At 38.0% G+C, this 135,883-nt stretch overlaps 2 protein-coding genes across 5 annotated transcripts; one reads left to right on the plus strand and one right to left on the minus strand.

Annotated features, from left to right (window-relative positions):
• Nucleotides 1-1,522: 1,522 nt before the first annotated feature.
• ptpn18 (protein tyrosine phosphatase non-receptor type 18) lies at nt 1,523-40,166 on the minus strand. 2 transcript variants are annotated; one of them, XM_034306929.2, is made up of 17 exons: nt 39,723-40,166; nt 24,047-24,155; nt 23,691-23,767; nt 23,320-23,415; nt 22,515-22,553; nt 22,337-22,405; nt 22,058-22,120; nt 19,552-19,694; nt 18,979-19,045; nt 17,867-17,944; nt 17,633-17,722; nt 16,823-16,899; nt 12,529-12,836; nt 9,760-9,785; nt 7,950-7,977; nt 6,414-6,512; nt 1,523-1,827 (listed from the first exon to the last, which is right to left on the minus strand). In XM_034306929.2, exons 1-17 carry the CDS (start codon nt 39,903-39,905, stop codon nt 1,754-1,756), a joined length of 1,626 nt encoding a protein of 541 aa, XP_034162820.2. In that variant the 5' UTR covers nt 39,906-40,166; the 3' UTR covers nt 1,523-1,753. The 2 variants fall into 2 exon arrangements, with proteins under 2 accessions (XP_034162820.2, XP_026784126.3); XM_026928325.3 differs by having other exon boundaries at nt 6,414-6,515; nt 39,723-40,165.
• Nucleotides 40,167-49,807: 9,641 nt separating this feature from the next.
• On the plus strand, nt 49,808-109,156 carry gripap1 (GRIP1 associated protein 1). Of its 3 annotated transcripts, none has more exons than XM_034306551.2 (28): nt 49,808-49,940; nt 52,651-52,717; nt 54,028-54,089; nt 55,009-55,035; nt 55,532-55,639; nt 57,128-57,284; nt 57,699-57,868; nt 60,166-60,214; nt 60,304-60,374; nt 60,611-60,658; nt 60,749-60,780; nt 62,253-62,300; nt 62,541-62,640; nt 63,561-63,638; nt 64,977-65,069; nt 66,592-66,726; nt 67,184-67,279; nt 69,718-69,930; nt 70,801-70,914; nt 71,185-71,262; nt 73,016-73,111; nt 74,815-74,871; nt 75,538-75,637; nt 81,520-81,653; nt 84,808-84,924; nt 85,916-86,009; nt 101,024-101,190; nt 107,561-109,156. In XM_034306551.2, exons 1-28 carry the CDS (start codon nt 49,899-49,901, stop codon nt 107,639-107,641), a joined length of 2,634 nt encoding a protein of 877 aa, XP_034162442.1. In that variant the 5' UTR covers nt 49,808-49,898; the 3' UTR covers nt 107,642-109,156. The 3 variants fall into 3 exon arrangements, with proteins under 3 accessions (XP_034162442.1, XP_053092019.1, XP_034162443.1); XM_053236044.1 differs by having other exon boundaries at nt 60,172-60,214; XM_034306552.2 differs by lacking the exon at nt 64,977-65,069.
• The last annotated feature ends 26,727 nt before the right edge of the window (nt 109,157-135,883 follow it).

Below are 135,883 nucleotides of genomic sequence, written 5' to 3' on the forward strand. Positions count from 1 at the left end.
CTGACCCGCTATAGCTGAGGAGTATATTAAACAATATTTCAAACCCTGTACGTTATATAACACCTCTCATTAATGTGCAACTGAACCTGGACCTAATCACTTCTGTAATTTCTCTTTAATTATTCTTATTTGTGTGTTTATTAATAATATTGAAGCATTTTTTAATCTTGAAATCTCCAAGATTATTATTGTTATTATTATTATTATTATTATTATTATTATTCCAGATTGCATAACTAAGGATCGTCTGCATCATGCTTTTATAGTTTATTTACTTTTAATAACCTTTTATTCTATTTGTTTTTTTATTATTTTTATTTTTTATTTCAGTTTTTATTAAGTGAAATCCTGATTTGTTTTGTAATTAAATAAACTCTCAGATTATTTAAAACATCAATGCATATCATTTATAAAAAATATTCCTATTTATTTGTATTATTGATTATTATTTATTTACTATTTATTTATATTTTTAATCCTGTCCTTTTTTTGTTTTTGTGCCAAATTATTTCTCAACAATTATTTCTCTGTATGTATCTCACTTTAATGATTTATTTTACAAAATTATATTATTTAAAAATTATAATGATCAAAATTTTTAAAATTGATGTTTTTTATTTTATTTATCAAACCAAATTTTTCAAAAAGTAAATAAAATTTTAAAAATATTTTTAGCATTTTATTTAAATATTTTGACTGCACAAGAAAAACTCATTTATAATTTTATTTGTAATTTCTACATTTATTTTAAATTAATCTTATAATTATTTGTATCAAACCATGTTGTGTTAAATACACTTTTAGATATTACACAAGTAACCTCACTTTTGTAAATTATTTACAATAATTTTACAGTTAAATTTGTTTATATTTTGTAGTAAGCTGAGATGTTTTATTCTTTTAAATTTAATATATGAGCATCTAGTGCTATTATAGTTTCAGTGTCTTGTTATAGTTACACTGCAGTTTCCCTCAGGATCGATTAATTAATTACAGTCAATCAATTAGTCTTTCTTTCTGTGTAGCTCAGAATTAATGCTGATCTACTATCATTGTTTGAATTATGAAACTGATTTTGAGATCAGCAGGGTTTTTTTAAAATCATCATTTAATGTGCATTAGCTCTTGGTTTAATCCAGTACCAGAATCTGATCTGTTGTCTGTGGCTACGTGTTTAAAGCTGAACTTAAACTCGATGGCAGAAATTTAATAGCAGCAGTGTCACGGGTCAATCTCTACAGCTGCAAATTCTTCCAGAAGGTTCCATTTCAAACCTTTTCAGTCCTCTGCATTGAATTAAATTTATAATATGCTCATAAATTCTGATATAATTTTTTTTAGATATGTAAGTTGCACATGTATATTGTAACATGGTACGCACCCTAATCTTTCCAAATAAGTGCTCACATTATTCAGGTGACCCAGTTTACCTGCTCCTAGCTCATGAAGTGTTCAAACTAAACCTCACCAGTGCCCTCTACTGGTCAGCGCAGTGTATCACAGCAGCACGCTGTACAATGCAGACACAAGGAAAACCCATTTATTGCAATAAATTAAACATGTACATTACATTTGTAATATTACATGCACCCACCCATCCACCCACCCACACACACACACACACACACACACCCACACACACACACAAAAAAACCCTACAAACCATCACCTCTATAACAAAATAAAATTATTCCATGGATCAAATAAATGCTGAATATGTAGACCTTTAGAGAATATTGTTATTGTAATAGTTTCATCTCTCTGGTCGATTCCATTGTGAAGGCGGGTCTCTGGGTCCTTTGGGTTTCCTTACTCTGCATTTAAAACCTAGAAGTCGAGAAAAACAAACAGACAGAACCAATGTGACACCTTCTGAAGCATATTAACGTAAATGTTCTCATTTCGAATGCTTGCAGATTGCTTTCTAAATGCTAACAATGCACAAAATCTCACTTTCAGATTGTAAGCATCACTTTTATAGAAACAATATTATGCTTGTGCTTCCAGAATATTCTGTATATTTAATCATTCATGCATACACACGTTGATAGTCAATTTAAGGCTGTTTTTAAGAAGATATAAGTTATAAATCACCTCCAAATGACCATTACTGAAATATAACATAAGTCATGATGCAAATTCAGTGCAGCAAGTCTCTGGTAAATCTTTACAAACTTTCTACACAAAGTCCCAAATTAAATAAAATTTTAAAAAACAAACAAATATTTTTGTGCCAGAATCCAATGTCTTTTAAAAAACTAGTTAAGATTTTTATTAAGGACAGAATTTTTTAACGTCCAAAATCAGCTGTACCACGCAACATCCCTAAACTGGATAAATTTTGCACAAGAATCTGTCGACGGTCAAGAATATTGCTGTAGTGTGTGTGTGTGTGCGTGTGTGTGTGTGTGTGTGTGTATATATATATATATATATATACATACAGTAGTACTATTTTTTTAGTACAAACCTTGTTATAGATTTTTTATTTTATGACTTCTACATTATTGATTCAGTATAAAAACATTTTAGATTCCAAACATTAGTTTTCCAGCACAAAATTAAATTTTACAAAAAAATGTTTGTATGTCAGTAAAGAAAGCAGCAGGTTACATAAGAGACACTTTTCAGACAAAAAAACATAATGAAGGCTGCTGGGTTTCGCTGCAGAAATAAGAAGTGAGTCGACAGTCAAAGTCTCCAGAAGAACTGTGGCTGCTTCTGCAAGATGCTCAGTAACACTTACAGCTCATTTCCTTATAAAACTGCACACATTGTACCTGAGACTACTATTTATTTTTAAAAGTGAAGGATCGTCACACCAAATATTGGCTTTGTTTCATTTATTACTGATTACTGGTTTTTATAGTATTTTTTAATGTAGAAACTTTTAATTTCATTATTTTTGAAGGTATCTTTGCTCTACAGCATTTCTTTGCATGTGCCTAAGACTTCTGCACAGTACTACATAATATATATATATATATATATATATATATGTGTGTGTGTGTGTGTGTGTGTGTGTGCATATATATATATATATATCAGATATAAAATTTGATTCTTTTTTTACTATTATTATTATTATTTATTTTTATTTGGCTAATTATTTGGCAAAATCTGGATATGTTTTTAAATATGCATGAAAAATTGCTCTCCTGCATATTTTTTTTAATTCTTCCAATAAAGCAGATTTAACTCATCGGCTAATTAGAAATCTTCACCTGGTATCAGGATTTATATGAATTCATATTTCAGTGAAATTCAGTGATGTGACGCATAAGAAATGAATAGTTTTGGTGGAACGTGCACACCAATCACTTGAGTTTATCACACTGTAAAACATTTACTGTAAAATTTACAGTAATGTACTAGCAGCAGAGTTGCAAGTAAAGTACTTTAAATTTACAGAAGATAACTGTAAACATTTACAGTAAAGCACTGTGATACCTTTAGAGATAATTGTTGCTAGTTTTACGGTAAATTTCTGTATGTTTTCAGGAATATACTGTAAATTTTGCAAATAAAATACTTGTAAATATAATTATAGTATAAAATAAAACATAACCCAGTACATTTACAACTGAGCAGAAGGTTCCAGTTCTTGCACAAGGATCCCAAGACAGCAGTTTGGTGATGCTGGGATTACAACATAAAACCTTCTCACCTGTAACTCAAAGCCTTAACCACTGAGCCACCACAACCTATTCAACCCCCTGCACCGATTCCTCTACCACTGAATTAATAAATTACCAAAACTTTTATTAGCATTTACTAGCATGTAAGTTTAAAGATCAGCACAAGGAGAATTGTTAGCATTCTCACCCCTGCCAAAACGTTAGATATCCCACAATGCATTGCATTTTCTGGTATTTTGCTGTAAACCAATGGACTGCTGTAAGTGCCTAATAGTTTACAGTACAATCCTGTAAAATAATAAAACACCATTTCTGATGTAAAATAAATGCTCTAGAACAGGTAATTAATTACTCAGTCAAGTACTCGTACCTGAAATAATTTACGTAACATAATGTGATTGGAGAAACTAGCAATAACTAGGCAGCCAATAAAATAAATTATATAACCAAGCAAATTTATTTTTAAGGTGTTTTTACACTTGATCTGAATACTCAGGAGTGATTCTAGGCTCGGTCAAGGGCGGGGCTCAAAATCGCAGGTTTGCGTTCACATAGACAAAATCCGTCCTAATCCGTCTGTGGCTCGATTGTGGGCTAATTAAAGAACTTCAGTCCTATGTGTGTCTGGTTTTATACATCAATAACCATAACAACTCTTTCCCTGGGATCATTAAAGTAGAAACAGGAAGGAACATGACATATTCAACCAATAATGTTCCACACCTGATCTAGGCCATGCCGTGGTTCGGTTGAAGTGAACTCCAGACCACCGTTTTCAAGGTCAATTTGCACTACGATTGGTGAAGTTTGAACGCTGTTCTCGAGCCCAGGAGTGGTCCAGAGATCCGATCCCTGGTCCTCTTAAAAACGGTGGTCTGGTGGTTCAATCGAACCACAGCACAGTCTGTATCAGGTCTGGAAGCTATCTGCACTCTGGGACACATGCCAAGTAATGTAACTGATTTTTGTCACGTTACTTCCTGTTTCTACTTGGACGGTTGTTATAGTTGCACAAGCTCTTGCACTGACAGCACAGCAAATAAGGCATGTCTTGTGTCCGCCTACATATGAGATTAGTTCCTTGTTTCCTGCACCATGACATGCCCTGCCTCCAAAAAGTGTTTTTCTTCACCGCTTGAATGTTGGTACCACAGAAAAATAATAAAAAGCAGCAAATGGATGAATAAAGTGCCAAGCGTTTTATAAATGTGCATGCACAAAAATGAATGCAAACCTGTGATTATGAGCCCCACCCCCACAAACAAGCCCAGAATCTGGGCTCAAGCGCGAAAGCACCGTAAGAGGACCAGGCATTGGATCTCTGGACCTCTCAGGCTCAGAAACAGCATTCACACTCCACTAACTGTACAGAACCCGGGGCTCAAGCGGACCCGAGTCCAGAAAAAAAACACAACCGAATGATATATAAGTTGAATTAAACTCTATTTGGTTTTGTCCTAGTTGATCTTGGCAAGATTTCTGCTCTGGCTTGTGTTCACACTTTTCCAGATGAACGAGTGTTAGTGTAAACTCATCTATAAAGTGTCATAACTGTGCAGCCTGTAGATTTATAGAAAAGTGTACGATGGTGACAAAGACAACTGTTTGTTCACTGTTCCACCGTCTCATGTCACATTTCACTGAGCTGTAACTAAAGCTGGCTTCTTCAGCGTCAGCTCCAGCTTCAGCTCTCCCCATGTATTCAGAATTAGCTGAGGTGGAGCGGAGGTGTGTAGTGGTGTGTATGCATATGTGTGTGTGTTACACGTGAGCTTCCATAATATTCATAATATTGTGTGGTTCAGTGGTGGTCCTGGAATATCACTGTCCTCTGTGTGTGTGTGTGTGTGTGTGTGTGTGTGTGTGTGTGTGTGTGTGTGTGTGTGTGTGTGTGTGTGTGTGTGTGTGTGTGTGTGTGTGTGTGTGTGTGTGTGTGTGTGTGTGTGTGTGTTTTTCTAGGTAGGGGAAGTGGTAGCTCTGTGGTTAAGCTATTAGATTTCTGATCAGAAGGTTGAGAGTTCAAATCCCAGCACCACCAAGGTGCCACTGCTGGGCCCTTGAGCAGGGCCCTTGAGCAAGGCCCTTAACCCTCAGGTGTATAAATGAGATAATTGTAAGTCGCTCTGGATAAGGGAGTCTGCCAAATGCCATAAATGTAAATGTGTGTGTGCCAGGGCTTAGTGGAGCAGTTTTGTGTATGTGTTTTCTCTGTGTTTTAACTGGTGTACAGTGAAGTCTGTGTATGTGTGTGTGTGTGTGTGTGTGTGTGTGTGTGTGTGTGTTAGGGCATACTGGAGCATGTGTGTCTTCATGTATATGTAAGTAAGTGTGTGTGGGTATGCATGTATAGTTTGTATGATATGTGTATGTGTGTGTGTATTAACTGGTGTGTAGTGAAGTCTGTGTGTGTGTGTGTGTGTGTGTTGGGACATAGTGGAACATGTGTTGTGCGTGTGTGTCTGCATGTATATGTAAGTAAGAGTGTGTGACTATGTATGTATAGTATAGTATGATGTGTGTGTGTCTGTTTGTGGTAGGGCATAGTGGAGCCGTGTGTGTGTGTGTTCATGTAGAAATAACAATGTGTATGTATTTACAGTCTGTGTGTTTGTGTGTGTCTTTGTACGTGTGTGTGTGTTCATGTATTAGTAAGCATGTGTATGCATTTACAGTGTGTGTTCATGTGTAAGTAAGCATGTGTATGTATTTACAGTCTGTGTGTTTCTGTGTGACTGTGTATGTGTGTGTGTGTTTGTGTGTGTGTGTGCTACTGACCAATGCCTCCGGGGCTGCAGTGGCTGCTGCTGCTGCTGCTGCTCTCTCTGATCGGGTGTGAGACATCCTCATAGTCATCATCTGAATGGCTGTTTCTGTCTGCTGTGAAGGAAACACACACACACACACACACACACACACACAGAGAAAACAGGTCAGAACATCAGAGGTGCAAAACAAGAGGATGGAGTTGTGTGTGTGAGAGAGATGAAGAAAGGCAGCGAGGGAACAGAGTTACAGAGTTTGAGCTCTAGAGAGAAAGAGAAAGTGAGAGAGAGAGAGAGAGAGAGAGGGAGAGAGAGAGAGAGAGAGAAAGAGAGAATGAGACAGAGACTGAAACTAATCTAACAGCTCTTCCTGTTTATTTCTTCACAGCACTTCAAACTGGTGAAGCTGATAAGAAGTCTCCAGAGGAGCGACGATTGCACCAGCAATCCAGTTCAGGCACTCTCTCTCTTTCTCTCTCTCACACACACACACACACACACACACTCACACACACTCACACACACACACAGCTTCTGGCTAATCTACGTAATATAGAGCTGCATATTATTATTATTATTATTATTATTATTATTATTATTATTATTATAAATAAATAAATTAAAAAAAGTAAATACATACAATAAACATTACTGTTCATATTTTAGATGAACATTTATATGTACATTAACATAACAAGAATAATATCAATTATTATAATAATTATTATTATTAAATATATCATGATTGTTGTAGTTGTTATTATATATATATATATATATATATATATATATATATATATATATATATATATATATATATACACACACATTAATATTTACACTAACATAATAACAACATTAACTATTATTATTATTATTATTATAATTATTATTATTATTATAAATAAATACATTTAAAAAAAGTAAATACATACAATAAACATTACTGTTCATATTTTAGATAAACATTTATATGTACATTAACATAACAACAAGAATAATAGCAATTATTATAATAATAATTATTATTAAATGTGAGCAAATAAATAATAAATATATCATGATTGTTGTAGTTGTTATTATATATATACACACATTAATATTTACACTAACATAATAACAACATTAACTATTATTATTATTATTATTATTATTATTATTATTATTATTTACACTAAATAAACTAAATAACTAAATACATTTGCAACAACGTCGTGCACTAATCTACTTATGTAAAAACGTGTGTCTCTGTTCTGATGACACGATACACGTTTGTGACCACAACATCCTCGTTGGTTAGGGGTGTTGGGTTTGTGGACTGTTTCTCAACCCAGGTGACAGCAACAACACACTAATGTCAGTGCTGAGATGAGAATGCTATCTGCTCTGTGACGGTCCCTTTCCACAGATGGACACAGCAGGTGATATAACAAGTAACTACTGCATAAAGAGCAACATGATCATAATATAATATTTTGTCCATATTGTGCAGCTCTAAATTGTGGTTACTAAACAGAAATCTGAATGTATATATCTGGAAAGTACTTACAAGGTCTTTGTGGCAGAGATGGGTACAGCTGTAAGATACACAAAAATCCACATTAGAATTGAAGAAATGTTTCCAGTTGTTAAAAAAAAGCACTCTTTATCTAGAAGTGTAAGTAAAAGAATCAAAGATACAATAATTATTGCTATATTATTACTATATTGTCTGAGTTACACTGTAAATCTATGCAATCTATGCAAGCTATCTTTTTTTCTGACTCAGTGAAGCATAAAAGCTCATTTAGAGTTAGTAAAGCTCACAAAACTCCATAAACGCAAAGCTCCCAGAGCTGTAAATGACAAAATGATGACTAAACAGCGAAAAAGCGCCTTCTAAGTGTGCATGCACTAAATCTTCCAGTAATGCAGCTCAGCCACTGCAGCGTGTCGGCTAATACAGAAACACACTAACTCCTCCTCCTCCTTTTACTTTTACGCCATTACTTTTGTCCTAATTGGATGACTAGATCTATTCAACTTAATTTTTTTGGATGGTTGCTTTCTTTTAAAAGTTATTTATATGAAACGACAGATTTTTTAAACAAAAATTCATTAAATTTGTGAGTAACTGAAATAACAGATGATCAACAGTGTAATCCGTGTAGAAAATTGCAGTGACCCATAGCTAATTATATGAACTGAAGCCGAGGTTCTGATTATGTGAGTTCTGATTTCTTTATGTGTAAATTTTGACAAACTCTACATGTTTCTCATGGAATTTCTTGTGTAAGTGCTTCTGCAAATGATTTACAAATTTGTTCGTATCCACTTTGATACATGAGGCCCAGTGACTGTAAAATGTAGTCAGGTACCCTTTAAAGACAACATAAGATCATCAATAACTTTTTAAAACTTGTTAGTTCATCAATCTTTTAAAGGACACAATTCTATTTTGTCAGAATTCTTCCACTAAAATGCAGTGACTTTTTCCTCCATTTGATTTCTGACCATGTCAATGTGAACTCACACACGGGTTTCAGAAAATCCTAAAAATGGCATAATGCCTCCCCTCCCTGACATTCAGATATCATCAACAGGAAGTGCGCTCTAGTCATAGTGATACTGCTTAATAGTAGCGGCATCATCGCTGCCTCCTCTAAAGGCCAGTATATACCTGACACGTGACTCTGGGTGCACATGAAGAAGCAGCGGCAACGCGAGCAGCATTGTTCACACACTCGCACCCGTACATCTGAAGTATTAAAAGCAACATCCATGAAATGGCACGTCCGAGCCAAAACATTTCTCTCCGTCTGGTTTCCAAGTCAAACACTAATGTTTAGCGATTCAATGCACACTCACGAGCTCTGTTTCTCATTAAAACTTTCTGCTGTCATTGTGACTGCTGTCATCAGCTGTGTCTCAAATTGAAAACCCTCATCAAACACACTCAATAATTTACTAATCTAGACGACCAGAAGACTGGTACTCAAAACAGCTACATGAGAGGATTTTTAAAGTCAAACATCAACTGTAACAGGAAAACCGGTTAGTGTTAACACTCAATCATAGTCTAGAGACTGAATGAAGCTGAGATTCATTAGGAATAACTGTGAGTGAGTTAACATAATCCAAACAAAGTCCACACGAGAAAGTGCAGATTAGCTTTGTAATAAATCTCACTTTGTCAGATTTTCTGTATGACTATAATCAGATCTATGGTGATCTATGTGATCTATTTAATCTGGATTAGCAGTATACGATTCACCAAATGCTAAATATTTATCACTGCAATACACTCGCAATAAGAACTGTAGTCATTGGTTTGCATTTCCTGGTGAGGTAATCAAGTGTAGAGTAGATGCAGACGTTACCTGTGAGCCTCTAATCTGGAACTCCCCTAGAAAAGAAAAATATGCATGTAAATAATAGGTGGAAAACTACACACACACACATACACACACACACAAATCTAGCCAACTTCGGCAATGCTTTCATGTGGAGCTTGTTTGCTTATTAGGAAGACGTTGAGACAATGTTGTTTTGGATCACTGCATAGCTTTAGGCAAGTTTCAATAATTAATCAGCTGATAGTTGAGTTTTAGCGGCTAGATGATGCCCCCCTAAAAAAAAGTAGGTCAATTAATTACAGGAAGAAAGTTGCATGAAGGGAAATTGAGCTGAATGTGATCTTCACATTATGAAAATTATGTCTAAATAAATCATCAGCAGCAGGCGATACTGTCATACCGTGCATTCACACTAGCAAGCGACGAGTCGTTAATGTCACTTGTCTCTTGTGGGTGTCAAACGAACGCTACTGTGTACCTTCCATCCAGTGTTTTTAGATGAGAAAAATGTCAAAATGTATAGCCTACAACACAGCATGCAATTTATTCGTCTTTAAAATGTATTTAAAAGAACACTGATCTGGTGTGATCACTGTGTGAGACCAGGAAATCAGAGACCAGCAAGTCTTCTCGATCCTAATATACATGTTATGTAAGAGTGACAAAAATCGCTTTTTTACTGAGAGAAAATAAACATCAGGCCAACCTGTCACCCCGATGATCACGTGAAAGAGAGGAATTCAAAAAGGAGAAGTAAAACTGAGGACAAAAGACTTGCTATCTGAGCAGCACTGAGAAAAACACATAAGCGTCCACACAAAACTCAACTATGAGCTCTGTTAAATCACCAATGTCGCACAACCTCTTATTACAGGAGCAATTTGAGTCAATTTTACTTCGGTATAGACAGGGTTGCACAATCACAACGAGGATAAAATCCGGGTTTATCTCCAAGTTTATCTCCAGATTTATCCAGTTGCACCAAACTTTAACACTTGTTTAGAAAAAATAATCAGGATCACATGTAAGCCATCATTTGCAATAATTATAAGAATATACAATAATAAATGCTAATAAAGACAAGTACAAATTATTTGCTCTTTCATAACTCATTCTTTTTTTCGCAGAAAGCAAAAGTTCCTTAAATGAAAGCTTTCATTTTAAAAAGGGAAGAAAATAAGTTCTGTTTTTGTTACTGATTTGAAATGGTTACTGATTCATCTCATGATGAATGTTACTGCTGTTTACCTTTTTAGATCTGAATATCCATCATGGCGGATATTTAAAATCAATCCTAGCTCAAAGTTTTGATCAGATTTGTTTTCTAATGAGAAATAGCTGTGAAAGGTACCATATATTCATCACTGTATGTCCTGACCTGAAATGCAGTGGATCATTTTCTCATAACAGCACAGCTCGAAGTGTTATTCCTCTTATACCACAATGATCTGACAATGATTTAATTTTTTTATTTATTATTTTTATTTATGAATATCACGTTGCGTTTTTGAACTGCTTAGTGTTACATTTAATGTACCGTATAGCATCCCTAAAACAAGTTATTACTTGTTACTATAACAGCAATAAATAGTTGTTCCATCACCAGACTATCTTTCTCTCTTTCTTGAAAAAATAAATGTGACAAAGACACGAGAAATTACAAACTCCTCATTCCTGAAGACTTGTTGCAGAAAGCGCTACTGCACTGACACTGGAGACTTCTGCAAATGTTAACTAAACGTCTCCTAACAGAAATCTTCACCTTATCAATGATTATAGGTTTTTCTTTGTTAAATAACAACATCTGTTTATTATTAGCCCTAGATTATATGGAATGTCCACTATATAAGTCTCTGTGAATGAGATACAATAAGAATGATAAAGTATTAGAACGAGCCCAATAATATAAACCTAGTATATATGTTACAGCCAGAGCTGTGCTGTTATAGAAAATTAATAGAAATTATGCTATAAAGAACATTATTAGAACATTCAGTAAGTATTCAAGTATGAAAGTTAGGGTCTAAACATAGAAAATTAATGCTTCTGCATTGTTCTCAATACATCTGCCTTAATTACGGTTTGCTTGACAATGTAATTAGAACATTGATTACTCAATGCTCTCATTTAGACACAAAATAACATTATAAAAATATTTATTGCAACTAAAAATGTTGCAGCAACACTGCAGAAATGTGTAGAAACACCTTGAAAGTTTGATTGGTTGATTGTTCTAAGAACTGAAAGTTCAGAAAACATTCAGCCAAACTAAAATCGAAACTGTGCAGACAAATCAAAAGAGTAAACAACTGGCCTTAATAAGACTTAATAATAATTACAATAATCTCCCAGTATTACTAATAACCAGTATATATACTATATTCCCCTTAGAAGTACAAAACAATAGAGACCGCCCCTTTTATCTCATTCTAGACAATAAAAAGCCCCGACATCTGGCTAGTAAAATACAAAACATACTTTGCGATGCTAAAAAACATTAGTAGATATGACCGTAAATGTGTTTAGATGTAGAATCAGTTCTAGATGTCACTTCCCCTGAACCTGTAACTTCCTGTAGCTTCATCAACTTCTCAACATCTCAGTTTGGTCTGCTGCAAGCTCAAACACCACCTAATGTGTGAATCACTTTTTTTTCAAGAGGTGTGTGCATTAACAAGGGTTGCTTGAGGGTTCTTTGGATGATTAAGGGTTCTAGCTTCCTCAAAGTGTTATGCATAGAAACTTTAAGGAAAGTTAACTTTAAGAAGAAGATCCCTTTCAGCTTGTGCTCACCTGGCAGGGGTTCATAGCCATCGTTGTCTGTCTCTGCTGAGGCCCTGTGGTTGAATGGCCATGTCCGGTCGTGAACAGGAACCGTGCTAACAGGTGTGTTTGCCACCGCCCTGTTTTTTGGCTTCACGATGCTGTACACGTCGTTTGCAGACGGCTTCTGGCTGTTTAAGTTTTCGTTGTCATAGTGGTGGGGAACGAGCGGTGGAGCGGTGGAGGGCTGCTTGATCTTGTTGACGACTGCATACGTGTCGTTCATGTTGATGGATGCAGGAGGATGAGACGACCTTGGACGGAGGGAGGGAGGTTTTCTAAGTAGAGAGGAAGAAGTGATGGTTATGATAATGACAATGATGATGATTGTGTAAAGACAGTCACAAGACATGATAAAGAACTCTAAGACGTTAATGTGACGTCTAGATTTACGCTAGAGTAAACTGTTTTGAGGATATGGATAGAACGGCTATCATTTTTGTACGCAAGGTGTCAGACTTATTACTGAAAAAAGATTACTGATGTAGATCAGTCTACAGCCAGGGACATCTATTATTGGGCCAACTTAAGCTGATCTAAAGTGGTCTAAGACATTGTCTATAGGTCCATTTCAAGTCAAACCTGCAATATATGTCCTTACTCAGTAACACATCTTTTTTTGAGGGAAGCTTCATAACATGGTCATAGGCATTGCATAAATCTTTTATAAAACACTGTTGGATTGTTTAAATTTTCCCTTGGGGACCAATACATTCCATTCATCCATCCGTCCATCCAGCCATCCATGGATGACTTATGAAAGACCCATATTAATGTGACATTATGGTTTTCAGCAGTGTATACTATATGGCCAAAAGTGCATGGACACCTGACCATCACACCCATATGTAGTTCTTCCCCAAACTGCTGCCACAAAGCTGGACACACACAATTGTACAGATTGTCTTTGTATGCTGTACATTGCACAGAGTGAGCTCCATGAAGACATGGTTTGTGAAGGTTGGAGCGGAAGAACTCGAGTGTCCTGCACAGAGACCTGACCTCAACCCCACTGACCACCTTTGGGATGAACTGGAACACCGACTGCACCCCAGGCCTCCTCACCAACATCAGTGCCTGATCTCACTAATGCTCTTGTGGCTGAATGAACACAAATCCCCACAGCCACACTCCAAAATCTAGTGAAAAGCTTCCCAGAAGAGTGAGGCGTATTATAACAGCAAAGGGGGACTAAATCTGAAATGGGATGTTCAACAAGCACATATGGGTGTGATTGGTCAGACGTCCACATACCTTTGGCCATACTGTGCATTACGTTGTCTTTACATAAAAGAGAGAAGAATTTCATCTCTCTTTTAGACTGTTTAATATTTTTCAGAGCGAGTCTATTATTCTTATCTTTAGGACATCTATGAAGTATCTATTTTATTTAGATGACAGATAGGCTTCTTAAATGAGTGTTAGAAATGCAAACTTGACTACCATTTTACCTTGGGACATTAAAATCCTTCAGTCAGCTGACATATGGGCTTCTTAACTAAATAAACCACCATTTTGGGTAAAGCACACACAATTCTGCTAATATATATGAAGGAAATGCTGAGATACTTCATAGACAACATCTTCAAAGCTTCATTACTGAGTGACATGTTTCTAATACATCGCAATTTATCAGTGTTATGGATGTGACTTTAAACGGACGAACGTTCGTGGGAGACTACACATTTTCTACAAACTCTGTGAATTTTAAAGACCACAGAAAGCATCATAGGTAGAACATCAAAGAGACCTGAATGAACACAGGAAGTGTAAATTTGAAAAATTTCTTCATTTGGAAAGACATTATTAAGGAAAAAACAAAACAAAAACCAGCGTTATGGATGTGACGTGTCTGAATCAGTACTCCATATACTGTATTTGATGTATAAACCATGCATTTCTTTCAATAATTTGACCAGAGAAGTAAATTCTGAGTGAAATATGAGTGAAAGACTCAGAAAGATATGAGTGAACATTGTAGCTTGTAAGGTGGACATTTGCATAGAATAGTGCTACTGACAAATTAATAATAGATTACAGATAAATTATAATCTCAACCAATTTAGCCATAATGATAACTGAAGCAAAGTTTCGGGCAAAAAAAGAAACATTAGTGTTACCTCACAAGTTTTGACACAAGCCTTCTATAAAGCAGTAGTTTAAAAAAGATTCATGCGATGCTCATGCAGGCTTAATTTAGATACTCTTTAAATGAAGTGTTAACTGTTTTTCACATTTCACTCTGCAAGTGAAATAAAACCGTCTTCTGTGTTGGATAACAACATGATGAAGAGCTGATTAGATTCTCAACATCACATGGAAGTACAATTTCTCTAACAATAAGTTATAAGATACAAAAATTGTTAAACCTATTTGCTTCTCAGCTAAAAAATTTAGGCTAGTCCAACATTTTCTGAATGTTCTAGGAACTAAGCAGTTTTAGTTCTAAGAACTTCCAATTTGTCCTTTTAATCTTCCAATTTAATTGTCCAATTTAACCTTCCAATAAGTTTTTTGAGTTCCTGGAAATATTTTTTACATGCCATTCTAGCTGTAGGAATGCTAACACGTATTCATTGCTGCCAAACTGAATAAAGCAAACCATGGCATACAGGAAAAATTTTACAAACACTGCGCAAACGTTAATTTTGCAATATTACAGCCTCACCTTATTAGAACCTGTTGAATATTTTATTGAATGTTCTGATAATGTTCTCTCTTAGCTGCTTACTTCATAACTAAATATTATTGTCAAGACTTTTCTGTTTTGCTCTCACTCTGATACTATCATTCTCAGGAAGAATATTCTCGAACCTCGAGATGATTTCCAAAGCTGAAATGCTGACTGTTGGGTCTAAAAACCAAAGTGCCAACAGTACCCATTTTTGCATTCACCAAATGTGTTTCATCAAGCTGAAAGCAGGAACTGTGTTTTTTCTTTCTCTGCAAATGCATAGCAGTTTTCTTTCAGCATATCAACTACAGCTGAGATAAATAAGTGCTTTTTAAATAAGATTTCGCTTAAGCTTAGCCTAAAACCTCATGAGAAATAAGTCAAATTATTCAAAATATACCTAACATATTATTCTGCACAGATATATAATAATAATAATATAATCAGATTAAACACTAATCTGATTGGTTAAGAGGCATTCCAAGAATGCTTATATTTAGTATAAACCTATTAGTATAAATTTATATAAAATTTAGTATAAATTTAGCATTTCACTGTGTGTATCACTCCATTAATTCACACATTATTCATAGAATGATACACACGTCATGATACATTAAATTCCATGAATGTGCTATAAAGTGATTGGGGATCTATTTCTGCTAGCGGAGCAAAAATAAACTGAACATTTGGCCATCTTGTGTCCGACATGTCACTTACTCGATATTAATTTCTTGTTTGTAGAACTGTTGAATAAAAGCAATATTGCCTTTGCAATCGAGCGGTTATAGTGAATATACCACCATATTATTGATTACTTTCCTACAACAGCACACCCCATCGTGTGTTATTCCTTACTTAAACAAGGCTGTTCACTTTTTGAGCAGTTTGCATTGAGCTCAATGCAAAATTTTTAGTCTCTGCTAGATACCGTAATTTCCTGTCACCATGAGCAAAACAACTTTTGGTCTTCTTCACTAATGAGCCAGGGGACTTCCCTTACGCACAGAATTATATCTATCCAATGTATTTATCTAATCTGTGAATCGGAGTGTATTCTTGATCTAGACATGTCTAGAATTACAACTACCATGAGCACTGTTATTATGTACATCACATAATACACACACACACACATACACACACACACACACACTCACACACATAACGTTTCAAGTTTCTGCACCTGGGTGTGACTGTAATTTTTATTTTTTTTTGCATTAGAACGGAACGCAATACCAGACACAACAATATGTAAATATATGATAATTTATCAGGCTTCATATAGCAGTGAGTTAGATGGAACATATCAGTAGGTTATTATTAATATTAATATATGTTTAATCCAATCTAATTTAGATGAAATATCAGTGGAAGACAAAAAGGTGGTCATTGTAGTATTTATACTAACGTTTAACGCATTTTATTTTGTAGCTTCTGAACCGTTAATCGACACAGATTTATCAATGGCAAATAGATGCTAATCTTCCGAAAAAGAAAAAAAAATAGTACATGATTTAAATAAGCAGATAAGAATCCTTCAGACATGAAAAATCCAGCCATGATGTGTGTGTGTGTGTGTGTTATTACCTTGTATTCTGGTTTTCACTGCCGATGGACAATGACCTCAGTGCTGGCTTTGGGGGCACCACATTGGTGTAGAGAGACTGAGAGTACCGAAGTTTCCAAAAAAAAAACAAAAAAAAACCCAACAGAGAAAGAAACAAAGGATGAGGACAGAGAAAAGCGCTTTTGTGTTGTCAGAGCTGCTGTATGAGCGACAGTGATCCGCCTGGCTGGTGCTCGAATTTGCGTAGAGGAAGCACAGAGTGAGGATACTTCCTGCTGAAGTTCATTTTAAATGTCTGCAACAAAAGGACTTGGAGGAAGTAAAGCAACATTAAAATAGACAGAAAAGGGGCCTAGGTTTTATAGCTCATTTTTTAAACACCAGAGATGTCATGCACAGATGAGTCACGCACAGTTTATTTATTACTCTGTTTTTTGTATTATTATCTATTATCTACTAACTTCCTATTTGAAGCAAACTCAGAAATAAAAGTTAAACAAACTCAGTATCAACTTCCTTTAAGAGAGTCAACTGTAGGTTTAACACTTGCATCGCACAGTCTAGTGTTTTCTCTGCTCAGTCTCTCTCTAGAGGCTTATGGTTGTAATTACACTTTTCACAATTCACCCAAATCCTGATTGATAAAAACAAAGTCTAGCTATTCCTTATAACCCTTCTCTTTTGGAAATGTGTTACATTACATGAGAAATTTGAATTGTGATCTCCCGTATCTTCCATTGCCCAGAGAAACATGTTTATTAGAAATATACACTATGAGGCAACTAATGATTGATTAATGAGCAGTTCGTGATTATGAATGTGAAATGTACCAGGCTCTGACGTTGGTGATTCTGTGAAGATTCCTGCAAGACCTTCTCGAACATCTGAGCCACAGTATGAAACACAAACTCATACTGTTCCTGGATGGACACAAAAACATCACTGTCTGACCTCGACAGAGCAACATGTAGCATTCTTTTTCTCTCAGTTTTGCTTTTCATGACCTTACCACTGCTGGAAGTTTTATTAAGTGCCATCAGTACTGAATTCCTTTTGTGTTTTACCTTAGTCTGAACAGCCGATGGTCTTTGTCTTCTCAGCTCTAAAACTAAATCCATAATGCTGAAATCTTCTCTGATTTTCTACAAAAGAACCATGCAAGTGGGTATGAATGCACCATACTGTATTATCATCTGTTATGATATCATGATATCATCTGTTGAATCACATGTAAACATCTCTACAGCAGGTTTCTGAAGGATACTTACAATTACGGATGCATCAATACTCACCACTGCATGATTACAAGTACATTTTCTGGTACTCGTGGATACCGATACTAATACTGAGACTGGAATGAGTAAACTATTTAGTATAACCCCTTTAGTTTAACCTATTTGGTCAATCAAGAGCATGACTAAACATTTGATTTAGGTCTGGCTATGTTTCCCTGGTTTATATAGTGTCAACGCACATACGCTAATAGTCTTGTTCTTTATAACGTTAGCGAGGTGATTTTGCATCAGCTAGCTAGATTATTTCCTTGGATTGACGAGGGTTGCAGTGGAGAATAGCGGGATTTGTTCCACCTTGGAACACTGCTTCTGTACAGCTGTAACTAAAGTGCTTTTTTTTTCATTGTGTCAGATTCTTTGGCTGATCGTCAAAAACAATACACTGGGTAAGAGCTGTTCTTTTCACTCATCTAGCACTGTCTGAAGACATTTTTTTTTGTCACCTAGCTAGATTTTGCTTTGGCATTAGTTGCTGATGTGTGCTAGCACACCGAGTTTGTCATTCCGAGCTCTGATTAAGATTCAGGTTACTTGCATTGCACAAAAACGCTGTAGTTCCTCCTCTTGATATTTTCACAGAGCACAGTTTCCAGTCTGCTTTGCACTGAATGCCATTATTAAACTGAAAATATGTCTAGACCACTGCCGTTTCATCATCTGTTCATTAGCATGGTTTACATCACACAGTTTCACGATGTATCGGATAAAATGTTGGTTGGTAAGTGAGATAAAAATGATACCAGTATCAGTATTGATACTTATAATCATACCTACTTATAATGATACATTGTGCATGACTACACCTTGAAGAAATGAAACTCACTGGAAACGCTATGACTGCAAGACATACACACTGCTAACATTAGGTTCAAATTTCATACCTTTTTTTGCAGCAGGTCATTAACAATGTCAATGGCACAAATCACCCCAGTTCTTCCACAGCCGGCGCTGCAAAAAGCAAAGGCAATCAAGACCAATCACTCAACGCAATCAACCCTATTTCTGCCTCCACTTTGCCTCTGGAGGTCACCGAGGCGCTGAGGTTCATATTGTCAGACAGAACCTTTTGTCATACATTACAGCATGGGGCTAATGAGTGAATTTGTGCAGAAGCCTGTGAGTTAACTGGCCGCCGCCGTGCTACATCAGGTGCTGAATATTTAACATGTCGCACTTCATTCAAATGTTGGGATTAAAATGCATGGAGCCTGGGAGGTCCAGGCCGAAGCGGAGAGCGTCGGGCGACGTGGAGCCTCTCGCTCTGATGAATTTTCATGGGCAGATGGGTCATTTGTCAGAGCAGTGAAGAACAGGCAGTTAGTCAAGGCGAGGATGGAGTGTGTGAGTGAGAAAGCATGATTTGATGATTTGATCAGCGTGTGAATATGTGTGTGTGTGTGTGTGTGTGTGTGTGTGAGAGAGAGAGAGAGAACGAGACAGACACAGAGACAGACCTGCAGTGGACAAGCAGAGGTCCCGTGTGGTAACCCTGACTGACGTGAACCGATTCCATCATTCCCAAAATGCCGTCCGCCACGTCCGGAATTCCATGATCCGGCCAGGCTGTGTACTGGAAATGGGACACGGTGCGAGTTTCCTGCACATGGAAATGGACTATGAATACAACACAAATACAGATCTTGTATCCGGCACTAGATCTGAGTAGAGGATATGAGGAGATGCTGTTTTTCTTAAAATCTGCTTGAATTAAAAATCAGTGTTTTTGCTTTCTGCTGCTGTGGATGGTCCCACATGGATGCCGTAAATATTTACACTTCCCAACAACGGTTTATGCCCAAGTCTTACGCTTTCTTCATGGATAATCTCACCTGGATGCTGTAGATTTGTACCTGCTGTAATGTTAAAGACTCATTCCAGGACTCTTATTTACAATCTGAACATATTGGACTGAACATCCTTTAAAAACACTTAGTACTGTATGTCTTTATTTTCAATATTCTTAACTTTAGTTGAATCTTTGCATTTTTTTGCTCATTAATATATTATCATATTAGTCTAAACTCCATTTTCTAGAAGAATCTGAAGATTGTATGATACACTGTATTGCAATTAACTATTAACCCAGGGAATGTGATCTGCTTTAACAGTACACACTGTCTTTGGGCTTAAAGGTGAATTCTTTTTTTTTTAAACAAGGTTGTCTAGACACAATTTAGGAACTCACTGCCCACAAGACTCTACATAAGAAAAACGAGGTGACCTCAGGGATGTGAACTGCATGCATGTCGAATCCTGATTATTTTTCCTATATATTAACACCAGAGACGACACAATACCACTTTTTTAAAACCCATAAGATATCAATACACATCCGATATTGTTTTCTTTTAAAAAAACTACTAAGCTTTAAAATGTTTTTTTGTTTACTGAAGCGCCTCACAGCTAAACTCTTTCACACAAAATCAATTATTATATAATATATAATAAAGTATAAAGTTTAAATACAATAAATTTTGTTATGCAGTATGTAAACATTTCCACTTCCAAAAAAAAACATTTCTTTTCCAAATCCAATTGCGGGCTTTGCCAATTGTTACAGGATATCCGATCCACTGATGGGTACTGGGTATTAGATCAATGCCATCTTTAATTAACACATTTGTTGCATTTATAAGATAAGATAAGATAAACTTTTGCATTTATAGAATTTATGTTGCTAATCTAGTCTAATCTAACATAATCTAAACTAATCTAATTTAATCTAGTCTAATCTGGTATAATTTAGTTTAATCTAAAATAATCTACACTAGTCTAATCTACACTAGTCCAATCTAAGTCTAAAAACAGGACGACACAAACAAACAAACACAGATAGATGGACAGACAGTCAGACACAGACAGAGAGACAGACAGTCAGACACAGACAGAGAGACAGACAGTCAGACACAGACAGAGGGACAGGCAGTCAGACACAAAGATAGATGGATAGGTAGATAAACAGTCATATAAACAGAAAGGGACATATAGACAGGTGGTCAGATGGACACAAAGACAGAGTCAGATACAGACAGAGCGACTGACAGAAACAGACAGACAGCCCCAAGCAGACAGATGGACAGAAAGATAGACACAGACAGATACAGACAGACAGAAGGACAGAAACAGACAGACAGACTGACTGACTGACATAAGCTAATAATCTAAACTAATCTGATTTAATCTTGTATAATCTAGCCTTATTTAGTGTAATCAAATATATTCCACATTAATCTAATATACACTTGTCTAATCTAAATTAATCTAAACTACTCTAATCTAATCCAAACTAATCAAATCTAATCTAATCTAATTTATTATACTATGGATGTGCTGAATTAATATATTTAATATATTAACATACAGTATAATTAACATTTACATTTAAAATATTATATCATGTTTTTCTTAAAGAAACACAAAGCCAGCGTTCGCCTTATCGTTGGGAGATCGCATGTTCAAAAAAAAGTATACTTGGCCGTGCTCTCTGGGTGAGCGGGATGGCATACTCTCTCTCTCCCGTCAATCCAGCGACACTAGCCAATCGTGAGTGTCTGTGAGCTTGTGTATGTAGAAGAGGGCAGATAGCGCGTTTCTCTGAGGGTGTTACGCTGCCCTGTGATGCAGCAAGAGCAGCAGATTGAAAAGATGTGCTTGGCTGGCTTCAGGTGTCTGAGAGGAATCACGTGTTCCTCTTTGGTAGCTGTATGATGGGCGAGAGCTGGCTGGTGAGTGGGAATAGGCAGGTGATCAAATTGGGGAGAAAATAGGGGAAAAAATTTACCCAAAAAATAGAAACACAAAGCTATTTTGCTTCCTCTTTCTGAATTACTCATCTCCCTGTTATTGCCTCAGGAAGGTAATTCCCATTCACAATTTCGCTAACACTGTATTTCCACACACACACAGACACACAGACACAGACACAGATCGAACACACACAGAACAGCATGATAGACTTACATCACAGTGTTTCACTGACAGTATTCTCACGATGACTTCCTTGTTTGTGGGTGACTCTTCGACCTAACAGAACAAACAACAACACGCAGAGGAATTTCAGCCCGAGCACTTCCTCTGATGGAGCAGTCACTGTGCTGTGAGTCAATGAAGGACTTTTCACTCTCCTCATTTGTAACAAAACAAGGAACAAACTCAATCTCGCACTGTTTGCACAATACCATTTCAGTTCATCCCACTAACAGATGCCCTGATTATAATGATTTAGTAGGAAGTGCTTACAGTTGAGACAATGAAGGGACCAAATGTGGATGCACCATCTAGAGGAGACCAGTAGACCTCACATTTTTTCTGTACAGAGAAAAAGAGTGTGCAGAGAAATGACACATCTTTTAATGAATCTTGTAATGGTCAACATAGTACAGATTCAGTCGAGCACAGTGAGACAGAAGAGCTTTACCTTCCCTAGCTCGATCTCTTTACACGCCATGATTATCACCTACAGCACAGAGACAACACTCATCACACAATCATTCAAACTCTAATGCACAATAGTGTCATAGCGTAACAGCACTGTTTCTACAAGGATAGACACAGAGACACAGAGACACATAGACTGGCAGTCAGACAGAGAGACACACACACACACACAGACTGATAGGAACAAACAGACAGCCACAGACAGACAGATGGACAGAAAGATAGACACAGACAGATACTGATAGAACCAAACAGACAGACAGACAGAGTCAGATACAGACACATAGACTGATAGAAACAGAGAGGCACTGGTAGCCAGACAGGCAGACAGGCAGACAGAATGATAGTAAACAGATAGATGGATTGAAATTCGGACAGTCAGACAGACAAAAAAACAAACAAAAAAAAAAACAGAAGGGCAGACAGACAGATACAGCCAGAGAAATACTCAGACAGAGAGACAGGCAGTCAGAAACACGAACAACTAGAAGGACTGACAGATAAATGGACAGACAGATAGACATATAGACAGACAGAAAAAACAGATAGATAGATAGATAGATAGATAGATAGATAGATAAACAGATGAATGAACAGATAAATAAACAGACATATAGATAAATAGATAGATAGATAGATAGATAGACAGACAGATAGACAGGCAAACAGAAAGACACAGACTGAAAGATATACACAAAAAGACAGACAGACAGACAGATAGATAGACAGATAGATAGATAGATAAATAGATAGATAGATAGATACGCTGCTTTACACTCATTTACCTTGACGTCATATTGCCAAATCATGCGCCAGAAATCCACTACTGTGTTACTCAGAGGGCCCTGTGTGGCGATGTACGCCCTGCTCCCTGTCGCCCCCTAGTGGACAAACACGATCCTGTTACCAGCATAAACTATAGCAACGTAATTCAAACTACATACATTTCTACTTGGGTCTTCATGTAATATTGTTCATAATAATACTAATACTAATACTACTACTACTACTAATAATAATAATGCACAGACTATGTATTGCTTGTAGTGGTTCAATCGATGAATATAATTATAGTGTTAATGTGTATGAAGTCTTAAAATCTCTATCTGTCCTCATCTCCAGTGGCGTGTAAGTGTCAGATCCCTGAGATCAGTACCTTGACGAAATTTGCATTAATGTAATCACAGTTATATTCAGGTGTTGTTGGACTCAGCACAACGCGGGTTTGGTCATCTGCAAAAGAAGAAAGACGACATTATATAACCTTATATACACTTCAACACTTCTTTCTATAGCAAGTTATTTGCAGTCACAGCTTATTCTGTTATTAGATCATGAGCATGGCATGTGTTTGTGTGTTTCGCTTCCCTAATTCAGCAGACCCACGGTCGGACTTTAGCCACACAAATCAATCACAGCACAAATGCAGAAGTGGCCTGGTAGATTAAATCATATTAATGAGATCGAAGGAAGCGCTGTTAAATAAGATGCTCAGAGTGTGGTGCTTCTTACAGGGCAGAATGTCCTTGTAGCGGTTTTTCTTTGCGTTTTCTTTGATTCCTCCAGCTGTCGTAGTCAAACCGTACCTCTGTTTCAGCGAGTCGTTCTGATGCTTAATGCTCTGCATTCACACACACACACACACACACAGTAATAAGTATGCAGTTCCAACAACATAATAGAATGATGTAGAGTTTCAGTTTGCAGAGCACACTTTGCTTATTTCACCTCAAGGTCGATGATGGTCCTTGAACCCGTTGTGTAAGTGCTCATTATTTTTGAGAATGGTGCATTATGATATTGTTTGTTTGCTTCAAAATGGTTATTTATTCGGAAAAACCTTTTATACCAGTTAACACAATTTTCATAGCCACTACCATATTTATTGTCGATAAAGGCTTTATTATGAGAGTTGAAAAGGTTAAAGATTATCCGTATTATGAGAGTTGAAAAGGTTAGAGATTATCTGTATAATGAGAGTTGAAAAGGTTAAAGATTATCTGTATAAACATTTTTTTTAAAAAAAGGAAGCTTACACAACTGTATCTACAAAATAGCAACCCATTTATGCATCATAAGCACACTGATTCACTGAATTGCCTGATGAAGTTGCACAATACATCACTTTGTGTAAATATGAACAAGACTACTTTTTAAAAGAATATTTTTATTCTCTTTTATTCTCTAAACATTTGATGACAATATTAGGATAATAAAAATGAAGTGATGAGTCAAGAAAAAAAAAAGAAAGCAAATGCAGTAACATAAGTCAACAAACTAAACAAAAGGTCCCTTGGTGTAAAAAAAATTGAAAGCAGACAAAAAACATTGAGAAATTAAGTACAGATCTTTAACAACTTTATGAAAATAGGCAGCACAAAGGACGAGTCAGAAACAGGGTTGCAAAATTCCGGGATTTTTCACGGGTGGAAACTTTCCATGGGAATTAACTTCGCCTACTGCAGGGCTATTGAGGCCATACCCCATAATGCACTGTGCATTCCTCCATAACATAACACAGATCATTTCTTGAATCCTGCACACAAAATAATGTCAAAAAATGTCCATCTTGGCGAGTATTTACATAAAGTATTTACATATTACATAAAGTTATGTTTAAAACTCCATTGTGCTTTGTGTAAGCTATTGTGCAACAAAATTATACCATTGTAAATACAAATACACTGACTGAGCAGACATTTAGGCGAGATAATAAAAAAAACTGTCTAAAAGACCATTCCCGACAATCAATCCCCCTTAGTCACCCCTCTCCCCCATCTTCCAGGCCCTGACTACCACAGAAATATTGAATCCACAGGTTTGCATTTGAGTCCGAGGATTACATCAATTCAAGTAAGTTTTGTTATTACTTTGGTAAATATATTTTATCTATGGTATTAATGTTTATCTAGCAAATACCAAAATGTGTTTATACAGTAACTAGCCAGCCAGATATGCTAAATATAAGCTAGCACTATTTCATTGACAATTTATAAGGCTAGCTAGCTCAAGCTGTGATGCTCTTTCTTCTATCCTCTCTGCTAGCCAGTTTTCTGTTATTTTACAGAAGTACAGTACAGGTCAAAAGTTTGGACACATTACTATTTTTTATGTTTTTGAAAGAAGTATCTTATGCTCATTTAAGCCTGATTTATTTGACCAAAAATAAAGAAAAAACAGTAATATTGTGAAATATTATTACAATTTAAAATAACAACTTTTTGTTAAGCAAAGAATCTTGAAAAAGTTATAACAGGTTATAAAAAATCATGAGGAGCACAACAACTCCAAAATTGAGAAATCAGCATATTAGAATGATTTCTGAAGGATCATGTGACACTGAAGACTGGTGTAACGGCCGATGAAAATTCAGCTTTATATTTTAAAGTATATTAAATCAGAAAGCCATTGTAATAATAATATTTCACAATAATACTAATAATTATAAATAATAATAATAATAATAATAATAAATTCACAAACTGTTTTGTCCTGTATTTTTGATCAAATGCAGGCTTGATGAGCATAAGAGGCTTCTTTCAAAAACATTAAAAATAGTAATGTGTCCAAACTTTTGACCAGTACTGTACTTCTGTAAAATAACAGAAAACTGGCTAGCAGAGAGGATAGAAGAAAGAGCATCACAGACTGAACTATCACAGACTGAACTATTGTATATACTAGGTTATAATTTGTTTTAGCAAGCATGCTGATTGAGGATTATTTATTTATCTAGCCTATTTCTATTCATTTGCATCAATTGTAAAATGTTTTTTATTCCAAAATATTCTAGTTGTTCAACTAATTATTTATATATCTGTGCATTGCATTGCATAAGTGTTTTTACAAGCTTTTTTTTTTTATCTTATTCTATAGAACTATGCCATGCACACCATCTCATGTGTGGATACATTTCACCTCAGCCAGTGTGGAAGGAAAGGCTGTGTACAGTTGCAAATACTGTGCAAAGACATATGTTAAGAATGCCACAAAGATGCAACAGCATTTAGCCAAGTGCCCAAAGTTTTCCCAGGGCTCAAAACAAGCAACCACGGCCAAGAGTTCATCTGCTTCCACTCGAATTCCGATTCAGACACCCTCTCTTCAGCTCCTGGTCACTCCGGAATCAGAGGATTTTTTGACTCAGTGGATGAACGTAGCCAGAGAAATGCAGATGAATGTTTTGCTCGAGCAATGTATGCAACTGGCTCACCACTGATGCTCATAGCCAATGTCTTTTGGAAGAGATTTCTGAATGTTCTTCGCCCTTCATACACACCTCCCACCAGAAGTGCTTTATCTACCCATTTGCTGGATAGAGAGTTCCACAGAATGCAAGCAAAGGTCAAGCAAACCATTGATGGGTGGTCGAATGTCCAGGGACAAGGAATTATCAACTACATTGTCACTACCCCACAACCAGTATTCTATAAGAGCACAGACACAAAGGACAACAGACACACAGGCCCCTACATTGCTCATGAGCTGAAAGCAGTCGTCAATGACCTTGGACCTGAGAAGGTTTTTGCACTTGTAACTGACAATGCTGCGAATATGAAGGTTGCCTGGGCACACGTGGAGGAGACCTACCCACACATAACATCAACTGGCTGTGCTGCTCATGCTCTTAATCTTCTCCTTAAGGACATCATGGCACTGAATACAATGAACACACTGTACAAGACAGCGAAGCAAGTAGTGAAATATGTGAAGGGCAAACAGGCAGCTTCAGCAGTCTACCTCTCTAAGCAAAAAGAAAAAAACAAGAACACCACACTGAAGCTCCCCAGCATCACTCAATGGGGTGGGGTTGTCATCATGTATGACAGTGTGCTTGAGGGGAAGGAGTCTTTGCAAGAGACGGCCATATCCCAGACTGCAGCCATTGAAAGTGCCATCAAGAGAATCAGCCTGAGAATCCTCAAACCAATACCAGCAGCTATTGCCAAAATAGAAGGTGAAAATGCCATCTTGTCAGATGTCAAAATGTCTGTTTGCTGACCTCAAAGAAGAAATACAAACTGTCCTGCCCACTTTCCTGTTGCTGCAAGCAGGTCAAATTGTTGTGGAAGTGCCAGGAGTTCTGCATGAAGCCAGTACACGCAGCAGCATACATCCTGGACCCAAAGTATGAGAAAAGCATACTCTCCGTTGAAGAGATCAGCAGTGCTTACAGTGTTATTACTGCCATGTCTCACCATCTGGGTCTTGATGAAGCCAAAGTTCTTGGCAGTCTGGCAAAGTACCGCACCAAGCAAGGCCTTTGGGAATGGATGGGATATGGCAGTCGTACCAGCACATATCTGCATGTACTTGGTGGAAAGGACTTTGTGGATCTGAGACCCTTGCACCTGTAGCCTCTATCATCCTTCAAATCCCACCAACATCACCCGCCTCTGAGCGCAACTGGTCACTGTTTGGGAACACACACGCAAAGATTCGCAACAGGCTCACGAATGCAAGGGTTGAAAAACTGGTGGTCACAGAGCCATCCTCAACAAGGCTGGACAGTGACACCGAAGGTGAAGATGAGTCAGATGTCGAGGAAGCAGATATGGAGGATGTTGATGAGGTCCAAGAAGAAGCCATTGAGACCTGAAAGGATTGAGAGGAAAAATGCAGAATCCAGAGATTTCAGAGAAGCTTAAGAGAAAATGCTTTGATTTTACATTTTGAATGGGACTTTTTTTGGAAGGGAAAGGGTGGGGGATGCTTTCATTATACAGCAATCATAAGGAACTATGTTTATTAATTCAGCATTTATGCTTTTGTGTTGCACAATGAAAAAATTAAAGTTCCGCTTATCCCCACAAATCAAAGTCAAAATCTCATTTTTTAAATCTGTATTAGTTTACATGCATGTCAGCTTATGTCCAAACAAAATGTTTATATTTATGTTTGTATATGATAGTTTATATAAATTCCCAACTTGGAATTTTTCCAAAATTCCCCAGATGTAGTTCCCATGTAAAGTTTCTGGAAATTTACCGGAAATTTTCCGCCCCTTTGCAACTCTAGTCAGGATCGTCTTCCTTTATTTTCCTACATGACTCAGTATCGGTTGCCATATTTTGCCGAAAGCTTCAAAAATATCAGGAGATTATTGCTGCGTTCGACTAAAAGCCGTAACTCAAAATTTTCTCCGTGATCTCCGACTAGGAAAAACCAAATAAAACACCCTCCCGCCTCGGAATTCCTGCTCGTAAACTCGGGACGGTCTCCAAGTTCAGCAAGTGACATCAAATCTCACAGCAATCAACAGTAAACAAAGCTGTACTTCTTTTCTTTAACTACTTGTACACTGTATGTAGAAGTATTTGCTTTGGATAAATCAACATACAGACATATTTGCTTGTTAAATCTATAACGCTGACTATTCAGTTCACTGTAGGGCTGCACAATATATCGAAATTATCAAAATATCGCAAATGTAAATATCACAATATGCATATTGCAAGGGCTTGTGATAACTGAATGATTTTAATACTTTCAAAAGTTATAAAAAGTTAAAGTTTTAGGACAAAGCAGATAGCAGAGAATGTTTTCTTTTCCTCAGAAGAACATGAAACATATATGTTAGTTTTTATATGATTTTACATTACACAGTTATAGCATTACTGTACCGCCTATTGCATTATTTAACAAGTTATTGCATATTTCTTCAATATCGTGCGGCCCTAGCTCACTGTTTTGAAGAGGCAAATATACATCACTCATCACAGTTAGTTGACTAGCTTGTTGCTAAAAAAAGACGAACATCGACACATCTGTGTTTTTCTTCCCACTTTGTTGCTCATACGAGGGTTGAAAATGATGTAATTCCGAGTTCTGAGTTCCCACTTACAGGTAAGTGGGAACTCAGAACTCGGAAGCAGTTATAATATACTGTTAGTTCACTTACAACAAGCTAGTCAACTAACAGTATATTATAACTGCTACAAGAGGAGCACACCAACTATGTCTCTGAACCACTCAAACATGGGTATAGCTTCAGACTTCCACAATTTATTAATGTTTATTCAGTTTGTAATCCAGGTATTCTGCTCCGAATAACAGATCTGAAGAGCAAACTGTCGAATGTCTTAGGAAAAAAAAAATTAAAAAACAGATTCCCAAAACTTGTGGAGTTTTGAGCATGTTCAAAACTGATGCACTGAAGTTCCTTTGTGTATTTTACACTTTCACACACTGGGGAGATTTCTGGAAACATGTTATGTAATTTTTACCTCAACTTTTACTACATTTTTATTCCCATCACTGTTATTTAGGCCTTAACCACAGGCCTTAACCATATTTCATTTGTGGAGCTATTTTATTTGTTATTATTTCTTTTTGACAGACAGATGAAACTTTTCACATCTTTTTTTTTATGTCCTTGATGTTCAGAGTGAGTAACCAAATGTCAAAACCTCCCACATGGAGTTCCTTATGACACCACCACAAGGTAAACCCAGACTGTTTATACTTGTGGTTTAGTGATAGTGGAATTTTGTGCAGATCATTTTGCTCAGCAGATCCTCATAACCTTCAAGAAACACCTACGCTGACGCTAAAAAATACCTCAGGTCTTTTCCTCTGAATTCGAATGTGTGTTTATGTCTATTTCAGTGTGCTCCATTTTAAAACAGACATAAGCACCCATGTCAGTGTACACCGACAATATTTCTAAACAGGAATTACAAAAATACCCATAAACACAGAGGCTTATCTTGTGACTATTATTATTGTGTCAAGATTATATCACTTGCATTAGCCCCCCTGAGTACTACCACTCACTCTAGCCCTCATTGCTAGTTGTTTTTTTTTTAATCTGTTCTTCCTATAACTGTCTTGCACTTGTTTCTGGTTATGGATTGAATTCTGACTCACTTGTAACTCAGAATGTCTGCCAGATGCATAAATGTAAATGCAATAATATACACGGAGTCGTGCACATTTTCTCTGCGATGCATGAAATGCATGAACGTCTCGACGTTCCACATTGCTGTTACTCCACTAATCGTGGTGGGCTTTGTGCTCTGAATCTGACCACAAGATGGTGCCTTGTCCTTATACATACAGATCTATACATAACTTTTATTAAAGATTATTGTAGGAATTCAACTGGATTGAGCTTCTCTAACACGTAAGAGAGAAAAAGATCATTGTTATATGGTAGAGCGAGCATCACACTGATCTCTCTCTCTCTCTTTCTCTCTAATTCTCTAGCCTAATGATATTCTTAGCTCATGACATATTTGTACAAGCGTGAATGTGTTTTTTTTTCTTCAAGGAGACTTCTTTATGTTGGTATGATAAGGGTATCTGCCAAATGCTGTACATTATAAACCTCAGAGAAAAAAACAGAAGCATGTGATGTTCCATAACCTTAAATGTAATTATAAGCAGATCAAAAATATGTCATGTCGTTTATTAGTAAATTAAAAAGTCGTAATCATAATCAAATTGCTGTGGTATAGAGGAATAAAATATAATTTACCAGCACATGCAAAAATGTTTTATTCCTCTTATACCTCAGCATGCTTTATTCCTTATATATCAATATCATATCAGTCTTAAAAAGCTTTGGACAAAATTACCAGCATGGCCTTCATCATGGATTATTAACTATATTAATTAATACACCACTGCAATAAACGCATTTTGATTCTCTTAATTTTAGAGCTCCAGGTCTCCACATTGTGGGCTAAACTGTAATGCCACGCTGTTTCATCACCGAAATGTCCATACAATATCCATCCGAAAACAAGTAGATTCAAGATTCAAGATCTTTTCTGTCATATGTACTTTGGTACAATGAAATTCTTACTTTGTTTTTTTCCTCACGAGAAAGACAAGGTAGAAGGGCAACCAACAACAAAGTACAAAGACAATAAAAATACAAAAAATATGCAATGAGGAACAAGGCAGGAAGAATAATAAAACTAAACAATACGCAATAGCAAAAGTCAATTTACAGTATGAAAAAGAAAACCCGTATACAATAAGAACAGTTAACAATAAAAAGGTTTCACGGTATAATGAAGCAGTGCAAGTAGAACTCGAGGTCAACACTGTCGACGGAAATATCTCGGCCACCAAGTCTAGTCCTTCTTCTTACTAATCTGTATGCCTGAAAGACTCTTAAACTATAATTCAAACAGGAAAGAAGGTATTGAAGTAAAACTATTTCAGACTTCTGACATTGCTGTGATCTTGACCCTGTTTGGATCAATTCCAAAATCTAATTTGTTCATGTGCTTGGTACAGTGATAATTCCATAACAGCCCTACAAACATCCAACCACTTGCTCTTGATATATCACACTAATCTTGCTGATAATCTTAACGATAATCTTGGACGAACACGTGGACGGACAGATGGATACTCTGAAAACATAAAAGTCGACCTACACTCCTGAGCTGCCGGTGATCCAGACCCCCCTACGCTCTGGACCAGATGAGCATCACTCCTGAGCTGCCGGTAATCCAGACCTCCCTCCCCTTCACTCTGGACCTGTCCACCGGCAATGCTTCATACTGCCACGAAGACGCTTCAGCTGTTTTCCATGGACTACACCAACACACACTGTACTCACACACACGCACACTACAGTGTAGTGCTTCATACTGCCACGAAAACGCTTCAGCTGTTTTCCATGGACTACACCAACACACACTGTACTCACACACACGCACACTACAGTGTACAGTGAGTCTGGTTCCTCTCAAGGTTTCTTCCTATCACCATCTCAGGGAGTTTTTCCTTGCCACCGTCGCCCTGCTTGCTCATCAGAGACGGCACACACACACACTTCACTTTACTTTTGTTTGTGTAAAGCTGCTTTGAGACAATGACCTTTGTAAAAAAGTGCTATACAAATAAAAATGAATTGAATTGAATTGGAAAGTCTCCACCACCTAGTGTCAGAAGCCTAATGAGCAATACTATAACAGTTCACTGAAATACAGTTGAAATATATTTTGTATGCCAGGTCTTAATCTGGTATAATCTGGGAAATCACATTAATTGCTGTATTAAGTAAGAAATGAAACATGACAGTGTGTGCTGTTTTAGGAAAATAATCTGTCTGATCTGATGCTGGACTACAGGAAGCAAACCATCCAATTACCTGTTGATTATTTTCCCATAACAGCACATCATGAAGAGTTTTATTTCTCTTATACAACAGCAATTTGGCAATCTAACAAGCATCTCTTTATTAAAGAATGACACACCACAGGTTTTATCTATATATAGTTTTATAGGTCTATAGTTAAGCTTAATGTTAAGCTTCTCTTTATTTCTCTCTGTTGAAGCTGATAAGACTGAAAACTTACAGTTAGTACAGATAGTTACAGCTTCACCTCCGACTGGTACAAACCGCTGACACTGGAGACTCCTTCCATAAATGCTAAATAAATGTGTTCTCACAGAAAACACCACCATGGTTTTTAAAACGATGTATCTGGAGCGTCTACCATACAGGTCCCCGTATAAGTTGTTACCATAGAAATGATAAAGTATTAGAACGAGTGCAATAATATAAACCTGTGATTTGCCTTGCAGTAGGAATTACTGTCAGCGCTGCTGTTATAGAAAATTCATCAACAGCTTCTGACCACCTTCTGGTATTATTCACTTGATAATTCACTTGAACTGGATTTGCATTGTTACAGCTGTATTTAAACCTATAAAACCTGAGGACTGCAGTTGTTCTGAATAAAAAGTTCACTGTTGTTTACTTTTGTCTTAACTTACCAAAAAAAAAAAAACTTTTTAAAAGTGTATGATGTAGCACTATACGTACAATGATAATAAAGTTGGCTTTGACAATATCTGCTGGATGCATGAGAGCAACAAAAGCAGTGTTGCTTTCCCCACTGCGCTCAGCATGACTGTAACTGTCATTAGAGTGACAGAAAAAGTGTCTGTGTGGTTCTTGCTCTCAGTGGTGGCTGATTCTTTTTACAGAGAAGCATCCCAAACGCTTCTCAGTGGCAGTCTGAAAGGACAAAAATACCTGTTGTTCTGTAGGCGGCTTACGCACAGCCCTCACTGATGAGATATTTTAAGAAGTAGATTTTTTTTAGGTTACTTGTCAAAAGCAGGCGAGAAGCACAAGTTTTCTACAACTAACACTTTAACATGTCAGTAGCGGCGAGAAATTGACAGTTGTAATGTGCAACACAGCACATTTCTGTTTCCTTTACACAAACATTATATCGCGTTCCTACGCAAGACACGGCCAACAAACAATAAGAGGACATGACAAATACATCAGATCAGCCATCATGTTCTTCTGGCAGTAAATACTCCAGCAAATGACAAAGCAGTTCTCTGCATAGCGAGCCTCAGAACAAACCCATGGTTCCTTCCAGATGCTAGAATTCATGTCCGTAGTTGTTTTACAAGAACGTCAGCCTTCTTAAGAAATCTTAAATATGTTTTAACTATGAAAATGCCTTTATAGTTGCTACTTTTGGTCTAGTGGCCAAGTCATCCATCACACTGCAGGTGCCAAATTTAATGCAGCAAGGTGTTTTACATTGCATTTAAATTATGGGGCTTCCAAGTGGCGCAACAAAAAAGCGTTCGCCCTATTGTCCAAAGATCATGATCTCGAATCAGGAAAATGCGACAGCAATCCGTGGCGAGGAGTTCAAGAATGCAAAACTGGCCATGCTCTCTGTGTGGGAGGGGCATACTCTACTTCCCCTTCAGTCATGACGACATTAGCCAATCGTGGACAACTGTGAGCCACGTATGCAGAAGAGGGCGGGTAGCACTTTCCTCCGAGTGTGTTACACTGCCCTGTAATGCAGCAGGAGCAACTGTTTGAAAAAATGTGCACGGTAAATATCTACTAGCTAGTATAAATTTCATCAACTTAGCTAATATCCTAGCTCACTAGGAAATTCGAACAATGTAGCTAGCTAATACTAGTGACAACTTGCTAGCTAGTGTTAAGTCTCTAACCAACAAAGTAAATATGACAAATGTTAATGTTACACAGGCTAATAAGATCTGTCTGGGGAACAGCGAACTTGACAGCTTGGAATTCTTGCCTTTGTAACATGAGCTAGTTTCCAAGAGTTAGTAAGCGCAGTATGTTTACCCCAATGACTGGTTTACCCTTTTTCCTACCTAATAAGCTTTCATAGAGATAACAGCACTACTAAGATAATAATCACCATCAACCTCGAGCTTGTTTTCCTTCTTCTTCCCTACAGAAGAAAAAAGGGAGAAACAACATCGGAAAGCTTTGAGTCAATCTGAAAATGACACAAACGCCCACCTGTTGTGACAACGAATATCTCTATAGGAACAAAGAATCGACTTTAGCGTAACTCTGTTTCACGTCATGCCGCCTCACACAACCCCATCACTGATTAGTTTCCTGCCTTATTTAATGAGTTTTATGCCTTATTTAATCATAATATGAGTCAGGTGTCATGAACAGTTTATCTCCTGCAAATACTGAAATGAAACCTACGTCACTGGAGAGAATCAGATCATTTTTCCGCAGTGCACCTTGCTGTTGTTTCCGGTCGTCTGTCACTTGTTGATTGATTGGCATAATTGCAGAGTTTTTTTTTTTTTTTTTAATCAAGTCTAACTTTCATATTTATAAAAGAAAGAACAGCCTTTGTTCTATATGGAGTTCTGGAGTGATGTACAGATTGTAAGCGAGCATAAAGAGGATTTTTGACCTCTCTGTGCATCATATTGAAAGCCACAGTGTCTTTCTTACTTCCTTGCATTAAAAGGAGAACAGACCGGCTTATAGTGCAATGTGCTCCTTTCAGTCTGAGCCTGGACTGACCATGCATTGCCTCCGAAAACGCTCTCATTAAATGAGTGGCATAAAGGTCACCTATGCGGCAGAATCATGGTCAAAGACGAGGTATATAAACCCTGTATGTCATGTGTTTCTCAAAAGTCTGCAGCCAACAAAGCAATAAACCTCTAAACCACAAGAGGAAAAAGTGTGCACTGTGTCCCCGTGAATGCTCTGTGAGGAAACGTGTATGATATAAGTGCATTTCTGTTCTTCCGTGTCACCACAGTGCCATATGCAAGCGCATAGAGGATGCATTTTGTCATATTCATATTGCAACATGCACAGAGCCATGCAGCATGTAGCGTGTCTGACGTTCATCCCGCTGTTTAAATGCGTTGATTTTTCTCTGCAAGTTCCTTAACATTAGAATTGCAGAGATGCTTTGTGGAAAAACTCATGTTTATCGATCCAACTGTTAATAAATTAGTGCATATTTTAGTGTGACATTAAACATTTTGTTTAGCTTTTTCTCCTACACTACTCAGTCTGGCTTTAATTTAGATTGCCTTTTAATTGCCTTTTTAGTAGCCTTTATCTGGTTTATCTCAGAAAAGATCTGGAAAAACATCTTAATGTTAATATTAGCTTAATAATATAATAGACTCTAATGTAAGCATAGCTTAATATATTAAAGTTATTATCAATAATTAATACTAAATTGAGTAATATTAATATTAAAGTTAACATCAAGCAGTTTGTTCAAGTTCATCTCACACCAGGTCATGGCCATTTTAACTGTTTTAATAAATTAATTTAATGTGCATTTAGTCATTTAGTTAGTGACATTAAAAGCTTTCACTATGCAATGACAACCTTACATTAAAATTTTAGCTTTGTTATAGAAAAATATAATGTTAATAGTTACTCTAATATGTTTAAATTAATTAATAAATAACAATTCAAACAATTTTCATTTCTCTTCCTTACATCTCTTAATCTTGACCACAATTTATTTATTTTGAGTTATTGTCTTATAAGACAGTTATTGTCTTTGGTAATAAGACAGTTATTGTCTTATTAGACAATAACATTTTAAATATTGAATATTTATGGAAGGAGTCTCCAGTGTCAGCGCTTTGTAACACTTAAGGCGTGTTCACACTATCGAGCGACAAAGTGACAGGCGAGCAAACCACTAGCTCGGACCAATAACTTGAAAACAACAACAACAACAACAAAAAACCCAGTAAATTCCTTACTTCCTACCTGCAATTAGCTCCTAAGTACTGTTTAACTAAAAAAATGGAAACTTTTATAACTGTGGTTTCATCTTATCCTGTTATATATAAAACTTCTAATGAAATGTCTATAGAGATGTTATGAAGAAAATAAAGCTTGGAAGCAAGCAGCAGGATCTTTTGGTGTCTCTGGAGAGTGTCTATCTGATAATAGCTAATGCAAAGCCTGGCGCGTAACATGCAAATCAAACATCCCATTTTCACACCGATCAGTGCGTTATTTAATCTGTGTTTAAGCAGTTAGAAGACTATATATAGATATGTAGGTATATGCTGGTGCCTCTGGTGAGTGTACAGTTAGCCTGCACTGCTAATCTGCTAACTAAAGGTAATATGAGTCACTTGTTGCTAGCTAGTGTGATAACACGGTGCGTTTTCAGACACAGGAAAGTCTTCAGGATGTGAAGAACTAAAGAGAATAAAGAGAGAGGCTGCTGCAACCATTTACAGCTGCTATAACGTAAGTGAGAACAGAAACTTGTTTTCAGGACGTTCCACGAGATTAACTGCAACTCTGAACTGTTAAAAAGCATTTGTCGCTCTTTAAAAAAATAAAAACTAACAGTGTTGGCAAACTGCTGTGGATTAAGAGGAAAATACTTCTGTGTGGTAACGGTAACTCATCAGTCATGATTTACCATCACGGATTACTTTCCTATAACATGAAGTGTTTTATTACTTTGTTACAACATATCAGTGTCATAAGTGACATAAAATGATTCTGATACGGCAACATAACTGCGGTGTGACACTGTGCCCCTTTGAGTCATATAATAATAAGTGGATTTCATCATCCATATTCCAGTAACATTTCTCCGAATGGACCATTTATTATTTACTAAAGCAATAATGTCATGGGGTCAGAGGTCACACAGCAATTAAAGGTTTGTTCCACAAGGTGTCAGAGGGTTCAAACTCCTGCTTAGTCTCCCAGAACCATGGAAAACCTTTAACCTGGTTTTAACCCAATGAAGGCTGATGCTGTGGCCATGAAGAGGATGTTTGGTTGCATGCAAATGTCCACATCATGCAACAAACACAGCTCTGTTATAGTCAGGCACGAATGCGGATTATTATTAACATATTCAAAGTGTGCGGGAGGACAGTTTATTCCCAAATCATGGAAGGAGTATAATAATAATAATAATAATAATAATAACAATAATAATAAAATTCTTAATATAAAAATGCTTCATCAGTACTGGATTGGATTTGAAATGTTTGTAGTTTGATCCACTGATGTATTTTATTTAATGAACGTGGTATATTGACACAGATGCAGACACAGATGCTGCACGTGGACACACGGCAAAATTTGTCTTAAAGCCCGCCGCCACCATGCCTCTGCTGTTTCACATAACTTAGCACCAGAAGTTTGATGGTTACCATGGTTATAGAAATGACATCAGTACTCAGAGCTTTAATATCAGTATCGTACTGAAAATGGGCAAGGTGTGGATCTTTTAATTTGGAATAATAGTAATAATCATCATCATCATAATTCGTTCATTTAATGACTTCATTGTCGTAACTGAGGGTGAGGCGTGATACACCCTGGATGTGACACAAGTTCATCAAAGGGCACCATCACACACCTATTCACACTCTCATTTACTCCTATGAATACTGACTGTTTGGTGGAGAGGTGTGTTCAGTTGCATGGCTGGAAGGATTTCAGAGTAATATTGTTCCTAATACATCTCAAGTGTAAACAATAAAAACCTCCCATTATCGCCTCCAGTACATTCCGTCTTTTATAGGCTGCGGATGTGCTCCTACTAACATTTTTGAAAGTAATAGCTTAAAAAAATGATGAAAAACGCTCTCTAAATAATAATAGCTTTTCTTTTTATACTACCTTTCATGCATGCCATGCGGTTTCGAGCACGGCGGGAGCTGCTTGCTTTCTTTGTTTTGCCATGTTCCTTTGTTTCAGTTTTTGTCCTGTCTTTGCTCCTGTTCTATCATTGGTCTGTTACCTTATTGTGTTCACCTGTTTGTTGTTAGCTCTTAATTAGTTTGTCTGTTTAATCTCTGCTGTTTCTGTCTTTTGTTGCAAAGTCTTATCGTGCTTTAAAGCCGTGTTTTTTTTTTTCTCGAGTACCTTGTTTTTTTGTGTGTGTGTGTGTGTTTCCTGGTTTCAACTCTTGCTATGGACTATGATGATTATTGCTGGGTTACATAAAATATAACATGCACTGAATTTATACACTTGCATCCTGCCTCTCACTACCGCATGGTACAACCACCAGATCAGTGTTCTCCCTGCACACACCCAAACGTGCTCATGAACATGCTGACGATTAGCTGATGAGGTGTGGTAGATGATTCGGCTTATCAGGTATGTCATGTGACGTACAGAAATAAACTCTGCCATGGCATTCCTGGTGCAGGATTGACATCTCACGCCCCACATTCCTTCTCCAAACCATAAAGTGACACTTCCTCATAAAGTACATTGCATATTTTTTTTTTTATCACAAATGTCAAACTTTATCTCTGAACTCTTCCTCAGGCTAATAATCGACCGGCTGTATATGGGCTCAACAGGGAACCAATGCATGAACTGTAATTTCATTCAGCTACAGTAAGGCCTTGACAGATGTGAATGCACTTCTGTAAAACAGCTTTCATAATGGGAAATACGCCACAGAAATCTATGTGTACAGCAGTACTAAAGATAATGACCAGACAGTTACCTCTTTCAGCTTAAGTCATCCAGCTAACAGAGTAATCTTGCTCAAGGAAATATATCTACATCTACATGAAATATAACATTTTTTTTCATAATAAAGAACAATAAATCACTATACTGAGTGTAAAAAGCTTTGTAAATGTACTTAGGAAGAATACTAACACTAACACAACTAAAATAGTATCATTGCACCATCTTTGCTTTTTTTTTTCCTTGTCCAAAATGACAAACATGATGTTTAAAATGACAATAACATCATTTTTTAATGACATTAACATGATTCTTAAGCTGTGTGCTTATTGATTTAACCTAATGGCAAGCAAACCATGACTCCTAGATCACTCAGAAAGCTGAATTTCATGTTTTTTTGCTTTCAAAAGTATAAAAATGGGATGTTTTTTTCTTGATGAAGAAGTGCAGTGAGATACTTACAGCATACTCAGAGGTAATGTCATTCTCTCCATCGCAGCTCCCAGCTCGCACGCGCTCGATGAACTTCAGCAGGTACGCCTCCATGGAGTCCCAAACGTCTGTTTGTTTTTTTTTACTGAAATTGAAGAGTTTTGAGCGAAATTCCGTTGTTGCTGTTTGGAATAAAAACGTAGTTTGTTGCATATTTTAACAAACCCGCGAGAACTTCAGCATGACCGCGGTAACCTGTGCGCGAGCGTCGTGATGCCAGATCTGTGATGGGTTTTTTTTTAATTTTTTATTTCTCCTCAGAGCAAAAGTGACAGGAGGAAATGATCTATCAGCTTCTTGTTTTCCGCTTTTCAGCAGTTTTAGACTCTATTCTGTATTTTTTAAGCTGTTTTCAGGTGAGCCAGTCAGCAGAAAGCCCACAGAGGGAAGTAAGCTCTGAGTAACTGAGATAAACATTACAACCGGTCACACATTTTAATCTGTCACAATCTGTGTTGCCAGATTGTCATTTATCCCCTTCTCCCAGGGCTTGAGTTTAACGGGGGTTGAACTGAAATCTTTCAGTTTTTTACTTTTTCAGTTCAGTTCAGTTCAGTCTTTTTGCTAGTCATTCAAAAAGTAGTTGACTAGTCATCTTTTTCCAAAGTTAAAGCAAAACTCAGGACATCACTATTCAGGATATTGCTATGTTTACATGCACATCAATATTCCAAAATTAATCAGAATTTGGCAATAGTCTGATTAGTATTGAGTCACGCATGTAAACGCCGCAATCTGATTACCCAATTCAGATTAAGACAATATTCTGATTCCCCAAATTCCCATATCACCTGGAATATGCCTGAACATATGTGTGTGTGTGTGTGTGTGTGTGTACATATATATATATCCCCTTTTGGGTAATCAGATTGCGGCATTTACATGCGTGACTCAATACTAATCAGACTATTGCCAAATTCTGATTATGTATGTGTATGTAAATATGTAGGGTTTAATATGGAGTTGGCCCACACTTTGCAGCTATAACAGCTTCAACTCTTCTGGGAAGGCTTTCCACAAGGTTGAGGAGTGTGTTTATAGGAATTTTTGACCATTCTTCTAGAAGCGCATTTGTGAGGTCAGGCACTGATGTAGGACGAGAAGGCCTGGCTCGCAGTTCATCCCAAAGGTGTTCTATCGGGTTGAGGTCAGGACTCTGTGCAGGCCAGTCAAGTTCCTCCACACCAAACTCGCTCATCCATGTCTTTATGGACCTTGCTTTGTGCACTGGTGCGCAGTCATGTTGGAACAGGAAGGGGGTATCCCCAAACTGTTCCCACAAAGTTGGGAGCAGGAAATTGTCCAAAATGTCTTGGTATGCTGAAGCATTAAGAGTTCCTCTCACTGGAACTAAGGGGCCAAGCCCAACTCCTGAAAAACAACCCCACACCATAATCCTCCCTCCACCAAACTTTACACTTGGCACAATGCAGTAAGGCAAGTACCGTTCAACCGCCAAACCCAGACTCGTCCATCGGATTGCCAGACAGAGAAGCGTGATTCGAGAACACGTCTCCACTGCTCTAGAGTCCAGTGGTGCTGTGCTTTTCACCACTGCATCCAATGCTTTGCATTGCACTTGGCACAAAACTTTTGCTCACAAAACTTTTGTGGTCTCTCACAAAGATATCGCGAGAGAATTTTTTTACGTTCTCGGGGGAACGCAAAAGCAGTGAAATAGACTGCTCCTCCCATCTTGTATTTTTTTTCCCCATCACCATGTCCCCATAGGGGCTCCGTAAGATTTCACACATTTTTGACTTCTGGTGGACTTTTTCACGTGTATGGCATGTAGTTTTATTTTCACACATGGTTTTTCACATTTATTTTTGCATATTAAATAAAACAAAAAATACAAAAGAAAGCAGCTTTTCCTGTTCCCTGTGTAAGAAAACATTACCTCTGATAGTTACAAAGTGCTGTCACTGGAGACACCTTCCAAAAATAGAAAAAATAAAAGTCTTCTCATAGAAAACATCACTATGTCAATTGCACATTTTAATCAGTTTATGTGGAATATCTGTCATACAAGTCCCTGTGTAATAACTGTGCAAAATAATATATTTTTGTGTTATATTAAACTAAGTATGTACCAATTCTTAAAATGAATTCTTGAGCACTAGACTTGGTGGCCGAGCTGGAATCATTGATTCTGGAACTGAGAGTGCGCAGCAAGGAAGCTCATGTCTATGACCCAACCACCATGCTCAACTCTTTCAATAGCATCCCAGTGGTGGATACTGAATGCGTTAGTCAAATAGCTGACTATAGTTTATGTAACTCCCACTGTATAATCCTTCCAAAATCATAAAACTGCTCAAGATACTTTGATATTGATATAAATGCATGTTTTGTGTGTGTTGTTGATGTTGATGGTGCTTACACTAGGAGTGAATGAGCATACACTACATTCTTGCCAGGTGATGCCTGTTATTGAATGATTAGGTCTTTAAATTCAAGCTACTTGCATGATTTAGCAATGCAATATTTCTATATGAAATATCTTTCAACATTCCCAAATTATGGCCATAACTTTGTCCTACAGTCTGCACAATAGTTTAGCATTATTTAATGAAAACCGAATGTTGAGGAAGTAAACCAAAAAAAAAAAAAAAAAACATTGTTGATACAGGAAATTGCACTATCTGGCAACTGTACATACCACTCATGTCTATGGGTCACACCTCACTGTGTTAGAAAACTACACCTTACAGTAAAATCCCTGTAAATTACTCAGGGTAATTAACATATATATATATAATTACTCAGGGTAATTAACACAATATAAGGCTGACGTATGCATGGGTGAACAAGTATTGTGTGTGGATTATAGATGAGCAGGGATGTAGTGTAGCAAGTGTTTTCTTGCTACTCTAAGATTCAAATACAGAAAATTCTCTTGCTGGGTCTGGCTTGGGTTGCACAAATATAGTTTATTAACTATAATAGGAATATTGGAATTTTGCTAATGATATGGTAGAATGTTGCAGTGTAAATAATTAGTAATTTTTTAAATGTGTCTTGGGTAAACATCCTGAATAATGTCAAATGATCCAGATGTTTATTCGTTCATGTGATCTAACAATTAGAAACCAGCTAAAACAATGCAATGGAATGTGTTTTTAATCTGCTACAAGGATATGACAAGTATAATCATTGCAATATGCAATATTTCCCATATTTTGCAACTGTTCTTGTTGGTGATAAAATGTCAGCTCAGCCAATAGTCATTAGTCAACGATCATTAGTTATGAAAATAAGAAAGAGCAACATACTACTGTGAGGATTCAGTACTTTTGTGTACTTTTGTGACTATTCAGTGCTGTACTATTTCTAATACATGTAGCTTGGGATGTAGATTCAAGTGTCTCCATGTTCAGTAGTGGAACAAGTACTCAAATGTGTCAAGTCACAAAAGTGAAAGGGAAAGTCCCACATTATAGAAACTCTTAATTAACACTGAGGTTAAAACTATCAAAAGTAAACGTTTTCTTCATAATACTCTCTAAATTGGTGATTGTCATTCTCGTCTGTCCTTAAATCTCAAGAATTACACTTACAATCGTACATCAAATTCAGGCTTGGAGACATCAGGATGGTGGAGACATATACAGGTTAAAATGGAGAAGGTGTTTTATTAAAAATTAAGTCATGGTAAACGATCCAAAATAGATAGATACAAATCAAAGTGAAATAACCAGATGAGCCAAAAGAGGTTTCCAAAACACATTGATGGTAAAAAGGGGAAATCCAGAGGCCAGAAGCTGGTGATCAAAAATGATATGTCTAAAGGGAGCAAAAAGGCACTTAGCAATGAACAATTAGAAATTAAAGCGAGGTATTTAAGGCTGAAGTGGTGATTAGTAAATGAGAAGCAGGTGAGTGTGATTAGTAAACTGCCTGAGAGGAGGGTGTTGAAGTTGGCAGGGACAGGCAGCGTGACGCATCCGTGATGCAGCTAATGCTTAAGGGCTAGTAGTGGAACTGGCATAGCTGCTTATTATTAATTGTTAATTAATGAGATCACGTTAATAACCATGATTTGAGGCGTATAAACTACAGTATACTGTATGTACTTTATATTAAAAAAAAATAATATCCAGGACCCATTGGCAGGTCCAGACTTAAATTCTTCACATATGTATTATTAGTATTGCTGTAATTACTGGATAATTGATAGTAGTATTAATTTATTCATAATAAATTAATAAAACTGTTACACTTAAGCCACTGTTATGTCCATGGAGTACCCAAATCTGTCGTTATGTTGTTTAATATCCAAATATTACTTTTAACACATGGTGAACTGTTTAGTGCAAATATTATTAATAAGAAATAAAATTATGTTTTGATTATTGGATTTTATCATACTGTTTTTGTCTCCATTTTATAAAATCAATAAAACACGAAAGTGTGTGCATTGCGGTGATTTTAACATGGGTAAGGGCTCTTCTTGACGTAACACCAAAGAATACCCTCTCATGGCTTAGTATACTTTAATATACAGTACTTTAACATGTGGAAGTGAATATTAGAACAATATAAGGGAATATGAGTCTGTCATAAACTATATACTACCATAATAGATATCGGAATAGTACATTACTATAGCATACAACCTTTTTAAAAGTATTATTATTCTCTTAAAACTATAAGTAAATAAAAAAAGTAGAAGTAGAATAAATAAATAGTCGAATACAGTACAGTGGTGAAGGGAAAGTACATTTTTACGTTCCACTTGTGTCACTGTCACACGTCAGGGAATGAAGTAATCAGGGCAAAGTAAGTCTTTACAATAACATTGAAGATACTGTTAGGACATTATTGAGCCACTGAGTTCCTGTCACCTTTTATTACCCCATGCTTCAGTCTCCAGTAACTTGTCAGAACGTGATTGCAAATTGATTTGGTGGATGGTGTAATAGTAGGTATTTTCATCATCTGAAGCACCATATCTAAAGAACCCATGTAAGAGTTGTGGAAAATTTGAAAAACCTCTCACTCTTTTGAGTAAAAGTGAAAGCCATCCAGCAAAATTGTACCAAATTATCCAGTGTGAACATTATCCATTTAGATTTTAACATGGTTTATTGTTTATCAAATGCTTAACAGTATAATTCACAATATATTTGATATTCATTCATTCATATTTCATTGAATGGATTTTAATCTGGCAACAACCCAACTTAGCAACACAGTGTAAAAAATGTATGCAGTTGTTTATTCCTTGTATATCGCAGCAATTTGCAATCGCTAAACTTTTAATGTATTAAACGGATGATGATATACTTTTATGCTTGTCATGTTATAGAGAAACTGTAAAGCGTAAAGCCCTCTGTCTGGAGGACATTAGTGTGTGACAAAACTTAATGTTCCAGCTTTACCTCTGACTGTTACAAAGCACTGACACTGGAGACTCCTTCCAAAAATCATAAATAAACATCTCCTCATAGAGAAATTCACCATATCAATAATTACACACATTTTTAATCCATTTATTGGGTAGCCTCCTCCGCAAATGTTCCTGTGTAAGTTGTTACTCTAGAAACAATAATATATTAGAAAGAGTGCATTAATATAAACCTGTGATTTGCATTGCAGCCAGAACTACTGTCAGAGCTGCTGTTATAGAAAATTATACCGCAGATCGGTTGAGTGCTCGAATTCCTCTGATTGGTCAGAAGTTGTGCATAATTTTCGTATAACACCACAGGTACTTCTGTCTTAATATTAATATTGATGCACTCATTCTAATATGTTATTGTGTCTATAGTAACAGCTCATACACGGAGACCTGTATGGCGGACGCTCCAAATAATCTAAAACTAATAATAAATGGATTTAAAAGCATGTTAAAGTAGTTCTTATAATCGTTGATGTGGTTTTTTGGAAGAAGTCCTGGTTGTAAACACTCTCAGTCTCGGTACCCGCTTCTGTTTTCTCTGTAAATTGACAGGTTGCACTTTGTGTGTGTAGGTGTGCGTGTGTGAACGAGAGAGAGAGAAAGAGAAAGAGAGAGAGAGAGAGAGAGAGAGAGAGAGAGAGAGAGAGAGGATGGTGTAAAATGACATAGGTGAGAACAGGAACTAACTTGCCTCTCAGATGTTCTACACAACATTAAATCAGTAAACCATTAAAATGTGTGATGTGTCATTCATTAATGAATTAAACATTGTAATCATTGTAATTGCTGTGGTATAAGCAGAATAACACACGTCAGATGGTGCTGTTATACAAAAATAATGCACTTCATGGGGGGGGTGGCACGCAGCTTCCACGTCGTGCCGCATCACACCACCCCAGCATGCATTGCGTGCTAGGAGGGAAGTGGTAGCTCAGTGGTTAAGCTGTTGGCCTTCTGATTGGAAGGTTAAGAGTTCAAATCCCAGCACCACCAAGCTGCCACTGCTGGGCCCTTTAGCAAGGCCCTTAACCTTCAACTGCTCAGTTGTATAAATGAGATAATTGTCGCCCTGGATAAGGGAGTCTGCCAAAATGCCACAAATGTAAATGCTATTCCTTACTTACTTGGTCCTCCTGACCAATCAGTGTTCAACATCACTGTGGTATAAGTGTCATATAATCCACAAATGTTACATGTATGACATTTTTCTGGACTTCCTGACTGACCTGTAGAAGAACAGTCCCTGTAATTCATGGCTGCATATCAATAGAAGAAGCATTTCTCTAAAAAGACATAATTTCCAGCTTTCACAGAGGCTCGGTTTGTGTTTGAGGGAAGTGAGAATTGGACAACATGTTGAAATATCTTTTAGCGGACACTCTGGATAAACAAAGGGAATTTATAGCTTTAGTAATATGAATTTGTGTCCTTCAAATCAAAAATAAAGATGTTAGAATGGAGGAGTGAACGTGGCACAGGAAATATTTCCTTTATGCAAACCAGTCAGTCTCTTTAGAGAATTCCTCTTATATAAGGGTTTCTTAAATGGTTTTGCAGCCAGGGATCCAAAATTATTGGGATCCAAATTATTGTGGTTACAGGCAATGAGGAGCAATACTTGTCTTTGCAGCGCCCATTTCGTCTAACATAAATAACTAACTATCATAATCAGTCAAGTTGGCTTGCTAACTAAGAATTAGCAGGCTTAGCTTGCTAGTTAGCTAACATGCCTAATATATATTGCATTAACAAACCTACATAGCTCGCCTAAAATCGACATCAAGAACATGACCCTAGATCATGCTAGGTCATGTTCTTACTGAGGAGTTGCTTATAACGGACATATTTAGCTAGCTAACTTTGTCCAGCTAACAAATGAGTTTATGGCATCTTGCTGGGCAGCAGCTTGGCTTTCAGTGCCACGACGTCCTTGATGTTGTAATCGTAAAACATTACATCTTAAACATGCTCACAATCAGCAGAGCTGTAAGCACCAAGAGACTTGTATGCCTTAAATTTCTCTCTGATATAAATGCTAGTTTTATGAGATATGTATATTTGTCTGGTCATTGCAGGCTAGGTCTCCACTTAGCATGATTTAGTCACTGACAGGACACCAAGCCATAAGTTACACTATTTGATAGTGTAAGTTTAGCCGAAAAAGCTCCCTGTCTTTCAATGCTAATCCATAATAATAAGTAGATACCATTTTAGCTAATGTCAGTCCATTTGCTAAATACTGTAAATAGGTCTTTTTGTAACCAGGTTGTGCACACATCTATTATTTATTTATTTATTTATTTATTTATTTATTACAAACAGTAAAGGGCTCTATTACAGTGGAAGAAAAAGGTGTGTTCAACAATCTTGTTGTCATTGTTTTTCACTTAAACCCTAAGTTTGAGTTTCATTTTGCTTGGCATCAGTCTCTTTTTTGGCTTGGCATCATTTTCTGAAGAAAATAAAGTTTGTTGAGCTATTGTCAGTATGAGCTACTGCTCTGTGTAACAATAAATGGATAAAATGGATACTGAGTAAATGTAACAATAAATGGATAAAAACTACTATGTGCTGTTTTTTAATAAGCAAAAGGTCTTAGCATTGGCAAATTGCTATGGTTTACGTTACAAAAATGATAGTTATAGCTAATAAAAAATATTTTAAAAATGTGGGCAAAAGGATCTAATATTTCTTATTATGACCTTATTATAAATTAGATATTAGATTATTCGGCCTGTTTTTAAAAGTTTTACTCATTTCAAGCTTTAGATTTTCACACTGGATCAGAAGATTTAGTGTCTGTCTGGAAATACAGTAAATGCATAATGTTAAAATGTTATCTGCCACTAGAACAAGACTATTTCAAGCTTGGGATTAGTAAAAGAATATCTAGAATTAAGTTTAATAATCATATATTTGGTTTATTGTGATATTATAATAGAAATACTGGATACATATGAGAATATTCAAGAAATTTTCACTTGCTAAGTGATTTTTTTCCATGTAAGAGGCACAAAAGGAAAACTTCAGGATGTGCTGTTATAGGAAAATAATTGATTACTTGATTGTTTGTTGTTGATTATTTTCCTATAACAGCATTCCCTGAAGCATATTATTCCTTACATATTTAGACTTTTAGCAACCTTATCTCCACGTCACATTAGTAGCATTTCATTAACGGCTGCTGGGCAAAGAACAAAGTGTTCAGCTACCTTTTATGCAAAAAAGCAAGCAAATGAGGTCAGGCTGCCCAATCAGACCATCACTGAAGCTGTAGAGGATGTGTGGAGTCATTGATGAGCAGCAGGCAACATGCAGAGCGTGACAGGAGCCTGAGGTGAAGAGCTAAAAGCCTCATTGTTTGAGCCATTTAAAGCTGACTGATGCCAACATTATAAATGTAGAGATAAGCAGAGTGTCTTTCAGTGGAATTGCAATGAAATCATTAAATGTGATTTTCTCCCTTTTCACTTTTGGGGGTAACTGGAGTTCTAATGCTAGAACTTGCTTGAGATACATGCAAATGAGAAACAGCGAAGAATATAGATTTCAGAACTATATATTGTAAAAAATGTAAAAAAAAAAAAAAAAACAGACCTTGTGAAAGGTTTTCTCAAGCTGACACACACACAGAGCCTGACGAGGATCACTAACTTATGCTGCATTCAAGTCCTCCTCAGAAGTTTGTGTGTACGTGATTATGCCATGGTGTCTGTTCAAGTGGTTTTAGGTGGAAAAAAATGGACGGTTTGAAAGAACTTCTTTTGTTCTTTAGTATCATTAACGTGAAAAATGACCACTTAAATCTTACCGTCCGCTGCAGGAGTCACATCCATATCAGCGGCCACTATGACTGTGTTACGGACACAACTCAGAAATTTGGGGCTCGCAGAAGAATACGAGTTCTTGAGTTGTAATTACGACATTGTGGTGGTGTTCAAATGTGCTCACCTCATAATTTCAATATTTCTGAGTGGAACTGAAATCAGCATTACACTGGATAGCAAAATGCTAGTTTTATTATTATTAATTGAATGTGGGCAGTAGATAGCCATAAGTCACAATAAAATTCAAAGATTCATTCATTCATCTACATTCTTTATCCTGGTCAGGGTTGCGGTGGACCCGGAGCCTGGGCGTAAGACGGGAATACGCCCTGGACGGAACGCCAGTCCATCCCACACACATTTACACATTCGTTCATGCCTTTTAGCATAGCCAAACCACCTCCTAGCATGTTTTGGGAGGTAGGAGATAACCGGAGAACCCTGATGAAACCCATTCGGACACGGTGAGAACCTGTAAAACTCCACACAGACAGTGAAACCAAAATGGCCACGATTATATTTAAAAAAAAAAAAAAAAAAAAAAAAAAAAAAACAAAGGAAATGCTGTTACGCTGTGCCACCTACAGTTACAGGGAATTTAAGAGTGCACTTCATTATTGGATGAAATTACCACTAATTTTTTTTTTTTTATCATTTTCGCATATATTAGAGACATTTTGGTAAATCACTGAGGCAGGGATTCAGTGAAGCTCCAGCATCTGAATCCTCTCAAACACCCCCGTATTGACTGACCAATAGTGTCCTAATCCCAAATGGCTTCCTACGGGGCACATAGTGCACTATGTAAGGTGCAAAAATCATCGCATTAGTGTACCTACGTAGTGCACACTTACAGGAAGGAGGGAGTGTCTTGGGATTGGACCTGTGAAACAGTTTCAGTGCGCTTGGGCGAAGATGGCGCAAGCACTATCAGAAGAGGAGTTTCACCGTATGCAGGTAGCTCAGTTTTTAAATTAGTCAGCTCCGTCGGGTTGTTTTTAACATATCTAAATTGCGCTTGAAGTGAAACCATTGCTGTGTTTTAGAAAATAAAGGCCAGAATCATAGCCGTGCAATCTGTGAGGTGCATTCTGCTGACTGCTGCTGTGGTGATTGAGGGAGGCGTCATCCTGCTAGCTAGCGTTAGCTTTTCCGCTAACAACTTAGCCTGCTAACTGTCTAACTACAGCTTTTTTTCATATATAGTTTAACATGTTTCTTATTATTTCTTGACTTTGCCTAACATTTGGCAGCATCATAAAATGATTAACAATTGTTATCCTGGGTGTTAGGGTCGTTATGTTATTTAGCGAGGTAGCTAATTATCAGTTAGCGTACTAATTAGCTAGCCAGCTTCTTGCCCTTCCTTAGCAGTGAACTATAAAGCTGTTTACAGTTATTTTTAAACCAAAAAGAGCTTTAAATCACTCCAGGAGGACCTCAAGGGGATTTATTAGTGTTTCTCTGTCTAAATGTAATAGTACATCACTGATAAACTGCTGTCAAATATTTGTTTCTTTTCCTAGCATCAGGTTTTGTTGACACTCCAGTGTGGAACCTGAGGTGAAATGTAGCTTGCTAACCCGGTATCCAGTTTCCATCATGGCTAATCATTTGCAAGATTAATCACTGAAACGTTTCCATTACGATAATAGAAGTGACTCGGTAAACTAGCCGGGTTTGTCAAACTAGCCGTGTTTGTCAAACACCTGCCAATAGTTATGCTTCAAGCTACTTATTCATCCATCTGTGGAATAGTGATGTGTCGTTTTTGGACGAGTCGACTCTGTGAAACTTGAGCGTATACGAGTTGTATGCGAGTCGACTCTTTGAGCCGGCTCTTTTAAGTGAACCTTGAGAGTCGACTCGCATATGTGAGTTATATGAGAGTCGACTCTATAGGTGAACCTTAAGAGTCGACTCACATATGTGAGTTGTATGCGAGTCGACTCTTTGAGCCGGTTCTTTTAGGCGAACCTTGAGAGTCGTCTATATGAGTCATATGTTTTTTGTGTTTCTTTCTCTTCTGCAGATGTTTTGAACATCTGAGATGTTCTTTAGTGTGAATAGTGGAGGCGTGTATTTGACTCTCAGATGCGTGTATGAGTAGACATCATGACAGTGAGGTCTGACTCACTGAAAAGAGCAGAAACTCCCATGACTTCAGAGAATGATTACTGGGGCATTTTTTTAAAATCAGTTTGATCACTGTTTCTCAATTCCGGTCCTGCTCTTTGTCAGAAAAGGGTGTCTCGCTGTTCCCTACACACTGCAAAGTGTATTATGCTTGTACTGTACCCTTTTGGGCACCGATGTTCGACTAAAATTTGTGACGGTTCAGTTAGATAAAATTCCTCACTCACAAAGGTCTGGTTAAGCAACTAACATGACTTATTGGTGACAATGGTTACATTTTAATGCGTAGATGTTAATGGCTATAAATAAGACAATTAGAAACTGCTGTGTTTTCTTTGTTTTGTGCACTTCATGTTGCCACTTTTAACCAGGGTCATGGTCTCCGAACAGATGAGCCACATGAAGCAGGGAGAGTAAACACATGCTTCTTTGTCCTGCTTTAATCGTAGACTTTTTTAGACAAGCAGTGTCATCATTTGACCTTAATGTGTTTAACCCTGTAGCTCATCTCTGGCCTGATGACCTACCTTCAGCATGTGAGTGGATAAACCACAACACAGGATCTGTGAGCTGGTTTCTCACTGAACTGCTGAATGACAGACACTTTTTTCAATACGTGTATCTGCTGTGCTTCAGTATTTTTCAAATGCTCTGTTCAGTCCCCCAAAGTGCTGAAGGTCCGCATCTGGACCACGGCTCTCCTAGTTGATGATTCCTGAACTAGGGTACTTTTTCAGACTCTAAGCCTAAGCAGTGCGTTGTAGGATTATATGAGTGCACTGGATCTTCTTCACTGATCTACAAAATGGCAAAACTCCCATAACATTGCACTGGGATGCAGCTTTAGATGTGCTGCTGGAGCACCCCTGCACTGCATAGTTCATTATTCTTCCTTCCTATGAGACCCTTAGACCTCAAACTCAGACCTCAGGCTTATGATCTGGATTTTAAATTGATACTTTTGCATTGTATGTTGTTTGGTTTGGTTTGGTTTCACACTGCACGTAAAAAAAAAACAAAACAAAACAAACATTGAGGTGCGATTGGTAAACAAACCTTCGGCAAGTACACATCACGTTAGTCACCTGAGCATGGAGTATGCTGAGCTGTAGCTAAATAAATGATTAGCTAATTATATAAATAACTAGTTTTGTGTATCTCATTCAACATTTATTTGTTGTTCAGTCCAAACATCCAGAACACATTTCATTTCTGCAGCACTACAGCTCTATCCTTTGGCTGAGTTTAGAAGCCACTTTCTCACGCCAGAGTTCACTTGGAACTGGACAGAGACCACGTCGCACAGACGTTCTCGTTCCGTGCCCGAGTGTGATTGCTTTATAAAAATAAAAAATAAAAAAAGCACACAGAGGGGGGGAAAACAAACCAGTGCATATGAGAAAGCACCCTAAAATATGCAGGGCAGTTATTCCAGTTCCACTTCCTTATCATATGATATGCAGTGAGACTATTAAGTTCCATTAAGAAACCCGTAAATTTCTTTCTGTCCTTTTTGTTTTGGCCACGATAGGCCCAGCTTCTGGAGCTGCGAACGCAGAACTACCAGCTCTCAGATGACCTGCGAAAGAACACTGCAGGTAAGCAACACCTGTGCACCTCATACACAATTATGTAAACAGACACCATTAAATAAACATCAGTAGGTGAGATGGGCTATTCATCACGACAAGGTGAGAATATCGACACATGTGCCATTCTGTAGTAAAGAGAAATTGAGCAAAGACTGTGTACGTGCACTGCGTATCTTCACTATTTCAATTCATTGCAGCTCTAAAACTTAAGGAACTGCGGTTTTTGCTTTCCAAAATGCTTTACACGATATTGTATCTGCTAATTGTAATACCCTTAGTGTTTAAATCGTGCTGTTGTTTTAACCATTTATCTTGATAAAATGAAATTTCTACTGAGATATTTTTGGAATTTTTAATCAGGTTTTTGCACTGAGGTATTGGCCAACAACCGGTACTGAATGATGGAAAAAAATAGGTCATTTGTTTAGAAACAGCCCATAGCCGGGATCAGTTATTTAAAAATGTTGCCTGTGATGCTTTAGGCGTATGCTGTGCACTAAGCAAAATGTCTGTGTAAGTTGTTACTATATCTATAATATAATGTATTAGAGGAAGTGCATTCATATAAACCTGTAATTTGCTGTGCAGGTGAAAACTATTGTCAGAGCTGCTGTTATAGAAAACTAATCAATACCTTCTGACCAGTCAGAATAGAGAATTCAACAGCGCTGTGGTATATAAGGAAATAATTTGAATTTGTTTGCAGGTTTAAATATAAGTGGCTTCTCATTTCTATTCATAGTGTCATTTTAAATTCAAGTTGATTTTTATTTGTTATTAAATGTAAAATAATTGCATTTTGATTATGTAAAGTATGCTATTTGTCTTTGTGAGTATTTGAAACGTCTTAAAGTAAATATTTAAGGCTACACTATTTATTTGTATTTTATTAAAAAAAAAAAAAAAAACAAGATGTTGGTATCAGCCGACATCAGCCAAGTTTTCTTACATCAGGGCATCACTAGTAACTCAAGATAATGAGAAAGGCCACGTCTGAGTCCACTACTCTAGCTAATACTTAACCATACAGAGAAGTTAAATGAATAAGGCTCTTCTTGTATTAACTACACTGCTTTTTTCTCACCACTCCACATTCTTGTGTTAATCCTTATAAAGCATGTGGCCATTAAACCACAGTCTTATACTGCAGAGCTGTGTGTTGTAGTATATCTAAATTCTTTCTTGTCTTTACCTCAGCTTAGCTTCTCGTTCTGCTTTACAAATCATTTTAACTAAGTTGTACTCTGTACACATGAATTACAGCTTATTTACCTTCCTAAATTCCCGCTGATTAATCTTGTTCAACTCTTCTGTAGAGCTCAACAATGTCCGCCAGAAGATCTTGACCTTGGAGAAAGATTACCTCAAAGCACAGAAGGTAAACACACGTCTGTTTCAAATCAGTTTTCATTTCTCAGTCCTGTAATTATATTCATATCGAGTCATAGCTCGGCAGTGCAGACCGTCTATCTTCAGCGTACACAGTATAACGGTTGTTACGCTAGGTGTACTGGTTGTAAGTTTTTAAGGTATGGATTTTGACATATGACACAAAATTCTCACAGAATGCAAACACCACAAAGAAAAAGACTAAACAACACAAAAATATTCAACAATTTTGTGTTGCAGTATTCACACTAGTTGCGTACAACACAACGTGGCGTCGCTCACTGGGAAATCGCTCACGTTGTCTCTATTTAACACTCAACTAATAACCGCTTCATAGTGCTAATATTGGTCTTTAGTAATCAAATTAATATTAAAAGGTAAAACAGAGACAAAAAGGTAGTGGTATTCTTGATGGACTAATGACACCAGTTGTCTGTCCTTTTCTGATAATAATGGATTTATGATCGTTGCTTTGATTCATTTCTTTTAAATTGTTGCTTCGATCCAAATCGTCCGATGGTTACACTCCTAGTAGCAACCTCTGACTCTTTTATTAGAACATAACATTTATTCCAGCACAGCAGAATGCTGCCTGATTTTATAAATTCGGTTTAGGATCATGTTTCCTGACAGGTCATTTCCCCGACTGCATGGATGTCCATTCCTCCAGGGTCTGGATGTTTCTGGAAAGAAGTAGGCAATTCTTAGCAAAGTCTGTGAAATCTTCCTATTTTGGACCAAGCAGCTGCTGCAAATGGGTGGGAGGAAGCCATTTGCTGATGGAATTAGCATTAATTCAATCTCCCTTTGGCCTTTCCCAGAACTCAGCCTGATGGTTTCTTTCATCACAGTCAAGATGGATCTGATTTTTTTTTGGATCTGATTTGTCTTCTTTTCTCCTTCCACAGGCACTTAATAAGAGCAAGAAAGCTCAGGTAAGTTTGTCTCAGCCATACTGCAGTGTAAAGATTGTTACAGTGTCACAGTTTAACGATTAATCACGGTGTATGATGGGATACTTACTGTACTGATGATGAAAATACCAATTAAAATGCATTTCTGTTTTTTTAAACTCTGCTTGCCTTTTATAATGACAAAGCAATAAATATGAACGATGTAAGAGACTTTACGAAAATATTATAAATATCTTTAAGTAAAGATCTTTAAGTAAAGATCCTTTGGGAAAAGAAAAGTTTTTGCTCTTTATCTTCAATTTAAAGATACCTATCTGTAGTTTTCTGTCAAAATCAAAATGAACTACTGACAGTCTCCTATGGAATAGTCATTTGGTTCATAATGCGATTCTGCCCATCATTGTTTCTCAATTCTGTTCATATGTGTTTTCTGCATTGTAGAAATCATTTGCTGGGGTGTTGTGTTTTATGTCATTGTTGTGGATTGTGTATTAACGCTTATTGTTTGTTGCTGCAGGAGGTGGATGCGTTACTGAGTGAAAATGAGATGCTTCAGGGCAAACTGCACAGCCAGGAGGATGATTTCAGACTGCAGAACAGCACCCTCATGCAAGAGCTGTCCAAGGTGCTGAGCCAAACACACACACACACACACACACACACACACACACACACACACACACATACACACACACACACACACACACACACACACACACACACACACATACACACACACACACACACACACACACACTCTGCATCAGCACTTGGTTTAGATGTTGTTATTATCAGATAATCCTCCCTGAGGGGAAGAATCTAATTTTTGTTTTGTATCGATTCAATTATCAGCAAATGCTAATGCTAATTCCAGATAGGATTTCCTGCTTTGTTTATTTCCTCGCCTCTAAATCGAAGTCCCTTAAATAAAAAAGCAATTATACACTTACTTGTGTGGAGCATAAGGTTGTTTCACTAAAATGCTGGAAACAATTGGTTTCATTTGAGACTGAAAAAATGTTTGCAGTGAAAAAAAATACAAGTGTAACACAAGTAGGTTTGAAACACCACTTAAGGCTGTTACTACAAGCACATTTTAGCATCTGTCAGAAAACTCGTTGTCTTATCTTCTAGCTGTTTATATTTTTGGGCTCAGATTGCTAAGCTCTGCATTATGGCTACAATGAAATGTGATCACATTTCGTAATCATTTCATCAGTAAAATATATTTTTTTAAGTGACTGGAAGTATAAGTATGCTTTTTAGGGTTAATGCTAACAGGACATTTGTAAATATTAGATTTATGATTCAGCATGTGCCATCATCATATTTTTTTAAATTTATGCCCTGCTAAGAAAACATTTAGGCCAAAATCGTCAACATCTTCCTGTTCACTACTTTTGTGCTGTTCCTAAGTTGTAGCTACATAGTGTACTTTATGTAATGCATACTATTCAAGGAAAAATAGAAAATCATTTATTCACTTATAGCTACTATTATTCTATTCGCAGTCCTTCATGATGTTTACATCACAGAAACCCATATTGCAATTATGATTTAAAAAATATAGTTAATCTTGTGGAGAAAAAAAGGTTTAGAGCCAAGACTAATTTTGAAAGTAAGTGAATGCAGCCTTTGTGGTCACATTTGTTTGAGTTACACTATATGGCCAAAGGTTGCTGAACACTTAACCTTTACACCATACGTGCTTTCTGAACGTCCCATTCCAGATTTAGTCCCCCTTTTGCCACTCAAATTCTGTCACTCCAAACTTGGCAAACCATGTCTTCATGAAGCTCGCTTTGTGCACAATGGCACTGTCATGGGCCTCTTAGGTTTGGGCCTCTTAGTTCCAGTGAAAAGGAAATCTTAATGCTACAGCATTCAAAGACATCCTATGCAGTTGTGTGCTTCCACCTTTGTGGCAACATTTTAGGGAAGGCCCTCATGGGTGTGTTGGTCAGGTGTCCATGTAGTGTATCTGTCAACATTTTAATATCATAATTCAGGGCAGAATTCAGACTTGGAACAGACTTGGACAGTTTACTAAATATGAATGTTTGATTTACTCTCTGCCCCAACTGTTTCTGAATGCTCAGTTTTCTGTGGGTAGTTATGTTCCCAGATTGAGCAGTTGGAGGCCGAGAATCAGGGTTTGAGGGAGGGGAGGGGCCTCCAAGCTCACGCCCCTAGCCCTGTGTCCGGCCCAACAGATGGAGAGCTTCTGCGCCTACAGGCTGAAAACTCCGCCCTGCAAAAGAAACTGGCAGGTGAGATGACCAATTAGTGCGGCGTGTAGCCTGATAGAAATACGATTTAGGCGTACAGGTTTTGTCCTTATGCTCTTGGCCATAGCAGCCTTCTTTTTACAGAGTTAATAGCTGTGAGGTATTGAAGATATTTCTTTCTCTTTTCTTTATACAGCCTTCCTGTGAACTGGCTGAACTTATGTTAATGATGCTTACTACTCTATATTCCCTTTATACTGAGTTAAAACAATTTTTGCCAACTAAGCTGAAGCCAAAACCCAGATTATGACCTGTAATATCTGTATGATATAAAGGTGCATACTGGCAGTATAAATGCCAGCAATCTAACCTTGTTTACCCCCTTACAAACACTCGGTGCATGTGAGCAGTCTTTGCCGAGATGGTCATGTTGCTATTAGGTTGGTGTTTGTTCAGCTCTTCAGGACAGCGAGCAAAACCGCATGCGTGGAGTGGACATAGGTGATGGGAAAGAGGCAGCGATTGAGGGACAGGCTGACACCAATGGCCTCGACCAGCTGCACACAGATGCTGCTCACTCCGGTGATGACGTGGCAGCTGCTTCAGCCAGTGACAGACTGGAGCAGGTGAGAGGTTTAGATAAGGAACGATTGTCTTCCATGTTTGTCGTTGGAATTTCATGAACTTAAACCTATACCTGTCTGGATGATGTGGAAGAGTGTTCAACAATTGACCCTTCACTAATTCCCTACCCTAAACTGCGGCTGACCGTTGGTTGCGTAGCACCTGCAACTAGTAGGGGTGTAATGATGCAGATGCATTGCGATGCAAAAAATGTGACAATGTGCATTGTGGAAATCTGTGATTCACATCGTGGAAATCAGCATTCTGTTAATTAGGCATTTAATGCAGTTGCACTGTTTGAACACCAGAGGTCCCAGTCTGTGTAACCCATTGAGTTTAAATATATAGAGAGCACATGATTCACATGATTGCATTCTCTCGTGGAGTGACGGCGACATTACCGGGAATCATATGCACTTGTGAAGTGAACAATATCACCGGGTCACAATGACCAACACAAATTATAGGTTTTAGGATTACACAACTACATTATAACTGGTTACAAAGAGCTCTTCAGTACAAAACCAGCCCTGAGAAAGAGGTGGTGGAATTCAGGCATTTTAGCTGACTTTGGAGCTCTGTTTCCAGTTAAAATGATGCCTAAGGCTCTGCTACAGAACTCATCTGTTTCACTTGATCTTTGAGTTGAATTGAATCTTGAAGCCAGTATTGTGAATCAAATCAAATCCTGACCGAAGTGTGTTGTTACCCCCTAGTAACCAGGAGTGAACACTTCCAATAAGTTATCTGTATAATATTCAGCTATGTTGTGTGTGGGCTACTTGTAAATCCCACACAGTCAGAGATGACCATTCCTTAATCTAAGATGCATGTAGGATCCAGATTATACATTGTAGAGCATGCACATTTCATCCAATGAAAGTTATTTATTTGTTCGTCGAAGTCATATAGAGATGTTTAATTTGGTTATTTTCAGAGCATAAATACTCGACAGACAAATTGGGCAAGTCTTTTAATTCCTGAGAGTGGATCATGACTTTATAAAGCCTGCTGTGTTCGTGGCCTTGAAAAAACTTGATGGCAGAATTGTTTTCTATAACACAGCATATGTTGTGTCTCTCATGTCTTTGTTTTCATTCTGTAAATGTTTAAATGTAAGGTAGTGGAACACTGAAAAGAAGTTAAAAACTCACTGAAGCTCTACAAACAGCACTTAAATACATTTTCAGTTTAAACCCTATTCACGGAAAGCTACTAAACATGTGGTAATACATGTTTATAATATTCTGATGGTCCTTTACAGACAAGTTATACAATTAGTTGTATAATAATTACTTTATCATAGTGAAAAGGAGCCTAAATGAAGCTCTGGGCTTGAGTGAACGAATGAGTCACAGGTAGAGTGAATTGAAAAGCTTACTAAAGTCTGCTTTTATCTTTTTAACTTTAACTGATCTCACATTAGTGTCTGGTAGATGCAAGTAAGGGTTGGACGACATGATAAAATATCATTTCACGATATTTTTGGACTTTTATACGGTACCTGATATATGATCACAATATATAGGCTTCCTAACAAACTGCCAGCATTTAAAATAAACCTTAAAGTCTTCCAGATTTTGTCATTGTTATTTTAAGGAAAACCTAAAAATTTATGAAAAGATATCACAAGACCCACAATATCTCAAAAAAAGTGTAACGTAACATAATTTATCACAGTATCGATATTTTATCATCATATCTCCCAGCCCTATGTCAAAGGCCAACCCCCAGCTTCTTCGTATACTGTATATGCTTGTAATAAAATATTAATTTTGTTTAAGATTAGAAATAATCAAATGGAGATAATAGAGCTCAATGTCATGTTTTTGTTACATCTTTAATGAAATTCACTGGAGTGTAACTGAAACAAAGAATGAAATTAAGTTGCTAATTATTGAAATGTAGTAACATGCTAATTACTATTTGCTAGATGATATTTGGAAATGTTGAACAAAAATCAGTGGTGCATACACACTAAATATTAATCTGTAAAAATGCATATAATCATTTATTTGACCCTGCAGTGCCAGAACAATGCTATGCTTTTATTTCCAGGACAGTTCATGAGGCTGTCTGCTTTCTGCTGTGGCTCTGTAGACATGTCATTAAAAACCTCAGTAGCTGACGTACTGGACTTAGCTGCTGTAACCAAGTGGGCGGGGCTTAGAGTCACTTTATCACAGCATTTTTATAATTCTGCGGTAGGAATATTGCATCTCAGATTGTCGGAAACTGCCTGCGTTTGAAGTTTGAAGTGTGCGCAGGTCTTAACCATGTTTCTGTCTCTGCTTTTGAGCTGCAGGCAAAAAGTGTCAGTCTGGAGCAAAGAGTAAACGAGCTAAGCGGTAAGCTGAGCCTTTCTCACTCCTAGTCTTTTGAGGGATAAGTTTTTGCGTGTCTTAGGTTAATGAAAGTCTAAATCTGTCACTTCCAGAGGTGGAGTTGAAGCTTCAGACAGAGATGGAGGAGAAACGATTACTGAAAGAGCAGCTACAGGCCCTGGAGGTAAAAACACACACACACAGTAAATGCCACAGCATATAAGTCCTAGGGACTACATAGTGTGAACAGTGTGTGACTGTCTAGTGTGTTCTTTACGCATTTCATTTGCACCTTAGAGTTTGTGCAGCAAGATAAATCTCAAGCTTCACATTTCTACTCTAATTGATTTCTACATTTGCAGTGTTAAAAACATTGATTGTGTGACTTCCTTTTTGTTTGTTTGGCTTGTTTTTTTTTAGGCATCCAAACAAACTGAACTTGCAAAACTTCAAGAAGAGAATGCTAAGGTAGGTGTGAGACTGCTGTAAAGGAAAGTGTGAACATTTTCAAAGGTAATCATGCTAACAGTCATTATGAATGTGTGATTTTGTTTCTAGCTCTCTGACAAGTTGAAGAAAAAACAGGAGAGGTAAGAACCATGTACTGTTTTACAGTTTTTTTAAAGCACGTGCAGCCCTGAAGTCACAACAGCTTGTTAACATAATTGGAATTGAAATGGTGCGTCCTGTTTTAGGTCAGAATTTCCATAAACCATTTAAAGATGAGCATGCTTGAACTGAAAAGGATTAGAGCTTGTGAATAAACACTGAGCTTTTTTCTCCTTTAATGGTTTTTTAAGCGTCCGTATTACATGATGATCCCTACAGTGAACACTCATATATGTTAAGGTGCTTTCACTCGTATATGTTATTGTGCAGCCAGTTTGAAACGAATCCTGGTGTGTTTTCCCTCTCGTGTGGTTTGTTTGGGCTGGTGAGAACACAGCAATCGAAAAAAGACGGATTTGTTCAACCCTGAACCGACCTGACTACTGAACAAACATGCAGTGTTTTGGATTGCAACGTTTATTTAGCACTTATTTCATGTTCTCCATGCTCGGATGAAAGCTGTGATTTCTATGCACACTTAGCAACAGTCTGTTTACATTTTCCCAAATTTCTGAATAGTGGGCCTCATTTATCGATCTTTTAGTAAACGTGTGTGAATGTTTTCTTCATAATCCAAACGAAACTAAAAATCCTCACCAGATTGACGTGTATGTTGATAAATGCCACTCAGCTGTAAATTACGAGCGAGTTCATGAGTTACATTTAGTAACGCCCACACAACTCCATAAAAGGCAAAAACATTTAAATGACGACTAAACCATGAAATAGCGCCTGACAATCCGGAATCTGTAATTTATGTTAAATTTAAGTTGTAGTAACTAATGGTATTTATATGACTTGAAGCCCTTGAGTCAAGTTTCATATTAGCAAGTCTCTTTATATGTAGATTTACACAAACTCAGGAGCTCTCGCAGGATACGAACATTTTTCCTCACTCGCTGGCTTTTCATAAATACCATGTTTCATGTGGACAAGGTCTTATGAATAATTTACAAATAAATTCATCAATTTCAGCTTGATTAATGAGTCCCAATGAGTGAAAGATTTGTGAGTAGGTTGTTAGCCCTGTTACACTGCTAATGTTTTTTTTTTTTGTTTGTTTAATTATGTGCAGCCTAACACCAAACCAAACCAGATGTATTACTTTCAGTAAATAGACTAATATATGTGAAAGCACCCTTAATGCTGACAAACTTTGTGTCTGCTTCCCCTCTCAACATTTTGACTTGACGGGGCACTGAGTGTGTCTCTAATGTCCTGTTGTTTTTTTTTTTTGTTTTTATGACCTCCTCCTCAGTGTGGCTCAAGCGCACAGTTAGTGAGCAGGTGTAATGGCTCTGAACGGAAGGTGATGGCTGTGCCTGCGCTTTCTGTCTCTTGCTCAGTCAGCAAAGGTTGCTGCTGCGACGCTGCCTTCTGGGCACTGAGCCTTGAACTCTGCTGTTTTTTCTGTTTGCTGGGGTTTTAAACTGCCTTTATGGTCTTCTTCCAGCTTTGTGCAGCTCCAGGGGGAAAAGGAGGCTCTCTACCATGACAGCAGGTGGGTGACAGGAAGAGTAATAAAATGCACACTTGTTCTTGTTTTGCATTTATAAATGACTGTATGCGTGCTCATTGTTGTTGTAGTTGTTATAAACTGACACTTTCTCCCGAATACATGGCACAGTTCTTTTACTCATTTACGCTGGTGCTCTTTTGAGAATATCCTCAGGGTGGGAAAGATTGCTTCTGTCAGATTACCTGTTTGATAAACCATCTGCATTTGTGTGATTTGCTCCAGGACGAAAATAGACGAGATTCAGCAGCGCAAAGAGGAGGAGCTGAAATCCATAAACTTGCGTGTGCAGAAACTACAGTCTGATTTAATGAACGCTAACCAGGTCAGAGCTGCATATCATGGCCTAACATCATCATCATTTTATACTTATAATTAAATTATTACTATTGTGTTGTACATAAAATACATTTTTCCCCCCCTGTCAATTAAAATGATGCTGTATATTTTCTCCAACTCTGTCTCAAAGTAAGCATGTGTTGGCTTCCACTCCTCCAAACTAGGGGAGAGGCGACATTCTTCAATAGATGATCATGATATACAGGACTGCTAACAGACTGCCAGCAAAAAACCCTATACAACAGAGTTCACTTATGTTTTTAGTTAATGTAAAAAAAAAAAGATAAATTACTTAAAACTGAAAAAGAAAAAAATGTACATTCAGGTAAATTCTAATAATAAATAAAAGATTTAAAGATTCTTTGCAAAACTTGAACATGAAATCATGATACCTATGACATATCAAAAAAGTGCACTTCGTTACAACATCAGTACTGTATCATTATATATTTTTTCATTTTTTGAAATAAATTTTTTTTTAAATTTTTTTTAACATTGAAAGGATTGTTTTATTTTTACAGTTTTAAAGCTCAAGTACAAAATTGTAACATTGCATCAGCTTCTTCCAGTCAGTTTGCAGTTATTAAAAAACAAAAACAAAAAAACATTTAATAAAAAGATAACATCCACAATATCTCAGAAAAGTGTATCATAGCATATTTTATCACAATATTGATATTAAATCGTCTTATCACCCAGCCCTAGTACAAACAAATTCAGTTTCCTTTGAGATGGAGTGACAATTTTATAAAGTGATTGTTTCTGTCGATTTAGTCAGGAGAAAAGGGACTTGTGCACTCAATAGGTACAGATATGAAAGTAACGGATAGCATGCATAAACCCTGAGGTGTTAATCCATGTCTCATGCCTGTGTGTGTGTGTGTGTCTGTGTGTGTGTGGTGATAGAATGTTTCTGAGCTAAAGGAGCAGTTGCAGAGCAAGCAGAAAGAGCACGAGCTGGCTCTCCATGCACTCAAAGATCAGGTACACATCACCTCTGTTTTATGTTCCTCTTTCACCGTAGGCCTTCATCTCGTTTTCCCCTAGGAGTTTCACTCGCACTGCGCTTTACAGCAAAGCCTCGCTCTCTTGGTCTGTTGCTGTCGGTTTTGCAGGAAGGTTTGTGTGGGCTCAGCTGAACAAAAAAAAACTCACACACACACACACACACACACACACACACACACAGATGTTCATTATCATAACCATTCGGTTCTGTCTGTACCTGCCAGGATGAGAGCTCTGTGTGTGTGCTAATGTGGAGAGCAATTCCTACCCTGAGAAGCCTGTTAGTGTTTTTAAGTACAATATTGATGGAATAGTTACACAGTAAATGTGCCGGAGGGTTTGTTAATCATCCTACATTACAGTTTAGTGTTTTCTAAATTCTGAATGACATCCTTTTTTTTTTTTAACCTTAAAATAGAACTTTTTATCCATGGTGATATCATCATGGGTTCTGTGTTCGTGCCGATGCAAGCATTTATTCCTCTTCTACGGCTCAGTGAAAAAGTTGAACACATTAAAAAAAAGTTGCATTGTGACTTCTTTTCCCTGAAAAACGTCTAATACTTGGTTTGCCGTCTGCCGTCTGCCATTATCATGTAAACACAGCATAAGAGACATAGCTGTCTGCTTAACTGTCTGGCTGATAACATGCTGTGTTTGAGGCAGCTGTTTATTGTTGCATTTTTTTTTTTTTTTTTTTTTTTAATGAGTCCTGAAATGAAAACTTTGTAAACTCTTTAGCATTATCTGGAGGCCTGCGTGTTTTAATTGGGTTTTAATAAATGAGTGTGTTAAAGATTACCTGAATTATTAAAGATTATTATGGCTGTGAGGCTTATTGGCCTGCGTGTTAGGGCTGCAGATTTCTTTGCAATGCTGCTCGTTGTCTGTCTGTCTAAATACCTGGTATGGGCATCATCACTGTCACTCTGTTCCTCAGCGAGGGCACAGGTCTTAATCAAGGGCCTGGCTGTGATAGGCAGCTCAAACAGATTAGCAAGAAGACCTGGCCTCTCTGCTTTATCTCTACTTTTTGTCTGAGGTTTGGACGTGTTTCTATTTGACTGCTCTGTTTGACTGCTAAGGTTCTCTCCCTCCTTCAGCAATTTCTTTGGCTTTTCTGTTTTTATCCCTTCCTTTGTGTCTTGGCCTTGCATCATCGCCCCAATCTGGGATTCTCTCCTTTTTAACAGCTCGTCCTATGTCCTGAATTTCACCTTTCTGTTTCTGTTGTCTCTCTCTCTCTCTCTCTCTCTCTCTCTCTCTTTATCCCCCTCTCTCTGTGGCTGTGCATGGTGTTTGGTGGAGCTGCAGGTAGCGTGTCAGAGTGCGGTCAGTCAGGAGCAGGTGGAGGGCATGCTGAGTGAGAATGAAGCTCTCAGGACTAACCTAGCTGCCCTAGAACAGGTACAGCTCGATGAGCGCTATCCATATGCCAGTGTTCATAGCCATCCATACCCATCAACATCTCAGTACGACAACGTTCATTATTGTCATCATAGTCGTAACAGTACCTTCAAATCATGTCAGAATTGCGATAATTATGATATGACAGCACAGAGATTGTGCTCAGCTTGGAGATTCATCTCCTTGGGGAAAAAAAAGCAAAATTAGACTATACTGTTTTGTTTTTTATGGAGTCAATAATAGAAAATAATAGTAATAACAGAAAATTCCACATTTCCTGGTATGGTAACTGCTAATTACAAGTTGGACAAAGATGTGATTGGTTTATACAAGTTAAAAACATGCGATGACTATAATACTGACATGATGTGAACTCTTTCAAAAGAGCTCCAGTGGCTAGTATTTCAACATTACTATTGCAGAGAATGGTATTCTAATATCCTCCTCCTCCTCCTCCTCCTCCTCAACATCATCCCTGTCCTGCAGATTATACTTTCAGTGCAAACTTACAACAGATTTCCACCCCCTAAAGTCTTCAGGACAGAGGCACTCTTCTCTGTAATTTGACAAGCTGCATTTTTCTTGTCTTATTTACTTCAAGAGAAAATAAAGAGAGGCTGGTGAGGGAATGACAGTTTATAACTGCTATAACGTAAGTTATAACAGGATCTAACTTGCTTCATGGCTGTTCCACAACATTAAATGTAACTATCAGAGATGGCAGGATAACACTTTTTCTCTTCCGATGCGGATACTGAAGCTTTAACAGCTGATATCGATACCCACCTGATATTGTTTTAAAATTTTTTTTTTTTTTTTTTAACTGAAGCGCCTGACAGTTTCACTCAAAAATCAATTACAAGTTAAATATAATATAATACATAGAAGAATAAAGTATGAATATAATAAAAATCCTACCAAAAACCAGTCAAGTTTCTTTATTTATAAACATTTGCAGTTCTAAGAATAAATTTCTTTTCCACATCCAGTTCCAGTCTTTCTCAGTTTTCCCTTGTTTTCTCTGATATCCGATCCACCTTTTTTTTTTTTTTTTTTTTTTTTTTTTTTTGCTGGTATCAACCCGATGCCAGTACTCTAGTAACTGTAAACAGATGGATGACATGTTCATAAATAAATAAAAAAATTTAATTTTTGGCAATTTTCTGTGGTATAAGAAGAATAAAACATTTCAGGATGATTAAAATATGGATAATTTGTGCAAGCTGTCAGCTATAGTATCCAGCTATATCTAGCCAAAAATCGAAACTAAAGATCTTTTAAAATCTAAAGATTTCCTTTTTATCTGCTGCGCTGTGTAAACATACTTTTGCTCCATTTTTCATTCTCCATTCCCATTTTTATCCATATCAACATTTTAATGATTAAAACTCAGTTTTGTAACATGGTCCATTTCCCCGTGTTTGAGAAGTCACAGTCGTTTAAATGCAATCAGTGAAAAACTGGTAATTATTGCCATGGTGTTGATGCGCTGATGTAATATGCCTGTGTGTGTGCGCCACAGATCCAGACAGTGAAGACTCAGGAGATGAACCTCCTCAGGGAGCAGAACATGGCGTTGAATGTGGAGCTGCAGCAGAGACGCAGTGAGCAGGAGAGCTTACTGGCACAGAAAGATGACCTCAGCTCTCAGCTACAGGTCTTTATAAACCAACCACATTACAAACCACTGCATACAGGGTTGGGTTCTGCTGTCTAAGCACAATAACCACAGTGTAGCGCTCTGGGACCAGGCCAGGCTTTTGCTTTCTGTACAACCAGCCAGGGTTAGCTTATTCTATCTACTGAACTGGCCCCGGTATGAAAAAGTAGAAGTGGGGAAGGTGTTTCTTAAACACACTATCGAGAAGTACTTACACTAGACTGTTTGTGACGTTCTACTGCCTTATTACTTAAAAGTAAGAAAAATGATCCATGTTTACAAATCTCATTGTGATTTAACAAATAGAGGATGAAACAATGCAGGCATATTTCATATGAAAAAGACAGCTACCTGTGGGTTGTGAATTTAATCTAAGTGTCTGTACAGACTCAATTTAGAGTGTGCACTCAGCTATCTCACTGTTGTGTCTCTGTGTGTGTTTTGCTCCCTGCAGGAGTCAAAACGAGCCAGTAGTAGACTATTGGAGCAGATCTCTGAGCTGGGTCTAGAGAAGGATAAGCTACAGCAAGATCTAGAAGAAGCCAGGAAGGTATTCATCTGTGACACTTTATGGGGTGGACTGGAAATGAGGAGACAGGAGGCAGGCTTGGGAAAACTCAAAAAAGGGGCTCTTTATATTTCATCACTATTTCTTTCGCTTTTCAGTGATTTTATTTTACTGCGCTCAATCACGGCTCTGTGCTGCTCAGCTCTCTCTCCCGTGGCTCTCGTGTCTCCCCTCTTTATCCTTGCTGCCACTCATTAAAACACAGAACACTCATTAGCAAAATCCCGCACAGGTGTAGATCCTTACCACTCACTTTTCTTGGCTCTGCCTTCCATTCCTAAACCGGCGCTCGACCACGCCCCACCTCCACATCATCTTACATATTTTTTTTTAAATTTTAAGATCATTCATGGCGTTGGATAAGTCTAGAAAAAGTACACGTACCGTACACATTCTTGTTCACTTTGCATCATAAGCATTATCAGCTGTATTTCTCTTTAACCCCATTATCAGTCTTCTGACCGTAAACATTTCTGTTAACTCAAGAGATGCTGTTGGTTTTAGCCCAAAACAAGTGTGTTAGCTTTGGAGGTATTTTTTTTCCTTACATCAGTGTCAGAGATTTTCATTTAGATTAAAGTGCTGCTTCTTTGCAGCAGGATGAACTGTAGACGATGACATAATGATGGTTTTCCATTTTCGTGCTTTATATACGCTAACACCTTTGTGTGTTTACAGACAAATCTAATAAGTGCTTTCCAAATTGAAGCTTGAATGAAAACTTGGCTAATAAATATTTACGTTACCAGTCAAAAGTGTTGTACTACCTTACGCTATTTTAGACATTAGCTCTATGAGATAACACGTGGAATTATGCAGTGACCAGGAAAAGTATTTTATGTTTTAAATTCCTAACAGCATTCCTGATACAACTTTGAACACTCTCAGCGTCTTCTCAGCCAGCTTCCTGAGGGAGCTTCACTTCAAGTTCTCTTCAAGAACTCACAAGTTCCCACATAGGCCAAACTCCTCACTACTTCTAAATGAAAATTACTTGTTTGAGGAAACAATTTCATTTTAAGTAAAAGCTGCTTGTTAATAGAAATGCATTTTGATTCAGCAGTAAATTTATACATCATCATTAACTTCACTATTTGCATTTGTTTTAGAAACAAATTTCAAACCTATACAGTGTTTCTAAGGTAACGATCATACTCGCCATCCACTTTAATAGGAACACCAGTACACCTGCTCATTCATGAATCAGCCAATCATGTGGCAGCAGCGCAGTGCATTAAATCATGCAGCCACAGGTCAAGATCTTCAGTTAATGTTCATGTTTGGTTTGAGTATGAGTAAACTGCGGATCTTGTGAGATTTTTACACATAACGGTATCTAGAGTTTACACAGAATGCTGCGAAACCAAAAAACATCCACTGAGTGGCAGTTCTCCGGGCGGAAATGTGTTGTTGATGATTGGAATAATATCAGGTGACGTTTTTCCAATCACAGATTCCTCAGATTCCTGTTCTTGGCTGACAGGGTTGGAACCTGATGTGGTGATCTGCTGTTGTAGCCCATCTGTCTCAACATTCAGCATGTTGTGCATTCTGAGATGCTTTTCTGCTCACCACGGTTGTCTGAGTTACTGTCGCCTTCCTATCAGCTCAATCCAGTCTGGCCATTCACCTCTGACCTTTCTCTCATCACCAAGGCATTTCTGTTCGCAGAACTGATGCTCAGTGGATGTTTTTCGTTTCTTGCCTTGTTCTGTGTCCTTATTAAAGTGGCTGGAGAGTGTATCTTCAGTCTAGTGTGTACAAACTGCTTGTGTATGTCCACTGTGTTTTGAAGAACAGGCCCAGAATGATATTTCTTGTAAGCTACATCAATTCTAACTGAAATAACAGAAATGATCCAGATTGAAGAAGCTGCATATTGCCTCTTGATGAAATTAGTTAGCTTCATCATTTGTTAATTTGATCTAATCACACGGTCTGTTCTCTGGAGGTAAAAATGAGAGCCTTTTATGGCTGCACCAGTGCTATCGAGGTTGATGCATGACCAGTAATTAGCACTAATGTGCCCCTTTTTTTTAAGTTGCTTTCCCTGAAGCTCTTTAAATATTTAAAATACTGAGTGAATGCAGAATGTGCAGAAAGTTCAAGTGTACAAAAGCTGAGGAACTCCTTTATAAGTGACAAATTTTACATTCATTATCTATTTTTCTTCTCGCAAAAGAATCATAACATGGTACAGAGCAAGCCTGAACAAATTATCTTTTTTTTTTTTTTAAATCATGATTAAGAACGTTGGTTTCCTCAATTAATTAAATGTAATCAAGTGCGATATTGATGAGCTTAGCTAAAGTTTGCTAATTGGCCACACTGATGCCAGCAGGCTGTATTGTTATTGGCATTATTGGCATGTCTTTGCTGTGTTTGTGTGTCTCCTGACTGTTCTCTTCTCCCTGTGGCAGACAGCAGACAAGCGCAAAGCCATGCTGGACGAGCTCGCCATCGAGACGGCACAGGAGAAGTCAAGACACAAAGAGGAGCTGAGCGACCTGCGACTCCAGCATGAGAAAGAGGTGCTGAGCATCCGGGCACGCTACGAGAAAGAGCTCCGCGGCCTCCATGAAGACAAGAGCCGTACGGAGGAAGAGATCCGCGCCCAGCTACGAGATGAGAAGGTCAGAGAAGGATTTTGGGGGAAGAAACGGTTATAAATAGAAGATAGACATGCACTCACTGTAGCCCTGACCATGAAAGTTGCTCTTATCCTAGTGTAAATATCTGCACTGTTATGAAGCTTTATATATAAAATAGTGTAAAGTAAAGGGAGCTGAGGAAGATATTCATGCCATAAACAGTGTGTGTCTACCATTAAACAGCTTAAGGTGACGTCGTTTCGTGTTTAACACTTTTCTGTGTTTCTAACACCAATATTTTACCATGCTTTAAACTCAGGCTATGTAATAATTAGCCGATTACTGTAAGGCAATAACGAACAAGTGAATACTGACTCATAAGCTTCATGAGTTACTATAGAGGAGACCACTTAATCATATTTCTGAAGTAAAAACAGTTAAACATTTTTATAATAACAGAAACTCATCCATGTGAAGGCCCGTGTATTATTGCAGCGAAACAGAGAGGTTGAGTGAGGATGGAGAAAAGGCGAATCTACCTTCACAAACTTAAAAACTCACACACACTCTCTGTAGTTTTGTTTTCACTGTCTGGTTTTAATGCACCAAACGCAGGCTTTTTAGAGTTTGCCAAACTTCCCCCTGCATGTCATGTTGAGCAAAGCTTCCACACGACAGCTGCAGTTGTTTATTTTCTTTGCCATTACATCATATTGTTTGCTGAAGCCATGTGTGTATTGAGGAGATGTACAGACATCTAATTACACACTGAGAAACTAATACTATAGAAATAGGACTGCGGAGGGAGATGGTGAAGAAGAAGGAGTGGATTAAAGAAAAGGGAGTAGAAATATAGAGGAATATAGAGAGGTGTGTGAGAGTGTGTGTTTGAAACGTTGCTGTGTGTTGTAGGCTCGCAATAAGGAGCTGGAGGGTCTGCAGCAGAGTGTGGAAGAGCTGCAGGCTCAGGTGCAGTCCATGGAGGGAACCAAGGGATGGTTCGAGCGCAGGCTCAAAGAGGCTGAGGTACTCTGTGTGTGTGTGTGTGTGTGTGTGTGTGTGTGTGTTTCTCCACATATTGCATTAGGATCATCACTACATTGCTGTTTTTTTTCCCTGTTCTTTCTTAATCATAATCAGACTGACCACTTGATGTCAGTGTTGTATTTTCTTTTTCATTACTTCAAAGCGAAAACTTTTCAAATTTGATTCTTGTTTTTTTGCTACAGATTTGTTGACAGTTCTTGTATTCTGGTAGTAAAAAAATCGTGTTTGTGCGTATTTGTGTGTGAACAGGAGACTATAGAGAAGAACAGACTGGAACACACAGGGGAGATTGAGAGACTGCAGAGAGAACAAGCCCTCCAGCTTGAGGTAAAGTGCGTGTTTGTGTGTTGTGTTTATATGTGTGTGTGTCATGTTCGGTACTCTTTTAAACTCGTATCTAAAAAAAAGTGGGAGAGCCTTGACCTACAGTACATAACATTGTGAATAAAGTTCTATACGAAAGCTTACTTATTTGACTCCCCTTAGAGATCCGGTATTGTTAAAACCCACAAATTCCCCAGAGGGTGGTTATGCAGGGCTTATATAACCCGTTTGTGCCTTTTTAGTACGTCTTTCCTGGAAACACGTCTCAAAAGTTTTGTTCAGTTAGGACTTTTTATGGTTAGGGTTTGGTGACAACACAAAGTTAAATTTGCACAAAATTTCCACATACTCTAAATGTTGTCAATTCCACAAGACATGTTCATGTCTTCCTTTTGATTTTTTTAAATTTTGCAGCAGTGATAATGTTTAAATTGGTCCTAAGGTGTGGAGTAATACCAGAGTAAATAGTAATTGTGGTTGTTCAGGATGGCTGATGTCTTAACATTACAGATTTCTGTACACAGCACGAGTTGCATTGACTAGTCAATGAATACATTCACCAGTCATGGCTGTGGGGAGATGTCAACTAGTCAGGGTGGTGGAAAAACCAGTAGCAAGGCAGACGTTAAAGAAAGCAGGCTGAATGTACTCTATTCAAGACTAGATGAAGCCTGTTCTACTTTTCTATTTCTGTTTTTTTTTTTTTTTTAAGAAAATGTTCCTTTTGCTTTAATGGAATGTTATCACTCTCATATTACTTTTATGGTTAAATGTATAGATGTCTGAACTTTTTTGCCACTCCTGGAGTTATTTGTGTTGTCCTTTAAAGCTAAATAAAATTGAAATAAACTCCTTGCACTGTGGAATAGTGAATTTTGTCGTGACCAGTGCTGTGCAGAAGAGCATGTTGGTTGCCGTGGGTTGCATGTCAGTATCCAGTCCCACTCAGCTAGCTTAGAGCCTTCAGCGGTGTCAGTGCACAGAGGCATATTCATACAGTATCAGCCTAGAAAATCCTCCCAAATGCTGCTGTAGACATAGCATCCTTCTGGTCATTGAGCTATAACTGGGCTGTCTTGATGGACCTGAGCTTCCGTGCTGTGCGCTCTCAGTTCCAGAATCAACTGTTCTAGCTGAGCAACGAGTGCATTTAAGAACGGTTTAGTAATGATATGTCCTTAAATAGTGTAATATGATACACAGATTTATTATTTTGTACATTTATGACACTGATTTATTTATTTTTGTCCTTAGCAGTATAGCCTAACAGCATTAATAAAACTGCAGTAATAAAACAGCCTAAAAATAGCAATGTCCTGAAGCCGTTTTTGCTGTAACCTCTAGGACAGCAAAAATTTTTGTAAATGTCGATGACCATAAGTCACATTGTATCCCACACCACAACAGCAGTTCTGCATGACATTACTGAATAACTGGATAAGTTTGAGGCAGATATTTAAGGTGAGTGTACATGTATTGAAAGAAAAGGTTTTGGGAGAGACAGACTTCCATGATTCATTAGCTGCCTCAAAACTGAAAAGTAGAAGAAGCAACCCATCAGACTCCAAACACGTCTTGGCTGATTGACTGTGGAAAATTGTGCATACCCTCTAACCAAGCAAATGTTTTTTGTCATTACAGAAAACACATGCGGTAACCAGATTACACAAATCAGTAGTGTTTGAATGTAATATGCCAGCGCTGTTTATTTACTCGCAGTGCAGAAGTGGTAATTTGTTTATATGAATGTGTGTAGGGGAAATCGGGAGAGATCGAGGCCGTGAGACAGCAGATCACCGCCATGGACAAGGAGAGAGAGGAGCTCAATAACACCATCGCTAAACTCAAACAGGTAACTGGCAAAGAAAATACTGAGTTATTTAAATTTTATACCATGCTTGCTGAATGCTGGATTCTGATTAGTCAGAAGGTGTGGGTTAATTTTCTATAACAGCAGCTTGGACAGCTGAAGTGTATGTAAATGCACTTGTTCTAATACCGTATCGTTTCTGTAGTAGCAACTTACACAGGGACTTGGAGGACTCTCCACACACCTCCATATACTCTCCAACCTCTCAACAGGTTTAGAAAATATGCACAATTGTTTATATGCTGAGGTTTATTGTGAGGAGATGTTTATTTAGCATTTTGGTAAGAGTCTCCAGTGTCAGAGCTTTGTAACAGTCAGAGATAAAGACATGGGAAAGTCTTCAGGACATAAGACTTTTCTCTGTACTGTAACAAGCTGCATTTTTTTTGTCTTATCAATATAATAGAAAAGAGATAGAAAAAGAAAGAGGCTGGTGAAGGGATGACTGTTTATACCTGCTATAATGTAAGTGATAACAGGAACTGGCTTGTTTTGTGAACACAGTTATGTTTAATTCCACAGCATTAAACATAACTGTAAATGTGTCCTACTGTAATAGTTGGCAAATTACTGTTATATAAGAAGCATAAAACATTTCAGGACATACTGTTACAAGAAAATAATCAACTTCAGGGTGTTAACAGTCACTCTGCTTATCGACCGGCAACAACCTTGTTGTTGATTATTTTCTTATAACAGCACACCTCCAAGTGTTTTATTCCATACATTCCTTACAGTAATCTTTTGGCTCCCAAGTGGCACAACTTTCTAAGATATCAACCCATCATGTTGAGATCATTAGTTTAAACCCTGATGAGGCTACAGCTATAAATACACACACACACACACACACACACACAAACTAGAGTGATTAGCACCCCATTTCAACATACAGTGTGTATAGTGGTTGTTCAGTTTTTAATCGCAGCTCCAAGATTATGGAAGAGCCTAGACTTTATATATATATATATATATATATATATATATATATATATATATATATATATAGGTATCCCCCATGTTAGACATTTTAAAATCCAGTTTAAAAACATATTTATTCTCCCAGACACTTGAGTCTTTTTATGGTCTGTAGTACGAGTCTTGAGTTTTGTCCTGTCTGTGGTTTCTTTTAGTTCTTTGTATTGTTTTATACATACACTTATTTAGTCCATATTATTTGTATTTTATTTCATTGCTGTTTGAAATGAATGGATTTTATTGTACATTACTTTGGCTGAAACTGTTTGTCTTTAAATGCTCTATATAAGTATACGTGGCTTGACTTGACAGTGTAGCATGACATTCATGGGTAAAATCTTCCTAAAAACAGTTAAAGAAAAATGTTAGATGTTTAATTAACATGATTTCCACTGATGCAGTTAGTTTGTGGAACTTTAAATCAGGTGAGCCATCGGTCATGCCCTAGTATGTGCATCTGTTTGCAATGCTGAAGCCGTGTTCAAACCAGAAGCCTATTATGATGTGTTCCCTGAATCAATCCAAAATAGGATGTGTGTGTGTGTGTGTGAGTCACTTACATCTGTTGCCAAAATCTCCTTGGGCATTTAACATTTTCAGAGCAGCAAAAACTAGATTTCAGTTTAGCCATTTTATGGTCAATTAAGGCTAATCTTTCTTCTGTATGTCTGTGTTTGTGTGTGTATGCGTATCTGCGTGTTTTGTAGGAGATTAGAGACACTGTGGATGAACAGCGGATTCTGGAGAAGAAAGGCAGTTCAGCGGTAAGTGGGCTTCTCTCTATCTGTCCTTCTCTCTCTCATGAACATAAACACTCAGTCTTACTCTCTTATGCTGGAGACAGGAGAATAAATGATGAGTCAGGTCTTTCCATCTCTCTGGATTCCCAGAAAGTGAATTAAAACACAGGTGATGGCCAGTTTGCATTTCTGCTGCTCTAAACAGCAGACTGGGGCTCTGACTAATGAGATACAGTTGGTACTCATTACCACGCTGTCCAGAGACTTCAGTTTTTAGTGTTAATTTTATGTTTTGGAAGAAATCTAACATCTCGAAGAAATATCTTTTTTTTTTTTCCCCATATTGTGCATATTATGTAAATGTAAATGTTTATTCATAAATTGTAAATATATGCATATTTGGATTAGCATATTAGAGCCCTAACACATTATACATGATGGCTTAAAATGGCTAAGTGTATTAAACCCTTTTTAAAGAATGTATTTAAAAGAAAAGTCTGTTAGAAAAGCTTTTGCATTTAAGTTACGGCTCACTGAAGGACTTAGGACAGATGTAGCACTGTACCTTCTGCTGCTTTAGCATTTTTAAAGTGTTCCTATGATTGCCCACTAAATGGATTAATGCAAATGCCGATGTACTTTTAAGTAATGAGGGTTTGTTTAAGGGTTGTCTCTCTTTCATTTTTACAGCTGAAAGACTTGAAGCGGCAGCTCCATCTGGAGCGCAAAAGAGCAGACAAGTTGCAGGAGAGGCTACAGGAAATCCTGACCAACTCCAAGACCAGGACAGGTGAGCTGTGCAACATGAGTAAAGACTCCACACTGCACTTTTAGAGTGTTGTAACACTTAACCAATGTACTAGAGTTCAAACCGGATCAATTCTGTATCACCACAGGTATGTTTCCACAGACAAACTCCTTCCGAACTGCAGATTGATTTTACATGCCTACATGTGCATAATATATTACTGTTACTTTACTTTTCTTTACTTAACAGTGATCAAGTTTTCAGGTTAAGCCATTCACTTAAGGCTGCTTGGTTATACAAAAAAAATATTTCAGCTGTAGTCCAGTGCATTTTAAATTCTTTTTGGCTCATTGTATCTAGAGGCATTTCTTTTTTTCCTGATAGTGTAAGACTTTGAAACAGGAAGTAACATGACAGGTATAACCAATCATCTTACTCAGAGCCCAACTCCACTTTCACACACGGTGTATTCTGAACCCAAGGCCACAGTTTTCAGCTGGATTCCCTGAACCCGGGGTTAAAAACTTTTTTTTAAATGCTTGACTAAATGTGCCAAACTACACTTCTGCCTGCAACATAACACCAAGACTATAACAACAAACACCAAACTGTAGTCAGGAAAGGTGAACCTCACCTTACTGTGCTGACCGTGAAATGCTGATTCCACAATACCGTGCACAAGGAAAGGTAAAATTCACATTATTCTAGCTTCCATGCTGTAGTGACCAAGAAATCTGAACTCCATCTTGCTTATGCCACCATAATTACGTAAGAATGAAACACTCGGGGACAAGTAACCGTGATGAGAGGAAGGTAAACTTGACATTCCTGTGGTGAGCGGAGACCTCGCTACTCCATGCTACTTCTGCCGTAATGCCACTACCATCATGGTTAAGCTAATGCAAACTCCACATGACCATATCTCACATATTGTAATGGCAAGCACCCTGTCCTGCTTCTTCTCTTGCTTTTTATTCCATAAATATTACATGGAAAGTATCTCCTCTGTTGGATTGAATGCAGTCAGGATAGGGTGGGGTGGATGGGGATGAGGGCAAGGTGAGTGGGGTTGGATAGTTCACTATCCCCACAGATGCGCTGAGCTGCTTTAGGAAATGTCTTGTGCATGCAACATTAAATATTTAGTACAGGTAAGTGAATATGCAACAGTGTACATAAAAAAGACAGCGGATGAAAACTGCCTCGTGACCTCTGCAGACAGATGCTGCAGCTATAAAACCAAGCCCAGGTTCAGATGTATATGTTAGAGAATGCATAGTTCTGTTATGTTTTAGCTTTGGATACCAAGGGGACCTTCAAAGCATATAGTCAAATGCATTATAGTATTGGCTTGAATGTTTAAATCTAGTTTTTTTTGGTAAAATGTTGGAGAAAACATTGTTAGAACACCAAACAGAAATTAAGTAGGTGGAATCACATTACCTATTTTTCTGCTTTATTCCTTTTGTAGTTCATGTAGTGCAGAGTTGTACTAGAACATAGTGTATAGCTTTAATTTTACTCTTTCTTTCTGACTAAGCTGTGAATTGTGAGTGTATAGATGAGATCATCACAGATGAGAGATTGATGAGATCATCACAGAGTTCCCGAGCAGGAATTCTGAGTTTAAGGGGTGCTTTCTTAAGGGTTCGAACCCTTTGTTGGCTAACTTGCCGCTAACAAATGACCCATGGAGGCATCCCTGGGTTTTCCCCCACTTTGTACCTCGAATGCACAGAGGTCATACCTAGTTCCAACTTCCCACTTCTGAGGTCCAGGGAATGGAAACAGCTCCATGTGTTTCAGTCTGGATAAGTGTGTTTAATGTGTTGTTTTAGGTTGTACAACATTGTGTGGGTTAGGCTTATAGGAGGAGTTGGATCAGATCCAGCTCCACCCCCGTGGACTTCTGGTTCTGCAATCTGCCCCAAGATACTGCAAAAAAATGTCCACTGTTGGTGTCTTAAAACAATTAGTCCTTCAGGTGATATTCGTCTCCTCCCCTACATCCCCACAGCATCATTATCAGGCAGGGGCAGGAGTGTAAATATTTAATGGTACCCCCCATCAAAAAATTTGCCACAGCGTAGGCAGATTTGCTCTCTGAAGGTTTTTGGTGAGGCCAGTGCTCTCCTCTTTTGATGCATCCATTATTTAAATGGCTGTAAATGTTTAATGGTTGCTCTACAGAAAGTTTGGAATCAGACATTTTAAAGTAGGGGGAAAAATCAAAATGGTCTATGACTTTGCACACACCCTTTCTCTTACACACACCCACACCTTAAAGAGATTAAGAGGTAGTACTTGCTGGACCAGAACATGACTATGTATGTGTGTGTATATATATATATATATATATATATATATATATATATATATAAAATGGTGGTCAGCTTACAACACCATAGTGCAGTTAAATTATCAAATCTGATTAGTCAGAAGGTGTTGATTTTATTTTGTATAACAGCAGCTGTGACAGTCATGCTGGCTGAAAGGTTTATATTAATTCATGCGTTCCAATATGTTATCGTTTCTATAGTAACAACTCATTCACAGTGGACAGTCTAGTACATAATCAAAGACAAGTAATAAACAGATTTGTTATTTAACAAAGAATAATGGATAATTGTTACTATGGTGAAGGTTTCAGTGAGGAGATTTTTATTTACATTTATGGAAGGAGTCTCCAGTGTCAGTGCTTCGTAACAGTCAGCAAGTTTTCCACTACAGGTGTCTTCATGACTTTACACCTTCGGGACTGGCTCTGATAATAAATCACAGATTTATGTTAATGCACTTGGTTAAATCTGTAGCCATTCTATAGTAAGACAAAATGGCTCTCACGTAATTTAAGTTTGAATAAAGAAAAGTATCGAATCATTGCTATGATGAAGCTTTCTGTACGGAGACGTGCATATATCATTTACGGATGGAGACTGCATCAGCATTTTAAGGTAAAGCTGTTCGGATTAAATTTTTCACCACAAGGAAAGTCTTCAGGACAGAGGACTTTGCGGTTTATCAGTAACATGACAAAGTGCATTTTGTCTTATTAACTTGGAGAGATGAAAAAGAAGCAAAACTAACTTGTTTCCTGAATGTTCCATAAAATTCAAAGTAACAATAAATGGATAAAAATATGACATTTAGTTCTTTAATAAATAAAAATTGGTGTGTGTGGCCTTCAGAAGCAGCTGCTTGCTTAGCCGATGGAGGCCTTTTGTCCAAAACGTCCTGTTTCTCTGGAGTCTTTGTGTACTTTTAGCAATTTTTACAACCTCTACATTTATCACGAAAATACACTGCATTTGCACCTTGGCTTCTTCCTTCACCTTAACACACACACACGCACACATTTACACTCCTTTTGAGACTTGTGACTGCAGGGTGTTTTATGTGATCAAGTGCTTGGCAGTAGTTTGGTTGACGTAGCATTTAAGTACCTCGTTCACTTGCCAATTATCGCCTATAAAGTGCATCAGAGATCCTGTTTATGCTAATTCAGTTATGCAGATGTTTTACCTTTTTATTAGCAAGTGGATTGTTTCCATTGTACACTGTGTACTTTAGTAGTTTAACAATTGCACTAGCATTATTTAGCTCAGTCACATACTTTTATTTAAAAAAAAAAAAAAAAGCCTCTGAACTGTGAATTATCTGAATTTATGCCTGAATGGCTCATTATCCTAATAAAGACACTTGAACATCACATGTAACATTGTTGAACATTTATTGAACAGATAGTTTAAACACTTATGGTAATTAAAGGAAGAAGTATGTGAATCTCTTGGGAATAATCTCAAACCTTTCTGACCCTATTTGTTAATTGGTCTGTGGTTAGAAGGCACATTTCTCTGTAATGCCGGAAATCTGTCTGTGTTTTTGTATTGTTTTTGTTGAACGGCCTGCTCCAGGTCGCACCACAGTGTTTCGGTTGGACTGAGGTCACTGAAAGTGATTGAGGCCAGCGGGGTGGTTTCACACCATCACACTCTCCCCACTAGGCCTCACAGCTGGATTAATGTTTGGGCTTTGGGATATAATATTTTCTTTTCTGTATACATTTACCAAAATGCTAATTTTTTTCTCTTGTGCCAAACGTCCCAAGCAAAAAAATTAGTTGCATGTGTCATTTCTTTTCTTAATACTTGGTTTCATTTTCTGACTCTTTAATATCAGCATCAGTCCTGTCAGGTGAGAATTCCACTAGAGTCTTGATCAAAAACTTCCTGTCAATTTTAGCCTCTGCTTCCAGAGTCCATGAAGGTCTGGTTCACTGTTCCATGTACTGTTCCAAATAATTCCACATGTTCAGAACCAACCATTCAGTGACATTCTTTGATGAGTAGTTTTGTGCCATACCAAATTTGATAACGTCCTTTTGCCACACTGCGATGTCCTCCTTCTGACTTGTTTTATGATTTGTTTACAGTTGAGGATACTACTTCCTTCCTTCCGTGATTTCCTTCCTTCCTTGTTTTTCTTTCATGTTTTCCTTCATTGTATTCTTTGCTTCTTTGTTTTCCTTCCTTCCTTCTGTCTATCTTTGTTTTCCTTCTCTGTTTTCCTTTTCTTTCTCTGTTTTCCTTTTCCTTCATGTCTGTTTTATTATTTGTAGTGTTTTTTTTTTTTTTTTTTTTTTTTTTTTTCCCCAAATTTGAGTTTGATCGGACTTGATTTTGACTGGTAGATTTGAGCTTCCATGCGTGAAGTATGGCTGCATGTCTGTTGCTTTCATTGATGGCAAGGAATTTTGCTCTGCTCTGATCCTTCAGCTCTGTTTGCTCTGTTTAGTGGTGTTGCTCTAAGCAGTCTTGTGGCTACTTTGTGCTCTGTGCTGCAGTGTGTTTTTGCTCCCTTTGTGTAGCTCTTGTGTGCGGTGTTGGGAGTGGCAGTGCCGGGTGATCCAGCTGTGTTTGCCATGCCAGTGTTTGCCATCAGTGGAGCTATGATGGAAATTCAATCATGGCAAAAGGTTTTTAAAGGACTAACCCATCTGGTTGCTTGCTTTATCTCTATTTTTGTGTTACTGTGTGCTTTACGTCTCTGTCGATGCTACTCTTCACTGTTTTGAGCAGTGTTCACTCTTGTTCTACTCTTGAGTCTTCCTTGTGGTAGATAACGTAAGTGTTATCAAGTGCGAGACTTTTTAACATGCATGTTTTCATCCCTCGCTTGTTAAAAATTCTTCGCCATGCCCTTGTGCAGATTTTTGTAGGACAGAGTCACCTAAGGAGGATAACAGCAGTGCTGAAAGCCTTTCATGTGTACACAAACTCTATAATGATGAAGACCCCAGTCTTTAGAAATCATTTTGCTGTTCTTTTCAGGTTTATGAACTTCAACAGCTTTTCTTCAGGGGCCCTGTGAAATCTTTATTAATCACACTGTATTGCATTTGAGCAGAATTCTGTGTGAATATCAGGTAACCATAACCGTGTGGTTCTTATACAGCAGTGTAGACCAAAACCGCAGCTAAACAGATTAGAACTGACTTCAGTTAGCTGTTTCTTGAGGTTGTTATGGTAGACATTTGCAAAATTTCTCCATCAGTGACCTAGATTTTTTTTTTAAATGTTCAATTGATACACAACAGCATTATGTTGTTTATTTATTTATTTATTTTATTTTATGAATTAGATGATCATTTTAGGAGCCTTGCAATCCCAAAAGGCTCACAAACTGCAGCAAGACAGTTAGCTGTGTGTAAGTTCATAGAGTCAGGATGTCAGACTGAGCAATGTAACATGCAGAACTGAAATCGTCAGCACCATCTTTTTGGTTGAAATTGGTGTTAAATGAAGTCACCAAGTTACCATGTGTTTTCTTAATATAGAAGAGAACATTGGCTACATCAGTGTGAAAGGGATTGGCTGTTTATGTTAGGTGTGTGTGTGTGTGTGTGTGTGTGTTTTTCTGTGTAGGTCTGGAGGAGCTGGTGTTGTCTGAAATCAGTTCTCCATGTCGGACGCAGCAGACAGGAGACAGCAGCAGCATCTCCTCCTTCAGCTACAGGGAGATGATGAAGGAAGGAGCATCGGCACAGACCACCAATAAGGTATTCTGAGATTGTGTTTGTTGGGCAAACTGTTTCCACAGACCTCGATAACATGTTGCAGCACTAGCTTTAACTAGTTTTTAGTCCACCAGTCAGTTGAACGCTTCAACATGTTTGCCCAGTCCCCTGGAAACCTAACTGACACATTAAGTTTTGCCCTAACACATTTTATCCCTAAGTATGATAAGCCAACTGGCTATTAATACAAACAAGGGATGCATGTAAGGATGTATCCAGACAGAAAAATGAGTGAGTACTTAAATTCCTGAGGAAGGGCTGACTATGCAGTAGCAGTAGAGTTATATGACAGTTTTGCCTAGCTCAGTTTCAGCACTGTTTTTGCTCGCTGCATGTTCCTGATTCTGAAAAGATCACTGTCATTCAGGCAGGCTAATTAATCCATCTAGTAAAAATAGCTCCTTCCAATGGCCAGATTGTGGGTTGGTTAATTTCTGTAGGGAAACAGGAGACAAGACTCAGAAACTACAGTTAGTCCACTTGAAATATATGATTAGACTGGAACGTGTCATGTTTAAAGATACATATCAAATGCAAATTATTTAGAGAATCTATTTTTCCCTTTTTTGTTTATGACCACTGTATCAGCAGCCTTCTGAACCTCAGGATAACTTTTTAATAAAAGCAACTAATATCCTGTTATTAGTTATTAGATACATGTGATCTGCTTTTCACAGGTGCCTGGGCTAGTGCGTTTGTCCATCTCTGGAAAATATTGTCTAGAATTGCACCTGTTGTTCTGAACACCTTAATTTTTATTTAGTTGATTATCAGAGGAATGGTGAATGCTCACAGTAGTTGAAAGCCAAATTCACACATGTAAGGAATAAAACACTTACTGGGACATACTGTTATAAGAAAACAATCTGCAGTGAGGTGGGGTGGTGTGACCTGACACAAAGAAGAGTTACTGTTACCACCACAAACTTGATAACAGCACATTCCAACATGCTTTATTCCTCTTATACCACAGATATTTGCCAACTATCATATTTTAAAAATTTATTAACAAATGAAACATTATACTTTTTATCCGTTCATAGTTATATTTGTGGAATGTCCAGGAAATAAGTTAGTTCCTGTTATCACTTACATTATAACAGCTGTACACTCTCTTTCCCTCAAACTGTTATTTTTTTTGTTTTGTTTTTTGACGTTTTAATTTTTTTTGTGAAATAACAACACATTTATTACATCCGTTTATTATTAGCCTTAGGTTATGTAGAGGGTCCACCAGTGTACGCTCTTTCTATAGAAACAGTAACGTACTAGAACGAGCTCATTAATATAAACCTGTGATTTATCGGTCAACACCTTCTGACCAATCAGAATCCAGAATTCGACAGCGCTGTGGTGTAATAGCTTCCGAACTATCGTGCAATATCTTTACTGAACAAATATTATATTTACTTTTATTTTAAATGGCTAATACAAGTAGATGACAGAACCACTTGTGCATCATGTAAAAATAGACCGGAGGTGGAAAAGGCCGCTGATAAACCACTGCACAACTGCAGCTATTTGTGACGGCACATATTGATTATCATGAGCACTGATTTAAAACACACAAACCGGGTGTGGATGCAGTGCATTTTTCACATCCTTTTTGGAACAGGGGTGAAAAACCGAACTCCACACACACACACACACACACACACACACACACACACACACACACACAAATCAGTCCACACTTTTATCTCACTCTGTTGCCATGGACAACTCTTTCTATTTGCAGCTCTCTGAGCTCATGTGCAGCTATTAATATACTCCTGGTTACTGTAGTAACTATAAATACTGCAGTTTTATAATAAACTCTGTATCAGCAAGAGTTTGATTAGACAGTAACTGTAGCAGGTTGGTTGTAACATACTGTGTGACATTTATGCTCACACAAGTTCACATAAATCAGGTCGAAAGTTATTAGTACTTTTATTTCTTTCCCCCCTTACTGCTGTTCTTTTACAAACCAAACCAAAGGCGAAATGAAGTAGTCTTTATTTAAGCTGAATCGTCTTTGTCCTTCAGTAAAAGAAGTTCATTTAATAAGCCGGAGGGAAGATAAGACTCTCAGGGGGAAGGGAGCAAGGATCGCAAGGGACGGCTTCCAGTCTCAGGGACAGGCTGACCTTCTTTTCATTGCATACTCTCCAGTTCCTGAAACTGAACGCACGCTGAAACGAGTAGTAAGCATGAACAATACAAGCACAAATACCTGGAGGAAGAGTCAGGAATTGTCTCCGCTTAGAAGTGATTACTGCAGGGCGTATAGTATACGTGATCAGTCAGTACCGTCCTGACTAACAGTTCATGCTTATGAACGCTTTCCCTCCTGAGCTCATTGTGAGCAAGTCAGCCGTGCTGAACCCATTTCAGCTTCGTTCGAGCTGCAGCCTGAAGATAAATGCAGGATTTTCCAGTCGTTTTAGCAGGACAGCTGCGTTTCCCGGTGCTGTGTTTGCCTAGTGTGAAGTTTTCCACATGGACAGATGGATGGACAGATGGAAGGTGCTAAGTGGCCGTGCAGTGGAGTGTTTACATTGTGCTTGTTCCACATCTCCATTTCAGCGCTTCACAAGCTGAAAGAGTAATCCAGGGCAAGGACGTGAGAATTTTAAAATTCTTTTAACTGCGACTGACATAATAATAATAATAATAATAATAATAATATCGATAGTGCACATGTATGCTGCTTAAAATTCCAGTAAAAATGTAAAATGTGTTCTTAAGCTAGTGGTCACTTGATTTACAAATCAGGTCATGAGAGAAAATAATAATGTCCTCTTTTGTTTTATTTTAATTTTTATTTTTCAGATTAATATTATTGCTAATCTTCTCTGCTAGTTCCTCAAAAATATTGAGTGACTCTGACTCAGTGGAACAAAAGAAGTCAAAAAAACGAACATACACTGTCACATTTATAGTATATGGATTTATAAGTCATAAATTATAAATCTGGAATAAAAATGACGGGTGGTCAAGGCTTGGGGTCTGAGAAATTTCATAATGTTCATTTGAGATTGTTTGCCCAGAAAGTTTGAGAAACCCTGGAGTAATCGGAATTCTACAGTGAGCCGTGAACAGGAATGTGATCTTTATTTCTGTCTTTTTTTTTTTATTGTTTCTCTGTCTGCAGTCCAACACTAGCAGTCCTCAATCCCAAAGACCAGCTGACCTTTCTGACGACGAGGTCAATGAACTCTTCCAGAGGCTTGCTGAGGTGCAGCAGGAAAAGTGGCTGCTGGAGGAGAAGGTGTGACCTTTGACTGCTCTCCTCCATGCTGGCTGACAATTGTATTGATTACTTCTCTCCTGAGGGCAAAAAAGTCATAGCCTGTGTGTGAAGTGACTGAGATTAATGGGTAATCATGGCTACTGTAACAGAAGTGTCTAACAGTGCCACATTTGTGTGCTGTTATTTAGTTTTATTCATTTAGCAGACGCTTTTATCCAAAGTGGCTTCTAAGTGAGGGAGAATCGGAAATGCGGAGCTGAGCAGCTGATGGTTAGGAGTCGTGATCAAGAGTTGAGCAGTGGCTCTCAGGCTTTTCTAGGAATTAAACAAGAGCAATCAGAGCCTACTGTATTAGCACCCGATCTGGCTTTGGTTAAAATCCAAACTTTGTGACAGTTCTAAATGCCACAGTGCATAGAAGTGAAAATCTCATTGGCTTAACGAACTTTTCTGCTCATACAGTGGTACTGTATATAGTGTAATGTGTATAATATTTACAGATATTTGCATGTTATATTTACTGAACCAGTGCAAGAAAGCTTAGAAATTAGTGCTCTAAGCAATAATACTCGTGGGCCATGATGCTTTTGGTGTAAAATGGACTTTCATGAAATTATTATGTGGAATATACATAATACTAAACCGATAAACCCAAGCACTTATTTATGGGATGCAGGGTTCAGTGCCCTTGTGTATATCAAGTCAAAGTACTGATTTAGGTTGGATGTGACAGCTGAGATTAGACACACCCTTTGGACTGCATCTCTTGACTTCTCGGGAAATCTTGAGTCACTGTCCAAAGAAGGTTAAGATCTTGTGACTTGGCATGCTATGTTACAATTCATTTTCCTTTTAAGTGAAGGAGAAACATCAGCGTGATGTCTTTTTAAAAATTTTTTTTATTTATTTATTTTTTGACCTGCCACATCCATTTACTTTAAACTGTTTGTCATGTCTCCTGGTGTGTTGAGGGACCAGTATAGCATGTGCTGTTTATTCTTGCATCAAGGTGAAACACTTGGAGGTCAGCTGCTCCTCTATGGCCGATGACATCTGCAAGAAGAGTGCCATCATAGAGACTTACGTCATGGACAGCAGGAGAGGTAAGACACTCAGTGGCTCTCAGTTTGTGTTTTTTGGCCCCGGGCTTATTTGCTTTGTCCTGAGCTGTAACACTGCCGTGTTTGCAGTTTTGGTCAGCTGTTAGTCATGCCTCAATTCCTTTTTTTAATTATTACTTATCATGAGAACAACCGGTGGCCATTGGGGCATGAAATAAAAAGCTGTCATGATGTTACACAGTCTATGTAATCTTATATTGGGTTCTGAAACTAGGTATTTCTTAAATGATATGCAATTTCCTCAGAGTTTTATGGCTGCTGTATTGCAAATTTGGAGTTTATTCATTTGAGACTTTCATCTGTCCTGCTTGAAGTAGTTTGATGTATTTTAATTAGGGATGCATCAATACTGATACAGGTATCAAGTATTTATCAATACAATGCTTATTTATGTGCTTGTATAAAATGCTCTGATAAGGTACCATGTGATATGGTGCAACATGTATGTTGTCAGGCTAATCAACGGATGGCACGAAATGACAGCTATGTGGATATATGTCATGAGTAATAATGGCAATCAAACCAAAACAGACTACAAAATGTCCTCTGTAAAAATATCTAGAAGAGTACAGCATCTTCCTACAATAACCTGATAAAATGTGTTATACATCATATACATCAGCATTTATAAGCGTGGAACAGTGAAGCGATCACTGACAACACTTCCATTCTGCGAGCACTGAGCGCTTCGGCGCACTCTTCCCTTTGCCGTTTTTCTTAAACATGAAACACAGCTAAATAACATATTCCGTGACACCCCGATTGCTTAATACTAAATAGGATACTCATGTCGGTATCGGTATCAACAGTTACCACAAAAACATACTCAGTCAGTCTGAAAGAAATGCTCCACTGTATCCCTAATTTTCATCAAACTTGTGCAGAGAAAAATCTTCATTTGGAATGTTCTGCAACTCACACTTCAGTCAGTAAATCTCAGCTTTTGAAGCAGTAAAATTTCCAATATAAGCAGCTGGTATAAATAGCCTTTCAGTCCTCGTTGAGTTTGTCTTGCTTTCTTGCTTGTCTGATTTCTCTATAAATGTTTTGCATTTTGTCTTTATTTATAATGGTGCTATTTCTGGTATGGCCCTGCATTATTCGTAGAAATGATTTGAAGCAGTAGTGTGGAAAATGAAAAACAGAGAAAAAGAAGAACTGATCAGTCTATGATCTAAGCTGTGGGGCCTTTTTAAGGCATTCTGCAATTTTTGGTTTTTCTTCAGCTGTTTTTTTGTAAAGTTGTTATTTAACCCTTGCGTTCTCTTTGCTACATAGCAGTGGATGTACTGTTTATATTGGCTTTGGTAGCTGAGACAGGTGAGACATATACACAAAACCACTTGCCCGGGGACGCTACTACCCGCACGTGTGTAATCGGGCAATAAATGAGTGCAAATAATACATAGAGGTAATGTAACATTGACTGACTTCAGCTTTTAGTTCTAATTTTTGTGTATAAAAAAAAAATTTGATATTTCACTACTTTCACTAATCTCTTTTATTCTTGGATCAAAATAAGTCAAACTTTACCCGTGCAATAGAAATATGTAGGTGTGGTATAGGAGATGCACCAAAAGATAATTTTGTTTAAGTAATTGTTCATGTTGAGTGGAGAGTGAGAATCAGCCAAGCACATAAAGTTTCATGTTGGAGAACAAATGACTAAATGACTATGGCTCCTCTTGAAGCAAAAATGGGTCATTTTGACCTGAACAGAACACAGTGGTTAAAGATCCCCCCCCCCGTAGCATCTCTGCACTTTGCTCAGATTAGTATCAGCTTTTGCCCTCTGTGTTATCTGTCTGCCTTGATGCCCTATCTCCCAGGCCAAATGAACATTACGGTAATGAAAATCGACTTCAAGGATGAATGGGGCGTTCGCTCCTCTCTGTTTCTGCTGTATTTTTTTCAGTCACTTCTGTGCTGATTAGAAAACCACTGTACTGAGAGGGTGCAGATGCTCTGATTAAGTGTATGCTGGTGAGTTAATGTACTAAATCAGTGCCTGATTGAAAATAATCAGCATTAACTGCTGTCGGAAGAAAACTGAAGATGGTGTTGCTGAAGAAGTATTTGATAGGTAGGTTGATGGATTGCATTCAGCCTTGCTTCATACACAATTACACGACTGTTAACATTTAATTAATTCCCATAAGTCTGACTTATTTAGTTGTAAACTCAGGATTTTTTTCAGGGTCAGAAACGTATGAAAGAACGAGGAAGTCTCAGTGTATAAGTGTTGACCTGAATGCTGGCAAATTGCTGTGATATACGATGAATTGAACACTTCAGGACGTGCTGTACCTCCACTTCATCACTTCACTTCCAAAGTGTTTTATTCTGCACATATTGTATTGTTAAGGAAGTGATTACAGTGCGCAGTATCGTGATAATTAGCTTTGCTAGCAGAACAGTGTAGCTTGATTATGAAAACCTTGTTTATCCAACATTTATCAAAAGATGACGTATTTAACTAAACAAAGGATGAAAAAATGAAACAGTAGGTACAAAAATAGATTTCTAACATCTAATCGATTTACTGACAATACAGATAATTCAGAGAAAATATTGATATGATATCATCCAGCCTTTTAACAAGGTTTGGAATAGTTCATGAATCTCATTTTCCTCACTGGAACTGAAGGAGGTTTTTCAATTTATCTAGCAATTTTCCCAAAGCACAGCTGCGATCAGGTGAATTTTTGGTAAACAGTCCCAAAAGCAATGGCTAGAAAACCCCCTCTGACATGAAATGACCCAGTTTTCGATCTGGAACTGGGCAGAGAGACTCATAATTCATCACTGGAGTCTGTTTTGACAGTATGACTTGCTTGTGCGTGAGTAGGCACTCAAGCTCAATAATGTTGCCTGGCCTTTTGTCACGAAGTCCAGGCTGCACTGCAGGCAAAGGGTAGCTCTTAAAAAGCATTGCAGCCTCACCGGGAGTTTGACTTCTGAACATCAAACAGGAGCTGCTTCTTCACTTTAACAGTAGGTTTTCAGTGAGCATATGTAGACTGAGGTATTGTTTTATACACAGGATTAACTAAGAAGAACATGTCTAAAAAGTGTTTTTGGTGTTTGAGAGGCTGTCAAGGTATATAATTTGTGAATGGCTGGTTTAATTAGCCATGCATTACACATACGGTGAATTCCATAATGATTTATGAATGATGATGATTTAAACTATATTCCAAGAAAAGCAATAGTTTTATTGCCCGGTTGTGTAGTCAATTTTCAGAATATTTGTACACATAGTGGTTGGCGGTACTTCATTTTTGATAACTTGCATTCAGCCAATGGTGGAACGAGCTTGTTCTGTGTAACTGTAAATCAGAATCAGAATAAGCTTTTATTGCCAAGTGTGCTCGCACACAAACAAGGAATTTGACTTGGTATGAAGCGTCCAGGACACACATACCAATAAGATGGCAAGACATATAATAATAAAATTTACAAATAATAATAATATGAGAGAATATCTAACACGGTACAGTAGACACACTAGGCTTAAACGGAATAGATATAATAGAATAGAAGCATTAAGGATATGTGTACAGGTAGTATAGTAAAGAATGAATTTACATATTGCACCAAAACTTTTATCCACAGAGAGGTAATACACTAAGAAGGACCTAGAAGTAGTTAACTGTTCATGAGGGAAATGGCTTGTGGGGGAAAAGCTGCTCTTGTGCCTGGTTGTTCTAGTGGTCAGTGCTCTGAGGCGCCTGCCGGAGGGCAACAGTTCAAAGAGATTGTGGCCATAGTGAGAGGTGTCTGAAATGATTTTACCTGCCCGTTTCTTCACTCTGGATGAGTATAGGTCCTGTAGGGTTGGCAGGGGAGCACCAATAATCCTCTCAGTGGTTTCGACTGTCCGTTGAAGTTTTCTTATATCTGATTTGGTAGCTGAACCAGACAGTAATTGAGGTGCACAGAACAGACTTGATGACAGCTGAGTAGAACAGGGTCAGCAGCTCCTGTGGCAGGTTGAACTTTCTCAGTTGGCAGAGGAAGTACAATCTCTGCTGGGCTTTTTCAAGATGGAGTCTATGTGGGTCTCCCACTTCAGGTCCTGTGAGATGGTAGAGCCCAGGAACCTGAAGGACTCCAAAGTGGCGATAGTGCTGTCCAGGATGGTCAGTGGGGGCAGTGCTGGGGGTTCCTCCTGAAGTTCACTATCATTTCTACTGTTTTGAGCGTGTTCAGCTCCAGGTTGTTTTGACTGCACCAGACAGCCAGCTGCTCAACTTCCCTTCTGTATGCAGACTCATCACCGTCCTGGATGAGGCCAATGACTGTGGTGTCATCTGCAAACTTCAGGAGCTTAACAGAGGTGTTTGAGGAGGTGCAGTCATTTGTGTAGAGGGAGAATAGTAGTGGGGAGAGAACACATCCCTGAGGAGTGCCAGTGCTGACTGAGCAGGTTCTAGATGTTAATTTTCCCAGCCTCACTAGCTGCTCCCTGTCTGTCAGGAAGTTGGTGATCCACTGATAGATGGAGGTGGGCACAGACAGCTGTGTTAGTTTGATCAAGAGGAGATCCGGGATGATGGTGTTGAACACCGAGCTGAAGTCCACAAACAGGATCCTTGCATAAGTCTTTGGTCTGTCGGGGTGATGCAGGATGTAATGCAGTCCCATGTTGACTGCAACATCCACTGACCTGTTTGCTCTGTACGCAAACTGAAGGGGGTCTAGTAAGGGTCCAGTGATGTTCTTCAGGTGGGTCAACACTAGTCTCTCAAATGTCTTCATGACCACAGATGTTAAAGCAACAGGTCTGTAGTCATTCAGCCCAGAGATCTTGGACTTCTTTGGGACGGGGATGATGGTGGAGCATTTGAAGCAGGAAGGGACTTTGCACTGCTCCAGTGATCTGTTGAAGATCCATGTGAAGATGGGTGACAGATGGTCTTCACAGACTTTCAGACAGGTGGGTGAGACATTGTCTGGGCCTGGTGTTTTCCTGATCTTTTGTCTCCGGAAGAGCTGACACACAACCTTTTCACAGATCCTAAGTGCAGGTTGAGTATCAAGATGGGGGGTGAGGGGAGGTTACAGAAGGTGTCGATGGTTGTGTGAAGAGATGTTGGTCAGAGTGGGTGTGGGGTGTGGGATTGCCTCTTTCAAATTTGCAGTAGAAATGGTTCAGATCATCAGCCAGTTGTTGATTCCTAACAGATTGAGGGGATAATCTCTTGTAGTTGGTGATGGCTTTCAGGCCGTTCCACACTGATGCAGGGTCGTTGGCTGAAAACTGTTTTTTCAGCTTTTCAGAGTAACTTCTTTTAGCTACGCTTATCTCCTTTGTCAGTCTGTTTTTGGCCTGATTGTACAGCACTTTGTCCCCACTTCGGTAAGCATCTTCTTTGGCTTGACGAAGCTGTCTGAGTAAATACAACCAGACGAGAACCAAATATATCAGTGATGATGTCATGCCTGTGCTGTTAGTATTTTATTTGAAGTTATCTAGTGTGTCTGATTCGGTTAGTCTCTATGAATACACTTAACTAGCTGAATACACTTACTGGACACTTTTAAGAAGAACACCTGTACACCTGCACATTCATGCAATTATCCAATGAACCAGTTGTGTGGCAGCAGCAGATGTGGATATATGTGGATACAAGTTAATAGTTTCAGTTCATTTTCACATTAAACATCAGAATTGGGAAAAAATAAGATATCTGTCTGTGACTGTTGCATGGTTGTTGGTGTCAGATGGGCTGGTCTGAGTATTTCAGAAACTGCCGATCTCTTGGGATTTTCATGCACAAAGGTCTCTACAGTTTCACAAAGAAGGGTGTGAAAAAACCACCACCACAAAAAAAAAAAAAAAAAAAAACATCCAGTGAGTAGTAGTTCTGCGTGCAGAAGCGTCTTGTTGATGCGAGAGGTTGGAGGAGAATGGCCACTCGCAGACTGATTTGAGCTAACCACTCCTTACAACCCTGGTGAGCAGAAAAGCATCTTAGAGTACATAATATGTCAAACATTGAAGCGGATGAACTAAAGCAGCAGATCACACCAGGCTCCAGTTGTGTTAGTTTTTCTGGGCAAATACATAGGAGTAGGCAGCACACTGGGATTTTGAGCTTTTGGGTTTTTTAACCAGCTTTTCTATCTTTTAACTCTTAATTTGATTTCATGTATCATATATCATACACTAAGCTCTGTATTTCTCAGTTCCACAGTATTAATCAGAAGAAATGTTTGTGTTTTACTTTAATCAGTTTACGTTTTCCCTTTTGCTATTGCTTTTACTCTGCAGTGGGTTACAAGAGGTTCAGTACTATCTAAGTGTTTAATTATAAATACACTAAAAGCATTCTGTTTTTCCAACACCTTGCTTGAATACCTCTCGTTAAATACTAATAAATAAATACTAATGAATAAATACTGTTACACCAGCACAGTGTTACTGGGAAATATTCTAACAAAGTTCTTTGTTCTTTGTGTGAATCCCACCACATAACACTTTTCACTTTTCACCCTGGACCTTCTTGGGCCTTTAATGTTTATGATCGGATAAAGACTTGGTTGAACGTCTTCAGTAAATGAGTCAACATTCATTTTCCATGGAGATTCACTCCACTTTATCTCTGTCTCTCTCTCTCTCTCTCTCTCTCTCACACACACACACACACACACACACACACACACACACACACAAAATGCCCCTTTGATGAGGTATGCTCTCACCTTTGGCCCTATAAGAACCTTTTCCAGATTGTGGAGATTATAGTCATTACTTCAGGTGCCCCGTCTCCATTAGCCTGCTAGAAAATGGGTTAATTTTGTGTCCGCAGTAGAGAGGGAAGATGATGTGACTTCATCCTCCCCTCCCCTACGTGCTTTCCTCCTGTTTTAATTTCATGACTGACTGATTTAACATTTAATGCCAGACTAGGTTTCATTAAGGCCAGTGTCTTCTAATTGTAAATATTGTGTTATAAAAGTTGAAGGTCTCTGATCCTTTAAGGTTGCAGGACTACTTGCACAGTCGCTTTGTGTTTTTCTCAGTCTTCAATCATCTGAGCTGTGGGTGAGGCGTTTGAAGAACAGTCAGCACCTTTTAAGGGCTGGTCTTTTTTTTTTTTTTTTTTTTTTGTATTTTGTCTATTACATTGTGTTGTTGATCTTGAGAACAAAAGAAGACACAGTTTCTTGATTTTCTTGTCTGCACCGCTCGAGGGCTTTGGTCCAGAGTTTACTTTGTAAGCCTCATTTGTTTTGACTGGCTCAGGATTTGGCAGTGAACTGGATCACCTCGATAAGCCGCCTATTCAATACAGAGTTAATCCGGACTGTTGGAGGTCAGCTGTGAATTTCTGGCTTGCATTATTTGCTGATCATAATTTTCATGCACAGACTGAAAAAACTTTCACCTATGGATTACAAATGATATATTCACACCGATGTGTAGCTACGGGTGTTTTTAGGTGATTTCATGTTCCAAGTGCTTACTCGTGGATGGTTAACATGACACGCATACTGCACAGCTGATGTCAAATAATATGATTTGCAAAGTGTTTGCTCTGTAATGATGTTCATAAATGGTCAAAGGAGTCATCTTTATGATTCCTCCAAATTTAACCATCCCAGGCATCAAATGAACACATCCCTTAGTTTGTATTTTCACAGCTGCTATGGTGAGAAACAGGATTAGCCAATCAGGCTCATGTATTTTTCCTCTTTCTGGTGAAATCCAGCTTGTTACATTCTGAGCTCAGGGATATCAAGAAGACAGCCGATGATGTGTAGGAGGAGAAAAACAAAGGCTTTATAACATAAGATGTCATTTCCCTTATTACGAGCATGTTATTTTCAAATTTTTCAGTGGAATTATCATCAAGGCAATGTTATTAGTATGGCAAGATATGGTACATCGTGCATTGAATAATTAAATTTCAAATTCATGCCATTATCGCGCATACCATTGTCTGGCATCCGTCCCAGATGCAAGAGTGCAACACACTTATCAATATAACCATACAGATCATGCAGTGGTTTTATTTACTACATGGCCTCATCCCTCCTGAAAACAATTCCTTGCTATGCCACTGGTTTTTCAGCGAAGGAAGTCTCTAGATGGCAGCTTGTTGGTCTGGTGCAGAAAAGCAACAAGGCTTGTGAAAACATACCAACACTGTTAAAAGCCGGGAACAGTTCCAGGGTGGAGACATAGGGAAACAAGCACAGAGCAAAGAAGGAAGACTATAGGAAAGAAAGGAGGGGTGGGGTTTGCAGAATCTGAAGACGCCATCAAGGGATAAGGGCTGACATAAGTAGCGATGTAAATGATTCAGCATGCAGACATGCCTGAGTGAACCCAACACTCAATAATGCAGCACAGGGAGAGTGCGTGCTCCTCTTCTCTCTGCATCAGAGTCTCTGATGGAGAGAAAACATCCAAACTGAACAGTACTCCTTTTTATTGTCTGGATCAAGCAGTCCTGTTCTCCTGAAGACCATGATTAAGATCAAGGGGGAATCAGCAATTATTATTTTGCACTATTATGTACTTTTTTGTTCAGAGCCTTATGTACTGTCTAATATGGGTGATTCCGTGATTGCGTTGCCGTTAAGCCCTTATTTAAACTTTGTTTTTTTTTTTTAAATAAGGTTTCTTTAATGACAGTAGCTGAATTTTGCTCATAAAGGCATAACAGCCTTGGGTTTTTAGATTGTAATATTTTTCACAATGGTGGATGACTGATACTGATCTTAACAGGAACCGAGCCAAACATAAGTGCAAAACATTGTAGGCCCGGATTGTGTATTTCAGTGCAAGTCAAATTTGGATCACATCAGAAAATGTCATATGTGTTCCAGGCCAGTATGAGCTCTGATCCATGGTATAAGATTGGTACATTCCTACCTTAAATGTAGCTAAATTATACATTGTTTGGTCCTTTTAGCCTCATCACAAATGGTTATCGTAACTCACTGCTGAGGCATATTTTAAGCACAGCTTTTGTTTAATGGTTTTAATGTGATTTATTTGGCAGGTGAATATTGCATTTGCTGATGGATCTGAAGTCAGAGCTGTCACTAGAGACAGCTTTTTGAATTGAAATAGTGTTGCAGAGAGCGTGGGATCAGAGAGAGCTTCAATCAGCACTTGGTTTTAATGCAGTTATTTAAAGCAACAACCATCAATTCTTCCTTAGCAAAGATAATACGTAGGACAGAAATTGATGTACGTTCTGGTATGTACGTCATTTCACATAGACTGAAGTGCCACATTCTTCAGTTTACAGTGATCAAAATGCAGATTTGTAGTGAATTGATTTGTAGTTTGTGAAAAACTAAGATTTAGTAATGGCTGTGTGTAAATGTGCGGACAAAAGGGTTAGCGCTAATCTCACATTAAGGTTCAGAGACTGTGTGCATGTGCGTGAGAGCGAAGCACTTTCTCTCTAAGTGCCCTTCCTTGCAGGAGGAGTCACACGAAGCTCTCAAGCGATCACACGCCTTGCTGCAGACTGCAGGTTCTCTACCCCACCCACTGTGTGTCTTGTTGTAGACATTTATTGGTGCATGAATTAACCTAAATTGTCACATATCTTTGAGGGTTGAAGTGAGTTGCTGCAAATTACTTAATCTTCTCATGCTGGATCTTTATTATAGCATTACAGCAATAAGAGAACCACAAACCCATGCTAATGGGCTTCCATCTTACGGTTTGGTAAGAAAAAGATGCGAATCGAGACTTTTTTGTTACAAAGTGGTGTGTGAGTGTACAAGCCTGTCATCAAAGAGTTATTCCAGAGGGGAAAAAAGATCATGTAATTCATCACGCTATGTTTCAGGTCCATGACAGCAGATGACACATAGCAGCGAGCAGGCAGGAGCCTCGTTGCAGAGATAAAAGGGCCTGTTTCCCTCCCACTCCTTTTTCCATTTAACCTGTCTCGCTCCAGTGGGAGTTGGCTGCAGGGCTGCTGTTAGTGTGGAGGCAGCAGGTGCCCCGGTGAGTCAGGAGACACATCCTGCTGGAAAACCTTCACAGGTGTCCGAATGAAGCTTCTGAAGAACTCGCCCCAGTGGAGCTCCAAATAGGATAATCAGAAGAGAAGAGGTTTTGGCAAGTCTTAGTCACTGCTGGACCTTTTTTTTTTAATTTGATGAAACATTGTTAACACTTTTCTCCTCTCCTGTCCTCCGGTCAGTTCTGTGGCCGGGGATGCCCTGAACGGCTAACTGAGAACCCCCTTGATGACCTAAGTGTCTCCCCTTCATCTGATGCCTTTGAGTAGCCAGACTTCTCCGGTTAACGTTCTCCTCCGGGGCATGAAGCTGAAGAGTGATCCTGGCTCTGCTCCACGCCTCTGAAACCCATCCCAACAGCATTTTCCACCCATTAGAGCAAGGAGTCCTCTCTCTAAATCTGCTTTGTGGATTCATCAAAGCATCTCAATAGAGCTCTGCCTCCATGCTGCAGCAAATTAGAATTAATGTTGCTGATCAATATGAAAGAAATACTAGTTACAGGCAGCTCTGGCATTTTCCCATCAATGCGGTCATTAACACAGGCTAGCAGTCGTTTCCTTGGTAGGAGTCTGAAGGATATCTCTGGCCTTGTAACCCAGAGTTCAATGTGTTCAATGTGGTGTGGCCTGAACAGAATATACCGATTCATTCATCTTCAGCTTTAACAAACTACAGTGGAAAAATATGCTATATGTTAGTATTCTTAGTTATTGGCATTTTGCCCCAGACACAGGGGCATGTTGTGTATTTAGAAAAAAATCCAATTGTTGACTGACTCGTCATCAGATTACTTGCACTGTACATTTATTCAGTGAGGGAAATGCCACTGTGTGGCCATTGTTCACCATGAAACAACAGACGCAACTAGAGCTCCAGACAAAAATAAAGATGATGTTGATTCCGGAGACTGGAAATAAAATATTTGCCAACGTGTCTACACTTCCGGGTTTTATTAATGCATTTTGATGCAATAAAGCATGTAAGTGCAGACACAACGACAACTACTTTATTAAAACTGACTGGCCTCAGTCCAGTAAATCATCATGATGCTGTCTGAAGTTGTTATATACTGAGATTCATTTCAACAAATTTGTGACTGAACGAATAGAGCTCTTTAAGTCGTAATAAATCACAATTAAGCCTGCCTTTCTCATTTTCATCTTTTAGGCTATGTATATAATGCCTGTAGAGGAAAAACCCTGATGCTGCATTATCTATACTTACATTTTACAACACAGAATCTAAGGATTCACGCTTCTCAGTCATTTTTCCTCTTCTTTCAGTAGTCTCATAGAGCTGAGAAATCCCTTCCCATGCTAACATGTGAAAGAGAATAAAGAGGATTGCTTGGTGTTTGTCACCCTTCGTACCTAAGTGAAATATCATGTGTAGTAGAGATGTGTATCTGCACAAAAAAGGTGTGGCAGTAAGTGTTTTTTTACGCTTATGGAATGGCAGTGGACAGATGTGGATGGGAGTGGACAGTTTTTACTTTCATTTGGGAAGTTTTTACTCTCGGTGGGAGTGGGTGGTTCTCTTACTCATGTTGGTGGGAGTGGGCAGTTATACTCATGTAGGTGGGAGTGGGCAGTTATACTCATGTAGGTGGGAGTGGGCAGTTATACTCATGTAGGTGGGAGTGGGCAGTTATACTCATGTAGGTGGAAGTGGATGGTCAGATGTGAAGCTTTGGGGATTAAGAAAGGCCATGGTGATTAACATAGGGGAGGGAGTGTGATTTATAAAAAAAAAAAAAGGTTCCCTCTAATGTAACTTCCAACATGTAGCTTCCACATACTTAAAGATTAAACACACCTCCAGCTTGAGGTTAATGACTTAAATAACAATGACTTTCACTTCACTTATTTACTACTACTACTGCTGCCTTGTTTCAAATTCACAGTGGAAAGAGTACCAATACATCCTCGAGCTTCGTTGTAAGTCTAATACACATCTGTGTCGAATTATATCCATTTGAGCACAAAAACAGCACTCAAATGGGCATGAGATGTGAAAAGCTGCCCACAGGAAGCAATGCATTTGTGGCTTTTAAGTGCTGTGTGGCGTAGGGAAGCAGTACAACATGAGATCCAGCAAGACTCTGAGTATACTGTTCACTAGCAGTTAGTAATGACTTGATGATTGCATATCCTTTTTGCATATGCCATTCTGAGGACTGAATGGGAAACTGAGTCCATCAATGTTATTGTTAATGTGTCTCATTTATACTGATAGGTGACTTGACTACATACAGGACATGTTCATCAAGCAGCAGTGCAGCGCATCCTCCCTGTCATGCTGACTTGTTATGTAGCTATGATAGCTAGCTAGTTACATTTTGGAACTACTGGGAAGTGAATCTCAGAGTTAAAAGTTTGTTTATTAGCTGATATCAACTTGATATCAAATTATAACAGTTTTGGTTTTCTGCAAGTTTAAGTGCAATCAGCAGTTTGGGAGAAAGTACATAAGGATCACGGTCTGTTTTGCCAGCTTTGTCAAAGCACTGTTTGTTCTCCTCTAAAGTAATTTTATCCAAAGTTTGCATTGTGCAGTGAGGCCAGAATTCTGGAAGAGAAAAATCACACGACTGAAATACTAGGATATGATGATTGTGGATATGGCTACATATGACCATCCTTAAGAGATGTGATGGAGAGATTTATTCGAATTAAGAGTTTATTTGCCTCAGGAGTTCTGAACTGACCTTGGAATTCTCCAGTCACCCAGGTAGAGTGATATTGGAGATAGATGCAGCCTGATCGAACTGATAACTTTTGCCCTTGAAACGCTTGGCAGGAGCTCCACAGCTCGACTCGCTGTCGTGCTCTCAAGTAAAACTCCACTGGCGCTTCTATCAGTTCAACTGAAGTACGACTGTACCTGCACTCCCCTGGTTAAATAGATAGTCTTACTGTATCCTTTACCTCGTTACCACAAGACTTGTCTCTGTTTTCCATGTCTTTTGGTCTTGCTGGCTCACTTTGTTTATTTGCACTCTTTAATACTTTACTACTTTATGTATTTTTTTAAACTTCAATTTCCTGCTCTCATAAATTTTCCAGACGTTGTTGATCAACTTCACGTAAAAATCCAGATACTGACATCCAGACATCTTCCTTCCCCTGTAACAGACGCTGAATTGTTACGTATTGATGTGACTGATACAGCGATAATCCGCTGTCTAGTTTTGGAATGTTGGAGGTGAACGGATGTTCAATCTTCCCTTCTCTCCCTCTGTTCTCGTATCAGAGACTAATGGACTATGTATATTAATGGGCCTGCTGGAGAAATTACTTGCAGGATCATCTTTAGTCTTGTTTATTTTTGATTGCTGCTCTCTGCAAAATGATGCACATTAAGAAAGCAATTTGTGCATCAGAATTAATTGGATTTATTTCAGAGTTTGCTTTGTAAGCATCGTTTTGCATACCTCCCAAGGAGCACAGGTGCAGCAGAGCTGCAGTGTGGCCATATTAGAGGACAGATGATAATCTGTTCATTTTCTGGTAGTTACATTTGAGATTATATATCTGTCTAGGGTGTTTGGATATTTCACATCAAAAGAGAATAATAAATTAAAAATGGTCATCTCTGGCAATTATTGCCATGGTATAAGAAGAATAAAACATTTCTTGATGCACTGTTAGAGCAAAGTAATCTACTTATTATTTTCCTTTAGTTCTGTTCCTTACTTCATGTACAGTAGCTTTCCCACTGAGTTTGACATTGTCCCAGTGGTCCAAATATGGCTTTGTGCTTTGTTTGATTATTTGGATTACACAGTAACCAACCCTAATAGTTTTACCATGTAAGGTTTCATAGAGTTTGCTGCATTTGAAAATATTTGCATTGCTTTCCTAACAATCTTTTTATCAAAATCCCATTACTGCATTTTGTTTACGCCACAGCAAAGATATTTGTGATACTGGCTGGCTTTTTACAGCAGACTCGTCGTGGTACATTTTTGATCTTTTTTTTTTTTTTTTTTTTTAAGGAAAGAACTCTTTTACTGACATTGACACTGAACGTTCTGCATTTTTCAGAAGTTTCCAGACAGCTCGTCTGGTGTAAACACATTTGATGTAGTCTCACTTATTGAATGGATCCCACATGTCACATCTGTAGAGCCTAATGGCTTTAACGAGTCTTATCTAACAGTGTGCGAGAGTGTCTTCACTGTTCATTTTCTAATGGCATAAAAGTTCTTTAGCTTTGATAAATGTTCTTGATGTATTACCAGTGATAATTCTAATGTGTGCTAATGAAAGATCTAATGGTTTGCTTTCCTTGATATTTCACTTGGATGGCAGTAGTCTTGAGAGAGTAGAGATACAGGTGAAGCCAGGCCACACTGTTCTAGTAAAACTTTTACTGTATCATTGGGTGGGCAATATGGCAAAAAAGCATATCACAGTACTTATATTTAAGATACACACATTGTGTATCTTAAATATATCATGATACTGAGACCTTAGAATTGTAACGGTCTGAATTTTCTGGCAGAATAAGTTGTTATTATTATTTACATTAGGGGTTGACGATATCATATCACAATACTTTTCTATGATACATTTCTAAGATACGCAGTATGTATCACTGTAGGTTTGCAAACAAACTTCTGGTAAAATCTGTAGTGTTGCAATTTTAAAAATTAAAAAAATTGAGTTGATACTTTTATTTAATGTTTCCAAAAATAAATGAACACTGAAATATTCTGTAAACAACTGTAAAAAGCAGTTAGCTGCTTTCAGAGGTTGTAACTTATTAAAAATGTTACAAATAGACAGCTCGATACCTGCAATATCACAAGAAAGTGTACTGATGCATCAATTATCACAGTATTGATATATCACCGTATTGCCCAGCCCTACTGTATGCAAAAACTGTTTATGTAATAAATGACCACAAGTCACACTGCAGGCGTGATTCAGACCTCACCCATGTTTTATCCAAGTCGTTCACACATTTCAATCTCTTTTCCTGTCTCACAGATGGAGGAGGAGCTGCATCTCATGCTGCTCACCAAGGAGAGAGGGGAAGTTTGAGTTCGGTGCTCCGGGATCTGGTCAAGCCAGGAGACGAGAACCTGCGGGAGATGAACAAGAAGCTGCAGAACATGCTAGAAGAACAACTCACCAAGAACATGCATCTACAGAAGGTATGGTGAGAGGAGTGATGGACAACATGTGGAAAATAGTTTGCTGTGATACATGAAGACATCCTTATTATACATAATACAGTATGTATCACATATGTATCATTATTTACCAAGTCAGAGGGCACTATCGTACTAGTCGTAGCTTTTACGAATTTTGACCTTGGGCGACACCTAACATTTCTGCTCTTTTAAAATACAATACAGTTTGCATGCCAAAGGAGAAAGAACACAGGAGATGAAAGATGTGGATATGCTTCTGGTAGGCATTTCATAGATTTTATAAGGATGAACGTTGACCTGTGAATTCATGTGCCTCGGTCTCATGAGCCAATAGAATACAAGTGGGCAGGAAGTTGGTCGGTCAAAAAAATTGAGTAGCTGTACTATTTCACATGTGCTTTGTGCACATCTGAAATAGAATTTGCTGGCTCCTTCACGGATATGCAAATATAATTTTTGTTGTAACATTCTACGACTGTGCTAGCAAAGAGAAAAAGGTAAAAGAAGTACAAAACAGTTTAAAAATTCAGTCATTTGATTGCTCTACTGATTAACAATGAAGCATCAAACCACTGACACCTGATGATATGCAGAAAAGTAAATCATGATGTCAGTATTGTAATATCAGTAATATATTTTCATTTGGTCCAGTTCTAACAGAGAGCTGGTGCCTGTTTGGGGCAGTCAAAGTGAGAAATGAGAAATCATATAACTGGGATGATTTATGCATTTAAAAATGTACAGACAGCCATCTTAGGAATGGAAAAAAAACAACAAACAAACAAAAAAAAAACCCTTTGCTTCATAGACTGTTAAATTATTATTATTGTTTCCAGATCCAAATCCAGGTAGATTGCGTAGACCTGAATCTTAGCAAACATGACTCATGAGATTTCCTGCTTTGCTAATAAGCTGCATAAACTATCGGCATGGTGCTGGAGGATTGTGTGTGGAGCTAGCTCTGACAGGGTGCTAGGCAGTGTGTGTGTGCGGAGGAGGTTTGCTGTCACGACGCTCTGAGACTCCACCGAAGGGAGCTTATTCACCGAGAGCCAAAAGGTGGGTGGTTATTTTTTAACGATGAAGCGGTTAGTGGTGCAGGAATAGAAACGCTACCCCGGGCTCCCTGTTGGGCGATGCGTTTGATGGGATTACACCATCACACAGATCAACTAATGACAATTAACCTCTCACATCACCGTCCACATTTCAAGAGAATTCAGTCTGATTCCCCAGTTAGCATGCTGGTAGTGTTTTAAAATGGTAGTATTGTAATACAGACACAACGTGTAATGTCTACGTTCTTTTTATGTAACCCACAGTCATATGTGTTGGTATGGATCGAGATGTATTTATAATGATTGTGGAGGTGTGTGCGCAATCAGTGTGGGAATATATATATATATATATATATATATATATATATATATATATATATATATACGGATGTTAAAAAGAGGCACAACATTTCGAGAAAAATAAATAGCTATACAACTTATGCAACAAGTCATTGACATCGCAATGCAGAATATTGGCTGGTCTTGAATGGTTCAATCAGATCACGTTTAACAAGCACTACATTTCAAAGTTAATTCAATGTTAAAAGGTTGCACTTAGTCAGTTTTAAAGGAAGAAGCAAGGACAAAAGCCGTTAGCATGCCAGCCATTAAAGTTGATGTGTCCTGACAGGAGTCTGGCTGAGACAGATAAGTATGGTTGCCTTCTTCTGACCCTACAGAACATCTATGGCACATGTCAAACTCATTTTAGTAACCGAGTCACATTACACTCAGTCCGATGTAACAAAAAACAAACCAAAAAAAAAAAGAAAAGATTTAGCAGACCACTAACATCTTATCTCTTAATCGTGTTCATTTATTGGCATTTATCTGAAAGGTATATTCTGAATGCTGAAACGGATTGACCATGTATCAAACACATTGCACTTCATTACCAAGAAAACAAAATTTCCAAATTATGGTTTTACTATACAGTATCTTGCATAAGTATTCGCCCCTTTAATATATATATATATATATATATATATATATAGTTTTGGTAGTGTTACAACCTGGTACTGAAATTGACTTAATTAGGATTATATGTCAAATTTTTAGAATTAAATAATATTAGCACATTTTGGCAGTAGCTTTATGGCCCTCAGTTTATTGCTCTATTTTGCCCCCTAGTGGACTTTAGAGACAAGTATGGTCCACAAGACAATTTTAATTTAGAACATGGGTTTCTAAATTCATTTGATGGATCAGATTAGTACCTTTATGGAGCCACCGGCCGTATGTTTGAACACCCCAATCTCTGCGATACACTGGATCTCAGCATTAGCACCTTCTGTGGGAATCGGAAAGCATCCTGCTGCGGCATCACGAGAGGCTCGCTGGCTTTGTTTCAGACATGTTGAGCTTCAAGAGGCACTTATGAAAGAGACAAGTGTTGTTCTATCCACACTATTTTATGCAAATTTTGAACCTGTGCATGAGAAAACCTGAACAGAAATTCAGCAAAAAAAGAAAAAAAAATTTGCACCCAGCTGAGGTGGAAAAGTTTCCCGGTGGATAAAAAGATGACGACGTAGTGGCCCATAGTGGATGTTTTAGCAAGTTTTCACACAGCAGAAGCAGTTTTGCACCAAGAGTCTAGTACATTTGGTCAAGTGTGAAGGCTGTTTCAAACCTGTGTGCGTTGAGAAACGATTTCTGCGAAAGCAACCTGCTTTTAGGGCTAGGAAGCAAGTAAGGTGATTGGCAAGGTGATTGACCTCGCTGCAGAACCAAAAGTATAGGGGGTGGAGCTGGACTCTTCCTATAAGTCCAACTCTAACCCCTAACCAACACAGTGCTGTTTAGGCCAAATGTGAAAACACTGTTGGTCTTTGAATGAGAGTTTGTGTGAGGTTGCACCTGTTTGTTCATGTTTCCTTTAAGAATATTTGCGTAAAATATAATTTGTTTTAGCAATTTGCTCAATACCTACTGAAGGACTGCACGACAGCTGTTGAGAGAAAATAAGAGTGTCATGGGGACAAAATATAGAGACCTGAGTTTTGAATGCAGATGTGTAGAGTTTTAACAAAACCACTTTTCACAATTATTGCCACCCCTGCATTTAGTATGATGTGCAACTTCTCTTTGTCGTCATAACAGCACTGATTTGTTTTTTATTTGTTGTTTATATATGCTGTAAATTTTGATGAGGGCTTATTTTCTTAGAATAAATGTAGTAATTAAAGGTTGGACTTCTTTTATCACATTATCACAGTTGTCACATTAAACTAATTAACTACAAAGACATTTTTCATAACATTTTTACCCAGCTTTACCAATAATTTTAGAGCTGACTGTATAAAATGTTATTTGGTAATATGATATGTAATATATACTTTCACTTTGTGTGTTGAGCCACATGACCTTGACAAATATAGCATATTTGTATTACATTAGATCAAAGTAGTTAAAGCCATGCTGCATCACTGATGCGTTGTGGGTGTGTTTGGTTTTCTCACAGATCTTATTAAAACCTGCATTTTGCAAATATTGCAAAAGCGACTACTGTGATACCAAACAATAGTTTGTGAAGCCCCAGTATTTGCATCAGAGAATGTGGCCAGGAATAGGCCAGAATATATCCAGTGAGAGGGTGTTTTTGGTAACGAGAGGCTCAGAGACGGTCTGGATCCTTGGCGGAGTGGCGCGCGGGTGTTATGGGAGCCCTGAGGGAGTTGTAGGTTACACAAATGTCCTACTTCAACCTTCACAGGAGGAAACATTACTGAACAAGGAGGAAGAGGAGGGTGGGAGGGGGTGGTGCTCCTGGAAAAAGTTTTACAGGGTTGTTCTGTAGTGTTTAGACACATAGCAGCTTTAACTGCACCATTATAAGATCACTATGACCACTATCACTAAGCCCCCCCCCCCCCCCCCCCCAATATTCAACTGTCCAGTTTCGATGCCCAGTATCACCTCAGATTCCTGTTCCTGACCAAAAAGAGTGGAACTCTTTGCCTCAAGATTAGATGTGTTATGTGTTCTGAGATGCTTTTCTGCTTACAAGTTCATGCAGTGAACGGTTGTTTATAGTGGTTATTTGCATTATTGTAGCCTTCCTGTCAGCTTGAACCAGTCTGGCCGTTCTTCTTTGAACTCTCTCATCAGCAAGGCTTTATTGTTCGCAGAACTGGATGTTTTTTGTGTTTTGCACCATTCTGTATAAACACTAGAGACTGTTGTGCATGAAAATCCCAGGAGAGCAGCAGTTTTTGAAATACTCAAACCAGTCAATCTGGCATCATGGTTAATGTCACAGAAATCACAGTTTTTTCCCCATTGTGATGTTTGATGTGAACATTAACTGAAGCTCTTGCCTGTATCTGCATGATTTTTTGCAATGTGCTGCTGCCACATGATTAGAGCATTGGATAACTGCATGAATGAGCAGGTGTACAGGTGTTCCTATTAAAGTGGCTGGTGTGTGTGTATATGTATATAAATCCACCTGCTGGTGTCTTCTGATGTTCTTAAATGTTATATGTGCTCTGGTTATATCTTAACGTTTCAGGAGAAATTGCAGTTGGAGATGTGAGGAGGAGTGTGTTGGCTGCTGTTCAGTATATGCCAGTGTGTAGTGGTAGAAGAGGTTGAGCTTGTTAAGGGAACTGGGAACAATCGCAGAGGAGGGAAAGCTGCAGCTGATGGATCAATCAATAGTCCACTGGAAAGCACTAGCTTCATTCTTCTCCTCCTCCGTCATGCCTTCTTACACTCCTTTTCTCTCTTTCACTTTTCTATTCACTTACTTTCCTCACCCTTTGTTCCTCCTTTTTGCTCTCACATCACGTTGCTTTCCAGGGGCCATCACCACTAGAATCCACTGCCAGAACAAAATGGCTGCCACCTGCTCAGTTCAACCTCAGTGCTGTTGTGTTCCTCCTCCTTTTTCCTTGAGTAACCCAGAAGCTCGGGCCTCATGCATATTTGCTGCCACTGAAGTCCGCCAACCCAGGAACAAACAGGTCTACTTAATATTTGATGGCAATACAGTGAACTCGTGGCAGATGGAGCTGTACTTCTGTGTGTTGAGATTTCAGCTGAAGCCTGACCTGTGAGAGTGAGAGTGAGAGCGGGTCTTGTTACTTACATCTTTGTGCTCTTGCCTTTCTCTTTCACTTTGGGGTGAGTAGGCAAGTAGCAATAAATAGTGAGAAGATATCACAATACTCAACATATAATAGTGCAGGGGTGGCCAATCCTAACTTAATCCTCGATTCGATGCTGAGCTAGTGTTACTGTCCGTGTGGAATTTCTGTGCATGTTCTCCCCGTGTCTGTGCAGGTTTCCTCCAGGTTCTCTGGTTTCAATCCACCTCTTAAGACATGCCAGTATGTGTACTGGCTAAGATACATTAAATTCACATTCAGTTAAACAGATGAAAAATTAGTGTATAATATTGGAAAATTAGTGTAAATGGTCAACATTTGTGTTATTACATCATAGCAGTAGAACCAATTCTATAATGCAGATTACAAGAGAATATATGAAACCGTACATTGGTTTGACAAGGGATATAGCAGGGCCTACTGTAGAATTGGGGGCATTTCTAATTTGCATAGTCATGGATTCTAGATTTCTTCACATTTTGCCATGTTTTCTGTGACTTCTTAAAAAGTGAAAAGTGAAGTGAAGTGTGGCCAAGTATGGTGACCCATACTAGGAATTTGTGCTCTGCATTTAACCCATCCAAGTGCACACACACAGTAGTGATCACACACACACACCGTGAACACACACCCGGAGTAGTGGGCAGCCTTTTTTGCTGCGGCGCCCGGGGAGCAGTTGGGGGTTCGGTGCCTTGCTCAAGGGTCTCACCTCAGTCGTGGTATTGAGGGTGGGAGAGAGCGCTGGTCATTCACTCCCCCCACCTACAATCCCTGCCGGACCCGAGACTCGAACCCACAACCTTCAGGTTTACCTTCGGGTTGCAAGGCTGACTCTCTATCCATTAGGCCACGACTGCCCCCAGTCGTGATTCTTGACATTTTCATGGGAATCTGTCACATCACACAATTTATTATTCAATATAGAACAAACTTAATGAGCTTCAAAACAAGTTTTAGTGACATTTTACTTTTTAATTGGGTTGAAAGATTTGGGGTTAAAAAGTCAAATGGGATGTGGTTATTTAGTCACAAGGAAAAAAGGATCATTCAGAGCAGTGCCATTTATCTTTAAACATGGACTAGAGTTTTTCGGGATCGATATCGAACAGGTGTTGCTGTATGTTCCAGCATGTTCTGTATGTTCGTGTTTATGTGTAATAATGGCTTTAATAATAATCATTGTTTTCTGTTATCTTGCAGGATCTGGAGTTGTTATCTCAGGAGATTGTGCGTTTGAGTAAAGGCGCCGATCCTGCACAAGATCCAAAGGCCACGGGCTAACATAAATAAGACAAAAAACCATGCTGCGCCTCTCAGTCTGATTGGCCATGGCTACAGAGAGATGCTGCACCTTCATACCACACAGACTGGATGACTGGATCGAACCTCACGTCCGCGCAGAGGACGAATAAGTGCGTGATCACACACAAGTCCTCAACTGCTGAATGTACTTAACACTGTAACACTTTGCGTGTCGTTTTTGTCTCTGACGCTACAAAGAGCAGGGCGGTGTCTTGCTAGCTGACCCAGAATGCTTTGCGTCCATGAACTGCGCCGAACGGGCTTCATCCCAAACCTCCACGAACCCCACATGCTTGTCCGTGCTGAGGGAGAGGGTTTGTCTGTTCAGAGATTCTGCTTCACATCAACAGCAGCTTCCTGTTTTCTCTTTGTGTCACGTGTAAATATGAAAATAGGAATGATAAAATTAGTAATATATTAGTTCCAGACAATTATAGGATGTGTAGTAATAGCTGGTAAGAAGTGAGTGTTGCGAGGAGAGTCATGCTGCTCGTTAAGGCACACAAGTTCGGCTAGGTTCATTATGTCTGCTGTTCATTATGGCAACAAATTAAAGTGTTTTCAGAGACATGTGAGCGCACGTAATTGGGCCGATAATTGTCAAAGCATTTTGCACGTCAGCTCGGAGTGCTGCTATGAAGTAAATCGACCCCACAGCCCCACAGCCTCCCCTCGTTAACCTACCGCCCCTCTGCTTCTCTGCCTCGCTGCTTGCTTGTCGTTTGATCCATTTTTAGTCTAGAGGGAGAGTCGTCTCGTTTCGCAGCGAGTTCAGCCCGAATGCCTGAATGTTATGACATCATTCCACTTACACATATCAAAGCTTTTGAATAGAAAAGATGAGACCGTCTACTTGGCATCTGTTTGATGGAGAATGTTTTTTGGACACTACAGATTGAGCTGAGCTCAACCTTATGCTCTTATCTAATAATTCCGACCAAGAACCTGTCAGAGATTTCCTGTGTCTGTCCATGTCTGGCTGTGTGTAAAAGCTTGCACTGACATCATGGTCTTCAGTAACCTTTTTCCTTTGCTCATTCTATATACGCATTGAATTGTTGTGAATTTTTTGTGTGAAATCATGACCAAAACGCTATGAGTTTGTTCCTCCAAGGGCAATTATTAATGGTTTGATATTAAAGGAATACTCCTGCACTTTTCAACTTAATCTCTGTCCACTGCATCTGTAGTGCATGTGTGATTACCATGGAACAAAAACGTAACCTGTTTACTCTAAACTCACTTATGCGCCCATGTCATGCTTACCTGGAAATCAAGTTAACTAGCGTAAAAGTAGCACTTGAGTTAAATGAAAACCTTTAAAGTAAATTTGAAGTAAATTAGAGAAACAGTACATTAAATTCATAGTTGCAAAAGTAAAAATGTACTGCAGGTCCATTGTGCTCAAGAGCCCCTTCTACTGCTTCCGTAAACCTGATAGACTTTTGTGACACCTATTGGAAATAAACAATGCAAAATAAAAAAAAAAAACAAGGTTTTCATTTGACTCATCCTCATAATTTAGCTCAAAAGTATGACAAGCTAATTCTGTGCATTAACTTTATGTAGTCTTCATCCTCTCCAAATAATGTCTCTGGTGATGAAGCATCATATTTATGTCCTCAACAAAAAGGCAGAAAGTCTTTGGCTAACATTTCGGCTATGAGCTGTGGTGTTCTCTCATTGGACATAAAGCTGTTATTTGAATCTGACTAGCATCTTTGTTTCCACTTGATGAAGTGTTTAAAGAGAGGTGAGTGAGTGTTGTGCTAGCATAAGAGTCATATAACAGTTTTTATGCCGTCTTGTGTTCTACTTGACTTTTGTCACATTTTTCACATCCAGAAAATATTGTCTATCATCTAGTAAAAATAGTTCATACTAACAGCCAGATCATGTTCACATTTCAAATGAATGTTTCTTTGGGAACATCAATAGGGAGTAGAGCTTTTCCTTCCTTGGTTTTTGGACCAGTGAAGTGGGAAGAAAAAAGTGGGGTACTGTTATATTAACAGCCGGCTGAACCTGCTTGGCTACTGTGAATGAAATACTGATTTGCCCAAGCTAGTGATTTGTCCATTCCTTTCAAAGTGCAGTGTTGCGTTCTGTTAATATCTATTTCAAACACACAACTATATTGTGAAAGCTTAATTCTACAGCCCTTACACTCATGTATACTCATATTACTAACAGTAATAATTAGGAAGAGACAGACATGAGAAAGTCTTACCAAAGCTGTAGGTTTTTTCAGGCTTTAGTCACTTCTGCAGTAAACAGTCATTCCACTAACTTATTTAAGATTTTGCGTTCTCCATGAGCGAACAGCTGGAAACTGAAGTGCTTGTTTCCTTTTTCCAAAAAAAAAAAAAAAGGTTAAATTACACAAATTTAGAGCTTTTATAATTTATGAATACATTGACTGAACAATTCCTGAAAGTGTCAATAATTATATGTTGATGAACTTTAACAAATGCTCTTTGACTTCCTGTGTGAGTGAGATTTGAGTAAACAGATTCAGTATTTTTTTTTCCTCAGGGAAAAAAGGGAATCATGTTGAAGTTATGTTATCGTCCTTAGAAATCACACTTGTATTACAGATGCGATAGATGAAAAACACGAGAGCATTCCTTTGAAAGGTTTAGTCTGAACTTTATTGATAATGCTAGTGAATAAGGGGAGGAAGGGTGTGTATAGTGTTTAGCGGTAAATCTGGTAGTGTTACTGTACGACTGTATACTTGAGACGGATTTATTCACTTGCTTAAACAGTTGGTCATAATAAGATTTAAGCAATCACTAATATGTTATATATTTACTATTGGGTGCTTGTAAAAATAATTACATGCCTAATTTACTTTTATTCTTTCATTTGATTTGATATTGTTTATACATAATAATTTGCATGATGTGTAATATTTTACATTTCTTCTTTGGACACTACTTAAAACAACAGTTTTTACAGTGTAATGGTGAACGGTGAAATGACCAGCACGTTTGCTGTGAGGACCTTCACCTTGATCAGAGTGATTCTTTTGCATTATCTTAAAGAAAATTGCTTAAACATTTCTCAGTCTTTTCAATTTTTTGACATGAAGATCTGTCGACTCAACAGGAACATCGCTGCTAATTAGGAACCTAAAGCAGAATGCCAGTACTCAGTCAGAATTTCCCCTCAGACCTTCTTGTTATTTATTCATCCATGTTTGTCAACTGTCATGTTCAGTGAAGAGCCTGATTTCTTGACATCTTGCAGCATTAATAAAGATTGTCTGGAAACAATTTTTTCTCCCCAAACACATTTCATTCACGCTGGTAATTGTTTTTCATGTAAGACTTTGCCTTGAGTCGTTTGGGGTAGCGGGGCTGAAGCAGCTATAATTAGAAATGTGTTGTTTTGTGATGTTTACAGGAACAGAAATGTTACTGCTTACAGTGTGCATTTTACACACACACACACACACACACACACACACACAGTATTTTTTGTACACTATCCATGGATTACCTGGGTTGTTCACGTTCCAGTTCAGCCCCCCCCCCCCCCCCCCAACACACACACACACACACACACACACACACACACACACACACACACAGACTCACTCTCTCTCTCTCTCTCTCTCTCTCTCTCTCACATTACATTACATTGCTTTTCCCAGTTGCTCATTGGAGCAGCCACCAATTACTTTGCCAATTATGTAAGCTATGTAAACAAATTAAACAAGCAATTAAATAGCCTTTTGATTTTGGATTCCCCTACGCCATGACACCCCACCTCACCCCATTTTCTCCCCAATTTGGTCTTGCCAAACTTGTCAATTCTCACCCATTAGCTAACTGCCCCCTATCACACAACAGCAACCAACTGGGGAGGGTGAGGCACTTGTTCACTGTGGACAAGATTAGATTTAGCAGTGTTTTATAAATACAGAAAATCATGTTCATGCTTTATTACTAAATGTATCACGCAATTACTAAATTGAGGTAATGTAGTTGCTAGGGCTGTAGGATTCAAGTCCAGTCTTGAGATGTTTTCTGTATTGTCTTAGGCTTGTCTCCGATTTATTGGAATTTGTACTTGGACTGGTCTTAATCTTGTGCCTTAGTCTAGCTAAATATGCTCTTGGTCTTGATTTGAGAATTTGTAAAAAAAAAAAAATAATAATGTTATTTTCACATACAGAAAGTTTGACAAGAAGTAATAAGCCTAATTATTACAACTGGTTGAAGCAAAGGCTCAATATTGATTCAGACTCGCTTTCATTTGGGCTCAGTCCTGGTCTTGGACTTGACAATGGCTCACAATAGCAAATGCACTCTCTTCTAAGGCAAAAGTGCCTATAATTGGAACAAGAAGCTAAGTTCATAACTGTACACTACATATAGGCATTTTTAAATGAAGTGTTGTCATGGGGATGTGAGACATAAAGCCATTATTCTTTACACAAATATCTCCTGTGGGAAGGAATTTGTTGGCTCCAGTTTGCATGAAGCAGCACCTACTGTCTTTAGATAGTTGGCAGATCAGCAAATAGTATGATTCAGAGACATATGATGAAATGCTGGTCTGTTTTTGGTAAATTTAGCATTTTAAGCAGCGAAATTTCACAGACTAGGCATGCTCTTCTAATGTGGGAGGCTTGAGAACAGTTTTAATCTCAGCTCAAGGTGATACCCAAAATAGCTGTTTGGAAAGACACAAGCTAAGAAACCTGTAGTTAAGCCTCTTTGAACTGTCAAGGTGCTTCTTCAGTCGCTACGATGAGGAATTTATCTGACTGGCAAAGTCTATCAGCCAACTTGAACCCTGCTGAACTGTACTTGGGATGAACCTGAAGGGAAAAAAGCCCCTGAAACAAGCAGGAACTTTAAAAAAAAAAAAAAAAAAAAAAAAAAAAAAGGCATGTTATGCAAGCATATTGATACGTCAGATAAATTCCAGTGTATATCAGGTCTCAGTAGTAATGGTGCAGTCAATAATTTCACATTTAAGGAATAAATTAGTCCCATCTATAACTCACATGTTTATATTTATATTATTTTTTGTCATATACAATCCAAGCTTCATTGCTAGCAGTGTCTCCAGAGTATAGCTTATAACTGTGATTGATGAAGGGCAAAACTGATCATCAGCAGTGAAATTTGTTTTAGGGTGTCAAACCTGATGCCTCATAGCTTCTCTGCTTTCACATCCTTGGTTCTATTTTAATCAGGTTCTATCAGGTTAAAGCCTTATACTGTTCTCTCAAGATCTGAAAATAATTTGGATGCCATTTCGCTTCGGTTTCATTCAGAGCAAAGTGATCCTGGCTCTTCCGCACTTCGGAAGGGTTTTGTGTTTTTTTTGGTGTCCCATTTCCACATGGGGTCTACTTAAATCTTTAAAGAGGAAAGGATGGATGTTCCGGCACACTCACATACACGCACACACACATGCACAACTGGAAAAAAGTCAAAGAGCAGTCCTTTCAAACAGGTCCGCTCACTATAGATTACCGAAAGTAAAATATAAACTAAAGAGAATGGCTCTTTTAAACGAATTACATAAAAACACTGCAGAGCCGAGTGACTTGATGGCTGCAGTGGTGATTATTAGAGAGTCGTGAAGCTTCTCTGATAAAATCAACAAGACATGCAGGCAATTTGGAACTATGATGTACAGTATATCACGTATAAATCAGAGCCTTTGTTATACACAGAAATTCTAGCACACACAAACACGTACCAGGCCCAAGTCATGTACAAGTCTCATATCTCTTTCATGTCACTGCGGCTGTGTAGAAATGATGTGTGTTGAGATTTAACACCGTAGCAGTGCGTGATTAATCAGTGCCTCAACTGGCAGTGCTTGACATACCCATTACACTCTGTGTGTACTAAACATCCTGATGTAAAAACTGGGGTAATTTTCCTCTTAACTCACATAAACTAAGAAATAAAACAACCTGAATACAAGGAAACTGTAGTCCATTTGCAGCTTGCTTAATTGGGGCAACTTGAGAGTGCAAGACTGGCCTTCATGTGAGCATAGCTAATTGGTTTTCTTGTATTTTTCATGCCTTTGGGGATAGCCAAATGTCCTAAGGTGAGCGTAATGTTTCTACTAAGTCGAGCTGGCAGGAGATACTGGTGAACTCGGGCATTCTAGTTAATTAAGCTGACACTTTAGCACCCTTTCAAATCTGCTGCTTAATTAAAGGCGGCACACAAGTGTTTGCTGCCGGACCTCCACACCGCTGTAATTACACAGTAAGATGAAGTCTTAGATGGTAATCGTTCACAGCATTTCAGAGTATTTTATTATCAGTTTGGTTGCTTGTTTGGTGCTACATTTCAGTACTGTTTTTTAAAACACTAGCTGACTTCCCTTCAGGGGACTCGGGTCAGTATGTTAATGATTGGACCAATGTTGTAGCAGTTAAAGATTAAAAATGTAAACAGGAACAATAAAGTGCTTCATACATCATATTTATACTACAGTGCTCTTGAATTCTTTGAATCTGATTGGTTAGATAATGTTGATTAGTATTCTATAACAGCAGCTCTGACTAGTTTGGCCAAGGTAAATCACAGGTTTATATTAATGAAAGGTTTATTTAGTATTTTTGGAAGGAGTCTCCAGTGTCAGTGCTTTGTCAGTCAGAGGTAAAGCTGTAACTTTTTGACACAGGTTTTCTGAAACAGGAAAGTCTTCAGGACAGAAGTGTTTGAGGAGTTTGCACTTTCCAGTTTGTTGGTGAAGGACTGTTTATAGCTACTATAACATAACTGATAACAGGAACTAACTTGTTTCATGAAGGTTCCACAACATTAAATGTAAATTTTATTCTTTAGTAAACAGAAAAACTCTTAGTGTTGGCAGTTGTGTGTTAAAATGAGAAATAAAACATGATTATTTTCCTGTTACACACACCCCGTCACGTTTTATTCCTTATATAATATTTGATTTGCTTCACTCAAATTATGTAGCTAATTACTCTGATTGGATAATTACACTATATGGCCAAAAGTATGTTGCCAACTGACCATCACACCCAAATGTGCTTGTTGAAAATCCCATTCCAGATTTATTCCCCCTTTTCTGTTATAATAAGCTCCACTCTTCTGGGAAGCTTTCCACTAGATTTTGGAGCGTGGCTGTGGGGATTTGTGTTCATTCAGCCACAAGAGCATTAGTGAGATCAGCCACTGATGTTGGGTGAGGAGGTCTGGGGTGCAGTCGGTGTTCAGGTCATCCCAAGGGTGTTCAGTGGGGTTGAGGTCAGGGCTCTGTGCAGGATACTCGAGTTCTTCCACTCCAACCTTGGCAACCCATGTCTTCATGGAGCTCTGGAACTTTGTGCACAGGGACATTGTCTTGCTGGAACAGGTTTGAGCATTTTAGCTCCAGTGAAGAGAAATTAATGCTACAGCAAACAATGCTACAGCAAACAAAAGCAACTTTGTGGCAACAGTTTGGGGAAGAACCCCATATGGGTGCGATGGTCAGGTGTCCACAAACCTTTGGCCATATAGTGTAGCTACACTGTTTTGCTAGCGCTGTAGAAAGTGGATTAATTAGCAAGATAACTAATTTGCCAGGCATTTCACATTTATGCCATTCAAAGCAAATTAAAACATCTGTTCCACATTATACCTGCTACCCTTGAGCTGCAAGTGGCCACTTGCATAATATACTTTATGTTCAAATCAAGTCTATGTTTAGCAAGATTATGACAAAATTCCACATGGATGGCCCATTTCTGTGGTATTCACTTTTTTTAAAGTAAAAATATTTTTAGTTCGGAGGTGTGACGTAATATTGATGTATGGCGGAATGCGAGAAAGTTTGGTTTGTGGTCAGTGCTAAGTGAAATTCTTTTTGTAATGTACCAACATATCTGAAGAAAATGTTGCTCCTCCCAACAATTCTGTCTCCTTTCCACTGTTGTTCTGTCTTTATATACTGTAAATGGCATAACGGCTATCTGATAGCTAGCTAAATCTTTAGCTAGCGTATGTTTGGTGTGTTTCTTTGTAAATGTGAATGTGAATTTGACCTAAATCAGACAGGGAGTATGAATGACCTGCAGCACGATTTTCTTCCCTTTTGATCGGTCCATGATGCTGCTGTCTGTGTGTTGGATTAATTAGTATTACAATCTGCTGAATAAGTGCCCCTCCTCTTCCTTCTTGCATTGCACACTCCTATTCTCCTGACCTCCCCAACTCAGAGGTAAATATTTCATGCTGGGGAGATTATTTTTAGCAGGGTGTAGACAGAGAGTTGCCCACATTAGGTGCTCTGAAACAGGCAGAATTGATTAAGTATGTAGGACACCCCCTGCTCTGGGTTTCACATTCACTTTTAGGTTTATTATTGTTTTTTTTCCTCCTGGGAACAGTATGTGGGAACATTGCTAACTCTCATAACTGCATAGGTTTACTATTAGTTTCACTGTAGTTACCCAATAATATCTTACCTTTATCCTAATTGCCAATAGTGGATTAAAAAAGAAACCTTTTGACTGGCAGTGTGTATTCAATGTAAATTCAATTTATAACATGCAATTATTAAAATAAAAATATAATCATAATTTCAGAATTTCAATGTTTTATGATCAAACTGTACTTGTGTCATTATTGCAGTTATTATGTAAGGAATAAAAGATGACAGGGCATGCTGTTATAGGAAAATAATCAGTGATGCGTGACATTGTGGCATTACTGTTAAATTTGATTATTCTCCTTTAACAGTATTTTATTCCTCTTATACCAAAACATTTGCCAGCGCTAGCTATTTTTATTTGTTAAAGGACGACATATTTTAACTAGTTTTAGTCATTCTCTTATCAGTCGCTCTCTTGGTGCTAATAAGACAAAACAATACAACTTGTGTTTACCAAGAAACCACAATGTCTTCCGTCCTGAAAACTTGAACAGTTTCATCTCTGATTGTTACAAAATGTTGACACTGGAGACTCCTTCCAAAATTGCTAAATAAAAGTGGGTAAAAATCCTTCCTGTGTGAGATGTTACTATATAAACAATAATGAACATATTAATATAAACCTGTGAGTTGTTTAGAAAATAAATCAACACCTACTGACCAATCAGATTCGAGAATTCAGCAGCGTTGTTGTATAAAGATCAGTAAACATTAGTGTTCATTGTAGACATGATGTGTAATTGAATGCTTCTGATCCACTGTGTGATCTTTGGCTTAAGAACTGAATATTGTTGCCAGTGTGGGTGAAAGTGATACCTTATGCTTTTACAGCACACACACACACACACACACACACACACACACATATACACAGTGCTGCCTGTCGTGTGGTTTTAATGCAGTTAATTGCTGGCTACATGACATCTGGATGAACTAACACTACATGGAGACAAACACTGGGAAAGGAAGTTGTGCTAAACCTCACACGACACGCCGAATCCAATATCAGTGTGTTTGAATAATGAAGAACGAACTTGAGCAGGGCATCATTTATGCTGATGTGTTTGTTGCTGGAGTTGGTTTCAGTCTTGCAGAAAATGAGTCATGAAATAAACAGACCACATCGATGATAGATGAAGAAAATGGAGTAATAATTCATCCTCTGTACGCTTTCTGTCGCCAAATGTGACTTGATAAGAAAATGCAAAAAAAATCACAGCTTGGATGTGAATATGACATTTCATATCAGGAGCAGGATTAGATGTACTGGAAAAAATAGTTTTCTGAGTAAATGCAAAATCAGGAAAAAAAAATCAGATTCACTCTGTCAGTTTGGAAATTTTCCTTCTTGATGCAAATGCTGCTTTATGCAGGAAAAGAAGTGCAAATGAGTTCACATCGTCCTGCTTGCAGTGTTGGATTTGTCATAGCTTGTGACATTAATTCCTTATGATACGCAGCATTCATCATAAATTATGCAACACTGCGTGATGCCAACTTTCATCCAAGTCACATGGTTCTAGTCTGACATCAAGTTGCGATAAAAACAGCCTGGAATGACTAGTAAAGTACTATAATAATGAAACATAAAGTACACACAGTCAGGTGCGATCATAAATTTTTTGTGAATAATACCCTGAAATCTGACGTGAACTCAAGTAAACACAAGTGCCCTATTTGTGATTACAGGTGAAAAAGAATTATTCATTTGAGAAAATCACATGACCTTCATGTGCAAAATTAACAGGAAAATAAATGAAACATGCCCTGTCCAGGAAAAGCAGTTAGTGGAAAAAAATCACATGTGAAACTCAAGACATGCACTACATACGAAAATAAATGAGTTGTATTGAAAATCACATGAAAATTAAACACCATTTGTGAAAAATTAACCTGAAAACTCAATGACGTGTGAAAAAAAATAACAAAAATAAAATCACAAGCTCTGCATGTGAACAATCCTGAAAATAAATAAAATCTGAAAAGAAATGAATTATGAAAAATCATGTGAAAATAAATGAATTGTGATAAATCGCATGTAAACAATCAATCCTGTGTAAAAATTACAGGTTAAAATAAAAGAATCACATAAAGATCAGGTGAAAACACATTACTCATGAAAAATAAATGGATCATGTGAAAAAAAATCACATGAAACATTAATCAGGTGTAAAAATCATGTGAAAACTGAATCGTGAAGAATTACATATAAATTATGTAAAAATAAATGGAAATAAATGGATCATGTGAAAAAACTACACGAGAAATCAATTGTCTAAAAATCAAGTAAAAATTTATGTGTAAAATCAAATGTGAAAATGAATCAATCATGAAACTTAATAAAGCGTGAAAAATTTTACTTATGTAAAAATCACACATGAAAATAAATCCATTGTGTCAGAAAAAAAAACACAGAAATGTGTAAAAATCACATGATTAATTGAATCATAAAATTTAATCATATGGAAAACAAATCACATGAAAAAAAAAACCAGTATATGAAAAGTATGTGAAGTGTGTAAAAATGTACTAGTGGACTTTGTGACTTTTCTGTAAGGCAGTACTCCAAACAGTCCTGATATAATCACACTGTGAGCAGACGATGAGGAGGGAGGAAGAGGAAGCTTTAAATTCATTTAAAAAATGCACCAGTTTTTCTTTCCTTGTTCTTGCTGTCTATAAATAGCTTCTTCGCTCGTCTATGCAGAAGTAAAGTAAGTTAGCAGCACGGGTCATCTGTGTTAGAAATCCGAGTGTTTCTCTCTGAATCTTCTCTCTGCTCTGAGCTGCCATTAAAGTATTAAACTACAGCATGCACTGGTGTATCACTCAGCCTGGGATCTAATCCTCTCTTCTGCTTCAGTACAGTGCAAAGCTGCACAATTTCAAAACTCTAACTGGAGTGAAGTAATAAAGTGCTCCTTTTGTGGGCACCAGAGAAAACTCATGAAATTTCATGAATGATGGGATCCATAATGGAGAACTGACCCATGACATCTCTTCCATTTCCTTTATTATTATATTATTTAGCTTTGACAAGCCACTAGCAAGTCCTGTGTTTAATCTGTCTATAACACTAAAATCTCTTAAGTTCATGCTTCATTTTACATACATTTACATTTTTTTGCACTCAGATGATAAATATTGTAATTAAAGACACCTGATATTAGTATTGATATTGACTCAATTAATATTGTCATCTATGGCAGCAGTTTCCAACAAAAAACCCCAACTTTTTGCAGGTATGGATCTTTCTCCCCATTTTCCTCCCCAAATTTGTCACTTCTGAACTACTACTGATTGACCAACTGGGGAAGGTGAAGGCTAATACGTGCTTCCTCTGAGACACGTGAAGCCAGCCAACCACATGTTTTCAAACTGTTGCTCATGCTGTGTCACAGGGTGGCATCTCACACTCAGTAGAAAGCGCTATCCGCCCTCTTCCACATCCACGAGCTCACAGATGCCCACGATTGGGTGTTGCTGTGATTGACAGGGGAGAGACAGAATGCCACTGCTCCCACTCAAAGAGCACAGGTAATTTTTCTACAGATGGCCATGACATCGTCTGGATTCAAACTCTGATCTTTGGATGATAGGGCGAACGCTTTTCTGTTCTAGGAGTTCTAGCAGAACGCATTCGATTGGAGTTGATGTTATTTCTAGGCTCATTCTTTTAAAGTGGCCAGTCAAACATACCTGCAAGAACTTAAAAGTAATATAACTTGGTAATGGATTGTGATATACACCACTGTAACAAAATAATTTAAAAAATGCTTCATGAAACCCACTTTGAGAATTACTGATCAGTGGTGTAGTACAGTATATGATTTATATTTTTTCATGAACTGACCAAAGTTGTTTGCACAGACCAGCTACTAATGATGTGTTCACGCATATATCTCTACTATACTCACTTCCATACAATGGTTCTTGGAGAGTTTTGAATGGTTCTGTCTATTACAGTTTCCAAAGATCTTTTTAGCGGATAATATTACTGCCCTGCATAACTTGAGTGGACATGTTTTGTACCTTTAGTATCTTTTACCCACTCTAAAAACTAATTAAAGGTACACCACATGCACCTTCACAGGGAAAGATACACCTTAAAGGTACAAATCATGCCCCAGTAATGGTACCACCTCAGCACCAAGGAGAAGCACAGTTTGGTACCTTTATTTCTAAGAGTGTAGGAAACATTTTCCAGGTCATGTCAGCTATGCGGAACAACAGCAGTTAAAAGGGAATTTTGCCTTTTAAAAAAAGGCATTTTCCTCAGAGAGAAAGCTGTAAGTTTAAGTTCAGACACAGTAAAGTCTCTCTGGTTTCTCTGTAACATGACAAACTGTTTTTTTTTAATTTATTTTTTTTTATTAACTTTTTAACTAAAAAGAGAGGCTGGTGAGGGAATGACTGTTTACAGCTGCGGTAACAGGAACTTGTTTTGCATAAACATAACTATAAATGGATAAAATGTATCATGTTTTTCATTAATAAATAAAACAATGTAATACAAAATTGCTGTGGTATTAGAAGAATAAAACACTATGGGATATGCTGTTATATTGAAAAAAGAATCAACTTTGTGTTGGTAACAGTAACTGCGCTTCATCACACCCCGTTGTCCTTATTTATTGTCCCTTGTTATTTTCCTATAAGAGCACATTGGGAAGTGATTTAGTACACTGTGGAGTCTGTTTGAAAGATGTGAAACTGTGTAGGGTTCAGAAAACTGGTGTAATGAAAAGATTTCTTCATAGAAGACTCAGACTTTTCTAAAGAGCGAACTGTATGTCTTCTTTATATGATCAGTGAGCTGGAGAAGACTGCTCTGAACTGGAAGACATTTATCCATATCCACTTCCTGACCCATCTGAAATTAGAACTTTGTTATTCCCAAATGCCTTGCTTTCTCATTGATGGTCAATGGTGCTGAAAGTGAGTCTGCAACGATCCGTACTTCTAATCGACAAAAGACCTTTTGCCATGTGATTGATGCATTCTGTATTGTAACTTCATTATACACAGTAAAAATGCTTAATTTTTCCTGAATACATGTCACTATGACATGTGTGAGGCAAGGTGAGAGCTGGTTAAGGTTAAGTGTAGTGCTTTGGCGTGAATAGTGACAGGTGTAAGGGCTGTGTTTTAACACAATGACTGCAGTGTTCATGAAGGAAAGCCTGACAGGATAATCCTTCCTCTACTGTAAAATAAGAAGTTTTATTATTCTGAAAAAGAAAAGTTATTACCTACTGAAAGCTGTAGCAATTATAAAACATAGAATAGGAAGTAATAATGGAGTGTCAGGTGTTGGCTGTTGCAACAACCATTAACAATGCGTGTTAGCATGTGTTACCTTGAAATCTTATGAATTTATTCATGTTCCCAGGTTCAAGCAAGAGCTTGAGTTACTGTCTCTTCAGAGGTTTACATGTTCTCCCTGTGTCTGCGTGGGGTTTCCGCCAGGTTCTCCGGTTTCCTTCCACCTCCAACAAAGATGCCAGTAGGTGGATTTTCTTTGATAAATTGCCCCTAGGTGTGAATGAGTGTGTTCCCTCCATATCCATGGCAGGTAGTGAGTGAATCTGTTCATGTGAAAGTGTATGAGTCTAATTCTGGAAGACCTTAAATAAATAATTTAGCCAAAAATCAACTTTACACCATTTTCCTTACACAGCACATGTAGCTCTTTACACTGGAGCTATGAGCCTAATGCAGCTAACACAGGACTCTAATAGCCTCCAGTTTATTATCATGCAAACTGTAAGCCTAAACCGCCTGGAAAAAGTAGTTTACTGCAGTTATTCCCAATTGGAATTATGGGAGCTTTGGGACACTCCCAGTTTCTCCAACAAAACCTTGAAAGGAGGTTTTTTCCAAAGCAAAAAAATGGTAAAATTGTCTTTTTTTTCATTTTAATTTGTTTCAAAATGTTTATGATGTTATACAGATATAATGCTACCTTTTCTGATCATGAATATAACAGTGCAGTGAGAAGGTAAGTTAAAGGTACTGTGTGGGAAAGAAGTTTTTACTGTGGAAGTGCAGCAGTTAGCTCTCACACCTCGGTACACCTGAGGCTTCCGTAACTGCACGACTGTTTCCTTCTGCACTTCACCTCTCCTCCTCTTGACTGAGAGCTCCTACAGGGATGGTGTAAAACTCTGTAGAGCGCTTTATCGATTCTTTCTAAATGTATGTAAGGAAATCTGCCGGATGGGACACCCTGTGTGTCACTGCGGCACTGTGAATGGGAGGCTGTCAAAAAGGAGAGTGTGTGTATGTGTGTGTGTGTGTATGTGTGTGTGGACTGATACTGCTTTGAGAGAGAAAGAGTGACAGTGTGTGAAATGAGGAGAAAAAGAGATGTCTCTCTGGCTGAGAATGAAGGCGTGAAGGCCTTCAGGTTGAAATGCAACCCTGAAGAAACGTTTATAGGGATATAAAAAAAGGACAAAGCGAGAAAGGAGAGGTCAAATAGACTTCCTCTTTGTGCGTTTTATCTTTATGTGTCAGCATAGGCCCTTAAAATCTCACACAGACAGCAGCTGATGGTAAAAGCCTGGTCCATTATGTATGAAAGCCAGAGATTTTTGCTGATATTTCAGCACAAAAGTGATAGTGGAAGAGAAGTGCTATGATGCTTCACGGCATCGCTTACAAAAATTCACTATGATTTGCAAATGATAATTTTTGGTCTAAACCATGACAATAAAACAATTTTATTGGTAACTATAGTTAATACATTTTAAACCATAATGCTACCACATTGTTTTACTATGGAGTCTCAGTTACAATGGGAGGAGGGGTTGCGGAGAACGAAGAAGTAACGACTGAGTGTTAGTGACGTGCACGTAACGACTGAGTGTTACTGACGTGCACATAACGATTGAGTGTTACTGACAAGCAAGTAACAACTGAGTGTATGTGGTCCTATTTTTCAGGCAAGGAGGAAATATCAGAGAGAACTGCTGCTTCCCAAAGCAGTTCCCGAAATCAGTCTGCAGTGTGACTCTGTGTGTGTGTGTTTATCAGTGACTTCAGTTTGAGTGAAGTATTTTATGTTGGCCCAAGCCAGGCTAAAATGCATGGAGCTTGAAAAGTAATAAAAGTATTCCGCGTCGCTCTCTCTCTGCCTCCTGAGTCCTCATTCCTAATCCACCACGGTGTTACAGTGTGCCTTCTTCTGCTCTTGAAATCTGCTAGTGTGTAGGTCTGACACTTTTCAGCAGCTGTGGGTGTGTGGAAGCAAAACATCTCTGTGCATTTATTCTGAAGCAGTGAATATGCTATTACTGTCATTCTCCATCTTCCATCTGGAATCAGATTCTGAATGCTATATAGTCACAAAAATCTGGGTGCTCATTCAGATGAAGAGCATTATTGTAATCCCCAAAACATAAGCCTACACACACTGCTTGCTGCTTCAGAGGTGGATGTAATAGGAGAGGGTTTGAGGCTAATGTCTTTGTTAAGTGTTATACCACAGTGCTATTGAATTCTTGAATTTTCTATAACAGCAGCTCTGAGAGTAGTTTTGACTGCAAGACAAGTGTATATTAATGATGCCATAGGTTTACATACATCTAGACTAAAGAAGTGCACCAATCCCTTTCCCAGCAAAACACCCCCACAACTGGATGCTCCCAACCCCATGCTTCACACGGTGTTCTTCGGATTAAAAGCCTCCCCCTTTTCCCTCCATACATAGTACTGATTTTTATAGCCAAGCAGTTTAATTTTTATTTCACCTGACCTGCTCCAAAAGATAAGCTCTTCATCCTGGTAATCACCTGCAAACTTCTGGTATCAGAAATCATCCCTGGGAGTTAATTTTTGCCTCCTTCCTGAATGAAGCAGTATATATATATATTTGCATACAACTGTTTGTACAGATCATTGTGGTACCTCTAGTTGTTGTTTTTTTAAATTGCTTTTAAAGTGTAATCAGACTTGTAGAGGTCCATCTAAAAGTAGGCCCTTAAATACAGACACAGGTGCACTCCCACTTATCTCCTAATTATGACACTTGGCCAATCATAAGCTTCTAAAAGTCATTACATCAATGTTTGGAATTTTCCTGTTTAAAGAGACAGTCAACTTGACGTATGTAAAAGTTTGACCCACTGGAATTCTGATAGAGTGAATTAAAGCTGAAATAAACCTGTCTCTAATCAATTGTTTTATGGTGACCTCTGCTGTGAACAAAGAAATATATATTAACATGAAATGTGTGGAGTTATTAAAAACTGAAATTGAATATCTTTAGCCTAGGCCTCAACTGTAGTAGCAGCTACAATTGTGGGAGAAAACCAGAGAACCCAGAGGAAAACCATGTGGACATGGGTAGAACATGCACACAGACAGTAATCTGAATTTGGGTTTGAACCGGAGATGCTACTCAGCGCACCACTGTGCCACCATGAATGAATATAAATTACAAAGTAATATTTTGTATTTCAGTATCAGAAATTCTGGCAATCTGTGAAATCAACCAGCAGTGATATTTCTCAGTATGTTCGCTGTTTACATTACTTGGTTTTGCAAAATATAATAAACCTTCCAGCAATTGGATTATGTAAGAGAAATTTCAGCACCTGTGGTTTTAAAAGAATACACAGGGAGTGCTGTCTAATAAACACAGAGGAGAATTTATCATCATGAAAGCTAAATGAAGCAAAAGATTTTAGGTGTCTTGAATACACACATTACTAGTTTATGCCATATATTACTATTGTCTCAGACTGGGTTGCATTTCCATGTGCTGGGTATCTTTTTTGTTTTTTTTTTTGTCGTTACTGAACTCATGATGTATTTATCAAGACTTTCATAAACTGAGCCAGGAATGTAAAGTGAGTAAAACATAAACACAACAAAAATGGCAAATATTACACGTGTTAATTATGATGAATTAATGATGATTTGTTCATTTTAACTAATGTTAATATCAGAACCTTAATGTAAAGTATTGGTTAACATAATTCAGTTGAATTTATAGGCCACTATTTCACGATTCTTCATAGTTCAGTTATGAGATACTCGTTCTTTTAGCTAATTAAAAGAAATAAAATGGCATTATTAATTTATATGAAAAGGGAATGAAATAGAATGCCTGCTCCTCACTGTGATAAACAAATGCACCCACGGTGTTCACTTCAAATCACAGCCTATATTTACTCCTCAACCTGTACCGCCCGGCCTTGGGTGTCGGATCGACGTGACAACGCTGATCCTCGCGGAATAAATAAACAGTAAACCTGCCGGTGGTGAGAGATTAAATTGCGATGCTACAGTGCCACTTCCCTGCAGGCCTGCTTGAGTCTTCATCCATTATCCAGTGACTCGATGAGGCTTAAGAGAGGCGGAGATGCCAAAACCTGACATGATGATGAAACAGATACAGAGATCAGTGTGACAGACGGGTCATAGCCCACTTCGCACTCAATGGAGTCCATATTGATTTCAAAACCAGATACGCTCGGCCAAGCGGTCACGTCAGGCTAAAGTTGCCTTCCCAGGACACGTGTTGCACATAAAGTAACTGAATATGTGTAAAGTAGCTTTGCTTTGCCTAAAGTATTAATAGTAAAAGTTGATCATCTGTAATAAAAATAATCAGAGATTTGTATATAAGAAAGCAAGAAGTGTCTGTGTGTCATGCATTATTTCCAATGGAGACAAATAAAAGAGCTCAGGTTATTGGAAACTGGAAATGCATGCGCACGATTTAAGACGCGAGCGCAGACATGACTGACATGCATATAATGGACATGTTGGTGATATATTCCAAAACAAATCACAGCTCATCAGGATGTTGCTCTCGAGTTACTAAGCTGCCTGTAGCAGTAGATTAACTGATGCGTGCAAAGCTTCACAATGCTCCTGTCAACCCAGTCCATGAAAAGCAATCTTCCTTTCTATCTATCTGAGGAGAAATTCCTCCTGAGGAACAATCCTATAAAAAAAAACTATTATTTTAATTAGCATTCATATGCATACAGGTGACAAATTAAAGGCAAACTGATGGGCCTGTCACACTGTGGAAAGCATTATTTTTGACTCTTTCTGATCAGAAGGTTTTGATTAATTTTCTATAACTGCAGCTCATATAGAAGTTCCAGCAGATCACAGGTTTAATTTAATGCATTTGTTCTCATAAGTTATTGTTTCTATATTAACAACAATTTACTTATTTACATAAAAAGTGTAATTGTTGATATGGTGAAGTTTTCTGTCAGGAGATGTTTATTTAGCATTTTTGGAAGGAGTCTCCAGTGTCAGTAACTATAAGTTTTCTGACACAGGAACATCTTCAGGAAAGAGGACTTTGTGTTCTGGTTTCTAACATGACAAGCAGCATATTTAAAAAAAAAAATTAACTTCAAGGTAGAGAAAAAAGAGAGGCTGGTGAGGGAACAACTGTTTATAGCTGCTATAAAGTAAGTGATAATAGGAACTAACTTGTTTAATGGACATTCCATAATATTAAACATAACTATAAATAGATAAAAAGTATGGTGAGTTGCTCTGTATTTAATAAAAAAAAAAAAAAATTACCGTGGAAAATAATGTTGGAAAATAATCAACTTCGGCATTTCATCTTTTATGAAAATGGTGTTTTGCATAAATATTTATTGGCACCCCAACCACTGACTTTACACTTCCATTATCAGTGTTTTGAGTCTTTATTTTGAGTGTTATTTTGTAGAGAAAAATGTGGAAATTCTTGTCTGTTGTAATATGCTATAGATATACACACATATGCTATAGATGCAGGAAATAGACTTTCGGTTTAAACACACTTGATTATTTCTTTAAGATTGTTATTCAGTGCTAATAAATAATTTTTATTTGTGAATTTGATGCACATGTATGAGATTAACATCATTTACATGACAAAAATCCACTAAAACAACAGTTTTTCTACATTACATACATAAAACATTGCTTCAAAATGCCACAGTGTTCTCTGAGCTCAGTGAAGATATATATGTATGTAGCTTTGAAAGCAGTGTCAGTTGTGCTGAAACTGTTACATACATGCAGGTGTTTAACCCCTCCGGCAAAGAAAGAGCGATTCTGTCAAACCTTAATGCACCCGTTTCATTTAGAATTAAAAATGCATGAGACTTTTCTTCAACTATTTATCTTTGTCAATGAAAACAGGCGTATGAAAAAGCACCCACTATCAATCTCACACACCTCTAACCCCTGAAAGAGGCCTCTGGAGATGAAGGGACGGACACCAGCACACACTCTCTCTCTCTCTCCTTGTTCTCACCCCACCTCGCTGATCTCAGCTCGTCTGCTCTGCTCATCCAACATCGATGCTGTGTTCCGTTCTGCAGCATAAAAATGACTTGGGAGAAATATAGCGAGAGATAAAGGAGAGTGGCCATTAACAGAAGGCAATCTATCTGGTAATAGAAATCATTACGGATGCATCATGAATAAATAATGTGTCCTTTTTTCTTTCTTTCTTCTCTCTCTCAATCGCTCTTCTCTGTCCATTCATTTCTCAGCAGGGTTTCCTCTGTGTTCTCCAAATTCTGCAGAAGAGGAAATGGTGGAGATTTAATTGAAATCTAATCAAGCTGATGAGGCAAGTGAAGAGAACTTAGTCTGCTGCTGGAAGGGGTTAGAGGGGAAAGAAAGAGTGAGAAAGTGACAGAAGCAGGACGTTTGGGAAATGGAGTCATTTTTCTCCTCCGTCAAGGAGGAATTGTGTGATTTGTGTTCCTTCCTCTGGATGTATAACGTATACCAGAATAACTAAAATGTAAAGGAGAACTATAATAAAGACATAATCATTGCAGGAATAGATTTATTTTATCCATGCTTGGATACTGTAGTCAGAGACTTGTATTAGGGATCTGTATTATATGTGTTAGGATCAAATAGAGGTAACTAAATTTAATTAGACTTTCCATTTAAACTGTAGATTTTTGTGAGAAAGAAAGAAAGAAAGAAAGAAAGAAAGAAAGAAAGAAAGAAAGTGATTCTAGGAGTGTATGTTTTTTGGTCATATTTTTAAAACAATGGTTAACATAACTATCTTGGTAAGACCATGGTAATATCATGGTCTAGGGTATAAGAACATGTATATCTTATACTATGGTAAAAGATACCTTATGCTACAGCGCTGTTGAATTCTTAATACTTATCGTTCTTATTGTAACAGAAATTTTCTGTTAATTTCCTGATGTCTACATCAAACAACAGAATGGGGAATAAATGTGATCTCAGTGACTTTGACCGTGGCATGGTTGTTGGTGCCAGAGGTGCTGGTTTGATTGTGAAATCTCCTGGGATGTTCACAAACAGACTCTAAAGTTTACACAGAATGGTGCAAAAAACAACAAATATCTAGGGAGCAGCAGTTCTGCATCTTGAGGTCAGAGGAGACTGGCCAGGCCTGTTCGAGCTGACAGGAAAACTACAATAACTCAAATAATCACTCTTTACAACCCTGGTGAGCAGAAAATCATCTCAGAATGTGCACAACATTGAACCTTGAGATGTATGGGCTACAACAGCAGAAGACCACATCAGGTTCCACTCCTGTTAGCCAAGAACAGGAATCTGAGGCTACAGTAGGTACAGGCTCACTGAAACTGGACAGCTGATGATTGAAATAAAAAAATAATAATACTATGTTTTTTTTGTCCAATATTCAACTATCCAGTTTTTGTTGCTTTATATCAGTTCATTAATTATTAAGGAGAAGTGAACAGTGCTAAAACTTTTTGTGAGCTGTTTACATTTCCCCACTTTGCTTTAATTACTTCTTTATAGCTTTTGCACTAGAAATGATCTCACCAAGCTGCACTTAAGTGCTTTCCATTGTGTCGGTGGCATCGAGAGAGGAAATGCTGCTGTCAGAGATCATTAAGCTGGAGGTCAGACGTGCTGCACGTCACTGCCTAGCAGCCAAAATGCCATTATTTTCCATAAATCACATGAGCAGAATTTGCAAGTATACTCTTGACTTATTTGCACCCATTTAAATGCAACCATGACTATTTAATTATGTAAAGGGAGGTGTTTGTGCAAAGTTTAACACTCAGCTGAGTTACACAGACTCCTCTGTGACATAGTGATAAATTGGCAGTGGCCTGTGCTGAGCCAAACTACCTTTCCAAAGGCCTTGGCTGCTCAGTCTAAAGGACATTTAAAAGAGAAAATTTCATGCCTTAATGTTAACATAATGTAAATGAATGAAAAATTAGTGGAAGCCAGTTAGCAATTCACCATGCAAATATGTTTATGCCAACTGGACTCCACTGAATAAATTAATCCATAGACTGCAATACCTAATTGTAGTGTTAATTGGCTGTGTATTTTCATCTGTTCTCCAGGCAGTAGTTAGGCCATATGGAGGAAATTAAATCTTTTTTTTTTTCTTGTATCATAATGACCCAGACAACATTCGGAGCATACCGCAGCACCTGTTAGCAAAGACTGAAAACAGAGAACATGTCAAATAACAACTGGTCCACAGCTGAGACCTATAGCTCTCTCTGAGCAGTTCATAGCCTCAGGTTATTTTACACATAGGTACAAGAGCTAAAGTCGAAATAAATGTAATATTTATGCTTCGTCCAGCCTCTGCTTTTGAGCTAGTGTAAATATTTTAAATATGCCACACCTTGTCTCCTTTATTTGGAAGTAGTGTAGCAGAGTGTAGTCTTTCACTCCATTGCAGACAAGAGCAATCCCTCCACTGACTATCACTATAATTAAATTGAGCTCTACTTTGGACAATGGAACTAAAGAATTATGGCAGTCTGTGATGAGAAAACCCGTAACATCATAGCTAATGGAGACTACCGTCCCCTTTAATGAAGAGCTTCTCCTGCAGGCAAGAATTAGATTGAGAGTTAGCAAAAGTGTTTGTATGCAATCACTTTTTTGTTACTTTTTTTCCTACTACTTCATACCTTATACCATACTACACACTTTCTCACTCTGCTTTCTCACTTTCTCACACAAGAGCTTAGTAAGTAAGGAATAAAACACTTGTAGGTGTGATGTTATAGGAAAATAATCAATGTGATGTGAAACAGAGTTACTGTTAACACCCTGAAGAGGGGTATTTTCCAGGAACAGCATGTCCTGAAGTGTTTTATTCATCTAATACCACAACAATTTAACAATGCTAACAATTTTTATTTTTTTAAAACCCATTTATTAAGGAACTTCCTTGAAAGTTAGTTCCGGGGATCACTTGCGTTTTAACAGCTATAAACAGTTGTTCCCTCACCAACCTCTCTTTTTTCTCTCTCTTGAAGTTAATAAGCTTGTCATATTACCAAGAATCTACAAAACATAAACGTCTCTATCCTGCACTGACACCGGAGACTCCTTCCAAAATGCTAAATAAACGTCTCCTTAATATATCAAAAAATTAAACACATTATTTTAATTCATTTATGTGGACTGTCCGCTATACAAGTCCCTGTGTGAGTTGTTACTATAGAAATGATAACATATTAGAAAAAGTGCATGACTATAAACCTGATCTGTCATGCAGCTGGAAGTACTGTCAGTAAAAACTGTCAGTCATATACAGTTGTGGACATAAGTTTACATACGCCTTGCAGAATCTGCAAATTTAAAAAAAAATTAGAGGGATCATAAAAATTGCATTTTGTTGTTTATTTAGTACTGCCCTGAATAAGCTATTTCACATAGCAGATGTTTACATACAAATATTCATTTCTTTAAATTCGGTGTTTAAATGTTTCAATTATTAACATTTTGCAGATTCTGCAAGGCGTATGTAAACTTATGACCACAACTGTACTTGCTTTCAATTACTGTAATAACTGTAATACAGCTCTCCTCATTAGCACCTGTGTACAGAGCAGCTAAGCCATTGCATTGCAGATTTACACAAGTACCTATTCAATTCAGGAGGTTCTCTGGCTGTTAAAGGGCTCCAAAATCATTGACTTCTATTGGGTTTACATCTACAGGTTCGTTTCTTCCCTATGAGCATAATTTGCCAAAGAGGCATCATTTTGTTAATGAGTACAGATGAAAACTCATAAGAACCCAGCTTGTAAAAAAGAAACAAATAAAAATGAATTGTGAAGATGAGAGGAAGCCCTGGTGTTCCAGCATAGTGGCAATATTTCTTGACAGCAGAACTGTCTCTGTGTGTCTGCTGCTCCCATCGGGGAAATCAACAGTAGATAGATCAGGTGCCCTAAACTGCAAATTAGCTGACTATTTAAGGCCTGACACTCAATTCTGATATATTTATTACACAAAAGTAGATATGCAAACATTACAGGTGTGTTTAAAGTAACCCCAACACTGCAACTTGTAAGATATGAGATACTAAATTCTTAAGACACTCAATCTTAGACACTCAATCACATGACAATCTTCAGCTAGATCCCATCCCAAATGGCTCACACTCCCTCTAGTGCACTACATACAGTAAAATAACTGTTTATACACCCTATGTAGCACACTACAGGCCAGTAGAGAGCCATTTTGGGGTTCAGCCATGCTTTGATGCACCTAGGATATGTCTTTTTAGGGGTTGGTAGGATGACTGAAGTAAAACTTGGCAGTTATTGTGTAAATGGAATCTGACTTGTGCTGCTGTCTCTGCATAAGATGAAAGTATGAGTAGATTTGGGAGCTTGGAAGCTTTTAACTTGTTTGCCAGAGTTTCATATTTCATTTGTCAGTCTGGACTTTAAACCTCACTCAGACTCCCACTACCTCATTTCAGCATATTTTGGGGTTTGGCTTCAATATGGAAAAAGTTCAAAAGGAAATGGACCACAGAGTTTGTGTCCTGGTCATTGTGTCCTTTAAAACCCAGTGGCTCATATGACAAGAATTAAAACCTATTAGTTATACATAAGTTTTAGGTTTCCTGGAGGACAAGTGGCTAGCATGCGTGCCTTATCGCCACGGTCTGGGTTTGATTCCTGGTCAGGAATCAAATGATCAGGATCAGGAATCACTATGATATTATTTTAGCTGTCAAACTGTTTTCATACACTGCATCAGTCTTTGGTAATAATGTAGGCTTGCTGCCTGAGTCCACTGTAAACACCTGCTCTGGGCATCATGGAGCACCAGTAGGAACCCAAATCCAGTTGAATTAGATCGCACAGTACCACACAGAACCAAAATTGAAATGAATTAGAACCATAATAGAGCTGTACTGCACCACTGAGAACCAAGTATAAGTAGAACCAGCAGTTCTCATTTATCAATGCATGCATAGAGCAAGTTGTAATTTTGTGCATAAGAACCACCAGTATGCACTAGAAAATTGGAATTGATCATGCATGCATACATATCGCTGTATGCAATGAATGCTGATAAATCCCCATTCTAAATGATTCTGCTTGTGCATGGCCGCACACATTTACATAAAGAAACATCCCCAAGTAAAGGGTGATTTTATGGTTACGTGTGTGCAATCTATTGCCCCAAATACATTTGGAAAACCTACAATTATGTGAAAATCCCTCATTATTGTTATCTTTTCTGCTGCCTTATTTGGAAATATAATGTATTGTGACGTGTGATATGGAGGCATGTAATACACAGTTGAAAAATTAGCATCACTATAAATAGAGATATACTGGACCACTGATGACCTTCCAGAGTTAGAATCGAGCTGGCTTACTCAGTACCACAAAGAACAAAATCTATCTTAACATGGTCACTAAACAAAACAGAATTAATCAGGATTAATTATCAATCAGGATGGCACAGAACTAGAATCTAAAAGCCACTGTATACCGCGTGACAGTGAATAATCTCACCTGGATACTGTAGATTTGTACCTATGAACGGCTGCTGTAATCACAAAGACTGTGCTGTGCTCATCGCAAGACTCTTATTCACAATATGGCCATAGTATAAAGCTGTAGAAGTAATGATTTTTAATCCCGCTATTCGGTGTCCCCCAATAGAGGAGGGGTTACCTTTTGAGCCTGGTTCGTCTCAAGGTCTATCCCCCATGTCGTCACAGGGAGTTTTTCTTGCCACTGTCACCTCTGGGTTGTTCATTAGAGATATAAATCTACAACTGGATTACTGCAAAGCTGCTCTGTGGAAATGTTTGCTGTTAAAAGCACTTTACAAATAAAATAAAATAGAATTAAATGAATTAAATTGCCACACTGAAAAAATAAGGCTTAAATAGATCAATTAATGCAACATTAAGCTAAACTAAGCTAAAATTAAGCAAAACTAGATTAACAAACACCACACAGAACCAGAATCAAGCTGAACTAGATTAACAAACACCACATAGAATGAGGAATTAAGCAAAACTAGATTAACAAACACCACACAGAACTATAAATAAACTAAACTGGATGGATGAACACCATACAGAGTCAGAATTAGGCTAAATTAGATGGATGAACACCACAGAACCAGAATTAAGCTAAACTAGATCAATGAATATCACACAAACCTACCACAGACCAAGCTCAACTAGGTCATTAGGAAAAACAGAGACCTTAAATTGAGATGCAATTAACCACAGAGCCCTAAATAATATGTCAGTATGTTCATTACACAAAGCTTGCATTCATACATGTTAATTACCTTGTGTTACCTTGTTTTATACTGTTATAGTAAAACCCCAAAACTATTATGATGTGCTGTTCCATTTATGGTCTATGTTCTACTGTAGATCTGTACCTTCTAATAACTGCTGCTGTAATTATAAAGACTGTGCTGTTCTCATCCCAGGATTCTTATTCACAATCTATTCATACTGAAAAGCCTTTCTTTCTTTACTACACCTCCATACTGTAATGATTTATAATCTGGTGTCACCCAGAAGAGGATGGGTGAGACTAGTTCCTCGCAAGGGTTATCCCTCGTGCCATCTCAGGGAGTTTTTCCTCACCACTGTCTCATCTGACATGCTCATTGTGGAATTGAATTCTATTTAATCTTCTTACTTGTTGAATCTTGTGGTTCTTTTTCACTCTGTATATATCCATCCACAGGATACTTCACAGTGCATTGTTATGTTGCACTCTGATTTATGCTGCACTGGTGTAAATCTCGGTGAAAGAATTGTCACGTAAGAGATGTAGAAAATGAGATTTTACACTTGCGTTTTATTATGAAATACTAATCATTGGTAATTACTGTATATAGCAAGAATACATTTTTGCTTTGGGCTTTGTGATGAACACTGTCGGAGGTAGTGGGCAGAGGTTTGAAAGGATGTGTGAATCTCCTCCAAGCTGTTGTACAGTGCATATAGAACCTGACGAGGATTTTTTCACCTTTAGTTAAATCTTTTATTCAGAGGAAATATTACATCTCATAGGACTAACAACTAACATTCCAATCTGACTGCATCGTACATTGGATTAAAACAGTTTTAATGGATTTTATCCCAACAATGAATCTGATATTAAATGGTATAAGTAAGGTGGAAATACTCTGGAATGGGCAACATGCACACACACATTAACACACTCAATCGTAGGTGGGAGGAGAACCTGGAGGACCCCCATGCAGACACAGGGAAACATGCAAAACTGCAGTAACCTGAGTTCAGGATGGACCTGGGGAGCCTGGAGCTGTAAGACAGCAGTTATCCGCTGCACCACTGTGCCACACCACTATCTGATTGCTTAACATATTATAATCAAAATCATAATTTTTTGGTGATCGGATTGTTTTGTACATGAAAACAACATATGCTGTAAAAACAAATAACAACAACTGCTGCATGTATTTTAACCTTCAATAAAAAGGTTAAAAAAAAAAAAAACGAACAACTAAACAAATCATGCCAACAGAGGAAAGTGTACAAATACATTTAGACCATTGCTTTTTAATTGTGAGTTGGGGGAAGTCTGTGGGGGAAAAGCTCCTGACATGCCTTATTGTTCCACTGAGCTGGTGTATGGTGTATGCTGATTTGATTTATCCAAGAATCAAATGTATACTCGATTACTTGGAGTAGTGGAACAGTTGCTCTTTAAGGCAGCACTCAAGTTGCCATTTTTCTTACTTTTCAGTTGTACATACAGTATATTGTGAAACGGATGTTATTTTTGTTTTGCTTGTACACTTATTCACACTTATGGGCAATTCAGCATATCGGCATGATTTTGGGAGTTGGGAGGAAACTGGACAACCCGGAGGAAACTCGAATGGACACACGGGGAGAACCTGCAAAACTCCACAAACCCTCAGAATCGTACCGGGGCCCTGGAGCTGTGAAGCGGCAATACTGCCGGTTGCACCAACATGCTGCCCAGTTGTTCTGTGTTTGGCACATAACTCTCCAACAATGTGATCAGAGCGTGACATTGTTAGAATGGTTTTAGAAATCTTTAGGCAGACTGACTGTGATTACCACTGCATTTGTTAAACTGTCTCTTTACACTACAAGATCTTTGTAGCCTAGGCAAGACTAATTTTGGCCATAACAGGATCATCTTTTTTGTCTGTTTGCCAGAATTAAGCCACAGTGACATCCAGTGGGTTTTCCCAGACTGCCACACACATGAACTCTGCAGGAAGGTGTCGATATCTGTCATTCCTCTGCAGTCGAACATCAGAGCTCTGCTTTAAAACCAGAGACCATCTCCATCATGCAGGGGTTTGTCCACATCTTGGCTCTGATCTCCTTCATCAAGCTGTATAATTGTATGAAAGGAAACTGACTCAGGTTAGTAGCTTTTGCAAAGTACCGGCCCTGGGGAAGCATTTGTGAAATGCATCACAGTGAGTGCTGATGTAGAATCGGCTACTCATGTGTGATTATAATCACGA

The sequence above is a fragment of the Pangasianodon hypophthalmus genome, chromosome 8 (assembly GCF_027358585.1).
Source record: "Pangasianodon hypophthalmus isolate fPanHyp1 chromosome 8, fPanHyp1.pri, whole genome shotgun sequence".
NCBI lineage: Eukaryota > Metazoa > Chordata > Actinopteri > Siluriformes > Pangasiidae > Pangasianodon > Pangasianodon hypophthalmus.

What these genes read in the sequence shown, in the direction of transcription:
- ptpn18 (XM_026928325.3), bottom strand. Translation starts at nt 39,905, where the DNA reads ATGCAACAAACTACGTTTTTATTCCAAACAGCAACAACGGAATTTCGC. An exon ending in ATCACCAACGTCAGAGCCTG is followed by an intron (nt 16,900 to 17,632) that starts GTACATTTCACA and finishes CGGTACTCTCAG; the next exon opens with TCTCTCTACACCAATGTGGT. An exon ending in AGTGAAAACCAGAATACAAG is followed by an intron (nt 12,837 to 16,822) that starts GTAATAACACAC and finishes CTCTCTACTTAG; the next exon opens with AAAACCTCCCTCCCTCCGTC.
- gripap1 (XM_034306551.2), top strand. Translation starts at nt 49,899, where the DNA reads ATGGCGCAAGCACTATCAGAAGAGGAGTTTCACCGTATGCAG. An exon ending in AGGAGTTTCACCGTATGCAG is followed by an intron (nt 49,941 to 52,650) that starts GTAGCTCAGTTT and finishes TGGCCACGATAG; the next exon opens with GCCCAGCTTCTGGAGCTGCG. An exon ending in GCTCTCTACCATGACAGCAG is followed by an intron (nt 62,301 to 62,540) that starts GTGGGTGACAGG and finishes GATTTGCTCCAG; the next exon opens with GACGAAAATAGACGAGATTC.